Genomic DNA, 142,186 nt, shown 5'->3' on the forward strand with positions numbered 1-142,186 from the left:
CACAAAACAGAAATGAGTAAGTGCCCCAAAGTTACATGCAAGATTCTTTGTAGTAATTTTGCTCATAATTGCCCCAAACTGGAAACCACATACATATCCACTAATATCAGAATAGAGGGCTACCTTGTGACACATTCACACAATGGAATATTACACAGCCAGGAAAAGCACACTGCACAGATACATCTCACAGACACTGGATTGAGTGAAGGAACCCAGACACACACTAAGTACACACCATTTATGTGAAGTTCCAGAATGGAGGTGTTGCCTGGGAGGGAGTTAGAGCGAGCCTCTGTGACTTGATCTGGGGCTGATGACAAGGGTGTTTATATATGATATGTGTGCTTAGTCACTTAGTCATGTCTGTCTCTTTGCAATGCCATGGACTGCTGCCTGCCAGGCTCCTCTGTCCATGAGATTCTTCCAGGCAAGAATACTGGAGTGGGTTGCCATGCCCTCCTCCAGGGAATCTTCTTAACACGGGGATCAAACCCAGGTGTCCCGCATTGCAGGCAGATCCTTTACCATCTGAGCCACAAGGTAAGCCCATATGTGACATGAATGTATAAATATAGAGCTGTTCCCTTAAGATTTGACACTTTGGGAATTCCCTGGTGGTCCAGTGGTTAGGACTCCATGCTTCCACTGCAGGGTTCCTGTCCAAAAATAAATAAATACATAAAATAATATGAAGAGCTCGAAGAAAATAGTACACACCCCAGGCTCAACCCCACACACCACCTTGCTGGCACCTTCCAGACCATGGCTTTAAAAAAAAAAAAAAAAAAGTTTTGACATTATACTATTTGTAGTCTTCAATAAACAATTTTTAAAGCTAAGAATTTGTTTAGTCACTAAGTTGTTCCAGCTCTTTTGCGACCCCATCTACTATACCCTGCCAGGCTCCTCTGTTCATGGGATTTCCCAGACAAGAACACTGGAGTGGGTTGGTTGCCATGTCCTCCTCCAGGGAGTCTTCCTGACCTAGGGATCAAAGAGCCTGCTCTAGAGAAAATGTGGTCTCATGTTCTCGCAGCTGGCCCCAGTCCCCCACCACCAAGAGATGTCTTAGCGCAGGGATTCCCACCAAGGCCATGGCTGTGAGGGACACATCACAGTCCCTCCATGCCTGTGCCCCTCCCACCAGCTAGTGGCTAGTCATGTAAGATGATGCAAATCAGGGAGGAAGAAACTCAGGGGATGGGGGTCACCCCATAGCCAGGAAGACGTAGAGCTGGGATTCCATTTGGACTTGGTGAGAATCCTAAAGCCTGAAGTTTCCACCACAGGTTCTGTTTCCCGGCTGCAGTTTGCTGCTGCTTAGGGAAGATGCACAGTGGTGAAAACAATAGTAAAAGCTAATATTATCCTAGCTTAACTGAGCACTCACTCTGTTCCTGGCATTGTGTTAAGTACTTTACAAAGGATGTGAAAGTGTTAGTTTAGTTGTGTCTGACTCTTTGCGACCCCATGGACCCCCCTGCAAGGCTCCTCTCCCCATGGAATTCTCCAGGCAAGGATACTTGTCATGACCTTCTCCAGGGGATCTTCCCGACCCAGAGGTCAAACCTGGGTCTCCTGCACTACAGGCAGATACTTTACTATCTGAGCCAACAGGCAAACCCAAAGGATGATTCTCCTTTAATCCCTACAGCAGCCCTCCGTGGTGGGTGCATCTGCTTTACAAATTTCTCTATATACAGCTATCTTTATTCATCCCAGAATTCTGTTTACCTGGATTGAGAAATAAAGTCCAGGGATGGCAAGCGACTTGCCCAAGGTCCACACAGCCCACAAGTGGTAGAACTAGGGATTGAATTGAGGTCAGCGGACCTTAAAGCCCTGCCTCTTTCCTTTCACCAGGTTTTCAATAAATGTCTGCTGTGAACTAAACTGATGATAGAACCAGCATCTGAAAGGATCACAACAGGCTGAAATGCTGCCTCTGTCATTAAGATAAAACACAGCAGAGATACATGAAAATCACCACATTTAGGGGGAAAAAAAATAGACAGCGCAAGTACAGGGTGAGAGAGATCTGCTTAGAGGCAGCACACACGAAAAAGACTCCCAGGTTTACTCATCCATCTATCCGCCATCCATCCTGAGATTTAGCCACCAGAAGGAAGCCCCTCTGTGTTCCATGCCACCACCATGAGGTCAGCTGGGTTGGCTGTGCCCACAGAGTAAGAGAGAGTAGACCAGGTTCAGGGAAAACATGCAGATAAACCCCTACCCCTCCACCCCCACCCCCTGCTGGTCAGATCAGTTCCAGGAAACCGTATTTATTCCCTGGCCCTCGGAATGGGAGGGAGCCTGTAATGGGTTTTTTTTTTTTTTTCTTTTCTTTTTTTTTCAGGAACAGCTGGAGTGCCTGGGATTTTTTTTTAAAGGCTATTTTTCAGAGCACTTTTAGGTTTCTGGCAAAATTGAGTGAAAGATACAGAGACTTTCCCTATATCCCCCTGCCCCTCAAATAGTCACATCCACTACTACCCAAATCCCACACCAGAGTTGTGTATTTGTTATAATCAATGAACTTTTATAGATAGATATGCTCAGTTCAGTTCAGTCCAGTCGCTCAGTCGTGTCCGACTCTTTGCGACCCCATGAATCACAGCACGCCAGGCTTCCCTGTCCATCACCAACTCCCAGAGTTTACTCAAACTCATGTCCATCAAGTCAGTGATGCCATCCAGCCATCTCCTCCTCTGTCGTCCCCTTCCCCTCCTGCCCCCAATCCCTCCCAGCATCAGGGTCTTTTCCAATGAGTCAGCTCTTCGCATCCGGTGGCCAAAGTATTGGAGTTTCAGCTTCAGCATCAGTCCTTCTAATGAACACCCAGGACTGATCTCCTTTAGGATGGACTGGTTGGAACCCCTTGCAGTCCAAGGGACTCTCAAGAGTCTTCTCCAACACCACAGTTCAAAAGCATCAATTCTTCGGCACTCAGCTTTCTTCACAGTTCAACTTTCACATCCATACATGACCACTGGAGAAACCATAGCTTTGACTAGATGGATCTTTGTTGGCAAAGTAATGTCTCTGCTTTTTAATATGCTATCTAGGTTGGTTATAACTTCCCTTCCAAGGAGTAAGCATCTTTTAATTTTATGGCTGCAATCACCATCTGCAGTGATTTTGGAGCCCAGAAAAATAAAGTCAGCCACTGTTTCCACTGTTTCCCCATCTATTTCCCATGAAGTGATGGGACCAGATGCCATGATCATAGATATGCTATGACCACTCAAAGTTCAAAGATCACAGGCATTTTTGATGCAGGTTTGAGACTTTCTCTGTGCTGGGAATTGTGATAATGCTTTCCCACAGCTGTTGGTCACTCAGCCAAGACTTGAACGCAGGTTTCCCCGACTCCTGAGTCCGGGTTCTTAACAGATGTGTTGCGAAGTGGACTGATAACTAGAGCAGAGGAAGAAACCTACGAAAAAGACGTTTGGCCAGGAGTTGTTGTTGTTGTTCAGTGGCTCAGTCGTGTCCAAATCTTTTTGACCCCATGGACTATAGCCTGCCAGATTCCTCTGTCCAAGGGATTTCTCTGGCAAGAATACTGGAGTGGGTTGCCATGCCCTCCTCCAGGGGATCTTCCCAATCCAGGGATCGAACCCGGGTCTCCTGCATCGGCAGGTGTGTTCTTTACCTCTGAGGCAACTGAGAAGTGAAGGACTGTCTTAGGAAGGCCAGGCTATGTATCTTCTCCAGGAAATACCTAGACTCATGGGTGAAACTTAGGGGAGGGAAATTTCATCTGAATAGAGAAGTTGCCCTCTGATGGTGGGGCTTAGCTCCAGAGGTAGTGAGCTGCCCATCTTCAGATGTACAAGGGATGCTTGGGGACAGCCCTGCCTTGGAGAGTTTGGGCCATGCCCCCTGCAAAGTCTCTTGACTCTCACTTGGATAAGTTCAGTTTGTTGAATGTTTATTGACCACCTGTTCTGCCCACCCTGGGATGGGTACTAGGGATGGATAAGTCAGGATGCCTGGCCCAAGGACATGCAGCCTGGTGGGGAGGCAGCTGGTGTGGTTCCATCACTTGCTGACTCTTTTCTCATCCATGGAGGCTCTGTTGTGGCTGAAGGTCCCATGGAGATGAGCTGGCCACTAACTGAGGGGACAGTGGGTGCGAGGAGCTCAGGCTGAGGGCACCCCAGCCTGTAGGCCTCTGAGTCAGTCATCCCCCCAAGGTCTGTGTTCCCTATGGAATAGAACACCTTCCTCAAAGAAGGCTCTGTGGGGTCCTCCAGATAGTCCTTGGGCAGAGAGGAAAGGGCTTCTGGGGTACAGGTGTGCCGCCACCCCCTCTACCTCTCTCGGAGGGTCCTCCCTCATCTGCTTCACAAGGCCCTAAGGGGGCTGTCACTTTTCTTCATAAACTTCATTCACTTCTTCTAAGGTGGTAACACTACGGAGCAAGGTCTCCATTCGGGATGGACCTGCAGGACTGCCTGCCTAGGCTTTCAGGATCCCACTTTGCTTTCTGACAGGTGCCCAGAGGCCAAGGGCTCAGAAATGTTCTAAAACCAGAAAATCTGCTTGGTTAGCATTACAAGCACAGCTCCATCCTGGCGCCTCAGTTTCCTCCAGGGACTGGCCTCTATTGCAGTCGCTGTCACCTGGATCCATCTCAGGCAGGATGAGGATGATGATGATGAAGATGACTGACGGTGATGATGGTACATAGCATATTTGGTACCCAAACTCTTCTGTGCCTTAACTCACTGAAGTGCCCAACTCCCCACCCTTCAGTCCCAGTTTCTCAAGATTTGCCTCTTCCTAACGATTGACACCTCAGATGACCTCTTCCTCTACACTGGGGGCTGTGAATCTGGCTGTCCATTGGACCTCCTGGGTGCTTGTTGAAAATATACCTGTTTGGGCTCCACTCCAGAGCTCTGATCCTACTGGCCTGGGATGGGGCCTGGATTTTTTAAATCCTTAGGTGATTTGGGTTGTATGTCCAGGGTTGAGTTTTCTGGCTCAATAGAGCCTGTGATATGTGTGTTGATGATGCTCTGGGGCTGATTCCTGAGCCAAGCAAGTCCATTTCTAGATGTTTCCCTACTCAAGAGGAGCTTGGATGCAGCAGGCCAGTGGGGCCAGCGTAGATGAGGCCCCAGGGAATGAAGGGAGGGCACCCTCCAGCTGGGGAAGGAGTGACTGGCAGAGAGGAGGGGAGGGGGAGGGTGGTGCCTGCAGTCTCTCATCTGGGAGTTGATGGTGGAGGGTGGGGGGAGTGGGATTTGACCAAGGGTCTGACATCAGGACTGTCAATCAATAGAGAAAGTAAGGTTTGGGGGTCCTTTAAGCCAGGACCAAGGTGGAGCCCAAGAACTGCTCCCCAGAAGCGTCTGGCTATGGGGACAGGGTAGAGGGGGTTGTTGAGGAGTCTGGCTGGGAAAGCTCTCCTCAAGTTTTTCCAGAGTCCCTTTCTCCTCCACTTTCCCACCCAACTGTGTGCCTCTCTTTCCACAAAACCATCACAGATACCACCTGCGATATTATGACTTATAACAGGGGGTATATATTTGACCTTGATCCTGTTCCTGGTACAAATTCTAAAACTTTTGGAATTTCCTAAGAAATAGGAATTCTGAAAGAGATGGGCATACCAGACCACCTGACCTGCCTCTTGAGAAACCTGTGTGCAGGTCAGGAAGCAACAGTTAGAACTGGACATGGAACAACAGACTGGTTCCAAACAGGAAAAGGAGTACTTCAAGGCTGTATATTGTCACCCTGCTTATTTAACTTATATGCAGAGTACATCATGAGAAACGCTGGTCTGGAGGAAGCACAAGCTGGAATCAAGATTGCTGGGAGAAATATCAATAACCTCAGATATGCAGATGACACCACCATTATGGCAGAAATTGAAGAAAAACTGAAGAGCCTCTTGATGAAAGTGAAAGAGGAGAGTGAAAAAGTTGGCTTAAAGCTCAACATTCAGAAAACTAAGATCATGGCAGCTGGTCCCATCACTTCATGGCAAATAGATGGGGAAACAGTGGAAACAGTGGCTGACTTTATTTTTCTGGGCTCCAAAATCACTGCAGATGGTGATTGCAGCAATGAAATTAAAAGACGCTTACTCCTTGGAAGGAAAGTTATAACCAACCTAGACAGCATATTAAAAAGCAGAGACATTACTTTGCCAACAAAGGTCCGTCTAGTCAAGGCTATGGTTTTTCCAATGGTCATGTATGGATGTGAGAGTTGGAGTATAAAGAAAACTGAGTGCCGAAGAATTGATGCTTTTGAACTGTGGTGTTGGAGAAGACTCTTGAGAGTCCCTTGGACTGCAAGGGGTTCCAACCAGTCCATCCTAAAGGAGATCAGTCCTGGGTGTTCATTGGAAGGACTGATGCTGAAGCTGAAACTCCAATACTTTGGCCACCTGATGCGAAGAGCTGACTCATTGGAAAAGACCCTGATGCTGGGAGGGATTGAGGGCAGGAGGAGAAGGGGACGACAGAGGATGAGATGGCTGGATGGCATCACCGACTCAATGGACATGGGTTTGGGTGGACTCCAGGAGTTGGTGATGGACAGGGAGGCCTGGCGAGTTGCGGTTCATGGGGTCGCAAAGAGTCAGACACGACTGAGCGACTGAACTGAACTGAACTGAAGAAATAGGAGTGATAAAGTTGTCTTGATTTTCTTAAGACATCCCTTTCAACTACACTTGAGTCTATGTTAGTGAGTTGACTTTGGGAAAGCACCTAGGATCCAGATTGGTTGCCAGGTGAACCAATTGCGTGATTAGAGGCTGGGAAATTTCAGCCCCATCCCTGACCTCTGGGGAGGGGAGAGGGGCTGGAAATTGAGTTCAGTCACCAGTGGCCAATATGTTAATTGATCATGACTATGTGATGAAGCCTCCATAAAACCCCGAAAGGACGGCTTTGGAGGGACTTTTTGTGCTGGGAGAGGGTACTTCCTGGAGAAGGCATGGGAGACCCATGCCCCTTCCTGTATACCTTGCCCTCTGCATCTCTTCCCTCTGGCTGTTCCTGGTTTGGATCCTTTTACACTAAACCTAGCGAGTAAACCGGTTTCCTAAATTCTATGAGCTGCTCTAGCAAATTAATCAAAGGTGGGGGAGAGTCATGGGAACCTCTGATTTCTTAGCCAGTAGGTCAAAAGCACAGGAAACCATCTGGACTTGTGATTGGCACCTGAAGCAGAAGCAGTCTTCTGAGGCTGAGCCCTCAGCTTGTGAGATCTGATACTACCTCTGGGTAGGTTCTGTTAGAATTGAGTTGCTTGTTCAGTGGCGTGGGAAAAGAAATTACATCAGAATTGGGACCAGAGTCACTTTGCCTCTTCTAGGAAGTCATCCCCATGGGCTCTATCGGGCTTTGATGGCTCCACTCGACACCAAGCGTGGCTTCTGAAAGCCCTGTTTGTGCCCTGTGGGTGTTCACACTACACTGGCGGTGGGGAAATGAGACACTAGTGCCTGCTACTACCCCTTCCCCTGGGCTCCTCCTGCTCCTACTGGACACGGTCTTGCCCTTTAGCATGCTCAGCACATGCTTTCTGACGGTCTGGGTGCCAAACCTTAGTTTCCTTTCTAGGCTTCAGGTCTCCATGTGCCAAATGAGCGTACTGAACTAGAACGATCTCTTTTAGAACAATTAATATAACAATTAATATAAGATGCTAAATTCCAAGTTGGCCTGGAATACTCTTAATACACCTCTGGTCTGGAGAACTCCTACACATCCATCAGGGCCCAGGGGACACGCGACCTCATCTACAAGCCTTTCAGACCTTCCCAGACAAAATTAAACATTCCTGTTCAGTGCAACCATGGCACTTTGCACATAGCTTTGCTTCAGTCCGTGGCTAGCATGGCACTGTTTGGGGGTTTAAGACCCTGGAGGATCTGAATTCTTTGAAACCAGGGATTCTGGGCGGGACTATCACAGTGTGGCACAATGCCTGGCTCAGGGTGGCCAAATGAACGGATTTCATGAAGATAAATGAATCCTTCAATTTGCCAAGTTCATTCCTTTAACCATCTGCAGAGGGTAAGGTAAGGAGGATGGGAGAGAGGCTGCCATGATTTCCAGAGAGGAGCTCTGGCCACCCAGATATCTACGTCCTAGTCCCATAGTTGAGGTAGGGCATATCCCAGGGGAACCTTAGCCTCTCAGATGAATCCTGTCTCCAAGCCATCCGGGGTCTGGTCCTCTGCTCTGCTGAGGGTGGGGATGGGGTAGGGGATGGGGGCAAGGGTTGAGGTTTGGGCAGAAGTAGCCTAACTACCTGGATATTCTTCCAAAGCCTAGCTCAACTTGAAAGCTAGGTATGTCCCCGCCTTCTGGTACCCTGGGGGATGCAGCTGGGTCTGGCTTCTCCAACCTGGAGAGGCTGTGCCTGGGACTAATCGGCTTGCCCTCCTTCCACTGCCGGAGAAAGTCTTGGCTAATTTGCCGGAACGTTCTAGTTAAATGCCAATTAGGACATCCTGTCCATTGCTCTCTTACAATATATTAATAATGTAATTAAGCATTTATTGCCTGCACAAATTAAAAATTAACTTAAACGGACAGCCTGGAAAACTGAGGAAGTGACCGCTTAAGCGACCAATTTGCATCTCATTCAAGTATCAATATCCAAACACAGCCTGGGGTGCTGGGTTTGGCCTTTGAGTGAGGGGCCCAGCCAGCTGCCAGCAGCTGCTGGCTTCTCCTACTCCCGCCTCCAACTCCTCCAGCCCCATTCCTAGGTGTGGAGGGCGTGGTCTTGCCCCAGAGGAGCCTGAGAGCTTGCTGCTGGGCCTCCGTTAGGCTTCCAGCGTCCCCACCCGCTTTTCTCAGGGGTGGGGTATGGTGTGGATTTCACTGAAAGGAGATGCCTCTGGGGTGGCTGGCAGGGGGGCAGTCACTGAAGCCCCTGCCACTCCCACCCCAGGATCGATTTGTCCTGCATTCCAGCCCAGGAGATGGGAAGCAGATGGTACTGGATGGGGGTGGGGTGGGGGGAGGTAACCAAGGAACCAGGAGACCTTCCTCCAACCAGCCTCCTGTTGGGGGTGGGGGGGATGCGGTGGGGTCTCTGAGATCTCACAGGGGATGCAGCCAGCAGGATCTTCCCCAGAAATGAAAGGATAAAGCGCTTGTCTCTGTCCTGTCCCTGGGGATCCAACACGACAGGTGTGACACTGCTGGTTCTCCTAACAGCCACAGGAGGGGACTCGGCAGGAAGGAGCGGGACAGTGGGGAGGTGGGGTGAGGAGGAGTGTTGAAGGAGCCTGAGTAGGAGCTCTGGGGCCGGAGGACAGCGGACTCGAGCCAGCACAGGCCCCTCTCTCTGCACGGTTGGTCTCCCCAGTCTCTCAACCTGCAGGTCCTCAGTGCTCATGCATGCCTCAACAGCCAAGCTGTCCCGAGGCTGCGGGCCACTTGCGTGCAAGATGGTTCAGCAGCAGCCTGTGAGCTGCGGTGAGGACCCAGGCGGGACTCGCATGTTCGCTCTTGGGGCTCCTCTGGCCTGTGTAGGGGGTCCTTCAGGGTACGAGTCACTGTCCCAGAACCACAGGACCTGGGGCATGGGGTGGGGGCTGCCTTCCTTGCTCTGGGGCTCCAGCCTCAACCCAGCTGTACCCTGCCCTCCCCCCACAACAGCCGTGGGGAAGGGCCCAGCTCCTGAGTGACGCGAGGCAACCAGGGTTGTTTTAAAGACTTTATTTATAAAAAAGTACATTTTTTTCCTCAGTACATTTTTCAACCCATCATTTTTTTTTTTCTTATACAAGTAAAAGGGGGTGACGCAAACACCCCCTGGGTTAGAACCAGGAGAATCTGCTGGGCGGTCCCTGGACCAAAGACGAAAACAGTGACTAAGAAATTGAAGCGAAGGTAGTGCATCACACTTTGGAGGGAGGGGAGGGGGCAGCTTCTCCTGGATTTTCTTTCCATTTATACAAAAAAAAAAAAAAAAAAGAAAACCACTTTTGTTTTCCTGGCCAAGAATCCCATTCCTCACAGCAGGAGTCGGAAGAGCAGCAGCACCGGTGGGATGGGGGCTCCTCTGGCCTCACAATTGGGGGGGTGGCAGCGGCAGCAGCAGCAACAACGAGGTCCCGGAAGTGCCTCTCGGCACAGGGACCCCTGGCACATCTCCCCGTGGGCTTGGGGCCTGGGGGGCCCACCTGCAGGCTCCTGGGGGCAGTCGGCCTAGAAGGTCTCTGTGTGGCCCCCAGGAGGCCTGGCAGCCCTCCCCTCCTTCCAGGCGAGCTGCCCACATCACCTCACTCGATCCCCAATTCCTCTGCTCGGGAGGATGGCAGAAAATTTATTGCACCAGTGACTCGGGCACATGGCGGGGGTTGGTGGGTGCGGGAGGCAGGGTGGGGGGCACGTGCCTGGGAGACAGGGCCCGGGTGAGTCTTATGGCCCGAGCGCTGGGACATCCGTTTTTCCTGAAGGGCTTTCAGCAGGGCCAGACCAGCCCCCTGGTGTATCTGTGGGGTTGGGGGTGAGCTCCCTTGTGTGTGCCGGGCACCTGTGCAAACTCGTGCACGCGTGGACCAGGCCTGACGTGGCTGCACGTGCATGCCTGCGTTCCCTGATTCTGTGCTGCTGCTCTTCAGATCCTTCTGATCAAAAGGGACTCGGAGGGTTGTTACACATTAGAACAATATCAAAATCTTAAGGAAAGGGGGGTTATCGGTGGAGTGGGGGAGGGGGTGGGCAAGGACCATGAGGGTCACAAGAGGCAGGATGACAAGTGGGGAGGCCTTGGCACAATGAAGACCAAGTTTATTTCATTTCCAGCAAAAGGCAGAAGCTCAGTTCATGCTGGGGGCATGGAGGAGAAGCAAGACGTCCTGGTCTCTGCTGGGCCAGACCCCCTCCCCGACTACCCATGCCAGCTGCCTGCGGGCCCAGCAGTAGTACCCACCTCCCCACAAACTTAGGGCACACAAACCGCATCTCTGCAGGCCCAAGTGCTGACCCCATGAGACCCTGGCCTCATGCCCGCTCTCGGCCCCAGGTAGCGGCACCCCGGCTGGGCATGCTGCTGCTGGGCCTCTGGCAAGTCTGGAGCCTCCCACATGGCCCATACATGTGGCACGGACCCCCAAATTTGTGCTTTGCTGGAGGGGAGGGCTGGGAGGTGCCTTAAGCGGGACTCAGTGCTTTGGCTAGGCCTGGGGGCCTCCTAAGTCCATCACAGAAAGAGGAAGAGAGAGTGGCAGTGCAGGATAAGGGAGACACAAGAGGAGTCCTTTCGGTCTTATGATTTCAAGGGGGTGGAGAATGCCTCTATCAGGCAGGCCCCTGGGATTTCCTCCTGCTAGGGGGCAAGGAGGCCAAGCAGAGGGGCCAGAGTGGTATGAGGCGGGACGGGGCAGTGATGTAACATGGAAAAGCTCCTCTGCCCTGGGGTGAGGGGACACTAATACTGCTGGGAAACGCAGCCCAGCTCCTCTACCCTCTCTGCCCTGTGACTAGAAAGACCCCAGAATTTTCTCCCAACTCCACCCCATCCAGTACCCCCAATGCCAAGAGAAGGGAGCACCGCCCCAGGGCTGGCATGGCTTCAGACTTCTGCTACGTGGCTACTGGGCGGACTGGGCTGGGGCAAGGGCAGTGGGGGCTGGGCGAGAAGGGTGACCCAGCTGGTGGGTCCAGGGTTGCCAGGGCAGAGATGGAGCTGGCTAGGGGTTCAATAGCAGCACCAGGGAGGGGAGGAGGAGGACAGGGGGCTGGGGGCTCCCTTGGGAAGCCTATGGCAAGGGTAGGTTGGTGCCCGTGGGGCACAGAGTGGTCTGCCTCCCTCCCCCCAACACTTGCCATCCCACAGAGCCTCTGCACCCTGGGCTGAGTTCACCAGAATCCTTGCGGGCAGACACAAACCTGCCTCTCCCATCCCAGGGTCTCTCCCATCCAGAGTGCTGGGGGGGACGGGCTGGGCAGATGGAGGAACTGAGGCACTTTGAGCTGGGGGAACAGAGAGGGGGGCCGGAAGGGGCCTTCCTCCAGGAAGACCATCGGTCTTGGGTGATTGACAGGAACCCAGAGCCCCATTCAAGAAGGGAATCTACAACTCAAAGGGAAAGCATCTCCAGGGTTCCCCTGCCACCCACCGCACCCGGTGGGGACCAGGGAGAGCTGAGCAGGACCGGGCGGGTGGTGAGCAGGAACGGCTGACTCAGGATCCTTGACCCCCGCCTCCCCTCACGCTGTCTGGCAGGTCCAGGGCCGCTACACCGGCCTTCTCATGGGCGAGGAGCTCCCTGCACCCTACAGTCTCATCAGCCTGCGATCGCGGAGCTCCTACAGTGCTCGCTGCCTCCTCTAGTGCCCTCCGCGTGGATATGCCTCCACTCTCGGGGATCACTCCTTTCTGGGATCCCAGCTCTGACTCCCAAGAGAACCAAGAGTTGCTTGCACTTGACAGGCAGGGAGAAATTCAAGAAATTTCCATGCGGTTAAGAGCAGGCCTGAGATGCCAGGGTGGAGGCACCTGGGGGGCTTGTCTCAGCTCTCCCTGGAAGCTTCTGAAGGCCACCTGCCCCCATCCTCCGCTGGAAGGAAGGGGAGAGGTGGGGCAGAGAGGCGGGCCTTGGGCAGTGTCCAGCCTGGGTAAGGCATGTGACCCCAGGGGGAGCATAGGGGGAGACACGAACAACATGTGTGTGCATGTAGGTGTGGGTATGTGTTGGTAGAGGTGTATGGGAAGTGTGGGCCAGAGTGACCTGCAGTCCTGCTATGTGGGGTGCAGATGGGCGAACAGGAACCACCGGAGCTGTGCCAACTTAACTCTCGGGAGGCCGATGAGGGAAAAAAAAGGAAAACCAGCCTTCAGGAAAACACACTGCCCAAGGCTCCAGGTAGAGACCTCAACTTGATTCAGGTAACGAACAAAGACAGCCCTGCGTGCTTTGGAAAAGCTGCCCCCACCCCCTACCTCTTGCGTGCCATGGCTGCCTAGACCAGGGGTCCAAACACCCACTGTGTCAGCTCGTGGTGGGATGGGGAGGTTGCTGGGTTCCCTCTCCCAGGGAAAAACGAGCAGCATCTCGGGTCCAGGGGAGGGGGCTCTTCCTCTTGGAGCCCCTTCAGCCGTCCACCAGCAAGGGGAAGGACACGAACAAATTCCAGTGTTGGGGGCAGGGGAGGGCTGGCTCCCCAAACCCTGGAGGGATGCCCAGGTACACAAGACGAGAACAGGGCTCCCTGCAGAGGGCGGCAGGGGGGGGTGTTGGGAAGGAAAGGTACAGCAACACCGAAGCCACAGTGAACACGACACCATGGGGCAGGGCCAGGGGCAGGGAGGAAATCAAAACCAAGCCAGGTCGTGTGCCCTGGGCTCCCGGGTTCCCCGGGCAGCTGCGTGAGTCTCTGGCGAGCTCCTGGAGGAGTGGGCGGTGGGGGCGGGCAGGGGGCGTGCGGGTGGGGGCTGGGACGGAGGCTCTGGGCGGGGGTCTACACGTACCACTCCTTCTTGGAAATGAAAGACCCGTCGTTCTGAGAGACCATGTTCTCAGCCAAGTCCAGCTGCTCGGGGTCGTATTGGTAGCCCAGAGTCCGGTCCCCGTAGCCATCCTGACGGGCCTCAGCCTCGTCCACCGTGAAGTAGGGCCGCTTGGCGTCCTCGTCGTACTTGGGGTGGGGGCCGCCCACCTTGCGCTCGCCCCCTCCACCCTCCTCCTCCTCTTCCTCCTCGTAGCTGCTCCCGCCCAGGGGGCCGGCTTTCTTGTCGTCGTCCGAGTCCTCCGGGTACTGCAGGTTCTGGGCCATGGGCGGGTGGTGCTGGGGGATGCCCGCCTTGCTGTAGCCGTTGCCGTACACGTGCTTCTTGGTGCTATAGTCGCCCTTGAAGGTGTGCCGGCGCCGGCGCAGGGCCACCACGATCCCGCCGACCACAATCAACACCAGCAGGATGCTGCCCACCACGCCCCCAATGATGGCCGTGGGCACGGGCCCGGCGCGCCGCCCGTGTTCGGGAGGAGACGGGGTGTAGGGGAACTCTGGGTGAGGAAAAGAGAAGGAGGGGGACAGTGTCAGTGTCTGCTCCGGCGGGCGGAGTCAGCAGGGGTGGCAGGGAAGGAAGGAGAGAGGGAGACGGGGAGGCGAAGGCAGGAAGTGAGCCCAAGGCCAGCTCTTGTTCCAGAGGCGCCCCCTGCACCCCCCTCCCCATCCAGGAGACCGGCGAGCTGCGCTGGAGCTGGAGAAGACAGAGAAGAGACAGTCCCGTGGCCCCAGAGCCCCCACACTGACTTTCTCCTTGAACGTGGAGCCAGCCCAGCCACGACCCAGTGTCCACACCAGTTGCATGACATCCAGTGTTCCTGACACCCCGTAAAGTAGTATGCTATTCATTTCCATCTGGCACACGACGAGACAGGGCTTACAGAGGTTAAGTAATTTTCCCGAGGCCACCAGCCAATGACACATCGTTGGTTCTCTTGCACGGAAAGCCTGTGCGAAGGTCACCACTGCCCCTCTGCCTGGCACCTGCTGGTCACTGAGGACCACACCTTGGCTTCTGAGACGCCGAGCCTGGAGCAGATGGGGTGCCCCACGCCTGACTTCATCTGCTCCCAGGGTACAGAGAGGAGGACGGGCGCCCCAGTGCTGGCCCTGTAGATGCCCTGTGTGTGCCAGAAACCTGGGCTGTGGTTCTTGGCTGAGGTCTGACCCTGCAGGGCAAGGTGGGGGCCGGGGGTGTAGCCAACGCGGGCTACGAGCAGGAGACACTCAGCATGACCGTGCAGAAAGGGGGCGTGAGAGCACGTGAGTAGCAAAGATGACAAGTATACACAGGGGAGCACGTGTGCAGGCACACGCCCTAGCTGTCACACCAGCCCACATACCTGTGCTGCTGTGATGAACGTGTGTGTACAACCATGTGCATGCTTAGGATGGAGGAGAAACTAGAAGGCAGAAAAAGTGAGAAGAGAAAGGAAGAGGGTGGGTGGGAAGGGAAGGCCGGGTGGGTGCCCCTGGGGCCAGGCCAGAAGCCGAAGGGGTCCCCAGGTGAGGCTGAGGGAGGCGGTGCCCAGCACCACCACAGGGTGGCGCTGGAGACCGCAGCTGGCCTTGGACAGGAGGAGCCGGTGGGCAGGTCTGGGGCAGGTCTGGGGCAGGCCTGGGCGGCTGACCCTGGCTGCTCTCAGCCCTCCTCTCTTCCGGCCAAGGGAGAGGGTCGATGTGGGCCCATGTTTTGGCCTCTGGGAATCGGTTCCTGCCAGCTCACTCCCTGATTCAGCATCACTCACTCCGTGGGAATTCTGTTCCTCCTAGGAGGCCAGTCCCTCCTCCCAGAAGTGGAGCTGGTCTGGGGTGTGAGTGTGTGGTGTGCTGTCTGCAGCGGGCGGGAGCCGGGCAGGATTTTAGAAGAGAAGATGAAGGGCTGTCCAGGAGCTCATGCTACAAGGGCCAGTGAGAACATGGGGACCAAAGGAAGGGGTCCGTTTGCCTCAGTAAAGACAAAGCAAAGTGGGTGATTAAGTAGTTGATCCCACTAGGGGATTGTAAGTAGAAAAAAATGTGGGAGACCCCTGTAAGCTAATGATTACTCAAGAGAGCAAGTTTGCTTAACCACAAAACCAAGCAGGCTTGTTTAGCAAAAAAACCCCGTGACAGAAGCATAAGACCTGCCCCCAGGCAATAAAACAATGGTGACACGAGACCCACATCCTGACCAGTGAACTCAGTAAATTAATGATCCCTAGGACAGGGTCTCTGCACACATAAAAAACAGCAATTGGTGGACCTAGCTTGACCATGTAGGGACAAGGAAACTTCCCTGCTCAACCTGGAGGAGGAGCTGATGATGGAAGCATGACGTCTACTTAAGAATGACAAAGACGTCTTCTCTCCCTTCCCACTTACTTATTTATTTTTTTGGATTATAAAACTGTAGCTCAGTAACTTCTTGGGGTGTGGCACCCCCTCACCCACCTGCTTGTAAGCCTCACAAGCATCCTATTCTAATAAATCACTTATCTATCACTTTGCTTCTCGCTGATTTCTTGCTGCACTGAGACCTATAGTACCGGGACACTTCAGAGCCCCCGAAATGCCACTCGATGGTTTCAGAGCCACCCAGAGGCTCCTGCGCCTGGCCTCTCGCAGGGGGGAGTTGGTAGAAAGAAGTGCATCCACCGAAGACTCAGCATCCCACCTGTCACTGTGTCCTCATTGCAGGTCACTGAGTGGCTGCCCAATAAATGTTTACGGAATATCTGTCCTCACCGCCCACTTCCAGAACAATCTCCCTGAAGCTCAAGCGTCTTCTCCTGGTTCTCCAGGTCCCATCTGTCTACCGCCTTGACAAGGGCTGCACACCTGCTCCCTGTGAGGTGGGAGCTGCCGCCACAAGAAATGCCCGAGAGGCAGCTGGCAGGAACCTGACCGCCTCTGTACTTTCAACCTGCCAGCTCCCCCTTCAGTTCTTACCCCATACCTGCGTGCTCTCGCCTCTTGCCACCTGCCTCATCATCGCTCCACCCACCCATTGACTCACCCATCCACTCAGCAAACACGTACCGACCATCTTATTTATTTCACTAGTCACAGGAAACAAAGAACTCAGGACCCAGCTGAGGAACCAAATGACACTCTTAGGCAAAGCAGCATGCAGACATCAAGGGCGCTGGTGGTTAGGGGCTTCAGGAGTGCAGGGCAAGACAGCATTGTAGCCTGGCACTTGGAAAGGCTTCTTGGAGAAGAGAAGACTGAGGCCAAGCCTTGAAAGACGATGAGGACTTGGAGAGGCCAGCAGAATAAGGAAGGCATCAGGTAGAGAGACCTACCCTTCCTTTCTGACATGTTTCCCTTGCCTTCCGATAAATATAAGGAATCCTTGACTTTCTGTTTGGAGCATTCTGTGTGCAGACTGTACTGTGGGGCCTTCTCTCTGCTCCAGGAGCCTGGCTGGGGGCTCCATCCTCGGACCTTACCCCCTGCTCTCTGTCCTCGGGGAAGACCTGGCCTCAGGGTCATGAGTTACCTCGATCCTGCTGGCTCTCCAAATCATCTTGGGTAGCTAGCTCTCCCCACAACTCTGAGGCTTTAACTGCAAAGGCCTCACAGACCACAGTTCCCCAGCCATGGCCATGGAACCTTGAGCCATCGGCTCAGATGGTTGGCAAAAATACTGGGTCAAATGCTTTGGGAGATGTCGCTGCAGACAAAGCATCAGAGCCCATCTTCTCATGCACACTGTGAACTGTAAGAGGAACATGCAGTGCTTCCTAGCCTACTGGAACACAAACCCCACCCTTCCTGACTCAAGGACCATTCACAAGACAAGTATTTGGGGACATGCTTTGAACGTTCTTCTGTTTAGCACATCCTCCTTTGGAATCCTCTCCACCCCCATCCTCCTGCAACGTGTCCACCATCTTTCCTCAAACCCCCTCCACTCAACACCACAACTCCACCACCATCTGTCTACTCTTATGGCTTGGAATTTCATTGACCTTTGACTACTCCTTCAGCATCTCTTGGGTCAAAATCTGCCATCAAATCTTGTTGACTCTTCCTATTGAACAGCTTCTCTCTTGACACCATGTTTTATTGTTATAGCAGATCCTTGAATCTCCCACCTTCATTTGGTCTCTGCTCCCCTTTAGTCACTCCATCCATAGTCACCAGGTTAATTTTCACTGTGTAGACACCATCACTCCCTTTCTCAAAGACTCACAATGACTTCCCCATTGCCTGTTGAGTCACGCCAGTCTGGTTTTCAACACTTCCATCACACGACTTCATCTTGGGTCTGGCCAACTTGCTGTCCACGTTGATTCTTTACTGCTGATCTTGTTCTTGCTGATTCCCCTGCCAGGAATTGCCCTGCCTCATCCCCTTCTGCCTATTTTAGTGCTTCTGTCTCTTCTTTGTTTTGCTTTCTCATCTCCAGCTCACACTTCTCTTTTTTCTTCAGAATTTTTATGTACCAGTGGTCTGTAGCTCTCATTCTGGTATAAACAATAGCTCATTCCATTTTGTTAATCATATACTAACATATTACAGTAAAGCCTGATAGAACAACCTGCAATAAATGCAAATTAGGATCTACCACGATTGGCTCTGGTCCTTCTGCCAGTTTTCAAGAGGCTAAAATTCTTCTCTTCTGCAGGAATAGAGAAGGGGGTGGAGGAGGTGGCAGCATCATGATAATTGGGGACTGACAATTCAATGTGTTACAGTTGTGTACAACATTAGTTCCACTGTATTTACTTTTATGCTTTCTATAGAAACAGAAACCCAAGAAAAGCAAATCCCTCCTACTTTTCACTTGACTACATTGAATTTTGGAGGGCCTACTCGTCATGGTATGGTAAAGTTGACTGTATTACCCATTTCATGAGTGGCTGGTGTCCCAAATTAGCTGTAAATCCAAATTCAAAGTAAATCTTGAACCTGACCTCTTCTCACCTTCTCCATCACTACTACCCTGATCCCAGCCACTGTCATCTTTCACCTGGATTATTGCAATAGCTGCCTAACCGGCTTCCCCGATTCCCTTTCCTCTATAGACTATTCTCAACACAGCAACCACAGAGAGGCCATTAACTCTAAGAGCTGAAGACACTCTCCATGATCTGTGCCTCTGCCTTCATCTCTTGCTTTCCTCCCAGCTCGCTCCACTCCCAGCTTCCTCAGGGCCTTTGCACTGGCAGCTCTGTACCCTGGAAGGCTCCTGCCCCAGAGGTCCGAGGCTCGCTCCCTTGCCTCCTTCTCATCGAGGTCACCTCTCACAGAGACCTTCCCTAACTTATTGCAAATCACAGCCTGCCCCTAGCACTGTGAATGTCTTACCCTGCTTTTTTCATTTTTCCATATCACCTTCAAAATGACCACATAATTTTTCAAATGTATTTTATCTGTTATTTGTTGTCAGTCCTCCTTAAGCTAAAGCATAAACTCCACGGGGACGGTGGCTTTGGCTCACCGATGTACCCTGAGGCACATAGGCTGCTTGGCACATGGTCAGAGTTCAAGAACATTTGGTGAGTGAATACTACAAAGGCAAGGTCATGTCTTAGAGGTGAGTCTCTAGGTCTCTTTCCCCTCTAGAGCCTTCATATAATTCCCCCTGCCCTAAGTCCTACTTCTTGCCTGGAGAATTCCATGGATAGAAGAGCCTGGAGGGCTACAGTCCATAGAGTCACAGAAAGTCGGACATGACTGAGGCGACTTAGCATGCTTGAGTGCATATATGCAAGCATGCCCTAAGTCCTAAGCCAGCTTATTCTTCCCTGGAGATTTCTGGGACCAAAGGGAACCTTGGCTATTTTGCCAAACTGAGGGTCAGCCTGCCTAGAGGCAGAGGACTGGTTAGGATGCCCTTCCAGTCTTGCAGGCTTCGACGTGAAGATGCTGAGTGAGGGTGTGGAAGGAGTGGATGGGGGGACCTAACTCATTTGTAAGCAGAGGTGGCTGTCTGGCGTGGAATGGAGAGCCCTCCCCTTCCACCCCTCCAGCTGTCACATTCAGCCAGTAGCTCCTGTCTTCGTGCCAGGAGCAGAGCCTCAAAGGCCGCAGCTGGCGGGAGAGAAGAGTTGGGCCGTGGGGGTCTTGTGCACTTCCTGGTGGGGGCCTGCCGGCTCCCCTCACTTCCGCTAACAAAGGGGCAGCCGGGCCCCATTGCTGAAGGCCGGCAGCCTCCCCTCTGGGATCACAGGCTGGCTGGGACCCCTGGGGCAGTGGGGGATCCACATTTCCTTGGGGCTAGGGGTTTCCTGACTGAGGTGGGTGGGCTGGTATGTGGGGGCCTTGGATGGCTTGGAGGTGGAGTGAGGGTTAGGGTTTACTGTATGGTTCTAGGATTCAGAGGAGGTTTGGGGTCAAACAGAATGTCTGGGCTTCTCAACACCCACTGCTTCTTCAGGAAGGCAGGCAGGCAGGCAGGCAGGCAGAGCGCGGGCCCCAGAAGCCTGGGCCGGGGAGGCTGTGAGAACTACACCTCCCAGCACGCAGCGCTGCTGGCCTGGGGGCGGGGGTGGGGAGGCCTGAGGTCAAGCTCTGGGAAGCCCTTTTCCTGCAGCTGCAGCAGCTGCACACGGCTCAGAGCAGCGGGCAGGGCCTCATCGCGGCGGCGCTGGAGGAGAACTGAGTCCTCCCAGGGGTGCGGACGCAGCTGCCCACCCCACAGGCTCCCCAGCGGGCTGCCATGTGTGGCCTGGAGCAGGGCACGAAGGCCCTCAGCCCTCTGCACACTCAGCACTCAGACAGCGCTTGCCTGCTTGCCCGTGCACGTTTACACGCTCAGAGGCACACGCCTACTCACAGGCTCACACAGCCCTCCCCTCCGGAGGGACCTCCAAGCCCCACCAACCCTTGGTCGGAAGGACTCCCAGCCTAAGGTGCAGACCCTGTTGCCTTCACCCCCTCTCCCCACCCCAATGGTTGAGTGGGCTCTGCATTGGAAATGGAAATTGGGGACCCCCTGCACTCCAGGGGCTTCCCTGCCAGCTCCTGGGAGGGCCCTGGACACTCTTCTCATGACACCCCTGTCCCATGGACCGGACCGATGCCGCCTCTTTTGGCCTCTTTAGTCTGGTCAAGGCCGTACCCTGGGCTCCTTCTGCCCCCAGCATTGCCCGCAGAGGGTGGAGGAAGGAGAATTCACAGCATTGTTTTATGGCTATGGGGCCAAACCCAAGAAACTGCTCCTGGGAAATGGGCTTCCCTGAGGGCTCCGTGAAGCATACCCGCAAACTCTGCTGTCTCCTCTGCTCTCAGCTGCACGGCCACTGCCTGGCCTGTGGTTTCCCTCTAGAAAAACCCTCATTGTGCACACAACCCCTAACTGGTTCCCAAGTGCCATCCACACAGCCCTGCAGGTGCTTGGTCTCGGTCACCCTCCTCATCTCACTGCTTCTCTGCTGAGCACCCTTCAGAGGCTCCCCGTGGCCAAGAAAGAGGAAGCCCCGCTCCTCTGTTCCTGCCCACTTGCTCAGCCATTGTCTTTCCACATGCTCCCCCTGCCGGGGAACCCCCACTTTCCCCATCACCGCCCACCACTCATCCTTGGAGGAACAACTCAGAGACGACCTTTTCCAGGATCTGGGACTCCCCCAAGAAGTCAGGGATAAAGTGGGTCTGTCCAGGCGATGTGGCGACCCTGCACACACATGTGTCTTTGGCATATACCCTGCTGCACACCTTTCCCTGCCCTGCTCTTCATCTCTCCCTCTCCAGATGAGCCCAGGGCAGAACTATTACCAGGATGGATGGCCAGAATGAAAAATTAAATTTCCACTTATCCATCTCGTTCATGCATTCCCTCCAGACCAGAGGGGCTTGGAGCACAGGACAAGGCTGTGTTCCCCCCAAAGACCAGTCTACAGGGATGAAGGCGGGTGGGGTTAGCGACTACACAGATATTGCCCTTGAGTATGAGAACAAACAGCTCTGAAAAGGCTCAGGCCACCTGGTTGAGTCTTCCTGAGTGGCTGAGAGACCCTCCCTCAGGGACAGCTAGCCACACAGCTCCTGGGTCCATCAGTGATTCCGCGAGCATCACATCTCCCTGGCTCCTGCTTAACTGGGTTGTCAACAACAGAGTCCCCTTATACAAGGCCCGTCTCACCCCCGACGTGTGAATGTTTGGTGACCACCCCCATCCTTCTCTGTACTCAGGGAGCACGAGGGGACACGCTGCGTGCCTCTTTCAGCTGGAGCCCCGTGTGACCCCGGCCTCGTCCACCTTTCCCTGAAGACCACCTCGGCCTGACCATAGATCCCACAGAGGGTGCCATTGGCGCAATCGTGCCCTAGGAGATGGCTCACCTCCATGCTGGTTTCCCTTGCTTCCTTTCTGTTCCCAGTCTGGACCTGGGAAGTTGCCCTCTTTTCTTCCCCCTTGCTCCTGGACCTGGTGACTCCCTCTGATGAGCAGCCCTGCCTTCACGGTGGTCCTGTGTCTCCCTGGGCTTTGGGAGAAGGGAGGCCCTGACATTCCTTCCTGGCCCTGTCTCTGGGATAGGGCACACCATTTGGCTCTGAGGCCTCTGGCCAGTCCGCTCATGCTGGGGAATACGATCAATGAGATGTCATTGCTCTGGGGTTTCTTGGCCTCTACCCCTGATTTCCCAGTCAGCAATTTCCCCAGAAAGCCTGCCTGCTTGAGGGGGATGCAGTGATGCAGTGATTGTGTCAGTGGTCCTCTGCTGGGGGAAGGTACCCCATGCAGGGCATCCACGCTGTGCGCTGGGACGTGGAAAGTGGACTTGGTATGAGCACAAGAAGCCCAAGATAAATACGCTGATCTCCATATTACAGAACAGGAAGCTGAGGCTCAACAAGGTGAAGGCCACACAGAGCCAGGAAGAGCCCATATGCAAACATAGTCAGGCCAAGTCTGTGCTGTCCCTCACACGACCTGCCTCCCCGCAGGGGAGCATGTTCCCTTATGACTAGTGTTCACCCTTCTGTGCCGCATGGCCCCAGGGCCGGAGCTGATGCCCCCAGGAGGCTCTTACTGAGCTTTCCTTTGCTCAGACTTTCTCCAGGGGGTAAGAAGTGTGTGACTCTAGCCTTTCCACCCTTGCCAACTTACGGGAACCTCCCAAATCCTAGATTGTCTCAGCTTTCCTCAGGCTCCACCTCTGACACCTCTTTTTTGGGGGAGGGGGTAAAGTAGAAAAGAATAGCTTTATTACTTTGCCAGGCAAGGAGGGACAGAGTGGGCTCATGCCCTTAAAAACGGTGTGTCCCTCTGGCACTTCTGCCACCTTAATCAGTCCGAGGGCCAAAGGCAGGGAGTTGAAGAAAAGAGCAAGTGACAAGTGACCCTCCTCCTGACCCCTGGCTAGAGAGGTGACAGAGCAGCCCCAAAGACAGGTAGGTACAGCCCCTGGACAGCTTTGGGAGGTTCTATCAGCAGCTGAGCCTTCTACGTACCCCTAGATGAGGTCTCCTACTTCTGAGAAACAGGTTCAGAGCCAGTGAATCCTCAGAACTTGCTCAAGCTCTGCGCCTGGAGCCCAGTAACCACCATCCAACTCCCTGTATCCCTGAGGTTGGCTCAGGTCTCCCTGAGGTCACTTCCTGTCCAGCTCTGCAGCAGCATGACACTTTCACAGGTTACTTCCTGTCCTGAGAGTTTTTTCCTGTCACTTTCTCACCCTGCAGCTAGCTCAGGTACAGGTTAAAGACACCCTGGTTGCAAAGTTGTGATGGCAGTTTACTCCTCTATCAGTTTGTTTTGATCCTTCCATTAATAATGATAATGACAGAGCCAAGATAATAACCACAGAACATGGGCCATTTATTGACAGACTGGTCTGTGCTAGGTGCTTGGCGTACAAATGTAAATTCTGACAACAAGTCTTCCAGGCATGTCATATTATGCCCATTTTACAGATGAGGGCTTGTGTGCAGCTGTCTGACAATGAAGCCCACACTCCTTTCACGTCCCATGTGATGTCTCCCCCAGAACATCCCAGCCCTTGTGTTCTCTTTGCCCTAAGAGGTCAGGAGGCTGAATCTCCCTCCCATCTGCCCTGACAGAGAAAAATGCAGGGAAAACAGCAATCCACTCGCAGCACACACAGACCACCATGACTGTGGGCTCACTCCTGGCCTTCCCCTCTGTATCCCTGCTTGAGGTAAGCCCCACCCTCCAGCCCACGAGGATTTTCTGAACTGCAGGAACAGAACTCAGAGGAGATACGGTCCTCCCTCTAGCCCACTCTATCAAGCCAGCATCACAGGTGTGTGGTCGCAGATCCAGGAGAAGGCTCTTACCAGCCCCCACCACCCCCAGCACTGCAGTAAACAGCACTTCCTCCCTCCCTCCTGGAAACTCTGTCTCGGTCGCTCTGATTGAGGAGGGGTCACCCTGTTTCACACACAGCCTTCATAGAAGAAAGAGAAACGTAAAATGAGGCCAATGGCCACAGCTCAAAGGAGAACCAGAGAAGCAGGAACAGGAGAAGCAAACTGCCTCTGATGACCCAGCCCTAAGGTGGGGGACACTGGCAGTGGAGGAAGCAGGGGGTGGGGAGAGGCAGGGAGGAGTGCAACTTCCTACCTGTGATATTGACCTCCACCTGGCCTGAGCGGGTGCCGATGGGGTTGGTGGCCTCACAGACATAGGTTCCTGCCAGGCTGTAGTTGATGGGTCCCCTGAAGAAAAGAGTTCTGTTCTGGGCCTCCACGCCCTTGGGGAGGGAGCCATTCTGCCTGCAAGGGTTGGGAGACAAGGCAGAGGGTTATGATTCTCTAGCCCCACGAAGCTACCCCTGTGTCATCCTCCTGACTCCAACACCATCAGCCCTTTGGCTGAGTTAATAGGCAGCATCTGTCTTGGAAGGAGTAAAAACAATAAAAGCAACAGTAATCTCTTGCATGTGGCAGTTTTACATTATTCGGTGTCTCACATTTGCTCATCACAGCACTGAAATGCAGATGGTACAGGTAGATACTGGCCCTACAGTATCTAAGAGATACTACGTAGGAGAAACCAGGTTCAAGGCCAAGGAAACATAGCTAGAAACTGACAACTGGGGATCTTACCAGATCTTTGGACTCTCAGCACAGTGCTCTTTTTACTACACTGGCTCTTGGTAGTTAGTTCTTGGTTCCCTAGGCAGTTGGTTAATAATCTAGAGTCCTAACACTGAATCTGGGGTAGGAAATGGCAACCCACTCCAGTACTTTTGCCTAGGAAATCCCATGGACAGAGGAACCTGGTGGGCTACAGTTCATGGAGTTGTGGGGAGTTGGACATGACTTAGCGACTAAACAACAATAACCTCAAATCTACTAAAGCTGGGGTCCTGGCCTAGAATTGTAACAAGCTACTTGGGTAATGAGATATGACCCGTGTTTAGGAACTGTGTTCCATTTCACCATCTCCTTTCCTTGCTGGGCATGTCACAAGTCTTTTTTATGCCGAGAGAGTTCCAGAAGTTTCCTGGACCCAGAAGACCTTTTTCCTTCCTCTTGATCCTCAGTGCCACAAAACTGTTGGACCCAGAACTGAAACTGGCAGGGAGGCCCTGCCCATTCACACCTTCAGAGCCACTCCTGGTCCCAGGAAGTGGATGGTAATAAACAGCAAGGGTGTGCCAGTGCCCTCCACTTCTTGGAAAAAGAATGCAGACACAGTCTGGGCAGCCATCCTCTCTGGCCACCCAAGTCAACCTACTTCTTGGCTTCCCCATGCCCCTCTCCTTCTGTGTGTTCCATCCAGCTGTTCTCTGGGAAGAACCTTGGCTCAGGCTGTCACAGCTGGCTGGAGGGGGAGACTAGACCCTGAGAGGTTTAAGCCCAAAAACCACGAAGCCAAGAACGGGATTGGCCTTGGGGCAAGCACTCCATGAACACAGGCATTCTGGGCTGACTGCTGCCTCTCCCTGAGAATCTGAGGGTGCTGGAGAGAAGGAAAAGGAACAGAGAGAGATCTGAGATGCTCCAGAAAGCCAACCTCCCTGGGGACACCTTGATAAAAATAAATACTGGGGGCTGGGATGGGAGTGACTCAGACTGAATCACCAAAGGAGAATGACAACGTTTTTGATTAGGGAGCAGAAAGGAGGCAGATCACGAGGGAAGCCCCCCTGGCAGAATGGTTTGTTCTGCTGACCCCAATGCAGTCAAACATGGGAGGGTGCCTGTGTGTGTGTCTGTCATGGCCTTTCTCCTCACTGAGAAACCTGAATCTAGACCTTCATTTCCTTCCTGTCCAAGGCTCCTGGAGGTGGAGTGGGTGCAGCAAGGTTCCTTGCAAGGCGACCAGCCAGCCCCGCAGCACTTACGTGGTCCAGTGGTACTCAGTGGCTGGGGGGTTGGCATCGGCTTTGCACGTGAGCTTCACATCCATCCGCTGCAGGTACCAGTTGCCATCAAACCCCTCAATGGTCACCTCGGGCTCGTCTGTGAGACAAGGGGCGATGTGTGGAAAGGGTGAGGTCGGGAGAGCAGGACTTCGGGCGTGGAGGGGGGAGCCTCAGAGGGTGATGAGCCTCAGATGGGGAAAAGACAAGGAAAAAGCCAGAAGAGGGGGAGGAGTGACAGGGTTGGGAGGTCGCAGGCCCTCAGAGTAGGAGCAGCAGGGAACAAGGCCGGGGCGGGAGATGGTGGACAAAGGGAGAAGGGGGGAAGAGAGGACAGAGTGCCTCCAGAAAGGGAGGAGGAAGCGTAAGAGGAAAAAGGAAGCACAAGCCAGCGAGCGAAGAGGCGGCGGAGGGAGAGCTGGTGAGAGTGTGAGTGGTGGGAGGGGACAGTACGCGCCCCGCCCCGCCCGGAGGCCCCGCCCCCAACGCCCTGCCGCGCTCACACTGCACGTCGAGGGTGAGGCTTTCCCGGAAGCGGTCCATGTGGTAGTTGACTATGCAGGCCAGGGACTGCCGGTGGGCTTCCCGGCTGGGCACCAGGCGGTAGCGGCTGATGACGGTCACCGTGCCGTTGGGGTTCCGGATCTCCTGGTATTCCGCCTCGCCCTTCAGCCGCGTTTCCCAGGACACCACACTGGGAGGTTTCCCATTGGCTGACGTGCAGGTGGCCACCAGGACCTTGTCATCTTGCCCCTTCCTGGCTCGAAGCACTGTGTGGGTGCCCTCTATCCAATTGGTGGGTTTGGCTGCCGGGAACAAGAGAGCTCCATGGGTCTGGCTCTCCTGCCTCATCAAGGACACACAGGCCGGGAGGGCAGGCACCTGTCAGGCCTTGCTTCAGGTCGCCCTGGGCATCCTTGCCACTCAGCTGTGCTTCACCAAGGCCCCTCCCAGCACTTCTAACAGGGACCTCCTTGGGTCTCACCCATGGTCTTCCTGCTCTGTTCTTTGTATGAGCTTTTGTCTAGCGCAAGTCTTCCTGGAGTCTCGGCAGGCTCTCTTACCATGGTGTCTTCCTGCTTCCTGGCCACCTGGAAAGTGCCCCACAGTGGGGCTCCAACCTGAATACTGATCCTCAGCTCTGCTCACAGCTAAGGCCAGCCCCCATCCCTAGTGAATGGGGACAGTGTGGAGAGAAGGGACTGAAAGTGCCACATCCAGAGCTTGGGAGCATGCCGACCCAAGGAGAACCTCTGCATCCACTGAAGATGGCCCAGCCCCCAGGCTGTGCCCAAGCAGAGAGGCGCGGTTAGGTCAGCTTACCCATCACAGTGAGATTGAGCTGGCTCTCTCGGTTGCCCGCAGGGAAGGTGGCAAACTCGCAGATGTAGACGCCCTCATCCTTCAGCTCTAGGCGGGAGAGGCGGATGGTACCATCTGTGAAGGAGGGCCGCAGGAACTCCACACGCTCGCGGTAGGGGGCCAGCACCGAGACGCCCATGGCTGGGTTGTAGATGGCCACGTTCTGCTTGGAGCCATTGGTGGCCTTCTGCCATGTGACCTGGGTGATCTTCACGCCCGGCAGCGGGTTGGCAAAGCTGCAGTGAAGCACCACGTCCGTGCCGATGAAACCATACATGGAGTCGTTCACCTGGACCATCTGTGTGTGGGCTCCTGGTAGAGAGAGAGGGCGGAGGGTGGTCAGGATCAGCCAAAGCCCCTACCCCGATTCCCTGTGTGCTGGTCTTTTATTTTCCAGCAGTCATATTTAAAAAATTCTGACAATAAAAATCATAATTGCCTGTTTTTAGAAGCACTGTGGGGGATATTGAAAAATACTGAGAAGAAAATGACAACCCATGATTCCACCACACAGACCTATCACTTCCCATCACCTGATGGGAAGTAACCTTTTGTTCGGGCTTTTCAGGTGGCACTAGTGGTAAAAGAACCCACCTGTCAATGCAGGAGACAGAAGAGATTCGGGCTAGATCCTGGGTCGGGAAGATCCCCTGGAGAAGAGCATGGCAACCCACTCCAGTATGCTTGCCTGGAGAATCCCATAGACAGAGAAGCCTGGCAGGCTATAGTCCATAGTGTTGCAGAGTCAGATATGACTAAAGTGACTTAGCATGCACGCACAACCTCTTTTACATTCTTCTCCATATATCTTGGTAACCATGTGTTTTTTTTTTAAAACGAAATCAGAGTCATACTGTACACACTATTCCTTAAGCTGTACTTTCACCTAGTGATAAGTGATGCTGCTCTATGGCAGTAAATATCCCTCTGCACCCTTATTTTTGATGAGGGTTGAATGTGCTGCTTTTTGGGCAGAGACCCAGCTGAGGAGCCACCAGCTTCTTCACCTTTCTGGGCCTCGGCTCCCTCATCTGATAAATGGGGTGGATAATCCAGTCCTCTCTAGCTCACAGGTTGCTAAGAGAACCAAATGGTATGATGGATGAGGACGTGTCAGGAGGCAGGAAGCGCTAGGGGATTCCCGGGGGCCCCATCAGTAAGGCCACACCCACTGTCTTCTCCCCGCAAAGGGCTGAGTGCCTGGGCCCTGGAGTGCACTGGCTCAGCCCCCCTACCCAACCAGGCTGAGAGATGCAGGCACTGCATGAGGCTCAGCCTCTCTGGCTCACGTTCGCCTTCACAGTCACGTCTGGCTGTCATAACTTGGCGTTTGACGTCCTCATCATCTGGACCCTGCCTTTCTGTCCACATCACTCTGTACACGAGGCCTTCCGACCAAATCCGACTGGACCGTTCCGAGGAATAGGCCACGTTTCTGTGTCTCCTTCCTCCCTCCTTCCCGTTTTTGTGCCACTTTTTGAGTCTGTTATCAGCACTGGAGTCACGTCAATAAGTGATTCAGTCCCAGCCTCCAAGGAGCACAGAACTGTAGAAGCTACACATCTAATTTTGGGGGGAGGGGGCCCACACAGTGAGACTTGTGAGATCAAACTGGGGCCCTTGGCAGTGAGAACACAGAGTCCTAACCACTGGGCCCCCAGGGAATGCCTGATGCTACACGTCTAGACTCCTGTTCCTGTGGTTCCCTAGAAGGCCTAGGCCCTTTTCCACCTATGGCTATCCGATTCAGGCCACCTCCTTTGGGAAGCTTCCCCGATCCTCTCACCCTATTGTGGCTCTTTTCTGCCTGGGAATGTGGTTGTTCACACCTCTGGCTTCTCCTCTGCCAGATGATGAGCTCCTCAGAGCAGCCTCTGAGTCTTTTCCATCCCTGTATCCCCGGTGCCGGGCCCAGCCTCTGGTCATAGTAGGTGCTCAGTCAACATTTGTGGCCAGACAGATGGCAATGGAAGATGGAGACGAGAGACTTGCAGGCAGGACGGAGTGATCAGTGGCATGGAGTGATCGGTGGCATCAAGTGAATGAATGAACACCCTCTAGTCTCCCTGCTGATTTTGCTTTATTCCCTCTCAAATGGCTTTTGTCTGAGTTTTTCCCTAACTCTGAACTTGGCTCTACCTGGGCCTGCCATGCCCTCCAGTGGGCTCACTCCTGAGTTCTGTCATCAGCCATCCTTGCTTTCTTATTTCACTCACTTTATTGAGCACCATCAGTTAAGATCAACATCAGGCCCTGGACTGACCCCGAGGCAGGGGATGGCTTAAATGGGCCCCCAAGGGAGTCTGCTTTCCAGAGTGGGAACTCGGGGCTACACTTGCCTCTGCATGATGGAGGCGGGAGCAGAGCATATTCCTCTGAAGGCTCCTAAGACTATGGTCAGTGAAGTATGCTGTCCTTCACACCTCCCCTAAGAAGGTACCAGCCAGGTCTCTCTAGGTCAGAATGGCATCCCCATGTTTGGCACACAGCTGGCACTCAGGACATGCCTGCTGAATAAACATATCTTTGGCCCTCGAAGCCAGGCCCTTGCCACATTCTGAAAGCTTCCCTATGCTCGCCTCCTCTGCATCCGGTCACATCCACACAGCCCTTCAAGGTCCACCTGGGGTAGCGCCACCCCATCCCTCCAGCCTTCCCTTTGGCCGGTCTCTGGGCTTCTGACTTGTCCCCGACAGAGAACACTGTGGGTGGTGGGGGAATCATGGAGGTGGCACTGAGCAGCAGGTCAGGGGTGCTGGCTTCTAGCCCGGCTCCATCTAGAGCTCGCCTTGGCACCTCGGCAGGTCACTTCCCCTTTCTGAGCCCTATTCTCCTCCCCTGGGAGGGAGCAGACTGGACTTCAGCATCTCCTTGGTCCTTTCTGGCCTCCACTGTCTGATTTCTCTGAACCACAGCCCAGCCCAGCTGTGCCCCACCCCAGACACCGTCCCACAGTGAGGTCAGTGGGCCAGTCAGCCCAGTTCTCCTGCTGGCTGGCCATTTGGCGAGGACCTAAGCCCTAGGCCCTCCCAGCAGAGTAAGTGGGTGCTCCCTCCCCCACCCCCAAGCCTCCGCTCCTCAAGTCTGCTGGAGGCTGCCCAGCAGCTGAGATAATGTGGGTATAATTGGGGAACTTTCACCACACAAAGCCAGGAACAGGAAAAGCCAGTTGGGAGGGCTCGGGCCACTGGGGGGTGGGGGGTGGGGGCGGGGTGGGGATGGCAGTGGTAGGACGGGTGTAGACACCAGGATCCACCTTGGGATTGGTGCCAGGGCACGGTGGTGGGACCTACAGTAGGACACAGCCCACCAAGCCTGCAGCGACCCCATCTCCTTTCACCTACTGGGGTGTGGGGACAGGTGGTGCTCAGTGCCTGGAGCACAGATTGACATTCATTTTTCACATCTTCAGCAGTGACCTCACCCTGTGGAGTGCCAGCAGCGGGGAAGGCGGACAGCGGCTGGGGCGTGGGGCAGGGAGGACGCTGCAAGGGGCTCCGGTGCCCCAGGGGCGCTGCCTCTCACCCATTATCGCCTCACTAGGCTGAGCTGGCCCTGCCCGCCTTGCATGTGTTTTGGGATGAGGCTGCTGCCTCCCGTCCCGTGTGACCCCCCCAGAAGCAACCCCACGGCGGGCGGGGCAATGAGGAAGGTGCCTGAGTGCCCGCTCACTGGGCACTAAGTGGGTGGCCTGGGCCCCTGCTCCTCTGCCCCGTGATGAGCAGACAGGCAGGTGGGAGGACTTCCAAGGAACAGGCAGGGGCATCCCGACCTGGGCCTCTCTGCCCACGGCCCACTGTTAGCTTTGTCCGCTATTTGCACCTTAAGCATCTTTGCCACATTTTTGCTGTGTAACTAATTGTCCTTAAGGCAATTTTGCCGAAAAAGATAAAATAATAAAAAAGAAGAGGGACATTAAAAAGGATGTAGTGAAACAGGAGAAACAAAATTGTTGTTGTTTAGTTGCTAAGTTGTGTCTGACTCTTTTGCGCCCTCATGGACAGGCTCTTCTGTCCATGGGATTTCCTAGGCAAGAATACTAGAGTGGGTTGCCATTTCCTTCTCCAGGGATCGAACCCATGTCTCCTGCATTGGCAGGTGGGTTCTTTACCACTGAGCCACCAGAGAAGGTGTGTGTGAATGCATGGCAATACTGTGCAGAGAACTGATTTTGTTTTGTGGGTTGTCCTTGTCTAAGCAGTAAGCACTTGCCTACCAAGTCTTTCATTCACAGTATTTTATACTTGTTTTTTCTTTGCTTGTTGATTCGTCTCCTCAGCTGGCATTGAGCTTTTTCGTTTTTTACTGAAGTTTCTTCCTTTATTGAGAGAGGTATCAGTTTCCAAACATTAGGGTGCGTGTTTGTAATTGACCCTTGAGTTGCACTGGGAAAGCCTCCACACTGTAGTGTGTTCTTAGCACATTGCCTCATGTCTGTTGATAGACTCAAAAAAGTTTTATGGGAAATGCAGGCTCAACTCTGTACCTTGGAGGCCCTTGGCCTCTTTCTCCTCCAATGTAGTGTGTTTAAAAATATAAAACCAACTCTTAGGGCAAACTGTCATCTTCTGTCAGCTTAATAAAGCCATCAGTAATATCACTAACTAGAAGAAAAGCACCTCAACCAGATGAAACCAAACTGTCAACCAGTTATTTCATCTTTCATGGCAAAATTGCCTCATAGCCAATTCATCATGTGGCCAAGTGTTTGCAGTAAAAATGCTTTCAGTGAAAGTACCTAGAACTGCTGTTGTTAGCAGGGTCGGGTAGGGCATAAGGGAACCCTTGGAGTTTGGGGTTTGGGGTCACTGAGAACAAGGATCCCAGAGGTGAAATTGGGAGGGGGTGGGAAGACTGATAAGGGTTGAAGACCCTCCCTTACCTTCCCCCCACTCCAGGCTCAGGGACTTAGAACCCAATCTCCCCCCACCTCCCATCTGCGGGATCCAGGTGGGATAGAATGTCCCTCGTTCTTTAGATTGGGTGGACTGGGAGGTTTTTCAGAGAGGGGGGCACACCCCACCCCAGCAACTCTGGTAGCTGCAGGCACCACCAAAAAGGAGGAGAAAGGGCTAGATGGGGGTGCGGCCCAGGAACAGGGCCCTTCTCTGTGCAGAAGAGGTGGGTCGGAAGCCTTCTCTGGGTTTCATCACCATCACAATCATCATCATCACCATCATCATCATTTCTCATTTATGAAGAAGGAGGCCTCCCTTCCTGGAACTTCACTCAACAAATGCTTATTGGGCACCTACCAGTACTAGGCATGGTGGGGGTGCTCCTAGTTCCCCTCTTCCAGGAAGCCCTTCTGGACACTCATCACCTCTTACTCAGCTGACACCTCTATTCTATTGCCCAACTGCATATTACTTGAGTCTGCACCCTTTTCTGTTTCCTGACATGTGTGTTTAGCATGTTTTCTATTGTATCCCCACTGTCTCTAAACAGACCACAGTCCCCTTGTGGGAGAGGGAAGGAGCCAGGTTTGGCTTTGGGTTTAGCTGATCGTGTCATGGCCGAGTACCCTACAGACTCTCTCTGGTTCCCTTAACAACTAGGGCTGTTCCATCAGCTGTCTGGTGGGCAGAAGGCACTATCTCTTCTTCCCCACAGGCTCCCTCTTTTCTTCTATGAACTTTTTATTTTGTGTTGGGATGCAGCCGATTAACAATGTTGTGATAGTTTCTGGTGAACAGTGAAGGGATTCAGCCATACATATACATGTATCCATTCTTCCCCTGATTCCCCTTCCATCCAGACTGCCACCTAACATTGAATAGTGTTCCCTGTGCTATACAGTAGGTCCTTGTTGGTTATCTGTTTTAAAGATAGTAGTGTGTACATGAGAAGCAGAGGGTGCCCCAGATGTGGGAATCAGGACCACCAAAAAGGTACCACGGTGGAGCTCAAAGGACCAGGCAATGCATCATTTTACAAAGGAGTGAAGGTCCAGAGTGGTTGGGTCACTTGCTCGGGGATACAGAACAGTAGCACCCAGCCCAGTGCTCTTGCCACTCTGCCATAAAAATATACCCAGGTTCTCAAGCTAACTCCCCAGGATCTCATTCTGGGTGGTGTTCCTCCTGGAATGTAACCTCAGTGTCTCCATTGACACAGAAACACCAGTTACAGTCCTGCAATCACAGGGCCTGCGGGCTAGCCTACACTGGGCTTGGTGGACAGGTAGGTCAAGGGACTGGGGGCAGGGATGGAGTCCATTGACTGCGTGTCAGGTGCTCGGTCAGGAACAGGGACTTTTAGGAACCCAGGTTGGGGGCACCTGCAGGGGGCTGCTATGTGCAGAGCAGGAAAAAGCCAGGGAGGTGGGGAGTGAGAGGGAAGAGTGCTGTGTCCTTGGCAGAGGGGTTCTTGCATCCAGGGGATATCAAAGAATGAGTCCATTGCTTTTCCTGACCTTGAGCACAGCTTATTTTGTCCCTGGCCATCCTATGAGCTCTAGGGTCTGGGATCCAGGTCTGCACCCGTGCCTCAGTTTCCCCACTGGGGCTGAGGTTGGGCAGTTTGGGCCTCCCTCACGGCTTCTCAGAAGTGCTGAGCCAAGAAGACAGGCGTTGGGCCGGCCTCCGAGACGTCATGGACCTGCAAAAGCCCCAGCTCAGCAACAAAACACAAAGGCTCCTCAGTTGTGGCCGAAAAACCTGCTCCCCAAGGCCCTGCCCTGCCTGCCATTGAGCTAATCCAAGGCTGGGGCCACAGGTTCCCACGCAGTTGGGTGTGTCTCAGAGTGTGTGTGTATGTGTGTGTTTGTGTGTGCTGGGGGCGGGGGAGGGGGGGCGCTCTTCTCCCCACACCACCTGGATCAGTTTCTCCTCCTAACCTTTGAAACCTCAGACCCCTCTTCTCCCTAGCTGAGCAGGTGGGACTGGGCCCATGTGGTGGGTGAAGGCCGGGGATGGGGCATTCAGAGAATTTGGACATGGGCTACGTCTTCTTCTGTGCCCCACTCCTTTCCGGAGACTCTGCCCTGGTGCCCTCAGTCGGGTGGGCAGAAGTGGCAGGTCTGGGTTGGAGACGCTGGGCTTCCCAACAAGGCCTCTCTGAAACCGGCATCCTTTTGGATCCATCTCCAGGGCTTTCCAGGGATGCTCCCTTGCTTCCTGCCCTGGAACTGACAGAAAGGAACAGGACATCCGGGGAGAAACCAGCTAAGTGGTAAGTGGGGATGACTCACTCACTGTGGCCGCCAGATGAAACCTTGCTGAGTCAGCACAGTGACCTAAAGGTTATAGGTCCCCTCCTCCCAGCCCTGCTACATTCTCCAAATGTCAGCTCCTAGGGCTGGCTGGCTGGCTCTTCTCTTTCTGGTGTCATGACCTAGCCTCCTGGGGAACAGGCTGGTGAGGCAGAAGGAGAGATGTGAAAGCAAGCCCCATTCTGGGGTCATCTTCTTTGGGAAAGTCTTGCCAATCAGTGTCACCTGGACCCAGTCGTTTCTGTCAGCAGGAACCCGCATGAGCAAGGCTCTCACTGAAGTCCTTTGAACTTGTCCTATCTCGTATCTATGCCCCGGGCATGTTTCCCTGTTGGTTCGGGAACTTTCCAAGAGCCCAGGCTACACCTCCAGCCTCCAGCCTCCCTGCTACGTCCAGGATGGGGTCCAGGGTGACGAGGGCAGAGGGCTTGGCAAGGAAAACAGAGAAGCAGAAGCTGGCCCAGCTCTTGTACCTGCAACCCCTAGCACCCCTCACCTGGTCCGGGGGCGTGAGGGCCTGAGTCTGCCCCGTGGCGCCCCTGTTAGCTCAGCATGAAGGCGTCCCTTGCCTCCTGCAGCACACGGCCTTTGCCTGGTGGGCTTCTCTCTGGGAGCAGTGCCTCCTGGGGTGGCCCCAGGCTGTCCTGGGTCCTTGAGTTCCCTCCACATCCACCTTGCCAGCAGAGGTGATAACTTCCCATGATCCCACAGTCGGCGGCTAATTGCTGCTGTCCAAATCCAGGCGCCTCCGCCCTCATTTGGGGTCACAGAAACTGCCGATGTTTTCCTCTTGGTTGATGCACCCCCACCCCCAACTCCCCACACGGGGCTGTCTAATGATGGGCTGTGGATGGCGCCCGGCGCCTTGGGCGGATCAGCACAGTGCGTGGGAGAGGAGGGGGCGCGGCAGCCTGGGAAAAGCCCAGAAGGAGCCGGAGTGGGAGCCCAGGATCTTCCAGGCAGGCCTGGCCAGCCCTGCGCTCTGGCAGTCTGAAAGCCCCGGGGGATTGGTGGTGGTGGGGGCTGCTCCGGCAAGTCCCATCTCTCCCTGAAAGCCAGCAGGACGGGTTGGGGGACGGGGATGAGCCTGGGAGTGAGCCTTTGCCTTCTCCCACTGAGGAGCAAGTGGCCAGGGACGCCTGGACGGCTCTCCTACAGGCTGATTCATGCTGGCTGCCCATCCCCAAAGCCCAGGGCAGGCTGGTCCCGGGTGGCTGCTGACTCCCCTCAGCATCCCGGGAACAGGAGCCTCTCTTGGTTCTGCTCCCTCCCTCCATCGCCAGCCTCCAGGGTCCACCTCTCGGTCCTGTCTCTTCTGCTCATCGTGTACCTGCCACCTCTTCTCTGACCAGGTGGTGGGAAGAGAGGGCTCCTACTGGAGATTGGGAGAGGCGGGCTCTGGCCCCCATTACTTGGCCCTTTTTTTCTGTATGGCCTTAGGTAGGGCAGTTTGCTTTTCTGACTTTAGTTTCCTTTTCTGTAAAATAAGAGTTGGACCCCCTGACCCTGGATGACTCGACTTTGGATGTCACCTGTCCAGCTCTCTCTCTGCCCCAGCTCTGCACTTGGCCTTGGATCAGCCTCTGGAACTTCTCTACCAGGCAGTTGCTCTACCTCTGTATACTGCCCAGCTCCTCCAGGAAGACCTCCCGGATTAAGCGGCAAGCCAGGAACATCCAGGCTGCGCAACAGCAGAGCTGGGGTGCACAGGGCTCTTCCAGGGACACGTAATCACCAAGCACAGCCGATACTGGCTCCTAAATGCCTTTGATTTCATCTTTGTTCTCCATCCCCTCTGGCCCTAATCTAGACTTCTAAGTCTCCTCCCCCCAGCTCAGCCCCTTCCCTGCCCCTCCACCTCCAGCAGAGTCTCACTTCCTTATTTTCTCAACATTCCTGGGCTGGGAAATCCCAGTTAAGTAAACCCCAACCCCTTTCCTTTGAACCTAGCACCTGCTATCTCATCCCAGGTGCCTTGACCCCTTCTCCCCAGGCCTTGCCCCTGGGGCAGGCCACAGTCATCTCTCACTTCTGCCTACTGTACTACTGTGACAAAGATATATACCTGCCTCCAGGCTTGCCCCTTTAAAACATAAAATCATGATTTAAAATCCTTCCATGGCTTCCTGCAGTCCTGAGGATCAAGTCCAAAGTCCTTTTGGGCTTTGGATCTCATCCTGGGCATTCAGTTTCCAGCAGCCTCCTCCTGCTCTTTCTATCCCATCACATAGGACAAGACCACCAGTTCCCTGCCATGTTCTTCCCTCTGTTAAACACTTGCCCTAGGGACTTCCCTGGTGGTCCAGTGGCTAAGACTCCCCGCTCCCAAGGCAGGGGGCCCGGGGTTTGATCCCTGGCCAGGGAACTAGATCCCACATGCCTCAACTAAGAGTTTTCAAAAGTGAAAGTGGAAGTCACTCAGTCGTGTCTGACTCTTTGTAACCCCATGGACTACAGTCCATGGAATTCTCCAGGCCAGAATACTGGAGTGGGTAGCCTTTCCTCTTCTCCAGGAGATCTTTCCAACCCAGGGATCGAACCCAGGTCTCCTGCATTGCGGACAGATTCTTTACCAGCTGAGCCACAAGGGAAGCCCAAGAATACTGGAGTGGGTAGTCTGTCCCTTCTCCAGTGAATCTTCCTGGAGGTGAGCTGGGGTCTCCAGCATTGCAAAAGGATTCTTTACCAACTGAGCTATCAGGGAAACCCAAGAGTTTTTATGCCACAACTAAAGATAATGTTATGTGCAACTAAGACATGATGCAGTCAAATAAATAAAAAACAAACAAAACACACGCCCTTCTACCTGCCCACACCTCTTCATCCTTCCTGAAAGCCCTTAGCCATGACTTCTGCGGAAGCTTTCTCCCCCGGATCCCATGAGTGAGGTGTTCCTGCACCCTGAGGGCCCTAGGATCTCAGCTTTCACCGGTCATGGCATTTCCCCTACTGAGTGGAAAGACCAGGACTTCAGCCCTGTGCCTGGGGTCTAGAAAGCATAAGGGGCCTCAAGGGGTTGCTGGAGAAGACTGTGAGCCAGATGGGGTCCTGGGCCAGGCTTCGCAGTTTCTCAGGTCTGACTGCGGCTTCCTGCAAATTCTACTCTGGTTGAGGGGTGGGGCCTGTATGGGAGGACACAGTTTGGTGTGGCCAGTTAGGGCCAGAGGACAGAGGCAGAAGGTGAGGCCTCCCATCTGCCTGGAAAGAAAGCAGGCGAGGGTGTGAATCTCTTCCTTCTAGAGGCAACCAGGAAGCCACACCCTAAAGGGTGCAGGTCTGCCTGACCTCTCATAGGTCTCCCAGCCCCACGTCCTCTGCTTGCTCCCTGCTTGCCACTTCCAGATTCTTCCCTCTGTCCTCTGCCCCAGTTCCTAGCACCCAGCCCCACTTCCTTCCTCACTCCAGACCATAAGGTGAAAGATATTCTTCTCACCCCAGTGAGCTGTGGCCCTGAGGCCCCGAGGCCCTGCTCCCCAGGTCCCAGCCCTGCTAAGCCGGCACGCTCCCCAGCTTCACACCACCTCCTCCACAGTCTGGATTTGTCCCCACCTGGCCAGGCTTTTTCAGGCTCCAAGGACCTGGAACCACCTGGCTCTCAGGCTGTCATTCGGACAGGTCCCTTCTCTGCGGCTGACACCAGCTCTCTCCACCCCAGTTGCTGCAGACGACATGTCTCCCAGCAGACACGTGGCAGCCTGGATTCCCCTCAGCAAGTGTGTGTTTTTGACACATCTTGGGACGTGTAGGCAGCAGCCTCCTTGGAAGGCTAGTGTGGGGGTGGGAGAAGCTGGGGGCTGCGAGAAAACACAGGGAGAATCCCCAGACGTCCCAAGGAGAACCTTCTAAAAGCTCAGGGGTGACAGATGCATTGGGTCAGCCCTTGAGCTCTGTGCCAATGGTCACCACCTGTATAGAAGTAGAGGTCTCTTGGTCTGCCTCTTACTGGGAGGGGCCTGTCAGACCACCCCAGGGCCCAGCTCTGCTTAGCTCTGCAGAAGCCCCTTCCAGCTCCAGGCAGCTGCCTGCTCCAATGGCTGGGGGCTGGGCCTGTGCGGGGAGGGAAGGTAGTCAGGTGGGTTTATAGTGCCAGCTTCAGGGAAGGTTCATTCTAAAAGGTCAGGGTTGGGGAGACTGATAGGGGAGGGGTTAAGAGGATATGGGGGTGGAGTATATAAGTAGTTCACCTAGAGCCAGACATTCTGGAATGTGAAGTCAAGTGGGCCTTAGAAAGCATCACTATGAAAAAAGCTAGTGGATGTGATGGAATTCCAGTTGAGCTATTTCAAATCCTGAGAGATGATGCTGTGAAAGTGCTGCACTCAATATGCCAGCAAATTTGGAAAACTCAGCAGTGGCCACAAGACTGGAAAAGGTCTGTTTTCATTCCAATCCCTAAGAAAGGCAATCCCAAAGAATGCTCAAACTACCACACAATTGCACTCATCTCACACGCTAGTAAAGTAATGCTCAAAATTCTCCAAGCCAGGCTTCAGCAATACGTGAACCGAGAACTTCCAGATGTTCAAGCTGGTTTTAGAAAAGGCAGAGGAACCAGAGATCAAATTGCCAATATCCGCTGGATCATCGAAAAAGCAAGAGAGTTCCAGAAAAACATCTATTTCTGCTTTATTGACTACGCCAAAGCCTTCGACTGTGTGGATCACAATAAACTGTGGAAAATTCTGAGGGAGATGGGAATACCACACCACCTGACATGCCTCTTGAGAAACCTGTATGCAGGTCAGGAAGCAACAGTTAGAACTGGACATGGAACAACAGATTGGTTCCAAATAGGAAAAGGAGTACGTCAAGGCTGTATATTGTCACCCTGCTTATTTAACTTATATGCAGAGTACATCATGAGAAACGCTTGTCTGGAGGAAGCACAAACTGGAATCAGGATTGCTGGGAGAAATATCAATAACCTCAGATATGCAGATGACACCACCCTTATGGCAGAAAGTGAAGAGGAACTAAAAAGCCTCTTGATGAAAGTGAAAGAGGAGAGTGAAAAAGTTGGCTTAAAGCTTAACATTCAGAAAACTAAGATCATGACATCTGGTCCCATTACCTCATGGGAAATGGATGGGGAGACAGTGGAAACAGTGTCAGACTTTATTTTTTGGGCTCCAAAATCAGTGCAGATGGTGACTGCAGCCATAACATTAAAAGACGCTTACTCCTTGGAAGGAAAGTTATGACCAACCTAGATAGCATATTAAAAAGCAGAGACATTACTTTGCAAACAAAGATCCGTCTGGTCAAGGCTATGGTTTTTCCAGTGGTCATGTATGGATGTGAGAGTTGGAAGAGAGTTGGATGTGTGAAGAAAGCTGAGCGCCGAAAAATTGATGCTTTTGAACTGTGGTGTTGGAGAAGACTCTTGAGAGTCCCTTGGACTGCAAGGGGTTCCAACCAGTCCATGCTAAAGGAGATCAGTCCTGGGTGTTCACTGGAAGGACTGATGCTGAAGCTGAAACTCCAATACTTTGGCCACCTCATGGGAAGAGTTGACTCATTGGAAAAGACCCTGATGTTGGTAGGGATTGGGGGCAGGAGGGGAAGGGGACGACAGAGGATGAGATGGCTGGATGGCATCGCCGACTCGATGAACTTGAGTTTGAGTAAACTCCGGGAGTTGGTGATGCACAGGGAGGCCTGGCGTGCTGAGATTCATGGGGTCGCAAAGAGTCGGACACGACTGAGCGGCTGAACTGAACAGACTGATATAAGTAGTTCATTCATCCATGAGCACTGACTTTGGACTCAGATAGACCCAGGCTTCTATCTGCTCCTATTTGCTGGGTGACTGAGCAAGTTGCATCAACATCTCTGTGCTTCAGTTTTCTCACACATAAACTCAGGACTTCCCTGGGGGTCCAGTGGTTAAGAATCTGCCTTCCATTGCAGTGACTGTAGGTTCGATTCCTGATTGAGGAACTAAGATCCCACACGTCGCAGGGCAACTAAGAAGACCCAGTGCAGCAAAAAAATAAATAACCCATAAATAAATAAAATAAAAATTAAAAAAAGGGGGGGAAGCATATAGGACTGTCTCCTGGGATGTATTTGAAAATTAAATAGTTCACATCAGCCCTTAGCACAGTGCGTGGCATAGTTATACTACACGAATGGTTGTATTATTGTTAGTATTGTGGTCTTGGGGAGAAGAGCACGGAGGAGTCGGATAGGCTGGTTTGCATCCTAGCTCTACCAGCCCACCCCGTGATCCTGAATGAGTCCCTGTCGTGGTAAGACCACTCCCCTTGGCACTGCTGACACTCGGGGGCTGATAATCCCTGGTGGTGCGGGCTGTCCTGTGCACCGTGAGGGCATTTAGCAGCGTCACTAGCCTCTACCTGCTCCATGCAGTAGCAGCCACCCTCAGGTGTGACACATTGCCAAGTGTTCCCTGGGGGGCAAACCTGCCTCCAGTTAGGACCACTCGCCGAGGGGAAGGGGCATGGAGCTCAGGCAGGGGTGCTGGAATGTGGGGTGGATGTTCAGGGCAGAGCTACCTGGGCGAGGAGGTGGGGTGGGCACAGGCCTGGGGGCACTCTGGAGGGGATGTGTCCGCATCTGTCCGGGCAGAGGACTTCAGGCTCCAGTCTGGAGACAAGGTACATGTTTGGGGGGCAGGGCATAGGTGGAGAGAACCAGAGGCCCAGGGAGTTTGGATCCGACTGCTGTTTGCTGTCAGAACACAGGTGACGGAGGGGCACGCAGTCCTAAGAGGACAGGAAAGCATGGGGAAGGGAGAGCTGGGGAAAGAGATGCAGACAGGGGGACACGTGCTGCAGAGAGGCCACAAAGACGAGAGGGCTGTGTTTCTAAGAGAAGGAACGTGGTCGGCAGCATCCTCCTTCGGCTGGTAAACTGCTATCATTTCGGAAGGATTTTCACCTCATTTGGTTCCTGCTTAAGTGAAATCCACAACATGTGTTCTCTGCATTAGTGGAGTGTTTGTGCTTAATTAGTGGCAAATTCTTTCATATTAAAGTCATTACGTTTTGCTGTTTGCTCTTCTCACCCCAGGCCTGGCTCGCCTCTGTCTTTCCTTTTAACGCAGGCGGCCTGAGGGCTGCCATGCAGGTTGTTCAGCCTCGAGGCCTCAGGAGATGAGCTCGTGTACACACTTACGTACACACACACACACACACACGCATACACACTCTCACCACCCCTCCCTGTGGCATTTAGACCCTCCAGCACCAGCCCTTGTGCCCGTCCCACCCTGGGCTGGCATTTGTGGCTCCTACCATCTCTGTCCACACCCCAGGCTCCTCCACGTGGGCGGGCAGCTCTGAGTCCTACCCCACTCCCCAGCTCCCGCCCCTGGGGGCTCCTCCTAGGGAAGGCTTTAGGGTCAGAATTCTTCCTGCTGGGAGGGACTCTAGGGCTGGTGTGAGAGGGTTCACCCGTCCAGGCTGCAGGGTGGGGCTTGGGGCACTGCTGCTCATGGGACAGTGAGGAGGCGGTGGCCCTGCGACTCAGGAGGCCATGTACGCCAGGGCCACATGCCCAACAAGGGGGCAGGACTGCGCTGGCCTCACCCTGCCCGTGCAGCAGTGAGGGTCCCGGGAAGGATGCTGGGGTGGGGGTGGGGGAAGATGGGCTCTTGACCCTGCTCCGCAGGAAGTCCTGGATCTCAACTGTCTCTAGCGCTGAAATGCAGCAGCCTTTAGGAAGACGTTTTGTAGCCAAGACACAGTGGTGACCCTGGACTCTTGGACAAGGCGTGAGGGTCAGAAATTAGGGCCCAGGGCAACCTCTTCCCCTCCACCTGCTTCTGATGAGCCTTAAGAAGGAAAAGGGGCCTGAGAAGGGAAGGGTGGCTGCTGCAGGCACCACCAAACCTGCTATTTTATCTATGGGTAGGAAGTACTGGTCCGGACCAAATGAATGATCCTGTGGCCGCATTGCAGCCCGAGGTTTAGCTCAGACATAACATTCCCAGGCAGGGCAGGAGGGGCTGGGTCTCGGCTGGGCCCCCTCACTTCACACATGGTATAAGGACTGAGACAGGCTCCTAGGACACTTTCTGCAGACCGTGGGGCAGGGGATGGAATAGGGTGTTCAGATGGGGCCTCCTCTGAACCTGGACTCGGGTTCAGGGAAAGAGTCTTGGGTGCAGCAGGAGGGCCCCTCCCTGGATAATCATTCCTGGATGTTTGGTTGCCTCAACCTGGCCCCAGACTTCAGCAGATCAGCCTCTCTCTTCACACGTCTTGGTTCAGGACTGTCTTCACCCCTCCAAGAGACTTTCCTGCCAGCCTATAAGATCTGCTCCCAGGCTTTGGGCAAAGGGAAGGGAGAGTCTTTTAAAGGTCCTTCCATTACATCCAGACACCCTCCCTTTTTCATACCCCTACACTCAACCTGCTCTGGTTCAGCCACCACCCTCAGCACTGCTCCTCTCCCCAGTCCAAGGCTCAAGTGAAAGTAACCATTTCTCCTTCAAACGTAAGCCGTCGGTGCTGGTTCCTCAGCGTCTCTGATAACACCCCTTAGCTGTGAAACCCCAAATTGACCGTACCCACCTCAGGGTTAACCCAGAATAGCATCCTCCTCAACCACCAACGTGAACCCCAATACCAGCCCCAGCCAAGTCTCCACATCTGTGCCAACCTAGACCACAAGACCTGGGTCACGACCCTAACACGCGTGCTAACCTCTTCCTGGTTTTAACCACAGAATGAAGCAGAATCCTACATGTGAATCTAACCTCAGGTCTGAACTCAGCCTCAGCTCTGCGGCGTCCGGGAAGGCAGGCAGTCATGGCTCATGGCTTTCTTCCTACCCAATAGTTCCCCCTTGGGGCGGCCAAAGAAAGGGGGCTCTTCTAAGGGTCCTGACAATCGAGTTTCAGGGAGAGGCCAGCTGAGCTTGAAGGCCTCCCTATGGGGTGGGTCTGTGTCTGACTGGTGGCTCATTCTGTTTTCTCCCCATGCCACCCCACAGCCCAGGACCTTGTGGATACACCCAGTGCCTGGGTTGTCCTTTCCCCAGCACTCAGGAGGCTGAAAGGGGTGGTACATGTTACCCAATTTTTCCCACTGCAATTTCAGCATCATCGATCACTAGCATAGGGACCTATAATCGCGTCCCACAACCTTCCCGAAGCCCAGCCTCTCTCACCCATAAAATGGGCGTAAGCACATGTACCCCTTCGGCTGGAGTAAGGATGGAGTGAGGGCCTCTGTGTAAAACGACCTCTGTGGCCCCAGGGTCCTGGGATCCCTCCTGCCTGCCCTGCAGTGCTCCCACACCGGGCTGCCATCTGCCCTCCCTTGCCCTTCTCTTTAGCTCCTTTTCCTGGCCGCACTGAAATCATCTCCCCCTTCTTGGCAAAATGCTGAGAGGACAGGTCCCTGCCATTGTCATAGCCTGTCCTCTCTCCACCCTAGTGGGCAGGTGGGGTGAGAGGGGACTCGAGAGGCGGGAGGACAAAGCCCCAAGCCCTGTCATTGCCGCCCCTCCAGCCCTGCGCGCTCTCCCCTGCCACTGGCAAGGCCAGAGTTTCGAGTGTGTGTGGGGGTCTTCTTTCCCATTCTCCCCACCTCTCTTCCCCGCCATCCCTCTGCCCAACATGAATCTATCAGGAACCTCGCCCAGTCCCACTTCCAGCTCAGACTTGTTGGGGTTTCAGGAGTCGCTGGGTAGGGGCTGGCATGCCGGGACCTGCTTCTCGTCCTGCCTAATGGAGAGACCGAGCACGTAGGCGGCAGGGCACAGTGCCCGGCTGCAAGGATGCAGCCCAGCCTCTGTGGCCACCTGCCTCCCTTCCCTTCCCCTCCCTCCCTCTCCTTCCCCTCCCTCCCTCTCCTTCCCATTCCCATGCCCTCTTCACCCTGCTCACCGCTCTGCCAGGCATGGTCCCTGAAAGTCCAGCAGGGGCCCCCGGAGGGAGCATGTATGCGCATGGGGGAGGCGCAGGCCCCCATGTTCCACTAAGTCTGGGAAGTGTGTTGCCCCCTACCTGCTACCTCCCCAAGAGTGAGCCCCTCCCCTTAGCAGCTGAAGCCTGGGGTCCCGTGTGATCCCCACCTCCTGAGGACCGAAAGGATGAAAGTATGACGTTTCCTGCCAGGGTCCTGCCAATGGCAAGATCAGGTAACACATGTATATTACCTGTCTGTGCCAGGCCCAGGTCTGAATGTTTACAGATATTAACTCACTTAATCCTCACAACAACTCCGGGAGCTCCATACCATTATTATCTCTTAGAGATGAGGAAACAGAGAGGTCAAGTAACCTGCCCAAGGTCACATGGTGGGTGAAGCCTGTTTGGTGTGGCAGTCTGGCTCCAGAGGCTCCTCACCACTACACCGGCTGCTCGTGGCCTCCTTCTCCCCGCTGCATGAAGTGGCTAGTGGCCAGCACACATATACTGAGGCCCAGAATCATGGGTGAGGGTGCACGTGACGCTTGGGACCCTTGCCTGTTGGCAGCCATGGTGATGGGGCTGGGAGGGCAGATGCCATCCCCTGTCCTCCAGGCTCTGGGTGAGGCTGAGCCCCCTAATCCCACTGCTATCCAGACCACAGGGCCGGCTAGGCCCAGGGCAGCTCTGGCCAAAGGGATAATTCTAGGCACCTCAAACTCATTCTTCCCCTGCACTCTTTTCCTCCCAGTCCGGGAGCTAAGAAACTTGACTTCCAGTCTGATCTCTGACTGTGGAGCTTCCTCTTTCTGTCCCTGGGACTCCCTACCTGTGAAAGGCTGGTGGCCACCTCTTCCCCCATTGCCTCTGTGGCTGTGGGGCTGGGAGGACCAGGCCTGCAAAGGGCTAATGCTGGTCACCATTAATTAAGCACCTGTGATGTGTCAGGCATTGACATATATAATCTCAATCTTCACAGCCATCCTGGGGTGGTGGTGGGGTCTCCCCAGCCTCGGGCCCAGAGAGGAGAGTGCTGACTTCTGCTTTTCCCAAGGCCCCAGAAACGTAGAGTTTTTCTTTTTCTTCCCTTTTTTCATCCCTGCTCCTCCCATGTGTCCTGCACCACCCCCAGCTGAGCCCCACCCACTCTGGGTTATTCTCTGCCCTGAAGCCCAAGAAGTGGGCAGCAGGTGCTAATGAAAAATGGGCAGACTCTTCATGTCCCTTCCAGAGCAGGCGTCTGGAGGGGGGTGCTGGGGGGCCCAGCTCAGTCCCCAAGATGAGCAAGAAGCTTGGACACATCTCTCAGCCGGCTCCTCCTGTGGCTTCCCATCAGATTCTGCTGGGTGGGATGGCAGGTCAAATTAGCTTAATGAGTGAGGCCCCAGTTTTAATTGGGGCCCTCTGCTCTGCCGTGCGGTCTCAGGCTTTCATTTTTAATGCTGGGAAAGGGTGGATTTTCTTTCTCTCTCATTCCCATGCATTTTCACCCTGGCTAATGGCTCCTCACTCAGAAAGGCCCCTACACCAGCTAATTGGGTTTAATTACTGGGGTAATTAATGATGCTATTGGAAAACTGAAATGTTGCGGGTGAATTTTGTGTATAAATAGATAGGAAAGTCAAAGGGACAGAGAATTCAGACAGACACAGGGAGGAAGGACCAGTCTAAGAATCCTTCAGCTGTGGTGGGTCCCTTTGCTGGAGACCATCTGGCCTAACCTCCTCAGTTATAGGTGAGGAAAGAGAGGTGCAGAGAAGAGCAACTCATCTGAAGTGGCCAAGAAGTTGGTGGGAATGGGGGAAGGAGGAATTGGCAAAGCTGGGTCCTCAAAGAAGAGCAGTGGGAAGGTGTAACTTTAGCAACCTGAGCTCAGTACTGTGACAATGAACATGAGAGCACCTGAGGACGGTTATCAGCCAGACACCAGCCCATAGCGATGTACTGTGGGTGTTTCTCTTGTTGTGGTTACAAGGGCCCTGCCTCTGGGTCCTTAGATAAGCAAACAGCTCATCAAGCCAGGAGGCAGTCAGGTGTAGAAAGAGTGGTGGGCGGTAGTGGAAGGCTACCACCCCTACATCTCCTCTAGCTGGGTTCTCTCTCCCCTCTGGTTCATATGGAAAGGGCTGGATGGCTGTCTCCTCAGCCATCTCTGAAGGCATCTCCTGTGTCTTTCCTACTTGGCTCACACTCACCAGCCTCATCTGGATGTGATGGGAGGATGATGAGGTGGAGAAGACACTTGCCCCTGGAACCTCACTGTGACCTAGATGTTTTGTACTACTATGGGGAGGGGAGAAGGCTGAAGGAAGGAGCATGAAGTGAAGAGGGGAGAGGCCAGCTGCCTGGCAGTGGATGTTCAGTCCACTCTAGGTGGGCCCACGTGCCTCTGTAGCCTTGGTGATGCCTCTATGTAGAGGGCCCCCAGCATCCACCTGCCATCTGAACTCTTCTCTCCAGCTGCTCCACCCCTTCCAGGCCCCACCACATCAGTCACCTCATTACATCCACTTGACTCTCCTTCCTCTGCATTTCTAGAGTAGAGCCCTTGACCTTCTGATCCTCATGCTAAGTTGCTTCAGCCGTGTCTGACTCTTTGTGACCCCATGGACCATAGCCCGCCAGGCTCCTCTGTCCATGGGATTTCCCAGCCAAGAATACTGGAGTGGGTTGCCATGCCCTCCTCCAAGGGATCTTTCTGACCCAGGGATCAAACCTGTCTCTTACGTCTCCTGCAATGGCAGGTGGGTTCTTTACCACAAGTGCCAATTGGGGAGCCCTTCTGATGCTTATTGAAGCTCAGTTGGGAATTTAGGCCTCTGCTATTTCTAATCTGGAGTCCTGGCACAGATTACACCAAAAACAGCCCACCTTTAGTGAGTGCTCACTACCTAAGAGGTAATGTTAGGTGGTGAATCTCATTTCATCCTCACAAAATTCCTCCCAGAGAAGTCTTCCCATTCACGGTGGGAAACTGAGGCTCAGGCTGGTGAAGGGGTCCGTCTAACCCACAAGTGGATTTGAACACAAAGCAGATCTCGGCACACTGGTCCCCCCCTGCTATCCACTGCCTCGGGGGAAATCTAAAGCAAATCTGAGCTGCTTATCAGCCTTCACAGTCTGTCCCTGCCTGTACTCCCAGCTCCTTCTCCAGCTCTCCCATGTCCCCACCCTCTGCAACAGTCAGGTCCCCTGTGCTCCAGGGCCCGCAGCACCTGCTCTCCCTGGGGAGGGGGAGGCAGTACTGGTTGTCTCTGAGTCACTCTGAAACCCCCGCATCTGCATAAGGCAGGACCCCCATCCACATTTGCTTCATGAGCTGTGAGCCCGGCTAGCATCAAATGTCAGACAACAGACTCTGGGACGGGGCGCTCTGCTGACTGCTCCGGTCACCAAGATCTTTTAATCAAGAATTCTTAGGGAGCTCACGATCAAAGGAGGAGCAGTATCCCTGGAGAATGCCATGATTATGTATAAAAAGGAAGAATTCTCTATAAGAGAAAGGCTGAGAGGCCCCGTATGTGAGAGATGCACCGAAATCCAGGTCCCAGTGGGAGGGTGGGAGGCCCCCTGGTAGGGACAGAGTAAAAGGACAAAGTAGGTGATTAAATAGTTAATCCCACTAGGGGACTGTAAATAGAAAAAGTGGGGGAGACCCCTATAAGTTAATGATCACTCAAGAGAGCAGGTTTGCTTAACCACAAAACCAAGCAGGCTTGCTTAGCAAAAAACCTGTCCCCCAAACAATAAAACAATGGTGACACGAGACCCACATCCTGCCAGTGAACTCAGTAACTTAATGGTCCATAGGACATGCTCTTTGCATAGATTGTGGCTGTTGTTCAGGTGCTCAGTCATGTCCGACTCTTTGCGACCCCACGGTCTGCAGCACACCAGGCTTCCCTGTCCCCTACTATCTCCCAGAGTTTGCTCAAATTTATGTCCTTTGAGTTAGTGATGCTATGGAACCATCTCACCCTGTCTGCACACATGACAACAATTTGCGGACCCAGCTTGACCAGGTGAGGACAAGAAAACTCCCCTGCCCAGCCTGGAGGAGCCAATGCTGGAAGCATGACATCTACCCAAGAATGACAAAAGTTCTTCTCTCTCTCCCCACTTTTCCTTTGATTATAAAGCTCTAGTCCACTAAGTTTGCGAGTGAGGCATCCTCTTGTCTGCCGGCTTATGAGCCTTACAAGCATCCTATTCTAATGAATCACTCCTTATCTATCACTTTGCCTTTCACCGAATTCTTTCTGTGTGGAGACATAAAGGACTCTGGTACTGGAGCTCTTCAGAGCCCCTGTAAACAACACCAAACTGTGTAACCAGTTTGCCCCCCACCCTTCCTTTGCAATCCAGTTCAGCCTGCCAAGGCTAATCCTATCACTTTGCTTTCAGACCCATTTACCCTGATGATCCTAGATTCTGGAATGATTCAGAGGAAGGTGCTGCCCATTTGGTAGACTTTGAAATTGAGACCCAGAAGGGTGAGGTGATTACTCAAGGTTATACAATAAATTGGGCTTCCCAGGTGGTGCTAGTGGTAAAGAACCTGCCTGCCAACGCAGGAGATGTAAGAGACTTGAGTTCGATCCCTGGGTCGGGAAGATCCCCTGGAGGAGGGCACGGCAACCCACTCCAGTATTCTTGCCTGGAGAATAACATGGACAGAGGAGCCTGGTGGGCTATAGTCCATAGGGTCGCAAAGAGTCAGACATGACTAAAGTGACTTAGCATGCACATGCATGCATGCATACGATAAATTAACTGAGAGCAGAGAGTGAATCCAAGTCTCTTGATGCTCCTTTTATTATCCCGGTCCCAAAGGGATGAGGAAGAGAAATGGCGTAGACAGCACCGGGCTGAGTGAAGGCGTCTGGGTAGGAGTCCTTGGTGGGCAGGCTGGAGTCCCATGACCTGTTTTCAGAGACCCAGGCTGGCCCAGATCAAGGTGAAGGTGGGCATCTCCCCTATTCCCCTCGGTGGCTTTAGGCTGGAGGCTGCAGTCAGGAGGTGTTCTGGAGTTCACCCCCAGCCTGCCCCCTCGGGGTGGGGATGGAGGAGGGAGGAAGCCTGAAGAAGCAGGTCAAAGCAGATCCTCCCCACGTGCCCCACCCCCACTGAGAGCAGGCAGAGTCGGAGCCTGTAGGACCAGAACCCAGGTGCCCTGTCCCAACACGTCCCAGAGAATAGCTTGAGTGGGAAGTGAGGCGGTGAGTCAGGGCCAGGGGAAGGGGGAGGAGCCAGGGGAGGAGGGGAGACCCAAGGGGAAAAGAGAGGGACAGGCAGGGGGCTGGGGGGTCTGCCCCATCTCAGGAGACATGGGGACTAGGAACAGGCAGGAACAAGGGGAAGGGTGGGTCTCCAGGGTGGTAGGGAAACAGAGCTGGCTCAGCGGGCTTTGGCCCAATGTGCCTGCTTCCCCGGTTACAGGCTCGGACAGGCCCGGGGAGCAGGACTGCTGGCTGTGTGGCCAGGTAAGAGGCAACATCTAGCCGCTGTTGTCTGGGGAGGAATCTGGCGAGGCCTGACCGTAGTGAGATAGCTGGGCCACTTCACCTTGACAGTGAGCTGCCATCAACAGGAGGCTAGCAGGCAGAGGTGGGAAAGCTGCCTTTATCTCCTACCTTCCATCTCCACCGTCCCCCACCCCCCGCCCCTTCTCCCATCAGGCCTGACAACTGGGCGCTGCCCTCCGCAGCGGGCAGGGGGTGGCCTGGGGAGGGGCAGTGCCCACGCTGGGTGTAGGGGGTGGGGAGGTCGGGGTGAGGATTAGGGCGGAGAGACGCTTTGAACCCAAGACAGACTGGTGGGAACTGGTTCTTGACTCATGGCAGAGAAAGCGGGGGGCGGCCAGGGCTTGTGATTTTTTTTTTTTTCTTTTATGAGATGTGAACTTAAGCAATTAAAAATATGCATTTTATTTTACACAGCCTGCCTTGCTGTGTCTCTTCATCTTTGCTTCAGCCCTCGTCCCATCAGAATGGTTGGCATTTCCCAGCAACTTTTCATTTTCCAAGTGATCAGACAGATTGCGTGTGTCCCTAAGTTTTCACGAGGCCCAGCCCCCCTGCTTTGTAGACTCCCTCACCCCTGAAAATAAGTACTGGTATTTGCTTCCTGCCTCCCAGAATTCTTGCAGCAAGTTATTTTATTTCCTCCAATACTGACTGAACCCCTCCTATGTACAGGGAAGTGTTTTCCACTGAGGATCTCATATCATTCTCACTTTCGTTCTTTGCAGCAAGTATTAACATACCCATTTTACAGAGGAGGAAACTGAGGTCCAGTGGTTGAGAAATTGCCAAGTTGCATTGCCAAATAGTGGTGTGTCCAGAACTGAGCTGCTGTCTGCTGGTTTCTGTGCACTTTCAGAATGAGACTGCCCTCTGTTTTTCTGTCTGTTCAACTAGAACCTCTCCCAAGACTAGATTCCAGCTTTCTAGGAGGGCAGTACTCAACTCGCTGGCTGACATTCGGAGGTTTTCTGCAGATTTGCTGAAATGAATACAATGGACTTTCCCAAAGGACAGGGCGGGCATCAGAGGCTGAAGCCCTTGGCAATGTGCCCAGTCCGCGTCTCCTGCCAGCCCAGTTCTGGGAGCAGGAGAGGGAAAAGGAGCAGAGACCGGCGCTTTGGAGTGGCTGAGCTCTCCCCACGGAACTAAACGGTGCCTGGACAGAGAGCTGAGTGCCACACCTACCCAGGCCCTACCTTGCCCATCCCCGCCTGCCGCCTCAGGCGCCAGTTGGCAAGGGCTCCAAGTGGACTTGGGCAAGAAAGCATGTCCTGGGCAAGGTGACATCCATGCCTGACCCTCTGGGCCAGGTGGCAGCGGCAGAGGGCAGTCAGCAGACAGAGGTAGAAGCCTGAACTTCTGAACTCCCCAACCAGAGGTCAGAGGTCAACTACCCTCTGCCGCTGACAAACCTTGACCCCCCAAAACTCTGCCCAGGTGACTGAATAAATTTCTTCCCATTCTTTCAAGGTCTTCACTGGAGGAGGTCCTACATTTTCCCTGGGAAACTGCTAAAATGTACTAGACACTTTGTTGACAGGGAGGATCTTTGTGAAGTCTGTCCTTAATCCCTCTAACTGCAGAGGAAGTACACTCTGTCCCTCGGTGGCTGGGGCCTGGATCTGGGGCCAGAGCTGGAGATCAGGCAGGTCCTCCTCTTACGGAGAGAACATGAGAGGTAGGCAGGGGATGCAGGAAGCAGACAGACCTGGCTTGAGCTCTTCCACTCACTGGCGGTGAGTCCTCATGAGCCTCAGTTTCCTTATCTGTAAAATGAACTTAATATCTTATCACAAAATGGGCTACAAGGATTCAATAAAATAATGTATGTTCAGGGATAGTGTGACAAGGAGTAATTGCTCAGGAGGCGGCTGCTGGTCTGTAGGTATTTTAGGGTCACAGACAGAGCCAATAGGCTGAAACAGTCCCCTGGGGTTGCAGCAGGCTCTTTCTAGCACCCCAAAGTAGACTCTAGGTCCTCCCCAAAGACCAAGGTTATTCCTGTTTATCTGGATTCTAGAAGCTGCCCCGTGCCCTTCTGCAGAAAAATGGGCAGTCCTAATGCTGTATGACAGATCTCAGATGACTCAATTATTCCCCCCCCCCCGCTCCAAACTGGCATCTTCAGTCTGGTGGATAGCCTGGCCTTGGAGTCCTAGGGTGACTGGGCTGGGGACCCAGGAGAGCTTGGAGGATGCTCCCACAGAGGGTAAGGGGCCTCTGAGGGAGGGTGCCAGCACAGACCAGTATTCACACTGTGGGCTCTCAAGATGCAGAAGAAAGCAGGACCAGAGGGGCCAGAGGTTCTACTTGGGCTCAGGGGCTTCTCCCAAACTCCATGCCCGGAGTCTAAGGAAGTTCTGTGTCCTCACGGGAACTCTGGGACTCCTTCCCAGGTCCGGCCGGCCGACGCCAACTCCACCAGCCCCACCCTCTCCCCGCGTCCCTCTCCCACCACCCCAGGCAGGCCGCACCCAGCGCTGTCAGGGCCCAGCCCAAGTCCTGGAGAGCAGAGGCCCCTGTCCAGCTGCCCGCCACACCCCTGCACTCTGGCACCTCGGGCCTCGGGGCTGGAGTCACAGGAGGGCTGGGAGGGCCCTTTCTGACATCTCTCTGGGCTCCCTCGCCACTCACACGTGTGTGAGGGACAGTGGCAGCGGCGTGGCGTAAGGCCTTTGGAAAGACATTGGTGGACTCAGGGGACCTGGGCACTGCCTTCCAGAGCAGGTGTTGGGAGATAGGCAGGGAAACTGAGGCTCAGAGATGCTCAGACCACCAAGGTTGGTGGGCAGAGGGGTGTGAATGAAACCCCCTCCTCTCAAGGCAGAATGAAGACACTGCTTTTCAGACTCACGAAGACGGGGAAACCTAGCGCCTCTCTGAATCTCTGTTCCCATCTGTATAGTGGGAATTCCAACCACCACAATGCCGGCACTTGTGGGTCAGCTGAGGGCATCAAATGGACAAGCTCTGTAGAGACTGGTGCTGCTGCAAGAGAGGTGTCTGGCTCCTGTGGGGCCATGATCTGAGGGCAGGGAGCATGGCCTTGTGCCCTGCAGGGTTGAGGCCGCTCCTGAGAGTTCTGCTAGGGGGCCTGGAGGGCGTAGAGGTCGTGACCTTGCCCTTGGACCTGGGCCTTGTGGTCTGGCCCGCAGGGCGGATGTCCCCTCACCCCCCAACCTCAGACACGCTGCCCCGTCTTGCTGCCACCAGCCCTCAGCCTGTTCTTGGCTCTGAGGGTCCCTGATGTAATACATTCATCCTTTTGTGAAGCCATTTACCAAGAGCTAACACCTAGCTCCTGAAAGGGCCGGGGCTGGGGGTCAGGAGAAACCCCGGTGCAGACTCTGGTGCTGCCATGAGCCCATGAAACTTGTGACTTTCTCTTCGAGGCCTCAGTTTCCTCACTTCAAACACAGGAGCTGGATATTCTATGCTTCCTTCAGGTACGCACCCCCCACGCCCCCATGCCGGCCCTGACCCTGGCCCGGGCAGTCAGGGAGTCTCTGCTTCTAGCCAGCCCCCACCCTGTTCCATGTGCAGAAGGCATCAAGCTCCGGGGCCGCAGGGGAGATGCTGCGGGTGGGAGGCTTTCACTTCACATGTTCCCAGGCCCCAGGGAGCTGCCGATTGGCAGAAACGGAACGTCTAGGACGCGACCACAGCATGGCAGGCGAGAGAACAGACTGGGTTTTGCAACCCAGGCGTGGCTGGTACTCAAGGGCTTCTCCTCTGCCTGGTTGTGGAGAGGCGTTTCTCAGAGCTGGTTATTCTCTGAAATGGAGGTGCTGGGCCCGGTTCTGGGATGGGGGCGGGAGGCGAGGGAAGGCACCAAAGTCTGCCAGACAAATGCCAACTCTCACCCAAGTCGAGGGCCTGCCTGAAGGAGCTCCCCGGCAGGAATGGGGGGCTCCTGGGCTGAAGACCTTGAGCTCAAACCCAGGAAGTGAGGCAGCGATTAGTAAGTGAGACTCCGGCGGTGAGTCAGGTCTCTGCAGAGCCCAGGGGTGGGGGTGGGGGCGGTGAGACAGGTCAGGGAGCAGAGCAGGTGCCCAGCTGAGTTCTAGTTCTGTCTCCACAGCAATTCACTGTGTGGTTTGATAAAGTTTTTAACCACTCTGTGCTCCCTTTTGGACATCTGTGACATGGGAACACCAATTAACTGTTTCTTAACACCTCTTGAGGTTACTGTTAGGGTCAAACTAAAAATGACCTCGTGAAAATGAAGGAACTCGGAGACCCTTCCAGTACTGTACTTAAGTTCCGTCTCCCAGAGTCACATGGAGAGCTGACTTTGCACCAGGAAGGTACTGGCTGCTTCATACCCTTCCAAGAGCCCTGAGGCACTGACTCAGTTTCTCAGATGAACTGGCAGAAGCTCAGAGAGGTGGAGTAGCTGAGACCTGGTGCTGGGGGTTTTCTGGGGCTCCACCCCCCGAGCTGTATCACCCTCAGTGGGACTCAGGACCCAGGTAAGGGGACCAGAGAACTTGGTGGGGTGCCTTTCAGCCTGCAGCCCCAGAATAGGACCCCGAAGCCCAGATCTGGCCTCTCCCAGACTCCTCCCTCCCTCCTGCTCAGGGGGGCAGCTGGAGAGGAGATGAATCTGGGGGAGACGTTAATTAGTTCTGACAAATTAATAAAGAAAGCCTCATTTATTCTCCAGATCTAATTTCCTTCCCCATGCTTTATTTTCCTGCCCAACAAGCTGCTGCTAGGGAAATGGAGGGGAAATGTGCTGGCTGGTGGGGTCAGTCTGAATGGACGCAGCCCCATCACCTTGCCGCCTCCTCGGGGCGGGCTGCCAGCGCCCACCCCACCCCGCCCCTTCAATGCTCCAGGAAGCCAACCCCAGACATTAAGCTGTCAAACCACTCCCAATTATCTCCCTCCGTGCCCGCCGGCTCCAGGGGCGACAGTTGTAGCAAGCTGGCGTTGACTCATTCTGTCACCGGCCTGCCCTGCTCTGGGAAAATGCAATTTAATGAAGTCCGATGGCAGGCCTGGGGCAGACAGGGTCCCCGGAAAGAGGGTGGCACCAGCTTGGGGACGGCGGAGAGCCTCTTTCTGTGGGACAGCGCCTTCGACCTGTCTGACATCATCTCACCTTCCAGCCGAGCGGAGACCCAGCAGGAGGGGTCATCCCATACCTCCCCTGCCTCCACTCCCCTCTTCCGCAGCTCTGAGTGACCAAGACACTGACCTTCTCCACCAGGGGCCTCCACCTCCCTCAGCTGCCTGTTTTCATACTGTATGCTCATGACAGCTGGGAAATTCTTCCTGCTGTTTCCTCTTGATCCCTTTCACTAAACAGCAAGGGCATTTCCCCACGCCTTCTGATACAGAGCCTGGGAGAAGGTCAGCCCCTGCCAGACCTCATCCAGGCCAGTCCTGGGTTGGGGAAAGAGGCTGTCTGCAGACTGCTGAGCCAGCTCTGAGTTGCGAGAAAATGTGGCTTCCCTTTTGATTCTGGCTGCGCTGGGCCTGCCACTGGCCCCCGTCCTCGTCCTACCTCATCAGGGGCATCTGCTGGGGACCCCAGGTTCTCTCGAGTTGAATAGCAGAGAGGCTCTGGCTTCAGGCTCCTGGGTTCAAATCTCAGCCCTGCCATTGGCTGGCTGTGTGATTACATGCCTTCTGTATTGTACTTGTATCCATCTATGAAGATGGAGCTGCTGCTGCTCAGTCGCTAAGTCATGTCCGACTCTCTGCGACCAGATGGCCTGTAGCCCACTAGGCTCCTTGGTCCATGGGATTTTCCAGTCAAGAATGCTGGAGAGGATTGCCATTTCCTCCTCCAGGGGATCTTCCCCACCCAGGAATCGATCTCACGTCTCCTGCGTTGGTAGGTGGGTTTTTTTTTTTTTTTTTTTTTTTACCACTGAGCCACCTGGGAAGCCCCAAAGACACAACACTTGCAGTTAAAGGCTGGGGGGCGGAACTCAGCAACTGACACGGGGATTTGGCTATGTGAGGTAAAAAAACATGGCAACGTGTCCTCAGGGAGGTCATCCTCTGTATGGGTGTTTAACAAATCAGAAGACATTCATGTATGATCAGCAGATCACTCAAGGAACAAATGCCGCTGACTTCCTCACAGGCTGTTGGGAAGATGAAATGGATTTCCGTAAGCAGAGCCCTGAGAGCAGAGCCTGTCACAGTGCTGCTGCCCATCACGCCGACTGGCCCCCAAGGGCACCAAGCCTGCTCTAGATGCAGGCTCCCCACCCCCCCACCCCCCCACCCCCCCCCCCGCTTTTTCCTCTCTCTCTGGTGCTCATCCTTCAGGTCCCCTCAGACTGGGGTAAGCCCCCTTTCTGTGTGCAGCCGGGCCATCCCATTTGGCCACTTCAACATCCACAGTGACCTGTTTGCTGTCTGTTTTCCACTAGACCATAAGCTCCATGAGAACACAGATGGCGCCCAACTGCTCAAGGCTGGACCTGCCAAGACCTGCCTGTGGGCCTTAGTGATTGGTCATCGAGAGTTGACCAATGCCTGACATGACCCAAGGGAGCCAAGGTGCTGAGTTTCCCCCACCCCAGTGGAAACAGTCTGGGACCCAGTAGGTTTGAGAAATTCTGGCAGAGACAGAGGGGGCCTGGTCCTGCCTGGCTCCATTCTGAGGCCCAACAGTAGTCCGGAAGGGCCTTCACGCCAGCTGCCAAAGGGACAGAGAGACGTCTGATAGAAAGGGCATTTGGACATCTCCAGGGCTCAGGGACCAGCCGACCTATGGGAAGCCCCAGCGCCGCACTCTCCTACGCCCTTCTCGGTCTCTGAGGGCCACGGACTTCCTCAAGTGGTGAAGTCTGGTCACTGGTCACATACTGGATCACTGGTCACCGAGTATGGGCCAGCAGGGGCTCACAGGGACACCTGGTCTAACCCTCTCACTGTGGTGGTCATGGGTTAGTCGTTAAGTCATCTCAGACTCTTTGTGACCCCATGGACTGTAGCCTACCAGGCTCCTCTGTGCATGAAATTCTCCAGGCAAGAATACTGGAGTGGGTCACTGTTTCCTTCTCTGGGGATCTTCTGAACCCAGGGATTGAAACTGCATTTCCTGCATTAGCAGATGGGTTCTTTACCACTGAGCCATTAGGGAAGCTCAACCCTCTTGTACAGATGTGGAAACTGAGGTCATAGAGTGCCCTTGGTGACTCAGCCAGCAAGTGGCTGAGCAGGACTCTTACACCAGAGGCTAGTGCTCTTTCCCGGAAAGCTCACAGCCCACGTCAGCAAAGCCACTTCCAGTGAGACTTCCATATTTGATTCCTGTCACCCTGCATTATTGCCAAAGTAACTCCCACCTTTAACACTCCAAGTAAGATTCCCAATGGATCAATTACATATGATGCAAGGTAGCCTGCTGCCAGGTTAATCTAATGCATGCTTGGTACTTGCCTCTTCTCCAGGACCAGTCACCACTCTTTTCAACCCTCTGGGCTCAGATACATCAGGCACCTGCTCCCACGAGCCCCTCAAGCTCCCAGCTCAGGGACCCACCTTAGCACCAGGGACATGGATCTGTGGTGGAAGCAGTACCTTACCCAAGGCCACACAGCGGGTGTCCCTGTGTCCCTGCTGGTGCAGGGCTGGCTGTCTCCCTCCCTCCTCCTCCTGGGTCTTTCCCAGGGCTCCCCCACTGTTTCTTGACATGCAGAGAGCCCAGAGCTACGAGAGAAGGGCTTCTGGAGGCAGAGAGCTGACCTGAGCCCAGGAAGAGGTCCTCCTGAGGCCCTCCCAGCGTCCACCTCTCCGTCCATAACTTTGAGTACTAAGCACTGTGAGGGCTCAGAGGGTGCCTGATTCTCCTCCCTGGGGTGGAGACAGGCCTGCCCCCTCCCAGGAAGGTCTCTCCAGCCAGGCAGATAGGTGCAGAAAAATGGCTGAAAGACCATTTGGGCCTGTGCTCATGCCAGAGAGTAAGGGGAGGAGGCAGGAGGGGACCCAGATGAGCTGGGCCCTGGGGTAGCAGGCTCTGAGCCACTCCCAGGACAGATGGCCTGCCTCCTAGGCCACTTGTCAGGCCTGAGCCTGGGGGAGTGCTCAGACCTTCATCCACTCAGCCCAGCAGAAGCTTCTATGAAGAATGTGCATGGCTCTGACTAAGAGCCTGCCACTCACAAGTGGGGTTCTCCAGCGAGTCCTGGGCCTCTCAGAGCCCTCCTCAAGGATACATCGGGGTGCCCACCTTGACCCGCAGAGGATGCTGGGAGAATGAGGCACGCGCACTCTGTAGATGCTATAAAACCCTGCAGGAGGTGGGGCACTGTCGGAGGGGCAGGGACACACGGGTCAGGGACAGCTCCTGGATCAGGTTGTGGCGAAAGGACTTTCAAGGCGACCGTGTGGGCGTGTCTGCTTGGATGTCTGTGATGGCTGCTTCACTTGAGATCGACGGTGGCCAGCGAAGGCCTCACTGAGACAGGGGGCAGCTGAGGAAAGAACCAAGGAGTGGGCTGGCCGACCGTGTGTCCGGCTGGGAGAAGAGCATTTCAGGCAGGAGGAGAGTTGCAAAGGCCCTGAGGTGGGCGTGGGTCTGGTAAGCTTGGCGGGCGAGTCTGGAGAGGAGAGGTGCAGGGGCCGGATGGTGGAGGGCCCAGGCCTCCCCTCCGAGCGAGATGTGGGCCGCTGGGGAGTATGAGTGGGAGGGGCTGGGGAGACACATGAGTTAGGGTAAGGCTGCTGACAGTAGGGCATGCAGGCCGAGGCACTGGTTAGGAAGCTCCTGCAGTCACCTTAGACATCTTAGCGGCCTCTGCAAAGATGGGGAGGGAGAGCTGAGGCCAGAGGCAATGTGGGGCGGGCGAGGGGTGCACTCAGGTGTTGGGAGTCCCCCTCCCACCTCTCCAGGTGAGACAGCTGGCAGCCCACTCCCTCTCCTTGCAGACAAGCTGTCTTTCCCTTCCTGGGCCTGAAATGGAGGCCGGGAGGGGCAGGGGTGAGGAAGAAGCCTGCACCAAACAATGGCCTTGAGCCAAGACAAGAGCGATGCTTGTTTCCCTTTATTTATGATTGTTATGGGGAGAAATAAAGCCTCAGGTCGGCCAGGAGCCAGGCCCTCGCTCTTCTCTCTCCTCACCTTCCCTTCTGTCCCACCTCTTCCCTGGGCACAGGCCTTCCTCTGACGCAGAGATCAAATAACTTCTCACTCAAAGGGAAAGATACTATCTCCCCTTACAATTCAGCACCAACACCAGCAGACCGACACCAGCAGACCGACATCCCCAGATTAAAAGGCAATTAGGAAGCTTTGTTTTTGCAGGGGCAGAAGGTCTGCCTGGCACCCTCCTTGGGAACTGGATCCCACTGTGGGGAGGGCCAGCGGCTCTGCTGACTCCCCGTGGAGAAGGCTGTGAGCCTCGCTAGGTCCCAGCCCACTCCGGCTGTCAGCCCCTCATTGTTCCCCCAGCAGCAGGAAGGACCGTCTTCCCTCAGTTGCTGGTGTCCATGAAGAGGGAGGGACCCGGGACCCCCCCCAAGTCCAGCCCATTCTCTTTTTCCTACAAACCCAACTCTTGGAGTAGGGGTGGAGGCTTAATTTGTCTCTCTCACCACCCTCCCTTCCAGAAAATCCAATTCTGATTGCTTTCCAGCCTATTTCAAATAATAATAAACAGCATGGAACTGCTCCATCAAGGTTTCTAATCTCTTGGAAAGGACACAAAAGACAAGCAAAGAGAAGCGGCCTTAGTGATTCCTTCAAACCAGAGACCCTGGGCCGCCACTTCCTTCTCTCAGTTAATCTGTGTTGATAACACCCTTGAGAATAAATAAATGTGCTCCCCCACCCCAGACCTTTCAGAGCATTTGTTTGCCCCCTCTCATTTAATCCTCAATTAAACTCTCGAAGATCCATATTATTATCATCCTGCTTTTATACGCACTTGACCAATATCTATAGGAGGAGAGAAGGTCAGAGAGGCCCCTCAACGGACTTCCCTGGTGGTCCAGTGGTTAGGACTCTGTGCATCCACTGCAGTGGGCAAAGGTTCAGTCCCTGGCTGGGGAACTATAGACTCCCCATGCCCCGTGGTTTGGCAGAAAAATAAAAAGAGAGAGGACTTTCAATTCTTTCCCATGACACTGGTAAGAAGCAAGAGGGTTTAGAATCCATCATTTGCCTTCCAGTAGTTTCCTTCTACTATAACAAACCTAGACAGCATATTAGAAAGCAGAGACATTCCTTAACTGACAAAGATCCGCATGATCAAAGCTATGGTTTTTCCAGTAGTCAAGTATGGATGTGAGAGTTGGACCATAAAGAAAGCTGATCACTGAAGAATTGATGCTTTTGAACTGTGCTGTTGGAGAAGACTCTTGAGTCCCTTGGACTGCAGGGAGATCCAACCAGTCCATCTTAAAGGAAATCAGTCCTAAATATTCATTGGAAGGACTGATGTTGAAGCTGAAACTCTAATACTTTGGCCACCTGATGTGAAGAACTGACTCCTTGGAAAAGACCCTGATGCTGAGAAAGATTGAAGCCAGGAGGAGAAGGGGACAACAAAGGATAAGATGGTTGGATGGCATCACCGACTCTATGGACATGAGTTTGAGCAAGCTCCAGGAGTTGGTGAAGGACAGGGAAGGTTGGCACGCTGCAATCCATGGGGTCACAAAGAGTTGGACATAACTGATTGACTGAACTGAGTTTCTATCTAGTAGTTTCTGTCTGACCAGGACCGTAGGACCACTGATACCCCTGCAGGCTGAGGTAGTCAAGGAGAGTTCCTCCATCCTGAAGGGACCCTTGAGGGATGGGAGGTTTTCATCAGACACAGGTGTAAAGGCTACCATCCTTACCTTGTCATAAATATCCCTGGACAACGGGGTTCCTGCTCACCCCGCCAGCCTAAGCCTCATGCTGCCCTCCCTCTTCCTGCACTGGCTTCTCTCCTCTAGGATATTTTAGGCACTGGCCCTTATGTGCCTGTGAAGTGTTACGGAGTACATCATGTGTGCCAAGCACTGTGTTAGTTGATTGGGTAGAGGCCATGGTGATAGCGGCAAGAGGCAGGAAGGTAGAGGGATAAGAGAGGAGAACAAGACACTTTCTTTTTCTGTGCAAGTTCAGTCTAGCAGTGGACCAGTTCAGTTCAGTTTAGTCACTCAGTTGTGTCTGACCCTTTGTGACCCCATGGACTGCAGCACTCCAGGCTTTCCTGTCCATCACCAACTCCTGGAGCTTACTCAAACTCATGTCTGTTGAGTCAGTGATGCCATTCAACAATCTCATCCTCTGTCGTCCCCTTCTCCTCCTGGCTTCAATCTTTCCCAGCATCAGGGTCTTTACCAAGGAGTCAGTTCTTCACATCAGGTGGCCAAAGTATTGGAGTTTCAGCTTCAGCATCAGTCCTTCCAATGAATATTTAGGACTGATTTCCTTTAAGATGGACTGGTTGGATCTCCTCTCAGTCCAAGGGACTCTCAAGAGTCTTCTCCAACACCACAGTTCAAAAGCATCAATTCTTCGGCACTCAGCTTTCTTTATACTCCAACTCTCACATCCATGCATGACTACTGGAAAAACCATAGCTTTGACTAGACTGACCTTTGTTGGCAAAGTAATGTCCCTGTTTTTCAATATGCTGTCTAGGTTGGTCATAACTTTCCTTCCAAGGAGGAAGCATCTTTTAATTTCATGGCTGTAGTCACCATCTGCAGTGATTTTGGAGCCCCAAAATATAGTCTCTCACTGTTTCCATTGTTTGCCCATCTATTTGCCGTGAAGTGATGGGACCAGATGCCATGATCTTAGTTTCCTGAATGTTGAGTTTTAAGCCAACTTTTTCACTCTCCTCTTTCACTTTCATCAAGTGGCTCTTTAGTTCTCCTTCGCTTTCTGCCAAGCAGGAGACCAGACATGAAAACAAATAATTACTGAGTGATAAGCGCTATGTTTTGTTTGTTTGTTTTTTAAAGTATGAACCAAAATCCACAGGAGCTCATACGAGGAGCGATTCTGAAGATGGTGGAGGATCATGGAAGCAGTGAGATTGTTTAGCTGGGTCTTACAGTATAAGCAGGAGCCCCTCAGAGAGAGAAGAGGGAATGGGATGAGGGAAGAGGATCTTTAAAAGCCTGGCTGTGTGCTGAGGAGGTGACAGGAAAGGGAAGTGAGCACCAGTTTATAGACAGCTCTGTTCCAGACAAGGGTCTGCCCTTCAGTCGGCCGGCACCTGAGAGCCGCTGGTGCTGCTGAAGCAGGGGGGTGACATGGAAAGAGGCATGTAGGATGCTCAGTGCAGGGCACCACCACAAAGGCCACCCCGTGTGTGCTCCCACTGATGCTAACTGTGGTGAACAGGCGAATCCAGATACAGAAGTAGACAGTGATCGCCACGGGTTGGGGGTGGCTGGGATCATGGGGAATGGCACAGGGGCACAGGGCTTCTTTTTGGGGTGACAAAATTGTTCTGTATTAGGGAGTGGTGATGGCTGCACAACTTTGTGAGTATACTAACCTCACCGCATCATACACTTTAAGAGGGTGAATTTTATGGTAGGTGAATTACATCTCAATAATAGAAGAGGCACATGAAGAATGATGCATGGCAGGGAGCTAGACCCCACCCGGATAGAGGAAGGCTGGCCACTAGGAGACCTCTGCAGGACGGCAGCATCCCCCAAACGTGGGGGTCCCTGGCTCAGCCCTGCTTCTCTAAGCATCGACTTGCTGAGGTCTCTCTTCCTTCCCGGCCCTGGGCTGATTCTGCTGGGGTCGGGGGGCACTAGAGATCCTGGGACCCCACCTCTGGACAGGCTCCCCACCCCGTCTCCCCGCCCAGCATCCAGGAGGTGTGGTGGCTCAGCATGTTACACCTGGGACCAGAGTGACAGACAGGTCACCTGACAAGCCACACCACTTATTTTTGAAGACAGGCGGGTCCCCTGGTAATAGAGCAGTCACGGAAGCAGCTTTGCCGTAGACGGGGAAATTAGGGCAGAAAATAACACCGTGAAAACACAACTGTCTGTCCAGAAATAGGAGAGAAAAAAGCCTCACCCCCCCATCTCAGTGTGTCAGAGCCTGTCTGAGCTCCTGGGAACCCTGGGGCCATTCCCCCCACCCCCATCCCCACTAGGCTCAGAGATTTTCCGTCTGAAATGCACTTGCTGGGGCCACCCTACTCATCAGGGTTGGGGGGTAGGGGGATGGGAGAGCCCTGGGCACAGAGGCTCTAACAGAGTCCTTTGTATGGGGGTCCTGAGTGTTTCTAAGGTGGCTGAGGAAGCACTCATCCCCTTGGGAGGGAAGTCCTGTCATCTGGAAGGTTCGTGGGGACTGAGGTTCCCTGGACACAGGCCGGGGAGGGGAAATGTACTGGCCATCAAAGTGGGTTGAAAGTTCTGATGCTTGTAAATGAGGGGGGTGTGTGTGTGCCTGTATTTGATCCTTGGTTGTAGGACATTTTAAGATGCCTGGATGGGGTGAGGCAGCGGTTTGGAGGCAGGGGTGGCTGAGACTGAAAATCACAGGCAGAAGCTGCAGGCCTTCAAGCCCCCAGATTTCCCTTCCAGCCCCATATGTGGGTAAAAGGGCAGGGCTATCTCTCCAGCCCGAGCTTATGAATGGAAGCGGGAGGGAGCCGTGTGTGGGGAGCCCAGAGGAGCCTGGGAGAGAGCAGGGCCGGCAGGGCTGGCAGAGGGCTGCTGGGGGCCTTCACGCCCTGGCAGGCAATCGCTTTATTTTTACTCTGGGCTTGGAGGCGAGGGCAGGACAGAGAGGAGAAGGCGAGGTGGAGCCGGTCTGAGGGGGAGGACCTCGCTGATTTTTCCCAGCATCCCCCAGGCCACTTCTCTAACCACAAACCTCAGTCTCAAGCCACTTGGTTGTCATGGAAACAGGACGGAATAGAACAGATGGTCTCCACTAGCCAAATTCCAATTAAACAGGGCAGAGATGGATCAGAAAGGGGGTGTGATGTGACTGGGCCATAGAAGGCTCTGCCCTCCACCCCCAGCTGCCCACGCTGGTCTGCACAGGATGGACAGGAAGTCCCTGGTCACTTCCAGCAGACCAGGGGTGGGGTCAGAAGGGAATTCTGGAAGGAGCCTCTCAGAACGGGCAGAGAAACCTCCTGGAGGGAGTCATCCCCAGTCTCCTGCACCCTCACTCTCTCAGTTCCCAAATGTGAGCGGCTTGGAGAAGGGCTGCACTGGGGGGAACACACATTTAAACCTACAGAAACACTGAAACGAAACACATGCCTGCCTGCATATATGACCAAGTACACATGTATAATTAAACAGTGCTGTATACATACACACGTGTGTTTGTGCACATTTGCAGGCACAGAAACACATAAGGGCACATGCAAAAAGGTTGAGCAAAGTCATTAATCAGAGACACATTCTTGCAACAGTACAAAGAAAATGCTTTAGGAGATGAAATATGCAATTTATTTCAATTTACTTAATAAACATGTATTAAGAATCTATCAAGTGCCTGAAAGAAGGAATTAGATACACACACTCTTTCACACACACACACACACATACACACACACACGAGTAAAGGAGTGATATGGTCCTGGACTCAAGGGATGATGGACTAATATTGAGATCAGGTGCCATGGTAGAAATGTTTACAAGTGCCATGACAGTAACAGGGAGGAAATGATGAACTTCGGAGGGGTGTTTAGAAAAGAAAGGGCCTTGAAGGATGAGCGGGACTTTGCCAGGCAGCGAACTAAGACCCCTAAGTAGAGAAGACAGTGCGATCCAAGTCCTGGAGGAATGAAAGGTGAGGGACAGGGAGTAGAGGGGGTGAGCCCAGGGTGCAGCAGCTAGTGGAGGAGCAGACCCCTTACAAACTTGCACTCAAACACAAACGTGCCTAGTGATGCACCAGCTCACACACTGGGAAACCACATATCCATGAACACCTTCACACACACACAAAAATCAGAGCCCCCTGCTCCCCAGGGCTCCATGCATGGGAGGTACTTAGTAAATGTTGACTAAGTGGGAAAAAGATGCTTTTGTTTGCTGCAAACAGCACGAGGGGAGTATGGGAAGTGTCAGGAGAGAGGGAAACATCAGAAGTTTTAGCATCTTGGTTATGTTCTTGTTGTTCAGTCGCCAAGTCATGTCCAACTCTTTGCAACTCCATCGACTGCAGCATGCCAGGCCTCCCTGTCTCTCACTATCTCCCAGAGTTTGCTTAAGTTCATGTCCATTATCATGTCAGTGATTCTATCTAACCATCTCATCCTCTGTTGCCCTCTTCTCCTGCCTTGGTTTTAGGGTTAGACAAAGGGCCAGGAAAACAGAGAGGTATGCAGAGGAAGGAAATCTCTGAGCTTACTAGGCTTGAGAAGGAAGGCAAGCCAGTAGCTCCCATCGGCGTACTGCACGTTTATGGAACACCTACTGTGTTCAGAGCACTGAGCTGGGGCCTGAAGACATTGTCAGGTTCAGTCCTCCCCTTCAAAGACCTCAGGGTCTAGGGTGAGGGGCGGAGAGAAAGTTCCAGACAACGCAGTCCCAGAGACTGGCGAAGAACTCAGGGGGTGGGGCCCTTTGGCAACCAAGCATTTCACAGCAGTTTTCACATGGGGGGCTTTGGACTGACCCAGCAGCAGGAGCCAAGGCCCAGGGGCAGGAGTGGAGGAGCTGAGAGGGAGCAGTTAATTCCTGCTGGAACCTTGAATGGATTTCCCTGGTGGCTCAGAGGGTAAAGCATCTGCCTGCAATGCAGGAGACTTGGGTTCTAATCCCTGGGTTAGGAAGATGGAAGACATGGAACCTGGAATGTGCCAATGGCAGGCCGGGGGGGATGGCTTTGGAAAAGTAGCTTCTGGCTACAGCAAGAGCCTAGGCCAGTGGTTCCTAACTGGGGGTATCTTTGTCCCAGGGAACATTTAGCAATGTCTGAAGGCATTTTTTATTGTCTCATGGAGGGGGGTGGTGGGAGGACGCCACTGGCATCTACACGGATGGAAGCCAGAGATGGTGCTGAACATTCTACTATGCGTGGAATTACCCGGCCCAGGATGTCAGCAGTGCCAACTGTGGGTGAGAGCCCCAGCCTCGGTCACAGAGTCTGTGCTTAAGAAGCAGCACTGGGTGGGGGGGCGGGAGGGAGCCACGAGGGCTTCCGGTGGAGCAGGAGTGTGACGTGCCCCAACATCTCCTTGCTCTGTGTGTGCAGGCCACAGGGGAACAGGGAGAGCCCCCTGCACTCGCAAGTTTCAGAGGGTGGCAGCGTTGAGACTGGGGTGGGGATGGGGGTCCTGTAGAAATGGGACCAGTAAGAGCTGACAACAAACCAGATGCAGAGGACGGAGGGGAAAGGGCCCAGCTCCAGTGAAGGCAGAATTGGGGTTCCGAGCACAGAAGTGGGGAGAGCCCAGCGAGGGCTGTGTCCTGGGAAGAGAAGGCCTGCATGCAGGGCCTGAAGTGGGACTGTCCAGCCAGCAGTCCGAGGAGCTGACCCGGGGCACAGGGCAGGCTGACACTGGACACAGCAGGTAGAGAAGACCATTCTCTGAGGCCCCAAATCCTCCACCCAGCCTTCCCAGCTCCTTCTGTGCCCCCCCCCCCCCCCATCCTGAAGACACACCAGAAGACTCCAGACTTCTTTCATATGTGTCCACGGGTGGCTTCTCAGGCGGCCCTGGTCACTCTCCTGGTGCTTCCTCCCCCCACTGCCACTCCGATTCCAGGTCTTAGCATCAAGGTCACATCCCCAGGGAAGCCTCCCCTAGGTTAGGGCCTGGGTGTCTTCCTCACAACCCTGTGTGGACTTTAATCACTTAAGTAATGCTCAGAGCAGGCGAACACCTGTTTTCAGACAGTACCTCATGACTTGGCTCAGCCCCAGCTCTCGCCAAAGATTGAAACAGGCAGGAGAGGCTCCGAGGTTCCAGGCATCAGCCCATTGCCTCCTTTCCCTTTCTCATATTCTGCCCTTCCCTCACAGCCTCCTGCTCCCCTGGCCACACAGCTTACAAAAGAAATGTTCGGATAGCCACCAGGATGGGTTGGCACCAAGGATCCAGGAAAAGGCTTGGAAATCTGGACAAATTGCCAATGGGAAGTTTTCCAGCAATTACAAATCAAAAACGCCACCCAAAGGCCAAACCACAAGGACATGTGCCTCCTCTTCTCCCCATCCCATTCTGCCCCCTTTGAATAAAGCTTTTAACCTCAATTTAAATGGCTAAAATTACTTTTTCTTGCCAAGAGGTACCTGGTACTTAAAAGATGCTCAAAGAGCATCTGTTGACTAACTGACCTCACCTAAAGGAACAGGGAAGAGCTACCCACAGGATCACCCCAGGACCCCATCTGGCCAGCAGAACGGGCCCAACCAAGTGAGTCAGCAGGCACCAAGGAGAGTGATTAGTGATTACAGGGATGCTCTGGGGGTGGTCTAAGGGCTTACCCTCCCAGGAGGAAATATCTAGGTGCATCCAAAGAGCCTGTGGGGCAGGCCTGCAGTCAGTCCTTAATCTCTCTTGGAGATTAAACACCATGCTGGCTGAAGAGACCAGAAACCAGGCACAGGGGTGGGGGAGGTGGGGCTTCTTTTCAGAGGCCTAGGGAAGAGGCTAGAAAGAGCTCCAGGTTGGAGGTGGGGGAACTGAAAGTGGGAAGAAAACACTAATGATTTATTAACCCAAGTTACTAATTATTAACCAGCTAGACTCTTGGACTGGAGGGCCCAATTTCTGGCTTTCCCCCTTCGCCAGGGTTGAATCCCAAGCACCTCTGGGACTCCTCACCCCCACCCTGCCTGCCGTCCCACCCCCTGCAGGTTATCTCCAGCCCAGCCTTGCTTTTTATCTCTCTGCCGTTCCTGGTGGCCGCTATCATTGAGTATCAACTCCTACTCCCTGCTCTGGTGGGGTGTCTGGAGAGAGAGGGATGACAGTGATTGAAACTATTATTTGGGGACATGACTGGGTGACCTAGGGGGCAGTCGGGGGGAGCAGCCATCTCCTCTCACTTCCCACCTCCTCACTCCTACCCTCCAAGGGTAGCTAAATGCCTTATCTCCCCCTGCTGAGCTGTAGGGTTTGGTGAGGGGACCAGGGTCTCACGCAGGAGGGATGGGGGCAGTTGGCAAGAAGTAAGCCTGTGAGATGGGGGAGAAGGAACTCCAAGCAATGCCTCCTGGGTTCCAGGGGTGGGGTACTGGAGATGAATAGGGTGGAGACTTGGGGGAGTGCATCTGACTAACCTCCTGTAGGGGTTCAGGAAGGAGATTTCTGGTTTACTGTTAGGATAAAGGGAAGCTCAGACTCTCCAGTGGCCAAAGACTCATTTCACCACTGGCCCTGGGAATTCACCACCAAGAAACCCACAAGGGTCTGTCGGGTGGGGCGGTAGGGAGTGAATAGTGTCTGGTCGGTGCTGATGGACTGCCTGTTGGGGGTGGTGGTGGTAGACGTGTGGCTGTAGAATCTGTATTGCAGACTGTAGATCACCAGGTCAGACGGTGAGGTGCCACACCCTGCCACATGCTGTGGCTTGCTCTCCCAGCCCTGGGACATGCCACAGAGCGGCTGCACCATGGCAGGAAGCGCCAGGCGACAGGAGAGGCTGCGGGGCGATCATCCCACTGGTGGCATCCTTGTGTACACCAGTGACTACACCCATTCCAACCGGTCCCCACCCATGCCCACTAGGACACAGGCTGCTGGGAGAATTTGCACCGCCTCCTGGTGAAGTGACTGCAGGCAGTCCCCTGCCCTCCCCACTGTCCTCCTTATGCCCTGAATCTCTGCAATATGGTCCCTCTCTCAGGCCCCTCACCAGCTTAATTCCTTAATTCCCACAGGAGATAAACGGATCTCTCACTGCAATTTATTATTAATCCAAAGGAAAATAGGCATTGGGAAGGGGTGAGGTGGAGGTGGGGAAGGGGTGAGATGCAGGTGGGGAAGGGGTGGGGTGGAGGTGGGGAAGGGTGAAGGCAGTCAATTCCCTCTTCCTCCTCTTGGCCCTGGGACAGTGGCTGTGACTGGGGACTCCTAGGCTGAAATCCCTGGGTCAGGAAGCCTGTGTTTGGAGCATCACACCTGTTACTGGGGATCTAGACAACTTGCTTCCCAGGAAAGCATCTGAGATGGAGGGGGTGTCAGACTTGACTGGATGAACTCATGGGAAAGAAGACCCTGCATGCCAGAGGCTGTCTTTAAATGCCTGAAAGACCCCCTGTGCAGAATCAGAGGTGTTCCACACAATTCCAATGGGGTAGAAACAGGAGTAACTGGTAGGAACTTCAGGGAAACAGATTTCCACTCAGTACAAGGAAGAATTTGGGGTAGTCACAGCTGTATCGGCTTCCATGTGGGGTGGTGAGCTCCCCGTCACTGCAGATATCCATGCTGAAGCTGGATGATCAACCAACAGGTAGGATGTGGTTGAAGGGTTTTAAGAAGTGACTGGGTGCTACCTTATTTGACTCCCCTTCCAATGCCAAGACTCTGGGTGATCCATGACCTACCCTTCTGGTCTTCCCTTCCCCTGCAGGGCAGAGGGTACCCTCAGCTGAGAGTCCGGCTGGAAGGCTCTTTCCAGACCTGGGGCTGGGAGGGAACAATCGGGCTCAGATGTGCAACCTGGCTTGAAGGGTGAAGGAGCACTCAACCTCCTGCCAGTCACTTCTGTCCCTTCATGTCCCAGGAGGGAGAGCTTAGGGAGAGGACAGGTTTCAGTAATAACATCGTGAGGCCCCAGCTCCTCTGCCATCTCCTGGTCAGGCCCCTGCCCCATGGGCAGGAAGAAGTGGCACCCTGGGGTGTCACCTGCTGTGTTGGGAGGTTAGAGGGTGGGTGCTGTCCCATGCTGGACTAGGAGCTCCAGGAGGTATGATTGCACGCGAGGTCAAGTGGGTGGTCGACGGGCCCACCACCCCTCTCCCCTTGCACACCAGGGCAGTGGGAACCCCATAAGTGCTGGCACTGGGCTCTCAGGGCAGCTAGACTCCTGCACCTGGGGTAGCTTGGTCGAGAGCATATAACTCTTGCTTCTAACTACCATCTACGAAGAGCTTCCCTGGTGGCTCAGTGGTAAAAAACCTGACTGCCAATGCAGGAGAAGTGGGTTCGATCTTCGGGTTGAGAAGATCCCCTGGAGAAGGCAATGGCAACCTGCTCCAGTATTCTTGCCTAGGAGATCCCATGGACAGAGGAGCCTGGCGGGCGACAGTCCACCGGGTCATGAAGAGTCAGACATGACTTAGTGACTTAAACAACACCAACCCTTTGAGAAGGGAGCACAGGATGGCATGGGTCACCACATACCTCCCCAGGTGACCATGTGGGTGGTTTTCCAGGAGCCCAGGGGTCTGAGTACTTGATCCTTCCTGAGTTGATCACCCTAGAAAGGTCATGGAACCCTGCAAGGGATTCCCCTCCCCCTGCCAGCGTGCTGGGTCATGAACTGCTGGGAGGCTCCTGGGCCTGGCTTCCAGCCCTGGGGAAGGGCCCTCCCTCTAGACCCAGGGTCCTTGGGCAGGCGGCAGCTAATAATAGCTAAGTGGTGTAAAGACTCGCTCTGTACCAGGCACTGTGCTAATCATGTTACAGGCATTGTTTAGCTCTTCTAAACCTCCCAGTATTGCATCCCCGTTTTCCAGTGAAGAAAACTCAACTTTAGAGAAGACAAGACGCAGATATATACTTGGCCACACATGAGCAATAAAAGGCAGAGACCACTTGGCTCCAAAACAACCAGTGGGTTCAGTCAGTTTGCTGAAAAAAAATAGTCAAACCAGTTGTTTGTGATCCTATAGACAAAACAATTATCTAAGATTGACCTTCTGCATTCTCCAACTGGCGGCTGGGGGCAGTGCAAAACCCTGCCTCAACAGTCATCATCTTTGACTGCCCGCCCTTTCCCCCTTCTTCTCCTCACCCCCAGGATCCAGATTCTGCCCTTCTCCCAACAGGGAGCTGGGTGAGAGCCCCCCCACCTCCACGGGAGAGAAGATGGCTATCAGAGGCTGATCAGGAGCAGACACACACACACACACACACACACACACACAGCACGTGACCTCATGTGCGAACACACGCACACAAACACAAGCCATAAACCTCTCTCATACACACACAGAGGACATAAAAACACTTGTAAAGAAACACATAAACCAGCACAAATTATCATTACAGTGCAAACTGTGTACACAAGTGCCGAGGGGGTAGGAGTAATGGAGTGATGGAGACAGAAGAGGATAATGGAGCTCTTTCCTGTTAAGGGTGTTTTTACGCAGAGCTGGGGTCTATGTGTGTGTGTAGGGGGTGACCTACAGAGAAGCTCCCTGGTGGCACTGTCTGTGCCCTGTCCCGAGCTCCCAGGAGGGAAAGGGGAGCCACCAACACCCTTCCCGGTTATCCCACAAGCAGTGCTGAGAGGTGGGGGCTAAAGAGTGTTGCCTTCCCTCCTCCCACGACTAACACCCCGCCCCATGCCCCCCACCCCTGTCCCCTGCTTCAGATTCAACCTGGAGGCCCATTATCTGACTCCTGGGAGGTGAGGAGGGTTGGGAAGGGTGCTGAGGCCCAGGCAGGGGCGGGCACAGGGGAGCAGGGGCTGGGAGCTGTCATCCAAGTTCCCCAAAGGCTCATCCATCAACCGAGCAGAGATAATCAGAGTGTGCAGCCGGCCCAGGATGCTGATTACCCTGTGGGCACCGCAAACACAGGGAATAAATCTGGGAAGGGACTGGGGAGGAGGTGTCTCGGTAGCAGGGCCGACCACCCTGCCTGGGAAGCGAGAGGTGGCCCATCCATCATTCTGAGAGATGCAGCAATCTAGGCCAATGAGATCAGGTTGTTTGGGGGCGGGGAAGGTGGGCAATCATCATAAAATAATCTACAGTGCAGTGTGGCTGCTCCGCTCTGGTCTCATTTATACTCGAGGAGAATCCTGTCCCTGCCCCTGCTCCAATTTTTCACTCGGGAGCCACTGCAGAAGCTTCTGCCACTGACTCAAAGCCCTTGAAGGAGGCCTGGCCCAGAGGGGACACAAGAGGAGCATCCAAGTGGCTTGACTCAAAAGCACCCATGGGCATCGCAGGCCCTAGGGCAGGCAGGTGCGGGGCAGAGCTGGCCCCTCTGTGCTGACAAGGCAATCCTTAGGTCTGCATGGAGGTCATACAGGTCTTAAGGCCTCCTTGCCCCTATGGCTTCTAAGTGCTTCCCAGGGAGGATAGGGGGGCAGATCCCAGCCCCAGGAACCATCCCGCAGCTCTGGCCTGGGTCTGGGCCACAGAGGCCACTCTGTAATTCAAGCTAACGGAGCATGGATAATCTAGAACAGCGGAGAGTCTGGGAGGAATTTCTCTTTGGCGTCGAAACGTATCAGATGACTGTTTGCAGCCGAGTTACCTTCCTAATTAAGCAAGGGAGTTTGTGAGGCCTGAGCGCACGTGGTGACCTGCAGGGTCAGGGTGTGGGGCAGGGTGTGGCCCCAGGTGACCCTCGGGAGGACAATCCACAGGTGGGCCATCCGGACTCCCCTCTTGGTCCTCGGCTACAACACTGGGAAAGGGTGTTGATTTTTCTGCTCCCACGACCGTCCTTCCCCGGAAGTTCGCTACCCCAGCTGTGAGGTGGCCAATGCCTCTGTCCGCTGGTTCCCCATCCTGAACCTGCCTGGGGCATAGGAAGCACCAGGCCCTTTCATCCCGGGAGATCAAAGCATCTGGCACAGGCGAACACCCTAAATCCTCTCCCTGCCCCACTCCCCAGGTAGGGGCCCCTCCCTTGCCATCTTTTCAGATCTCTGGGTGAGGGCAAGAGAGAGTGGAACCTTCCAGAAGCTTAGGATAGATCCTGGCATAGGAGCAGTTTGCTGAGCCGTGGACCCACCTGGGATGTGGAACCAGCCTGGGAACACCTACTGGGGGCAATTCCAGGCAGATTCTCCAAGGGGCGCTATTATACCTGCCTCTGGTCTCACAGGGAAACATGGTGGGAGGCCCTCAGATGGCATCAGTGATGCGCAAAGGCTCAGGGGATGAAAGAGCAATAATGTCAAGACATCTCCCTCCAGCAGAGGCACATCAACACTCCCAAGACACAACAGAGATAGTGGCAGGATACACCAGGAGTGTAACAACTGTACTTCTAGTACTTACAAGGTATCCAAGAGATAAAGTAGTAACAACCGCTGAAAATTTCTGATGATAAGCATTAATAAGCCCCCAGTGCTCCAGGAAGGCCCCAGGTCATTCCTGCATCATCAAAGGGAGCAGGTGGGTAGGCTCTACGATGCTACACAGGGGTGATAGGCATTCTGGAGGCAAGGTCCTATGTTACCCCAGGCTTAGTAAGGATCATGGACACTGGGCCTGATTTCCTGGATCCGAATCCTGGCTCTGCCACTAAATAGCTTTGTGACCGGAGGCCAGTTATCTAACCTCTGCTCGGGCCTCATTTGTTCATATGTTAAAAATGAGAAGAATCCTCCACAAGAAGTAAGTATTGTTACGGAGATTGAATAAGTTATTACCGGTAAGATGTTCATAATAGTGTCTGAGTGTCTAAAAACTCCTGATAACAGTTTGCTGTTTTTATTATCATCACTGTCCAAACAAACAAAGATGGATCCACCTAGTAGGTACTATGCAATGATGTATCCACTTAACATTGGACTATGTAAAGATGTATCCGCCTACCGTGTCATCAGCCCACAGAGTGGCCAACCCTGTGCAATGCCCCGGGGAGTCCAAGCCCCCTCAGCAATGGACCCTGTCCTTTTGGAGCTCTGAGTCTTATGAAGATAAACCCCAGGCCCAAATAACTAATAGCAAGATGTAGAGTGGCTATTGCCATGGGTGGCATGGATGAGGTGCTGCAACAAGGGGGTGGATCTCTGAGTGAAAGAGGTCATTTCCAACTGGGGGCTTCCTGATAGAAATACTCTCAGCTTCAGTTTTTGGATATGGGAAATAGGGGAGGGTTGGTGGGAATGGCACATGCAAAGGCCCTGAGGTGGGAAAATGCACAGGGTGTGTGGCTGGCTGGGAGGGGTGGTTGGAGCTGAGCCAGGAGGGGAGCAGTCATCAAATGCTTCTGTGCTTGTGAGCATCCTTTTCAGGCGCGGATTAAGTATATTCACCCAAGAGGCAGTGCAGGCAATTTGGAGCTGGAGAGCCAGGAGTCAGGGACAGAGGTGAGCCAGGGGCTGCTGCAGCGGTCCCCCGAGTGAGGACACCACTGCCAGCTTCTCCTGCAGTGGGACCCTCATCAAGAGGCAGCAAGGCCAGCTTGGCTCTGAGGCACCTTGTCTGCTCGCTTTGTCCCAGCAGCTGACAGCATTTGCCCAAGAGAGACCAGGACTAAGGGAGGGGATACCTGGGGTGCTGCTCAGGGTCCATTGACCCCATGGGGGCAGCCGACCAACCCCACTTGGGGCTCAAATTCCAAACAAGCTGCAGGGTCTTACAGGGGAGCAAGCATCAGGGGCTGGTACAAGTCTCCAGCCCCCTTTTCTCCAGAGCAGGGCTGACTTGCCGACATCTGCCCAAACAGATCAGTGTTCCCATCTCCGCTGACTCATTTGGCGGGCGCTCCTGACCTGAAGTGTGGGCTGGCCTGCGTGACCCCTGCATGGAGCACTAAGAACCAGTTACTCCGGCCCGGACTCTCTTTCCTCTAGAAGACTGAGGCACTAAGACGGGGCAAGGTTTTCTTTGCCCTCATCTTGTTTTTCACGGCTACATCCACTGAGCCCTGGTGATGTTTTGGTGATGGGCTGGTCTGGAGGTGGGAAGAAAGATAAAGCAGAAGGGGAGGGGAGGGCAGAGAAGCTGGCTGTCAACAGGCACCAGAATCTGCTAAGAATGGAATAATCCTGTCTTTGGTGGGAAGAACCCCAAGATGCAACCAGTGCTCCATCACAGCCATTGTGGGCAAATTAATCTAACTCAGAGAGAGGAGTAGGGCCAGGAGGCTCCCCCCTCCCACCACCCCAAGGCCACCAGATGGTGAAACTGCATCTATAGGGGATGAAAAATGCTTCTGACACGGGGCCCCCAGGTCTCTATCCCCACCTTTTGGACAGAAAGGTGGGCTGCTATTCAGACGTGTCTCTTAAGAGTGTCCCCAGAGCTGTGGCTGTGAGTAGGCTTGCTGTCCCTGTCCCCAAAGGCCCTCCTCCATGGAATGACAGTGTTTGATTGAGCTTCTCAGAAGGTGGACTCCCCTGCCCAGCTCTGGAAGGAGCTGTGTCCTTATCTCCTGAAGGGAGGGGGCAGTGGTGGGGGGTGGTGGGTAGAACTGAGGGTCCAAGTGGGCAGGAGGGACCTCATGTTTCCAGCTTTGGGGAACATGCATTTCAAGAATGCATGGATGGAGGTGGGGAGGGAGGGCCCTACTCAAGCCCATAGATCAAACTCAACTCCCAATGGGACATTCCTGTGCCTGTGGCCACTGGCCTGTTTTGCTGCCTGGGCCACGCCTGCAGCTGTGTCCCAATGGGGCCACCAAGCCAGCGGAACTAATGTCCTCTAATGAGATCCGGGCCAGAGTGGCCGGGCGGGTTTTATTGTCTGTGGCTTGGTAATGAGACTCCTCATAAACTGGGAATGAAACTGGGATCTGCGTGGACCAGAGAGGGGTGGGGGTAGCCCAGGAGAGGTACTCAACTCTGCCTACCAAATCTCAGCCCCTCCCACTCTCCATTGCTCTGGTCAAGTCCACAAAGCTTTCTGAGCATTGCCAGCACATTGGCTGTGTGCCTGCCTGTGTCCTGGAGCTCTGTGCTCACACCTTGGGGCCATGCCCACATTTCGGGTCAGATCCTGGGAGTGATGCTTTAGCATTTGGAAGGACATGCTCCCCTTCACCCATTCTGTTATTGGGCATCTGTGCTTTGTGTCAACCTGAACTGTGGTCAGCTCTAGCAGGGCCACCCTCTAACCTATATCTCCATGTATACCTCACTTCACCAGGTGGGGGACATTATAAGCTGGTGGTTGCCAACAAAGCAAATGACTGCCCCACTGGACATATTCTATTGTGGTCTGGCTCAGCCTCTTCTGCGTCTGTCCATCCCAGTCCATCTTACCTTTCCTCATCTACTGGATTTGGAGCAGAAAGCCTGGCGTCTAATCTGGTTGCACTGGCATGAGATGGGCAGCAAGGTACTAGACCTACATCTCACTTTTCCCATCTGTAAGATGGGAGAACTACCGATACCCTTTATATGGGGTTATTGAGAGGATCAGCTGAAATTATGAGCTGAAAAGAGGATCACAAACATCTTTATTATTATTGGTGAAAGCATCAATCTGCAGCAGGAGAAACTGAAGGACTTTCTGCCAGTGAGAAGGGCATGACCCCGGGAGGGATCTCTACCTCTCTGGCTGTACCATCTTGCCTGAAGAGCTGGTGCATAGACTGCTGGGAGAAGGGCCTGTGGCCTGCCCCCGTGCCAAATGTAGAAGTTTGCAGGGGCTGAGTCCTGGGTTCTCCACGCCAGCCTCAGGCTGCCACCCCAGCCAGTGTTCCAGATGAGCTGCAGTGCCCAGCTGGGTTGCAGCCAAGGAGCGAGGTGGGTGCTGGGGAGAGCCCTTGGCAACAGGTTGCAGAACAAAGGCCACACAGCACCTGCTGCTCGGGCAGCACACGACCACCAAGCCTGGGCTCAGGCAGGTGCCTGCAGCCAACCAGGCCACCTGAGTCCCCACGGCCGCTGCAGCCCTTGCTGTCATTTCCAGGTGGGGAAGTGAGGTCAGCAGTGGGCAGGCAACTGAGTGGCTCTTTCTCAAGAGAGTGTGCAGTTGGCAGTGTCCAGCTGGCAGATACAGAGGGAGCCAGGACCACTCAGAGGAAAGGCATAGAACACAGGAGTAGCTGCCACTATTGCACATTTATCAAGAGCTGGGCAATGCACTGAGCACTTTTCATATTGCCCTAATCTTCACAAACCTTTGAAAGTATAGTAGCAGAAACCCATTTTACAGATGGGAAAACTGAGGCCTACAAAGCCAAAGCAATTTAACCAGGCCCACCCAGTTAGCAATTGGTAGAGCTGGGATTCAAATACAGTCCAGCTGGCCTTGCTTTGCTGTCTCACTCTGCTGGGCAGTCAAAATAGGGTGATCTCCAGGTTGAGGGGAGAGGGACTGAGCTCTCTGCTGCTCCCTCTGGACTGGGCCCTGGCACCATAGCTGCTTTGCCCCTAGAAGACGGTGAAAGGCACAGATCTCATGAGCCTCTGAGAATACATACCTACTGCCCCTCCCCCACCTCAGGATAACCCTTGGGATTACCCCTTGCCCTGAACAGCCTACATACAGTCTGTGATCAGGAAGGCTTTCTTTGTGTCCTTAGGTTTCTCCTGTGGCATTGAGTTAATCTCTCCTTGTCAGGGTTCAGATATTAGGTCCGATGTGTTTTCTCCCATCTTTCCCCTCTATTTCCCAGTTCCAAACAGCACAGGAGAATCCAGAGCTTAAAGGGTTAACTGGGCTAAGGAGTGTTATCTCCAGCTCAGGGCTTTCCCTGTGCAAGGTGATCCCTGCTCAGATCTTAAGTTACCTCTAGCCCCAGCCAGCACATCTGCTGCTGGCTCTACAGACGAGGTCTCTATGGAGAGGGGCGGACACCACGGGGCAGAAACGCTTGCCAGCCTGACTTGGGCATCAGGACCTGGGCTCCCAGGACTGCCCTCTTCCCCACTGCTTGCCCTTCACTCCCACTTGCCTTTCCAACAAGGGGGCTACTGTCTTCTGCTCTGTGAACTGGGGCGCTCCAGGCACATGTGTGCTGCTGAACTGGGCACACATATGGTTCGACAGGGTTTTTCACAGCCTATGACTCAGAGCTCCTTTTAAATGTCCAGAGTACATCACCTTTCCCCAGATGACCCTTTTCCTCAAGTATTCATGCAGGAAGCAGAGATGCCAAAGTAGTAGCTGAAAACCTATTTCCTGTGGCCCCTCCCGGCTGCTCAGGAATCCTGAGAAGCAGAGGAAAATCTCTCCAGGTGAGCATCTCCCTGTGAGGATGCAGAGGCCCAGCCTGAGGTCACGGACAGAGCAGAAAAAGAAAGAGGTGTCCAGGCTTCCTACCCCCAAAGGATGTGGCAGCTCAGTCTTAGAAGGAGCTGGCTAAGGGCAAATCCTAGGTCTCCTCCAAAGTTACCCTCACTGACACTCTGATATAAACACAGGCTTCTCACAAAATCCCAGTCGGAAAGCCATAAGAAATCAATTGCATGTGATTATGCATTTGATGTATACTTATGCCTCTGTCCCACAGTGACCCACAATCCCAGTACACATACTTCCTTGTCCTACTCCCGGTGGGTCTGTATGTGCACAGTGAATTGTAGATGGCCAGCACAAGCACACAGTCTTGCACACATGTGTGTGCACCCACTCTACACTGATGGTGAGGCTGTAAGCAAATTATCAGAAATGTTATAGCCTAAGTCCCATAGCTGGCTATTACCCCTTCCAGCCTGGCCTACAGGCTGACATTCAACGTTAGGAAAAAAAAAAAAAAAATCAGCAAAACAGGTAAATATATATAAACACCCTTTCTGCCCCCACAGCAGGTAGGAGACATTCGATTTACCAGGTTAACCAGGAAAGATACAATCAGGAAAATTGAAGGTAAATTTATACCTCTCTTGGGTATTTTCTGTTTGTGCTGAACAATGAACATTAGTCAGCTGCTAAACAATGGCAGTTATCAAGGCACAGCAACTGGGGCTGCCCCCTGGTCCCCCACCCTCCCTAGCCTGGCCCACTTGCTCAGTCGTCAGCACTAGGGTTCTGGCCCGAGACCATCCTGGCAGTGTACAACTGGGTCCTGGATCAGGCCAATGAGGTGGATTCATTGTGCAAAATTGAGCAACCGAGAAGGGAATGGACATCATAGCCTCAGCCAGCATCAGGCGACCAGGGGTGGCCTGTCCCATAAACACAGAGAGTCAGGCTCAGAGACACCTTCTAGACCACTCAGCCCCAGGTGCTGGGCCCAGGCACTGCAATATCTCCTCCTCCCTTCCAGCCTTGACTATTTGGCCTTGAATCTGATTCGGAGACACTCCTCTGACATGGGCACTGGGATTCTTGCTTATATTCGCTTGCAAACCTCAGGCCAGTGGAATTGGTTTTGCCATAATGTCTTGCCCAGCAAGCCTGGACACACCACTGTCTGTGAGTGATGGGGAGACAGGAAGATAACTCAACAGTCCTGACTCCCTGGGTTTCAAAGGAAACCATCATGACGGCGAGCTCTGCATAGGCTGCAGAGAAGAGGGTGCTGCTGTGGCCCGACAGGTCCTCCGAGGGTGTGCATGACACCTGGGGTGTGTGTTCTCTTCCCAGACAAAAGGTTTGGGGAAGCCAATTAGGGAGGGTGTGGTGTAGGTGGGACACCAGCTCAGCGCACCTGCTTCTAAGGCAGTTTCTCTGCTTCCTCTCCTGGGCTTCCCCTGTTCCTCTGGGATGCAGCCCCCGGGTCCCACTGGCTCTCTCCTCTGAGTGATCAGGCAGAAACCCCAGACTCATCTCAGAGGCTGATGGGGCTTCACCACCCTGCCTGGTCAAATCTGTGTTGTTGAAAACACACTTCTGTGTTTACACACTAAGCCAGATGTGGAGTGTTTTGAAGTCAGGAGGCCACCACACTCACCCAGGGTGGGGGGGTCCCCTCTCCCACCTCATCAGGCTCCTCTCCTCATCCCTCTATACTCCCTGCCACAGGGAACCCAGAAAAGAGCATCAGGCTGGCAGGTCCCCAGGGAGAAGGAGCTTGCCTGAGAATGACAGTAGATGGGGTTTGGAAGGCGACTTGCCCCAGCCTCTGTCCAAGTGTCATGTGGGCACCACCACATCCACCTGTCTTTTCACAGAGGCACCAGGGCTGTGGGCACCAGGTAGAAGAGCTTGGCTGGTCAGGGAACTCCGGCTGCCCCTCTGATGCTACCCAGCCATGACAATTAGTATCAATCAAGGAGTGCTTATTAAGTGCCCATCTGAGCTGTGATTCCTTATCTGCACCCCACTCCCTCAATCTGGAGTTTTGGTTGGGGGAGGGCAGGTGTCTACACTTGAACCAGGTGAGAGCATCACCTCCCTGCCCCCACTCCCTGAGTGGGATGGAGCAGCACAGGCCTCCAGCCCCTCCAAAGATGGAATTAACTACCAGGGATAGCACCACAAAGCTGGGAGAGAGAGTAACAAAAGGAGGGGGGTGAGTTCACTCCCCCTCCCCAAATCTTCCCGCTCTTTGTCTGACCCAGGATTAGATTAACCCCTAGTACGCTGGACTAGTCAGGCCCCAGGAAAGCTGGTCTTTTGCTGGGTTCTGAGTGTGGGCAATATGGAATTGAAGGGTTCCAGAACCCCGGTGGTCAGACAAATGCTAGAACTGGAGCTTCCAGCATCTCCCGTTGGCTTCCCAGGCGGTCCAGTGTAAGGTGAAGACCTTTCATTCTTACCGGAACCACCCTTGTTGCGAGGGACTCAATCATGCACCTTTGAAATGGGCAGTGACCCCTGTGTGCCCTGGAATTTACCCCCACCGACCTAGCCGGGCAGCACCCCCACACCCCCACCGGAGGCTGCAGGGCTGGGGGCACCCTGGTGCGCCTTTCACAAACCACTTTGGAGCCATGGGCCACTCCAAGACATTTGCAGAGCCCTGGCCGGGAGCAGGCGGCAGACGGGGTATAGAAGTGAATGAGGCCAGGCTCCCAGGAGCGCACCCCAGCCCCACGTCTAGGCAACAAACTGTCGTTTGTGTCTGCGCATCGAACATATCTCCACATCTCCTTCGCTAGCAGCGAGCGGAGCCCAGACCCAACATTCTTGCCCCACGCAGAGCTGGTCTCTGCACTTTCACCCCTTCTTTTACCACCTAAGGCCAGGGCCACGTGCTTCAACCGAGTCCCCACCGTACCCCGCCTTCCCAAACCCCCCACCTAGCTAGGGCGGGAGGTCGTCTCAGGTTTCTTCCAAGAAGGCTGGAGGAACTCCCCCAGTCTCTGCCCCACCTGCGCCGGTGTCCCCAGCCACCGTGGGAGCCGGGCAGCTTCCCCAGGGACACAAAGGGTTAAATTCAGCCGCGGGGACTCGCTCGGATTTGCCTCCTAAACGCATTTTCCAGTTCATTCCCCAGCACAATACGCCCGGACCGGTCCCAGCCTCCGCCCCTACCCCATCCGTCAGAGGGGCCACTGGGGGCCACCCCGGGGGTCGGGCGTCGGGTTAACCCCTCGGCCGCCAGCATCTCGAGGAAGGACATGCGGGGCATCCTCGGGAAAGTGGGTCACGCAGCCACTTGGCTGGCACGAAGCCCGCGGCGCCTCCTGCGGGAGAGCCCCCCAAACTGGGACCGGAGTTCCAAGGCAAAGCCTAGCTCCGCGCTAGGCAGGGAGGTTGCGATAGCGCGCCGCCGGGCCTCACCCTCCCGGAAAGAGAACCGCAGGTGAGCGAGAAGCCGCCTCTGCCGCAGGAGCCTGCTCCCCGCGCGGGTGGTAGGGCGACGTAGTGCGGGAGGGGGCCCGAGCGCCCGAAACCTCTTGGCAAAGGGGCTGGAGGAAAAAAACCGAAGCCCCTCTTCCATCCGCCAAGCCCACAGCCCACCAGTTCCGAGACTGACGCCCTCCCCCTGGGGCTGTTGTCTCCTACCCTGAGACTGTGATTACGGTGATTATTTTGCGTTTATGTAACATGCAGTGTTTCCAAACTGCTTCCCGAGCTGAGAGCTGGTTATTAAATAAATAGAACGCTATTATATATTATTATTTTTTTGTGTGAAAAACTGAGCGGAGAAAGTGCTTTCTTGCAACACAGAAACGTGCATCCGACTGCTTTCCTGCAGGGCAGGCTGCTGGGCTCCTCAGCCTCTCTCCCCGCCGAACCACCCGCACCCCCGTTACCTAAGCCGTGACCCAACTTTTCTGGCTCCTTTCACTCCCTACAACCCAGACGTGCCCGCCATCCAGCTCCCAGCCCCGGGGAGGCATTGGATGGGGGGCGGGGGGGGGGTTGGGATTGGGGGTGGGGGGGAAGGCAGGGGGCGGAACGCGCTCACCTGGGAGGAAGAAGGCGGTCAAGCCGAGAGCGAGTCCCCACCAGCGTCCAGCGGCGCCCGCAAGCCCCATCCGAGCCATCGGGGGCCGGGGGTCCAGCGAGAGGAGCCGCGAGGAGAGCGCTCCTCGCGCTCCAGAAAGCAGCCCGGAAGACGAAGGCGATCCCTGCCGGCCGGCGGGCGCTCCGAGGATCCAGGTCAGCTTCAGCCGTCGGCCGGGGCGGGGTGGGCTGGGTGGGATCCGCGCGGCCGCAATCCGGGCCCCGGGCCGCCGCCGACTCAGAGGCTCGGCAGATGCCCGCCGCAAGTTGCACGAGTCATGCCCCTTCTCCTCCTCCGCTCTCCTCCCGGTGCCGGTCCCCGCCCTCTTCTTCTTCCACGCAGAGCCGGGCAGGGGAGAGGGACCCACCCCCGGCGCGCCCGGCTGCCCGGCGCGGGCTCCCGGCCCCCGGCGCGCTCACACCCTCCCGCTCGGCTCCAACTTGCAGGCGTCCATGGCCGGCCGTCCTCCGAGGGCGGCGGGACGATCGAGGGCGGCGGGCGGGCGGCGCGGTGGGCTCGGGGCCCAGGCGGCGGGGCGCGCGACTCGGCAAGCCGGGGCGATCGGGCGGCGCGGCTCCGCGCCAGGCGAGCGATCCGGGGGCGCCGCGTCCCCTGCCGCGCGGCGGCCGCTCGCTCTGCCGGGTCCCGGCGATCCGCAACAACGTGGAGCTGCCCGGGCGCCGAGTAGAGCCGCGCTCGCTCCTCTCCCTCTCTTTCTCTCACTCGCCGAGCTCCAGCCTCTCAGCCGCTCTCCCCGTGATGTCAGCCCGAGGGGGAGGGGTTAGCGTTAACCCCCTCCTGGATGCCCACGCGCGGCCCGCGCCCGGCCCCGGCCTCCGCCCCGCCCCGCCCCGTACACCCTCCCGCCCCGGGCAGAGGCGTGATCCCCGGCGAGGGCCGTGGGGGTCGCGCTCAGGCCCACTGGCTCGGGAGATGCCCCTCGGTCGCCTTTCCGCCGGGGAGAGGGCCGGAGGGCTAGCCGCCCTCCTCCGTCGCTGACAAAGGGAGGCAGTGACCCCTAGCGGCCGGCGTCGGGGGAGAAGCCGCTCGGTGGGGGTGGAGTTAAGACGGGGTGGATGGGCGGAGTGGGGTGGGGGGAGGCTGTGGAGGAGCGGGCGTGCAGTATGGAGAATCCGGGATCCCGCAGTGTCCGAGCCGAATAGGGCTTCTCCAGGCCCTCTCCTCCAGCTCTAGCCTCGTTTTACAGATGAGGAAACAAAGACCCGGGGCGGTGGGGGGGGGGGGGGGGGGGGGGGGACACGATTTCCCCAGGGGCACGAACAGAAAAGTGGCAGGCCTCGGACTCGAACTCAGTAGCCAGAGCTCTCAAGCCTCTGCATCATGTGAACACTCAACGAGGAGGCAGCTATACGAGGACCTTCCGGGAATCGGTGGTGGGCATTCGCGGGTGAGATGGGGCCCCTGAGGATTCTGATCTTTTCTAACCCGCTCTCCCTTCAGGAGTTCCTTTTTCAAACACTGAGGCCCTCTCCCCTCCCTAAATATAGCAAGAAGTAGAACTGTGCCCCCTTGGGGGGAACCTCTGTTTTGAACGATTTGCGGGGTACCCGAGAAAGGGACCAGTCCGTGTCCACGCGAAGCAGGGACTCTCCGCCAGATCCCGTTGGCCACCCACCACATCCGGGTGCGGTTGGCTTCCAGCCAAGGCAGCTGAGCCCTCCGGTCCTTGGCAGCCCCAGGTCTGCCCTCTGCTCCTTCCCTCTGGACCCCATCCTCACCCCCGGAGGAGACAGTGTCCCACTATGGAGAAGCAGTTTCTCCCCAGATGCCTGACCAGACAATGCACCCTTTGCCCATTGCTGCCCTTTGCCCAGCAGGCAGAAGCAGAGGGGACGTGGCCCAATCCTGATAAAATGTAAATTCTAGTTCCTGGGAATAGGAGGAGCAGGAGGATGGGCAATAAGGGCACCGCTTTCCCGCTATTTGGAATCTGGCCCTGGAGTGTCTCTGGGTTTCTTGCTGAGGTCCGTAGACTAAAGCACTCCTATGAGCATTCACACTCCTCAACACATCTTTTACACTGAATGAATGTAATTGGGCTTTCTTGTACCAAACATCACATTAGGCTTGGGGGTACAGAGACTTGGTCATTGCCCTAAGAGCACTCAATCTAGTTAGGGGACAGAGGGGGAAGACAGGCAGAAACAGATGTTATAAACAAGCTTTTAATGTGTGTGGTGTGTCCCAGAGATGTGCACACATGATTTAATGGGTCTCAGAGAAAGTGCCCTATTCAGCCTGGGGTGGGGATCAGGGAAGGCTTCTCTGTGGAAGGGACACAGGGACTGAGTGAGTCATCTCTCAGACAGAGCCATGTGCTGGAGGAGAGTGGCATTAAGCTGTAGCCTGAGACCAAGACTTGGGGAAAGGAGAGATCTGCAGTGAGCCCTCAGTAGCCACCAGGAGGGTTTTAGCTGAGGAATGTCATATCAACTTGGCTTGTTGTAGTCCAGTCTGGCCCTAAGTACTTTGAGGAACAGGGCTGGATTGAGTTTGTTGCAATGGTTTCAGGCTCTGCCTCGGAATACTTGATTCACTCACCATTGGACTGTCAGCTCCTCCAGGACAGGACCACGTTATAGGAGCTGGACTCCATAGGTTAAAGGGGCAATTCCAGATGGACCAATGCCCACTAATTTCCTGCTTGTATTCTTCCGTCTCTCCATTCTTGGGTGAGGTTCTTTTTTATTTCCTGCGCTTAAATGGGCTTCCAGAGAGTGTGTGTGTGGGGGTTGGCATGGCTGCCTAGGGATGGGTCGGGTGAAGAAGATGGAGGTGGATTAAACCAGCCCCTGAAACATTCAAAGCGCCAACATGAAATAGTCAAAGCACCAACAGCAGTGTGTGTGTGTGTGTGTGTGTGTGTGTGTGTGGTAGGTTGCAGTAGATAGAAAATGGAGTGAGGAAGGGGTGAAGGGAAATAAGATAGAACTTGTTTACTCAGATAGATGATTCACTGAACAGATATCTTTTTGAGCACCTACTATACTGTGAAGTGAGGATACCAAAGTGAGCAAGAGCCAAGATCCTACCCAAATAACTATATTATAGGATGGAGGTTGCATGCTGCCAAAGAGAACCAAAGGAAAAAAATGTCGGCATCCAGAGGAGAGTCTGAATGCTTCTCATTGTAGAGAGCAGGGAAGGCTTCCTGGAAGAGGTGGCCCTGATGGGTGGATCAGATTTGGACCCGGGGAGATGGAGGAGAGAATTTTGGTGGAGGAAACAGCTTGTACAAGCACATGGAGGTGGGAGAGGTCAGGGCCTGTTTGGGAGCAGCAGGTGGTCCAGTTTGCTTTGTATTTTGAAGATAAAAAGAGAAAGCAACAGGTAGGTTGTCCCTACACACAAGACTGTGAAAGGTCTGGAGTGTATCCCTCAATGGTGGGAAGAAACACAGGACCAAGTTTCTGGTCCTTACTGTTAAACTGGAAGGAAGCCCAGGAGCCATTCTTGCTTCTTCCGTTTTCCCCAACCATGAGTGCCGGCATGTGTGTGTGCTAAGTCACTTTACTCTGTGTCCAGCTCTTTGCGAGCCCGTGGACTGTAGTCCACCAGGCTCCTCAGTCCATGGGATTCTCCAGGCAAGAATACTGGAGTGGGTTGCCATGCCCTTCTCCAGGGGATCTTCCCAACCCAGGGATCGAACCCGTGTCTCTTACATCTCTTACACTGGCAGGCAGGTTCTTTACCACTAGCGCCATGTAGGAAGCCCCTCTTCAACTACCATATTCCAATTCAAAAGCAGAAGCTGAGTGTGCCTCCAATATATGTCTTAAGTCTGGTGACGTGGCTCCATTTCTCCTGTTATCACCCTAGTCGTCATGCTCATGGTTTCTCCCTGCTCCTTGCAGTATCCTCGGCGGTACAGCCGGTGCACCGTGAGGGATGGGGTACAAGGTAATGGTCAAGCAGATGGGGCTCTGCAGCTAGGCTGCCTGGATTTGAATCCCTAAACTCCCAGCTCTGCCACTCAGTGGCTGTGTGTCCTTGGGCCACTGACTTAACCTGTCTGTTCTCAGCTTCCTCATGTGTAAAATGAAGGGAAATAAAGTACTTACCTCATGGAGTTGGGAGGATTAAATGAGTTAAACACATTAAGTGCTGGGAACAATGCCTAGTGAACAGGAAGGACTGTTTCATTGTTAGTCATCATTAGTACTATAACCTCTCTCCCTACATCCAGTTTTGCTGCTCTCTGCCATGGTGCCAGAGGGATATATGTATTTTTAAGGCTTTTTTAAAAGATAGTTTTGGATTTACAGAAAAGTTGCAAAAATGGTACGGAGCTCTCATATGTCCTTCATCCAGCCTCCTCTAATATAAACATTTTACATAACCATGGTACATTTGTCAAAACTAAGGAAGAAGCTTTGGTATAATACTACTAATTCAACTACAGATGTCTTGTTCCTCCACTGATGTCTGTCTTACGTTCCAGGATCCAATCAGCAACACCACGTTGCATTTAGCATCGGATTGTCCTCTAATACAGATTATTGGGTCCCAATGCCTGAGAACACTTCCTTGGCCAGTCGGCCTCTGAGATTAGTGTCAAGTCCCCAGGAGGCTGGAGGGGCTGCACTCTCACCCACTGTTATTCTGCTCCAGGGTGCTGAGTCAGAGCTGCTGGGCTTGCCTGAGATTCTGGCCACCTAACTGGCTTCCCCAGCCTTCACCTGCGCTGTTCCCTCTGCTCCAAGGCTCTTCCACTTCTTCTGACCATCTGCTTATATGTCCTTTAGGGCTCAGCTTACATGTGCCTCATCCCCAGGTTGGTCCTCTCTGCCCTTCAGACCAGGCGGGTCCCTTCCTAAAAGCTCCCTCACTTTCCTTTGCATGCTTGTGCCCACTTCAGTAGTTCGTAATACGCGGTTCACACCCCTCTGGGCTGTCAGCCCCTCTAGGGCAGGACTACTTGGGTCTTGTCCCCGCTTAATTGTTAGCACCTAGAATGTACCTGGCACTCAGGAGGCACCGAGTGGAAATGTGTTGATTGACTAACATACTGTGCCACTTTCTACCAATCACTTCTCCTCTCTGGGCCTCTTTTGTCAGCTGCAGACTGAGGAACTTAATTTTCTCAGTGGCTTTTCAACTGTGGCTTGAAAGCCCTAGAATTTCCTGGAATCCCCATTCCCTGCTTCAATAGGAACCATGTTTAAAGAGCATACTGTTTCATTTCATTCTTTCTTTCTATACATCATGACATTTATTTATTTATTATTGGGTATTAGTTGTGGCATGCAGGCTTCTTTGGTTGCAGCTTGCAAGCTTCTCTCTAGTTGTGACACTCAGGCTTAGTTGCCACACAGCACATGAGATCTTAGTTCCCCGACCAGGGATTGAGCTCATGTCCCCTGCATTGGAAGGCAGATTCTTAACCACTGGACCACCAGGGAAGTCCCAGCATACTGTTATCATGCTCTTCAAATATTAGGCTTCTGCGAAAGCTTCTTCTTAATGGATTCTGCTGCTTAAAAAGTTTGAGACCTAGACATATTATTACCTTGTACATTATGTGTTGCATAGAGCTGTCGGAACTGTGCTTCCAGGAGATGAATCTGGCAATAACGTGGGTAGGACAGACAGATGAGGATTGGTCAGTGAGGGAGGAGGGGAGCAAGGAGAGAGGGTTGTCATGGAAGCCAAGTGAGGAGAGAATTTAACAGAGGAGGTTGCCAACAGCTTCTGTTGCTGCAGAGAGCAGGTGGGAATCAGAGGAGGTCATTGGATACAGTGGCAAAAAGACCAGTGACCTTTGGGAGAGTGGTGTTGGGGGCAGAGCAGAACCCAGATCAAAGTGGGAGGAGAAGGGGGTGGAAGGTGAAAAAGCAGAGGCTGCTGGTGTCCACCCTGCTCTTGACAAGTTTGGTGGTGAACAGAATGAGCGAAACCGATCAGAAGCTTGGAGAGGATTAGCACAACAGAGACCAAGGGGCTTGTTTCCTCCTTGGTGATGGGAAATCAAAATTTCCTGAGCATCTTGAGGCAGGAGGAAGAGAGCTAGTGGATGGCGAGGACTGGCAAAACAAGTGTGAGAAGCAAAAGGAGGTGTGCTTCCGTGGGCAGGTCCTGCAAGAGGCATGTGTGATGGGACTAAAGTGGAGAAGGGTCAGCCTTGCAAAGGAGAGGACTCATCTTTCTCTGACCCTGGAGGGAAGGTGAAGAGAGCAGTGAAGATGGAAGTTTTGAGAGTAGAAAGCAGGGAAGTTAATAATAAGGTCATGGCAGTAAAGTAGGTGTTGGAGTTCACCACAGAGAGAGGCTGGAAGGTGGCCTTGGATCTCATAAAGGAGAAGGAGGTGGAAGGGAGGTGTGACTAGCAAGCTTCCAAAATACCGGAGCGGAAGGGAGCAACCTATCCTGTGTGCTTTCACTGAGAAGAATCATGGCCAGTGGGCGCATGTGGTCAGGGAGGTAGATTTCAACTCAGTCTAAGGAAGACTGTTTAGGGAACCCCATCAATGGAATATGGAACCAACACCCCATCCCTTTTCAGACTGAAGCCCCAGGTCCATTTACCAGGGGTGCCCTGGATGGGACTGTTGCCCTGGGTGGGGAGGGATTGGATGAACTCCACCTTCTGTCCTGACTCTGAGACTCAGTGACTACTGGAATGACAACCCCTGAAAGAACTAGCCCTCGGGCTCACCTTTCTCACCTTCTCAACGGCTGAAGGCAACGACTAGACAGAGACAAGAGGAAGTTGCCCTCCCCAGGAAGCTGTCCCTACTGCCCTCCCTCGGCTCCCACGGGCTCTTGCAGAGAGACAGCTGTGGGGCTTGGGAGAGGCCCAAAGTCAATACAATAAAGACTTGCCCTCCTATTCATCTCCCAGGCCCCTGTCTATCTTTCAGTAATTGACTAATAAAGCTCACTTTGATGTGAGGGGAGTCCCATTAAGAAGTCCCCAAGATCCCCCAACCACCTGAAATCTGTTGATATGACAAGATGAACCTACGTTAGAGTGATATGCTGAATGGGAATACCCCTCTCCTGTGACCCAGGTCCCCAATCTGGGGTCATTTGAGGCTGAGGGCAGGGGGAGAGAAGAGGAGGAGGAATCTCATGGAGGAAGTGTGTGGCCCAAGACCCAGCCAGCTCCAGAGAGGAGACTCTGGCATGGGTGCCCCCTTCCCTAACCTGACAGGCCAGCCTCACCCCAGGCAGTGCTCCCGGGGCGGGGGGGGGGGGGTGGTTGGTAAAACCACAGCATTTAATTACTGTTATCATCACCCTGGTAGCTGTGGTGATTATGATGGTGCCTGTGTATCCCACAGTGCTTAGCAACATCTAATTATTGTTATTCTTACAGAGATCCCTGCAGAGCCTCTCTATTGCCACGGCCGCCATTGCTCTGGAAGACGACAGATCAGCTGAATGCAGCTGACCCCGCCCCGGTTTGATGATCTACTGTGTCAAAGTGGTACCTCGATGGCTAACAGGCAGCTGGCCTCTTGGACTATGGTTTCCCGAGGATTTCCATGGCTCTGGGACCTGGAGCTCTGAGTGATGACTGAAATACCCCAGTTCCCTCTTGAACCACCCAATTCTCTAGAAAGACGGAGGTCATGAAGGCAAATCCAGGCGTTCCTGTGAACCAGCACATCTAAAATCCTAAGGAATTCTGGGCGTGACAGCAGGATCATTCCTGATTTGGGGTGGGAATACTTCAAACTCAATTGCGGTGCTGAGAAGAGAGCTTCAGTGAGGATCTGCATGGACTAAAAGATGGGAAGAGGATGGGTGAACTCCAGCCTGGAGCATTCTTGATGCAGAAAAAGGTGAAAGGGAAAAAGACTTATGGAAAGGAAGAAGGCACTCAACCTCCCACCCACAGTCTTTTCCCTTTCGACAGTGCCTTTAGATCTGAAAAAAGAAAGTGTTAGTTGCTCAGTCGGAGAAGGCAATGGCAACCCATTCCAGCCTGGAAAATCCCATGGACGGAGGAGCCTGATAGGCTGCAGTCCATGCGGTCATGAAGAGTCAGACACGACTGAGCAACTTCACTTTTACTTTTCACTTTCATGTACTGGAGAAGGAAATGGTAACCCACTCCAGTGTTCTTGCCTGGAGAACCCCAGGGACGGTGGAGCCTGGTGGGCTGCCGTCTATGGGGTCGCACAGAGTCAGACACGACTGAAGTGACTTAGCAGCAGCAGCAGCAGTTGCTCAGTCATGTCCAACTTTTTTGTGACCCCATGGACTGTAGCCTGCCAGGCTCGTCTGTTCATAGTATTCTCTAGGCCCCTTTAGATCTTGGGTCAGGATAATTATCAGGATGGACTACTCATTGAGAGGAACCTGTTTTTATTTTTTTCTTGAGAGCCATATGGAAGCCAAGAAATGGAACAGAGGGAGGAGCAGAGTTCCTGGGTCAGTCTACGCCCTGCAGAGAAAGTGCATGGTGGATGCTTGCCCTGGGAGTGGATGTGAGTCTGAGTATTCTCAAGGGTGCTGATCTTTTCAGGATCAGATGAAAGCTGTGTCCCTCTGCCCTGCAAACAGCACACATGCACAAAGACGGTGTTTACATGGCAACCTGCAGAAGCCCAGCTGGGGCCCTGAGTTAGCAAGCCCTGCTGAGAAAGATGTTTTTCAGGAAGGAGGCAGCCCTGAGCCCAGACTCCCTGTGATCTAGGCTAATGGGTGTTGGAGACACGGAAGACTCAGAATGAAGCAAATCTAAACGAGAGTTCTGTAATGTGAAGTGAAAAAAGGAACAAACATGATGCTTGCACTTCATTTCAGTTCTGTAAAAAATACACACTGAGAAAGAGAAAAATGCAAAGGCAATATGGAGAAATGAAAACTTTTTGAGTAAAGTATTTTTATTCTAAAAGTTTGCTTTAATATCATTATGAAGTTATTTTAATAATAGATTTAATTATTTCTATGTTACATAAAGTGCTTTTCCTCCAGAAATGAGCCTCTCTCTCAATTGTATTTGATTTACGTTAATATTAATGCCCTGCACTCCTTGAGCACCTGCTTCTGAGAAGAGGTGCTCTAGGACAGTGCCAAGTGGCTTGGAGGGGACATCCAAAGGGCAGGTCATTGAATTCTAAGGACCCTCAGGAGGCAGTCAGGGAACAGTCACGTGATTTGGAGTCAGGAGTCCTAGGTTTACATCCTAGACAAGAGGTGTGACCAGCTGTCGTGTTCTGTCTATGACTGAGGGGATCCCCAGGACACTGTCAGTGCTAAAACTAGGAAAGTTCTGGGCAAACCAGAGTGAGCTGGTCCCCTGTGAATGAGACACTTTAATCTCTCTGTGCCCAGTTTCTTCATATGTAAAAGGATGCTGATGACTGCCAAGACCTTTGTAAAAACACTTTGTAAACTCTACCATCTTAAACCCAACTGGGGATGATGGTGACGATGCTGATTGGTGGGGTGGGATGGGGGGAGGCCATAGGGGAAGGGATGATTCTCCCCAGCCTTGAGATCTGAAAGCCCGGGAGCATGTTTATACACACATTATATACACATTGTGATGTATATACATGGAGCGCTTGAGGCAAGCATTCTCTCTCAACAGTCTTTTAACAATAATCCATTCACTAAGTATTTATGCACCACCTATGACCAGGTACCATGCTAGGCATTGGAATAAAGCCATGTACATGTTCACACCCCTGTTGAGGCTAGGGCCAAAGTCTAATGTGGAAGAAAGGCTCTACTAGGAAGTGGGACGATAAGGAAATCTAGGGGCCCAGGGGAGTGTCCAGTAAATGGGAATCCTTCCCTAATCTAAGGGCTCAGGGGGAGTCAGGGAAGCTTCCCTGTGGAGGTGAGCTGAGCCCCGAGGGGTGAGGACAGGCTAGCCAGAAATACCCTGTGGAGAAATTAGACAGAAGGAAAGGCAGTTAGATGGCCCAGGAGGCTGGGTGCATTCAGGACTGAGAGTTCAGTCTGGTGGGTGCAGTGCAAGGGGAGGAGGGCCAGCGGGTGGTGGTGCGGCTGGGAGGTGTGTGTGCCCAGGTGGTGTGGGCCTTGAACACTGAAGTTTGGACTTAATCCTGAGGTCAGTGAGGAGCCATGGTGGGTGCAACAGAGAAAGCAAGGATGTTTCACACCTGGTCACCTAGCTGTGCTTAGACACACAGTCGTGTCTGACTCTTTGCAACCCCATGGACTGTAGCCCACCAGGTGTCTTCTGTCCATGGGGATTCTCCAGGCAAGAATACTGGAGTGGGTTGCCATACCCTCCTCCAGGGGATCTTCCCAACCCAGGGATTGAACCCAGGTCTCTTGCAGCGGGTGGATTCTTTACTGTCTGAGCCACCAGGGAAGCCCAAGACTACTGGAGTGGGTAGCCTATCCCTTCCCCAGAGGATCTTCCTGACCCAGGAATCGAACTGGGGTCTCCTGCATTGCAGGCAGATTCTTTACCAGCTGAGCTACCAGGGAACCCCATTCAGCATCCCACCCCTATATGGTAAGATCTTGTTTTGGGCCAGGCACTGGGTCTGGCCTGTTATAGCCATGACCTCTGGACCTACGATCTCAGCTGTCTTATGCTCCCACGCCCCCCCAAGTCTGGTCCATCTGCTGAGTGCTCCTGTGGCTTCAAGCCTGGTATACTCAATCTGTACCTTCTGCTGGCAGGGGCCCTCCTGCCTGGCATGGACCTGGGCTCCAGAGAGTACCATGGTGGCCCCCTCCCAGGCACAGCGGGAGTGTGTGGGTTTGATGACTGCACGTCAATGAGCTCAGGGTGTGTGTGGGGCTCCCGCAGCCCAGGCGCCTGATAAATCACGAACAGTTAACACCATCGACCCAGGAACAGGGAGGTGTACCTGGGTGTGCAAGCATGGCTGTGCACCCATAAGCATGTACGTGCACACCCATACTTGTGTGCACACACTGATTTGCTGAAACTCACACAAGCACACAGAGAGATTCCCCGCTGTCTGCATGAGACGAATAGGTACACATTACATGACACTCACCCAGCACTGACGTGCCGACGTCACAGTTGCTCCATACCCAGCCTCACATCGATGCCTGTACACCTACCTACACGGGCCCAACCCCCACATCATGTGTTCAGTGAAATGCCTGGCACATAAGATTGTTACATTGCTACATTTGATGTGATATTACACTAAGACACTTGAATGTGTGCTTGTGTACCAATACACTTACAGCCACATACTTTGCCCGTAGGCATCTTTAAAGGCAGATGCTGACACAAGAACTCCATCTTTCCACGAACCTGGTACATAATACCCCTGTGCCCACAAACAAGCTCCCTCTCAGAGACACACAGGTTGCCATAATCGACTTTCCCAGCTGCACCTACTCACAATCACAATAGCAATAATAATAATAGCCAAACCAGGCTGGGTGATTGCTTTTTATATTTTTCAAAGGCCTTTCAGGGCTATAATCTCATATGATCCTCACAGCGGCCGGGTGAGGTAGGTGGGTGGAACAGGTATTATTACCCCAGGTTTACGGCTGAAGAAGCAGAAGCCAGAGAGGTTAAACACACCATCTGGGAGGCAGCCTGGAACCCAGCTCTGACTTCTCCATCGAGGTGAGCTTCCCATGGCCCCCGAGGCTTGTTTGACAGCTTCTAGCTGTGGCTGTGGAAAGCAGTACTCAGGGTGGGGGGTTGGGGGGGTAGTGGGGGGCCTGGTGCTAGATGCTGGATTCCTGGTCGGAACACTTCCCGGAGTTGACCCAGGCTGAGGAGTGGGAATTGGAGGCTGATAAAGGGAAACTGTCTTCATTAGCAGTCCCATAAAATGTCATTTACAACTCCTGTCAGATGAAAGGAGCATCTGTAAGAGCTGTGTTGGAGGGAAAAGCAAATGCCGATTTCCTGTAGGATTGTCCCGCCACGGACAGCCGATCCCGGAGGGCCCAGAGGTCCTGGGTGGGGTGGGGGGCTGTCCCATCTGGGCTGCCCCAGCTCCATGCACTTCCTCTCATCTCTGTCTGAGCTGGCCCTTGGGTCCTTGAGCTCTGGTTCTATGAGAAAGGGAGAGAAAAAGGGCAAAGAAGCCGCCTCGGCCTCCCTCAGACCCCTCTCTCCTGCCACGCTGCAGCCCAAGCCTGTCTCTTTTGCCCTGTCCTAAGCCTTTAGGACCCGTTCAGCATCCTCCCCAAACTGGCTGGGACAGAAATGCAGAACAGACCGCCAGCCCGACACCTGGCCTGTCAAGTCCATGGAAGCCAGGCCCTGAGGCCTCGGATCCAAGGACTTTGAAAGTGATGAGACAGCTTTCTTCAAAGGCCCATGCTCCACAGGGGAGGTGGCCTCCTGGTGAAGGAACAGGCAGTGTGATCCTCCCTTCTTGTGCTTCCAATGGTGCTGTTGCTTCACTTCGGCTTCATCATTTTAGTTTCTGCTTTAGTTTTTGCATCTGTAAAATGGGCACCATAAGACCACCCGTAAGATGCCGCCATGAGGATGAGATGAGATGAGGTGTGTGAGCCCCTGGCACCGTGCCCCACTGTGGAAGGAGGTCCTCCCTTGCTGGGGCTGGAGGAGTGGCGTGGCAAGAGGCGTTCCCCAGCCTCCTGGGTGTGCCGGCTCTGGCTGGGAGGGAGGGAGGGAGGGAGGGAGGGACAGGGCGGGGACATCTGTTTGACACTCTTGTCAGCATCCATTACCTGGTGTGTATTTTCCCAGGAGCTGATTACATTACAGCATGTGTTGATAAACATTTGGAATCGGAACGGAATGGAGACTGAGCGGAATGTTAAGCGGGTGGTGGTTTGGTCAGGATGCTGAAAAAGGGCTGGCTATGTGAACAGGAGGTGATGACAGGAGCCCTGATCTGGTGACTTCCTAGCCTGCCAGGCTCCTTTTTCTTTCTCTCTCTCTCCCCCCTCCCCGGTACTCTTTTTGTTGGCCCCCAGCAGGGCATCCAGACATGGCCCCAGAGGCAGCGTGTTACAGCCGAAGAAGAGTGGGATTAGGACCCGGGTAGTTATGGATTTCAATCCTAGCTCCTCAGACTGGCTTTTGGCAAATTGGGCCAGTTCCTTAACCTTCCTGAGCCTCAGTCTCTTTTTCTGTAAAGTGGGCTTAACATCCACTCCACAGAGTGAAGTGAAGACTAAAGGAGAAGACATCAAGCGGGCTGGTGCCTGGAACTAAGCCCTCAGTAACACTGGTTCTCTTCCCCGTTTACCCAGAGGGGAAGTGTTTTAGCCTCGATTGTGCTTTGGATGTTAGGCAACTGTTTCCCATGTCTGCTAAGAGGGAGTGGCCTCATGCTCTTTATAATGTAAACTTTCTGCTTCCAGCCCTGGTTGGGACTGGAGCAGGCAACCCCGGGTGAGAGTGGAATCTTCCCCCCCTAAATCTCTATACACTTGCGTGCATGCCAAGTCGCTTCCGTCGTTTCTGACTCTGTGCGACCCTATGGACTGGAGCCCGCCAAGCCCCTCTGTCCATGGGGATTCTCCAGGCAAGAGTACTGGGGTGGGTTGCCCTGCCCTTCTCCAGGGGATCTTCCCGAGGCACGGATCAAACCCATGTCTCTTACATCTCCTGCATTGGCAGGCAAGTTCTTTACCACTAGCGCCACCTGGGAAGTGCGCATCTGATCATGTATGACAGTTAATTATTTGTGTGGTTGTCTTTCTGGTGTTTCTTTTCCTCACACATCTGCACAGTTTCTGAGGACAGGGACTGTGTTACCCGGTCACAATCGAATGCTCAGGGTCTAGTGCCATGCTTGGCCCTGGCAGGGATGTATAACTCTCACCCATCTGATTGGTCCAGAGCAGAATGGTCAAGATAACCCCTACCAGAGCTCTGTTCTGTCTCTTCCCACAGCTGTTTCTGAACTCAGAGCACTGGCTGTACTTCCATTTGGCCTTTGGCACAGATTACCTCGGATTCACATTTCCTGGATCTCTTGTCTCTCTGACTTTGTGGGCTTCTGGAGGAGTGGGGCATTTAGAACTTCAAGAGCAGGACATGCACGATTGACAGATGAATGGACAGAGATGTGGAATACATATATATATATATATGCACACATACAATGGAATATTATTCAGCCATAAAATAATGAAATTATATTATTTTCAGCAACATGGATGGACCTAGAGATTATCATACTAAGTCTGAAATAAATCAAAGACAAATATCGCATATCACAAATATCACTTATATGTGGAATCTTAAAAAAATGATACAATGGAAACTTATTTACAGAACAGAAACTCACTCACAGACATAGAGGACAAACTTATAGTTATCAAAAGGGAAAGGGTGGGGAGGGATGTGGAACTGGGGGTTAACAGATACACACTACTATGTATAAACTTGATAAACAACAAGGACTTACTGTATAGCACAGGGAACTATATTCAATACCTTGTAATAACCTATTACAAGAATCTGAAAAAGAATATATATATATTCTTCCCAGGTGGTGCAGTGGTAAAGAATCTGCTTGCCAAGGCTCAAGAGACTTGAGTTTGATCCCTGCATCAGAAAGTCCCCTGGAGTAGGAAATGGCAACCCACTACAGTATTCTTGCCTGGGAAACCCCATGGATAGAGGCGCCTGGTAGGCTACAGTCGATGGAGTCACAAAGTCAGACATGACTGAGCCACTGAGCAGGCAGACATATATATGTGTATAACTGAATCATTTGTTTGTATACCTGAAGAGAGCACCATATTGTAAATCAGCTATGCTTCAATTTAAAAAAGAGAGAAGGGCATCCTCAGTTCCCAAGTACTGAGGCCTTATAAATTCCTTGGACATGAATAAATGAGAGAGGGAATGGGGCCCCTCTCTCCCTGACCCACCTCGAAGCACCAGCCACCCCTGCTCACCTCCAGGCGTCCTGGGGCCTCCAAAGTTGCTGGGGCGGCTGGGGGGATGGGAGGAGCACGACTGCCCAGCGCCACCTAGCGGGCGTGGGCTCAGAGAGCGCTCGTCTTCCCGGGACTGAGGGACAGACGACTGTGTCCAGAAGTCAGGGAAACTCCAGCCACTGGCCCTGGCTGCCCTATCTTGTAAGTCCAGAGGTGTGGAGACTCTTCTTGGGAGCCCTGGACCTGAGGGTAGCAAGCTAGAGTCGTGTGCTCCCAGGTGCATATAATGTGACTTCCCCCCACCCACACCCTCCCCATACCTTCTCAGCCACAAAGAGGCCATTGATTGAGAAGGGTAGCTGGGTTGTGGCAGAGAAGCTGGAGGGGATGTGCAGCAGACACACACACACACACACACACCGCCTCCTGCAGAGTGGAGAATGGTGCACTGGTCCTCAGGGAAAGCTCTCTGCATCCTTGGGAGGCTCCTTGTCCCCCTCCTGTTCTGCCTTCCCCTCCCTCCCTTCCCCCACCTAATTTTTGCATCCACCTTTGGACCAGTGCAGGAGCAAAAGGTTCATCCCAGGCTGACCCAGTTCCCCATTCCCCCCAGTGTGTGGTCTCTTCTCCTAGCAAAGTGTTCCTGGCACTTAGGGGCCCTTTTTAATACCAAGCGAAGCCAGTATTGTTTGGAAGGAAGAACTGCTGTTGCAGCTGCTGCAGACAAATAATATACAGCAGTGCATCCCGGGCTGATAGGAAGGTTTGAATGTGCTGCTGCGCTGATTTATCTGTACTTGGCCCTCTGCACAGAATGGCTAATGGATGGCACATAGTACCCAGGGGAAGTGTTGGGGAACTGTGTGAGGTGGGGTGCTAGTCAGAACAAGGCAGGGGTAGGAATAGGTTTGGCTGGAAGGGGGGTTGCTAATCTGTTGTTGTTTAGTCACTCCATCCTGTTTGACTCTTTACCACCCATGGACTGCTGCACACCAGTCTTCTGTCTCCTTTACTGTCTCCTGGAGTTTGCTCAAGCTTATGTCCACTGATGCCATCCAACCATCTCATCCTCTGTTGCCCCCTTCTCCTCCTGCCCTCAAACTTTCCTAGCATCAGGGTCTTTTCCAATTCTAATCTGACCCTTCTACAAATTCTTTCTTCATTCCTTCTGCAATAGGGAAGTCCTTACATCTTGTAGCATCTGAATTTTGTGGTGTTTGAGAAGACTTGAGAGTCCCTTGGACTACAAGGAGATCCAACCAGTGCATCCTAAAGGAAGTCAGTCCTGAATATTCATTGGAAGGACTGATGTTGAAGCTGAAACTCCAATACTTTGGCCACCTGATGTGAAGAACTGACTCATTTGAAAAGACCCTGATGCGGGGAAAGATTGAAGGTGGGAGGAGAAGGGGACAACAGAGGATGAGATGGTTGGATGGTATCACCAACTCAGTGGACATGAGTTTGAGTAAACTCCAGGGGTTGGTGATGGACAGAGAGGCCTGGCGCGCTGCAGTCCATGGGGTCACAAAGAGTTGGACACGGCTGAGTGACTGAACTGAACTGAACTAACCTCTTGTTGCATCCGAATTCTGTACACTCTGGTGCTTTAGAGGCCAGAGTTCCCAGGACTGCCCTAGGTTCCAAATCAGTCCACCTACATCAGAGGTAAAACCAACAACCTTGTCCCATGCCTGGTCACCTGCTCCACGCGCTGTCTTGGAGCTGGCCTGCTGTGGGGGCGGGGAGCTTGGCAGTGGGTGCCTGTAAAAAGATAACTGGGAGTGGTAGAAAACAGGTTTGTTGAAATCCCACTCAGCACCTCCCTGAAAGCTCCTGCCTGCCACCTGGCTGTTGTGTGTACACAGGAATAGGTCAGGTGCCAGGGGAGGGGCTGGCTGGAGACGCTGGCTTGCCTGGTGTGAAATACTTCCTTCTGGTCCCCAAAGTCAGTGTGGAGAGTGTACCCTTGAATGTATGCCCTCATTTGTAGGCAAGGCTGTGCCCATGTGGGTGACAGGAGATGCACATTTATTCATATATTCATAGTCTACTGGGCTTGGAAGGGACTTTGGAAGAGACCCCTCCAGCCCCACCCCACTTCTGCCACATCCACGCCAAATATTCATCTAGATTCCACTTGATTTTTCCTGGTGACAGGGAGCTCACTACTTCTTAAGGAAGTCCATCTCTGCTTAGACAATTGGAATACTGAGTTGGGAATTGTTCCAGGCAGCCTGAACAATCCCCTCCCACCCCTGCCCACCTAACACTGTAGGAAAACAGGGCCAAGACAAGGTGTCAAGAAACAGCACCCCAATATAGATGTTATAGCCAGTGTTTACTGCATACCTGCTGTCAATGAGGCACTCATTAAGTGTTGCCCATCGATTCACCCTTACAATCTTCAGAAAATTCTTTGAGGTCAGGTTTGTCGTTAGCCCATTTTACCGAGGAAGAAACCGACACACAGAAAAGTTAAGTCCTCTGCCTGAAATTTCACAGCTGGGTAGTGGCAAAGCCAGGACTCAGAACCAGGAAGTCTGGCTCTACCTGAGGTCAGTCACCGCATTATACTGCAGGGAGCAGCCAGAGAATGAGAGCAAGAGGGAGCGTGCTTTGCGCACACACAGGTGTGTATCTTCACCACCATTTCCCTGAAGCACAGCTCAGTCATATTACAGGCAACTGGGATCCCAGGACAGGGAACTAATGCATTAGGAACTGCTCTTCATCTTTTTCTTTCTCTTCTTCTCCCAACCCTCTTCCTCCTTTCCTCCTCCATCACCACTGCCTTCACCTTGGTCTAAATTAAAAGTCATCTTCTAAGCCCTTGTATGTGTACAGGAGTTCTCTGGAAGCAAGAAATTCATTTGGGAGTTCCCATGCCAAGACAGATGTACTAGCCTAGACAGACATTTGGGGACATCCGGACAGTGAAGTAGCCTAGGATAGATGAGGTTGTAGACAGGGAATAACTGGAGAAGAGCTATATTCACGTTGCACACCAGCCAAGGGTTAGGTGGTGCATGGTTCAGAGAGTTTTATGTTCAATTTTATGTCTAGACAGAGTTTGGGATGAGGTTATCACTTCTCCTCTAATTAGTGCAAGAAGGCTTCCCCAGGCGCTGCTTTCAGGAGCTCTCCTGCTGTCTCGGCTCTGCCATCTGTCCCCAAGAGTGAGAATTGGATAGAGTAGGGGGAGGGAGAAGCCCTAGATTGGGAGTTGGGATGCCTGGATCTTTGCTCTTGGGTCTGCCTCCAGCCTGGTGTGTGACCTTGGCTATATGACCCTTCCTTCCTGGGTCTGTACTTCCTCACTTGTGAAATGAGGGGTTGAGACTTGTCTATTAGGCTCCTTCAGTGGGTGTACTCTCTGAAGTCTAATAGCTCTGTGCGGGTGGGCAGGTTGTACACTGTGCAAGGATACTCAATTAAGAGGTGGACAGGGGCTGAAATCCAGCTTATGCTCTTCTCACGGGTCATAGACCGGGGTGGTGCCTGCGTCCATTTGGAGAAAGAGACATCTTTTTTTCACATTTGTGCAGAGGCATCATACAGATCAGCAGGAACCCAGCAAGAGTGGGCTCAGGTGAAGGACTGGGTTGTCCTGCACCCCGAAGGACTCTGCTGTACTGGCCCAGAGCCCCTGGGAGCCAGCTCACCAGGCCGACTATTCCTGCCATACATCACGGTGGGGAATGGGCCCTTGGTGAGCCTGGGACCTGCAAATCATGGAAATTAAGATCAATTAGAGGGGAACCAGCAGCCCCTTGGCAGGGCTTGGGGCCTCAGAGGCGGCTTGGGTACTTTATGGATGTTTCCTCCTGTTTTGTGGTCCAGCTGGGAGGTAGAAACTTGCCAGCTCAGCGCAAGGCTTCATCTAGATGTTTCTAAGCCACTTGGAGGGAGGGCATGCCCTCAGTAGGATCTGCAGCTCCCACCCCAACCCACACAGGCCCTGCTTTCCTGTCCACAGGGACCACTCAAGTCAGTAGCTAGTCCATGGGGGTCCTCTCTGCCTCACGCAGCGGCTCCTTCATCTTCATCTCTGCTCTGTCCTCCACACAAGACCTCTGGAGACTCAAGCCCGGGGGCCGGAGGAGGGAGAAACAACAGCAAGTCACCTTGCAGGGCCGTGGGCAGCTCACCGCCCTGCCCCTGCTCCTCTCCCTCTGTGCTCCCACATCACCCGGCCCTCCTGCTGACAGGGCTCCCCTTTTCCCACTGGGGTAACCCCTGATCGAACCCTTCCGTCTTCAGGAGGCTGAGCTCTCAGAAGCCATGCAGAGCCAAGTAGGAGGGCCCTGCGGCCCTGGGGGTGTTGGCAGGATGGTGCCACAGATGCAAGGACAAAAGTAAAATGAATTCTCCAGCTCCCCAGGTCCTTGCCACCTTTAATCCATGCCCTGGTTCATCACCCCATGCTCTTCCTGTGATGAGGATGGAGGAGAGCCTGTTCCCCGGGGGAGGGCTGGCCCTGAAGGGCCTGAGAAGGACAGAGATTTAGCTGGAATGGGAGGGAGAGGTACCCAGGAACAGGAAAGCTGGTTGTCTGAAATTCCTCAGGCTGGGAGCTGTGACATTGCAGGGGGCACCCTTTGCAACTGCTCTGCCTGAGGTTTGGTTTCTTAGGATAGGCCCACTGCACTGGGTTGAGGTCACCTTCTGGAGGAAGAGACCAGAGTGGTGTGGAGGGGCCGTCCTGCCCTGAGACCTCTGAGCTGGCCATCAGCTGACCGGCTCTGTTTGCTCCTTCCATCACTGTGGGCGGAGCAGCCCTGGATTCTCAGCCTCACTGGACTCAGCTGCTGATAGAGCTCTGTGACGGGGGCCCGGGGCCAGGTGGTGTGTCCCGTGCACAGAGGGAGATAGAGTTGGATGGGGTGGTGACCGTGCCCTGGCTCACACGGGTGAACCAAGGAGAGGGGAGGAGACAGCCGGGTCCCAGGGGAAGCCTAGACATGCATCCCTGGAGGCAGGTGGGTGAGAGAGGCTGCAGGGGGCAGAGACGCAGGCTCTGCCCAGGTACCAGCGGCTCCACCACAGCCGTGAGCTCATCCCTTCCTCCCTCAGGCTCCACGAAAGGCTGCTAAGCTTGTTACACTCCACCATTCTGCGACCCTCACATGGTTGACTTGACCTTATGACTCATCTAAATGGACCTGGGCACACAGCTTCACCTCTTTGTGCCTTGGTTTCCTCGCCTGTAAAATGAGAATAACCATAGCATCTTCCTCGTAGGATTATTGTGAGGGTTAAGTGATTTAATGACATTAAGTGTATAAGAGGGTACCTACCACATAGGAAGTGTTATATAAGTGTTAGCTATTGTATTATTACTCATGCTATTGAAAAGATCATACTATGCTTTTTTAAGACTTCAGATCTGGAGTCAAGCAGACTTAGGTCAGGGTCCTAGCTGTTCCAATGAATAAGCTGTGTGACCTTGGGAAAGTGATTTAACCTTTCAGAGCCTCAGTTTCCTTTTCTGTAAAATAGATCTAATAATAATAATACCAACTTCATGGAGGTGTTGTGATGATTAAAAGAGACAACTGAAATACATTTGCTAAATGGATTGCAATGTACCTAGCACAATACTTTGCTTCATCTTCCTGGCTAGATATTAGATTTAGGACAGTTTCTAAGGGAGCAGGTGTTGTTTTCAGTGGCTAAGTCCTGTTTGACTCTTTGCGACCCCCATGGACTGCAGCACGCCAGGCCTTCCTGTCCCTCACTATCTCCCGGAGTTTGCCCAAGTTCATGGCCATTAAATCGGTGATGCTGTCCAACCATCTCATCCTCTGCCACCCTCTTCTCCTTTTGTCTTCAATCTTTCCCAGCATCAGGGTCTTTTCCAATGAGTTGGCTCTTCACATCAGGTGACCAAAATACTGGAGCTTCAGCTTCAGCATCAGTCCTTCCAATAAATATTCAGGGTTTATTTCCTTTAGAATTGACTGGTTTGATCTCCTTGCTGTCCAAGGGACTCTCAAGAGTCTTCTCTAGCGTGTAGGACCCCTGACTGACAGTCATGACCTTCTGAGCAATTGCTCTTGATTGGACACTGTGAGCACCCAGAGCAGGACTTTGGCTCTGTTCAGAAGCAGGTCCAGAAATGGGGTGGTGGTGGTGGTGGCAGGCAAGGTGATGGGGACTCAACCTACCTGGGCTTCTCATGCGGAGAATGAGTGGTGGGCATGGTTGTGGCCAGAACCGTGAAGGGCACAGATGAGCTTTGTCCTTAATGGGGGCCTGCCGACGGCGATGGCAGCCCCACAGGATGGTCAGAATGAGCAGGGAAGAATGAGAGAAACATCAGACCCCAAATAGCAAATTTGTTAGGTCCCATGTTATATGCTCTCAGAGCTCTCTATCTTTGTTTTTAACGTCTCTTATTGCAATTTGTAAATATGTAAAGTTTATTAGTGATTATTGAATGTTTGTCTTTACCACTAAAATGTAATCTCCTGAGTGTAGGGACCACATCTGGATGGCTCATCATAGGATTCCAGATTTCAGACCAGCATCTAGTACACAGTCTGTGCTCAATGACTTTTTGATGCTTGAGTAAATAATACTTTGTACTAAATACACTTGTACTAAATAAGTACAGTTAGTACTTATTTAGTTTTTCTTATGTATTGGCCGTTATCCTAAGCTCTTGACATTTGTTGACCTGTTTAAACCTCACAATGTTCCTATGAGGTAGTTATTAATATCCTCACTTTGTAGGTGAGGAAACGAAGGTACAAGGAGGTTGAGTTACTTGCCCAAGATCACACAGCCATCAACTGATCAAGCCAGGCAGTTTGGCTCCAGAGTCCTTGCTTTCAAGGACTACTACTTTCTTCTCTAAAGAAATGAATGAATGAAACACATTAGATGTTTTTCATGTGTGTTATACTTGGACAAATGAGTTTTGGAGAAGGGAGTGAATGGTGTGACCCTGAAGATTAGGGTGCATGGTCCTGATGAGTAGGACACAAATGGCTTGTAAAGACTCCTTGGAGGAAGTCTCCTTTCCATTGCTCAACCTCTCCCCAGCCAGCTGCTGAAGGGCAGGCGGTGACTGTGCACTCAGAAGTCTCTAACTTGCCCTGGTTCCTGGCTGCCTCTCTCTAGGATTAAGGAAGTGCAAGAACAGACCTGGGCTCAGGAACCTGAATTTCCTGTCCTGAACTCCACCTCCTCCCAGGGCTCTGGTGTCCCTCCTGCTGTTGGGTAGGGGTGGGGGTCTGCTTTGTCACTGCAGGAGGGGGTGAGGAAGGTGCATCTGGCAATGCTTCTACTTTTTGGTTCCAAGTTCCTGCCACATGGGTTCCCCAGCTGTTCCCCGTTCCTGGTTCCTGCCACATCCGTCCCCCCCCACCCCCGCACCTCCTTCAGCATTTCTCTCCCCCCTGCTTACTTTCCAGCATGCCCTGCTCTTTCTGTGGACAGAACTCACCTTGCTGCACTCACCTCCTGCCCATGCACTAGCCTCTCCCAGGAGCCTTCCTGTCCTGTGTGATGAGCAAACACAAGGAGCATGACTGCTGCTGTCCTCTTGGGAACCAGCCTTCAGCTCCTCCCCTGGGACTCCTGTCCTCCAGGGAGGGGGCGTGTTTCAGCGTAATCCTACCTCCTCAGCTCTGGGGGTCCTTATCATGAGAAGGACACAGCCAGATAAAGAGACAGATGTTGGGCTATTTTGTGGAAAGTTTCACTTTTGTTTCAGGTTCAAAGGATTCGTTAACAAAAGAAACCACCCGTCGCAGACAATAAACAGTTTCAATATTTAATAGAGGATTAATTGACCTAACTTCAATATACAGTCATTAAAAGAAGAAAAATATAGAAACAATAGTGAAAAGTAACAGCACATACATTACCAAATTGGGCCAAACAACATCCAGACTTAAACAGTGTCCTGGGAAGTCCCTCATTAACAGCAATCTGGAGTCCCAATTGGGACGAGGTCCCAGGCGGTGTGTCCACCCCACGGATGAGACTTCAAATTGCAGTTTTGGGGGCTCCCTGCTTATAATCTCAGGCTACAAAGTGATAACATCATCAGTTTGTGTGCAAAAATGTAGCTCTGGTTTTACTTTAACCTTCTTACAATGATGCTGTGTGTTTCACCTTATGAATCATAGGATTTCATTAGACCCCAGGGGCTTGGTCAGACCCTCAGTGGCTCAAGAGTTCTAAGATCCACTCCCACCTGTCAATGCAGGAGACGTAAGAGACACAGGTTTGATCCCCGGGCTGGGAAGATCCCCTGGAGAAAGGCATGGCAACGCACTCCAGTATTCTTGCCTGTAGTATCCCATGGACAGAGGAGCCTGGCGGGCTACTGTCCATGGGGTCAAACAGAGATGGACACGACTGAAGCGACTTAGCATATACACATTCCCTTTCTTATCTAAAGTGTTGCCTAACTTGCTGCACTTGCAGGCAGGCATGGAATCCAGATAGTGTCCAGGCAGGTCAGAATCAGGTCAGAGGCCTGCTCTCTGACAAGTCTTCCTCCACTTTAATTTTCCTAACAGGGGTCTGGAGAGACAGGCAGCTGCCTGGCATTGTGGGTCTGTGCTACAGAAATATTAAGAAGTGGAGAAGCCTGCCATGACCTGTCAAGGAGGTGTAGATGGAAGAAATCCTTTGATTACTTACAATGGATGGGGGGGCAGTTAACCCCCCAAGGGACCTCATGAGACAGATCATGAAAGCTTCTTCTAAGTGGCAGTGAGGGAAGTGCTGAGGGGATCCAATTCTTTCTAGAGCTTTGGCTTTGCTACTGGGGATTGCAACTTTGGGGCCAGAGCTGTATTGCTCAGGACTCGAGGGGGACATGGCCCTGTCCTGCAGAGCCATCTCTCTCCACCCTCTGCCCCAGCTCATGCCTCAGGGCTCAGGCTCACCTCCAAACCAAGGGAGTGGAAACCTTCCAAGAACATCACTGTGAATTTCCTCTGCTCTGGCTGAAGGGAGAAAGCTGAAAGTTGGTGGTTGTCAAGCAGAGGATCTGTGTTCTGGTCTCAGTTCCATTATTAATGTAAGTTACATGTCTTCAAGCCTCGTGTTTTCACTTACAACAAGGGAGGAGGTGCTTAGTCCACAAGACTTCTAAGGTCACTTCCAGCTTTAGGGTTTCAAGGCATTGGGACTGCTTGGGAAGGCCCTGTGGCTTTGAAACAAAACCCTTGACCCTGGGAGCATGCATTAAGAAGCTAGAAAGGGAAGGTACTTTGTGGTTGGCACAAGGCAAGGGGCTTCACACGCATTATCTCATGTAATCCTCACAAGAGCACGATTCTTTTTTTTCCCTCTTCTAAACAGAAGAAACTAGAACTTAGAAAGGCCTAAGTATTGCTCAAGGTCACACAGTATAAGAGGCAGAGATAAGATCTGAAGTCGAGGTTGTGTAACTGGAGGTCTGTGCTGGTTCCCCTGCTGGGAGACAGAAGTGGGTGGGAGTGGGGGGTGGATTGGGTGTGGGCAGGGATTTCATGGTTGCTGGCAGAGAGCAGAGACTTGTCCCAGACTGGGGACTCATTTTCCGGGGACATTAACTCCTGGGGCGGAAGGAGGAAACTCCCCAGCCGAGGGGTGGGGTGCAAGCACGGGAGGAAAGGCGGGAGAGGACATTTACAGCAGCTGAGGGGGGCCATCAGCAGGGTCCCAGGGAAGGGGACCCAGTGCGGGGGCTGCCTGGCCCCTAGAAGTATGAGTGCATGTGTGTGCAGGGCGTTGGGTGCTGTGGGCTGCCCGCCCTCCCCTCTCCGTCTCCGGGTCCCTGGGGCGGGCTCCACCCTGTTCACATGTACAGACGTGCCCTGACATCCTGTGTCACACACTCCATCGCAGACACAAATGGCCTGCATGCTGGCTCGCTCCAACAGCCCTTCACCTCCTGGCCTCACCTCAGCTCCCCTGTTCCCAGCCCCACCGACATCCAGTCTCTGTGTGTGTGTGTGCACGAGTGCGCATGCATATGTGTTCCTCCTCAGCCTGCAGAACACTCTGCTGTCTGTTGATTTCTCTTGGGTTTGCACAAACACATATGCACAGTCTGATAATCTGTTGTGTGTCTTCTTTACATGTGTGCACACAGACACACACTTCCACACCCTCTTTTTGTCCCTCTGCTTCTCAGCTGCTTGTCTGCTGATCTTTAATGTCTCTCCAATCCACACACAACTCTGAATCCCAGAGAACCCTATGAATCTTTAAAAGGCCTGGGTGGTTTCTTCTCATGTTTTCCTCCTCTGTGCTCTCCTCGAAGGCTCTCCCAGCCCGGCGGCAGGGTTGGGCAGTCGCCCCCTGGAAATGGCATCTCCAGGAGCAGCTGGCCGGGGACGGCGATGTGGGTGGGGGCAGGCAGGGCTGGGAAGGGATTTGTTTGCCTTGGAATCCTTTCGGTGAACATTTTTGTCCATTTGCCATGAAGTTTCATTGGTTTCGGCTGACATCATCCTGGTGCCTGAGAGAGGCTTGACATCCTTGCAGACCATGTAGGTGGGGGTGGGGGTGTGCAGAGCACTGACCCAGGAGCCAGGAAACCCTGGTTCTAGCTCCAAAAGAACCTCAGTTTCCTTATCGGGTACACAAGGGGTTTGGAGCTGATGGTCTCCAGTGAAGTTCTGGAAGGCTGAGATTCTAGGAGACCTCTGCTTTATTTAAAATCTGTCCACACCCTGATCATTCCCCATCTCTCTCTCTGCAGCTCATTTGTATGCACGGGCATCATCCACGCAAACACGCAGATACAGGCATGCACCCCATCCGAAAAGCAGCTCCACTATGTTTTCCAGGAACTGGCCCCAGGCTCCTTTTCAGGGTGGGGGTTGTAAGCAGAGGAGCATGTGTGTGTGTGTGTGTGTGCGGGCTTGTGAATATGCATATAAATGTATGCACATGCATGCACACACTTGCACACATGTGCACACACACTCACATCACTTTGAGGTGCATCTCTGTGTTGAAATGTTCCCCCTCCCCAAGACAATGACCTCGAGATCACAGCCTCGCCGCCCGTCCCCACATCCCCCGCAAGAGTAAAGACCTGAATCTATAGTCTTGTTCCTACTGTGCTCCCCACCCCCCTTTGACTGTAAACAAGAGAAAAAGGTGAGAAGCCCAGGAGAGGTGTGGAATGAACACGGGAGCCTGGAACATCACAGCTAGAAGGCGCCACATTGACCACTAGTCTAGTCCACAGTTTCAAAATATTTCACTTAAAGCATGAAAGCTTGCTTCTGGTTAAACCTTACCTGTATGTACAAACAAACAACACTGGTGAGAGTCAAACTACTGGGGCTGGGGGCTGGGGGCTGGGGGCCAGCTTACTCATCATCCCCCACCCCCAATTCCTACTCCTACTGTCTCTTGAGCGAGTGAGCTTCCTGAAGCTCCATGGAGCTTTGACAAATATAACTTAAAACCCATCCATCCAGCCCACTGCTTCTCCAGTATGGGCCTTGGACCAGAAGCAGCAGCAACAGCTGGAGACTTAATAGCAATGCAGGTTCTCAGGAGTCCCCACCCCAATTCTGCTGAGTCAGAGATCTGGGGTGGGCCCAGTGATCTATGTGTATACCCTCCAATGATTCTATGGCAGCTGTAGTTTGAGAAGCACTGGGCTAGTACAACCCCTTGTTATTCATGACGAACAGAGGCCCAGAGAGGAGACTATCTTATCCAAAGTCTTGGAGAGTACCATGAGGTCAGGTTGACTCTTGGCCAGATGACCTGTCTGTGGACATCTATGTGGGGAAGCCCTGAAGGTGCTTCCCTTGTGGCCTCTCTTCCCCGTGGGGTGGGTTGGAGCTCTTTCCTGCAGGGGCGCTGTGCTGAGTGGTAGGCAGCGAGCGAAGCCTGGCCTGCTCCCATGAAGAAGGGTAAATGTAATGTCCCGCTGAGGGTGAAAACTCAGGGCGTGGCTGGTCATCATGTGTGCGGTACATTTGGGGAGGCTTCTTGGAAGAGGCAGATTCCAGAAGATAAGTCGTGTTCAACACAGGCCAATGCAAAGGAGTGGGGAGGGTGAGCCCAGCCACAGGGGAGACCCCAGAGGACTCAGGCTGGCAGGGGTGGGGACTGCCTGGGGGAGAGAGTAGGGGGAGTGGAAGTACTCAGCTCGCCAGCCCAGCTACGAGTTCCCTGGAAGCCTGGGGACTTCTCCAGTGAATTAGGGAGCATTTAACATCTCCAGCTAATTAGCCACTGCCTGCTACCAAGGAAGGAGAGAGGAGTTTGGAGCCAGGCAGCTTTGAAAGGCAATGCCGCTCCTTGACAAAGCCGGCCTGGGGAGGTTTCAAAGGCAACTTCTGAGCGGCCTGCACGTTTCATGTTCATTAGATCCTTGCTTCCCAGGCTCCAAAGACAAACAGTGGGATTTAAGGGTTTTCTTTCCTTTTTGGAGACATTGCATTCTGAGCTGTGCGCTTTCAGCTGGGGAGGAGGCAGAGCCGGCTGAGAGTCTTGCTCCTCCAGATCCAGAGCCTAAGCAGAGCCTGCATCTATCTTCTCTGCATACTGGCAGCTTCCCAGGGGTTCCAGAAGCTCCACAACATCCCCATCTTGCAGCCTAGTTGAGCAGGTATCCATGGCCAGCCGGGCGTGGGCCATAAAGGGGTGCAGTCCAGGTGTTGCAGGACACAGAATTCTTGTTTATCATTCATTATCTCCTCAGCACCTAGGGATTCCCAGGTGGCTCAGTGGTAAAGAATCTGCCTGCCAGTGCAGGAGACATGGGTTCAATCCCTTGGTTGGAAAGATCCCCTGGAGAAGGAAATGGCAACCCACTTTAGCATTCTTGCCTGGAAAATTCCATGGCCAGAGGAACCTGGCGAGCTGCAGTGCCTGGGGTCACAGTCGGACACGACTGAGTATGCATGCACCTATGTGCTCAATAAATGTTTACTGAGTGAGTGAAGAAATGAATGAGCATGCTGGTCATTTCCTTGTTGCTCCCAGACACATGTCCAGCCTTTCTCTGCCCTGATTTGCGGCACAGGTGGTGGCTTCTTGCTGATCTCTGGGTTGTCCTACTCAGACAGTAAAGAGTCCGCCTGAAATGCAGGAGACCCAGGTTTGATCCCTGTGTTGGGAAGATCCCCTGGAGAAGGAAATGGCAACCCACTCCAGTCCTCTCGCCTGGAGAACCCCATGGACAGAGGAGCCTGGTGGGCTACAGTCCACGGCATCGCAAAGAGTTGGACACAACTGAGCAACTAGCACTTTCACCTTCACCTGTTCTCCAGCTGCACAGCTAAATCCCTAATTTAAATCCCTCCGCTTGAAAGGCCTGGTGTGATTTCTGTTTTCTCAGTGAGCTGAGCAGGGTGCCTGAGTGACTGTGCTGAGTATTCCTTGCAGGGAAAAGCCTGTGTACCAGCAGCAGGTCTCATTGAGTTGATTGGCCTGGGACCTGGAGGCCTACAGACGTGGCTGCCTTGTTCTGGGCAAGCCACCCCATCCCTCTGCCAGGGCACATGTCCTGGTGCTGCCAGAGCCCAGGGCTGCCTCCCTCCTATCCCAGGATTGTGCATTCCCTCAAACTCTGCTGCAAAAGCCTAAAACGTGGCACAAAGGAACAGCGAGATACAAAGAGGAGAAAGCCTTCTACCGCCTGCCAGACCCCGTGTGAGCCTTTAGTCTTTGCTCCGAGAAGGCTCACAATGACCCCTGTTGGGTAGATCATCTTATCCTCATTTGATGGCGGAGGAGGCTGAGACTCTAAGAGCTTAAGTGACCTCTTTCCTCAAATGGTCACTTAGTCTGTTCATTCGGTCTCACTTTTATGCCTTTCGCCTCCATGCCCAGCCTCACTGGTTCCGTCACTTTAAACCCTCACAGTCCTTCTCCAGTCTCTGGGCTGAGACTGGGCTGCCTGCCCCAAAGCTCACCATCCAGAACATCCTCCACACCCTGCCAGGGCCATTTTCTAAAATGAATTGAACCACGTATCCCACTGCTTAAATCCTGCCAGAATCCTTACTGCTTAAGGAATAAGGTCCGATCTCCTTGGCACAGCAGCAAAACCCTCTGAGGTCTGGTCCAGTCCCCTCTCCAGCTGTCTCTCTTGACTCCCTCTCACTCACACCCCACCCATAAACCAGCCTCACAAAGCCACTGGGAGTTTCTCTAATAAAGCTGATGGGTCATACCTCTGTCTATTCCAGGCTGTGCTCTCAGCTCTAAGGACTTCCCCACATTGCCTCCCTCTCCTCCAGCTCCCTGGGACGCTCTGGCTCTTTCTTCAAGACCAGGCTTCAGGGGGCTTCCCTGGTGGTACAGTGGTTAATAATCCACCTTGCAATGCAAGGGACACCGGTTTGATCTCTGGTCTGGGAGGATCGCACATGCCGAGGGGCAACTGAGATTCTGTGTCACAACTACTGAGTCTGCGTGCCTAGCGCCTGTGTTCCACAACCAGAGAAGCCCCCGCAATGAGAAGCCCATGCACTGCAACTAGAGAGCAGCCCCTGCTCGCTGCAAATAGAGAAAGCCCGCATACAATGATGAAGACCCAGCACAGCCAAAATTAAAATGAATAATATTTTTTAAAAAGACAGGGCTCTGGCATCTCCCTTTGTGGGACACCTTGCTAGCTCCCCTGCTCCAGATGTGTCTGTTCTTCCTGCTCCCATGCACCTTTGTCTTCTGGTTCCCGTCTTGCATCCATCCCACCGCATTGCAACCGTGGGTTCACATCTCCACTTCCCTGGCTAGACTGCAAGTTCCCTGAGGGCAGGAAGTATGTTTCATTCATTCACTTATTTAAAAATGCTTACTGAGCACCAACTTTACGTTAGGCACTGTGTCTGATGTTGGGACACTTGGCTAGTACCATGGAGTACATGGTCTAGTGTGGAATAATCCATCACACCAATAACACTAATAATATTTAATAAATGATCACACCAATGCATATATAATTATAGGTTATGATAGAAAAGTAAAGGATGTGATATCCCTGGTGTCTGATACCAGGAGGTATTCAGGAGGTGCTACTTTTCTTCCCCAGTTCCATTGCACGAGGGTGTATATTTATTGTACATGTAGCCTGGCTCCCACAGTATGGACACTGTCCACCCCATGGGTTTGCAAGCTTTCTGGGGGAGGGACACTGTCTCTTCAGCTCCTGTCTCCAGGAGCTGGCACATAGTAGGTATATGATATTTGTGGGTTGAGTTTAAAGTGGAATTACATCTCTTTGTGTGAGTCAGGGTGGCTTTACTATCCAGAGGAGCCCAGGCCACTGGGCAGTGAGGTCAGGGCTCTGGATATGGCTGACTTTCCTCTTCGTGAAGACTACCTCCCCCGTGGCAGTGGAAAACTGGAAAAGGAGAGTCCTTTCAGCTCTGTTACTTACTAGGACGTATGACTTTGGACAAGTCACAGAGCCGCTCTGAGCCTCAATCTGCTCACCTGTGTAGTGGAGCGAATAATAGTACTGATGTTGTGTTTGCTCTGAGGAGGCTTCAGTTAACACACAGGAAGTATGAGAGCCGTGCCTGACATAGTGCAGTCTGGAGGGCTGCGCCATTTTTATTGTCATGACCATTCCTACTGCAGAACCGCAGAGAACGGCTGACTGTCGCCTGCATGCCTCTCCCTGCCAGTTCACACACCCAGCCCAGCCCCCTCTGGCCTGGCACGCGACTGGAGTCCCATCCTTTCCTCTTGCTAGGAAGCTGTGGGTAACTGGGGCTTAATTAAGCATGCTTGACTGGGGTGTGATTAGCGGCTGCTGTGAATCAGCATTGGGCCAGAGTTGTGGAGAGGACCAGGGGGATGCAGATAGAGCGGAACAGAAGGCTGCTGGTGCCTGGGGCTGGATTTCCAGGCTCAATCAACTTGCTTTGTTCAACAATTGAGGTGGACAGGGTGAACGCTCCTCAGTCTCGCCAGCCACCCCACGCTAGCACCAGAGCTGTAGCTCTGTAGTCACTGCTACTCATTCATTCATTCAGCAAATAGTGCGTGCTTACTACTGCCAGACATTGTCCTGGGTGCTGGGCTGGCAGGGTGGACAAAGTGGATGGATACAGGTCCTTGTCCCCAAGTAACATACAGACTAGGAGGAGGAGCAGAGAGAAGTAAATAGAGATTAAAATACACTGTGATGTCATGAGGAGGGGCAGCCAGGTGACTCCAGGAAGAGGTGGATGGTTTGTCTGCTCTGAGTACTTATCCTGTAGAGCCTTGAGGTGACCTTATTTCCTCACCTGTCTACCTCCCCACCAGCTGTAGGCAACCTGAAGGCACAGACTATATGACATCATTCTCTGTACCTCCAGCTCTTGGCATAGTGCTTGGAACTTAGCAGGTGCTCAAAAAATTGTTTAGTTGAATGAAACCCAGCTCAGGAAGCAACTGGTTGTAGGATCCCTTAGAACAGGGACTGGCAAACTATAGCCTGTGGGTCCAATCCTGCCTACAGCTGGGCTATTTTGTATAGCCCTCAAGCTAAGAACAGTTTCTACATTTTTTAAGGGGTGAATTGCTTAAAAAAAAAAAACAAAAAAACTCAAAGAATCATATGCTGCAGAGACATGTGTGGCTGCAGAGCCTAAAATATTTACCCTGGTGTTTTACAGAAAAAGTCTGCCACCCCTCGTTCTAGAAACTTCTGTCTTCCTTTCTCCATCTATGGAGTGAGGAGCTTGGGTTAGATCCCACAAGGCTTCCTGATGTGAAGTCATGGGATTCTGTCCGCCATGGCTTTTGTCTCTGGCTTTGAGGGTCCCATGTAGCATCATATCACCAGTGGCCCCCACAGTGCCTGCACCTTGGTGGGTACACAGGTGATGTCACCTGGCTGGTGGCATGGTGTCAGGAAAGAGAAGCAGCTCAGAACCTGGCTCTGTCGCCACACAGCTGTGTGAGTTTAGGCAAGTTATTTGACTCTCTGAGCCTCGGTTTCCTCACTTGCAAATGGGGATAATAACTTAGCACCTGCTTCCTAGGGTGGCAGTAAGGTTTAAAAAGGAGGTCATTAGAGTGGAGTTGCTTGGTAAATTCTACCATACTGTTCAAATGCTAGAAGCTATTGCTACTCTTGGGGCTTCCCTGGTGGTTCATTGGTAAAGAAACCATCTGCCAAGGCAGGAGATGCAGGAGACGCGGGTTCCATCCATGGGTCAGGAAAATCCCCTGGAGGAGGAAGTGGAAGCCCACCCACTTCAGTATTCTTGCCTGGGAAATCCCACAGACAGAGGAAGGATCCTGATGGGCTACAGTCCCTGGGGTTGCAAAGAGTGGGACACAACTGCCTCACTGAGCATGCACACACATGCACATTGCTACTGTTACTATGGGATATATATTCTTACTTTGTCCCACTTGATACCATTTAACTCATGGGCTGGTTTCTGTAAGAAAGATGGTTGGGTTTTTGAAGGTCAAGGTGGGTTCTAAAACTGCCCATCAGAAAGCCCAGGGTGAGTGAGCTCAGATGGGGTTATCTGTGTTCTTGGGGGTCCCCAGTCTGATCTTCAGACTGTGGGAAGGGATAGTTGATTAAGACTTGGGTAGGGTGAACCCCCAAAATCTTGATCCCTGTGGATTCCCTGGGGCAATGGATGAAGCCAGACCCACGCAACAGATCACCTCTGTTTCCAAGAGGGAGAACTTGACTTTCCTGCCTAGCCTGTTGGCCCACCCTGCACTCACTGCCAATGAAACTAGCTTCATCTCCCCATAACCTTGATTGATCTTTGTTCAGCATTTTCCTTTCAACGAGCTCCCCCATATGTATCCACTTTGTTTTCTGCAAGATCCCTCTGTAATAGAAATATTGCTCTCCCTTTTATCGATGAAGATACTGAGGTTCAGGGAGGTTAAGAGACTTGCCCAAGTGAGTGTCCCAGCTAGGATGAGACCTGGGTGTCTTATTTCCAGGGCTCTTTCCATCACGCCAAACTGCTTTTATTCACCTGCCTCAGTTGTACCAACACATTTGTCTTCTCCCAGCCCCTCTTCCACTCCTAAACTGTTGCTTCATCCTAGCTGACTCACAGGCCAGGGAGCATCCCCTTCTATCCACCTCCATGCTGGTGTAGGGGCAGGCTTGCCCTGCAGTGGAAGCCTGTTGTGATAACAGCGGGGCTTGGGGCCCTCCCTGGCCTGGCCCTGCCCCTGCTGTGTCTGAGGGTAGAGGTGGCTGGGGAAGGCGCACACCAGGAGTGCCAAGGAGGAGATGTCAGATTCAGTTACCATGACATGGATATTTATGCTGCCATGGGGTCCTGGGTGTCACACCACATTAGGCAGGCACTCAGGACCTACTCCCGCCAGCCAAGGGATCAGCTGCCTGGCCCTCTTTCCCTTCTGCTGCTGGGTTCCATGCTAGGTGGCATTCCTGACCCCTTGGGATACAGTTAGAGGCTCCTGGGTGCCCAGCCTTTGGGAGAGGCCACATTTTAGGGTCTGAGTGTTCAGCAAGGGACAGGGAGCCTTATTCCCTCAATAATTCTGTCTAATCTTCCCCAGGTGCAGGCTCTTTTCCTAGCTTCTGGTTTGATGGGCAGCATCCTGGCTTTGAGGACCCCACAGCCTCTCTCTGTGGGCTTGGCCCAGATATGGCGCCCTACAGACTCTTGGATGCCGGGGTAACCTGTAATGCAGATCCTCAGACCTTACCTCTCCCAAGAGAGTACCCTGATGGGAGGAGACCTACAGCCCCTCGCCCCCAGCTTTGCTCCCCTTCTGCCTTGCCCATCTTCAGCTTTGTGTCTGCCACTCTCAACCATTCCCTATGTACCCAGCAGTAGGTTGAGGATGGGGAGGGGGTCATGGGCAGTGAAGGGAGAGCAGAGAGGGCACAGGTCCGCATCCCTGAGGAAGGAAGTGTTTGGGGGGCACGTGGCTTTGCAGGTACCCAGCCGAAAGAGTGAGGAGTTGGGGATAGAAGGCACAAGCGGGGCCAGAGCACTGGGGTTGACCGCATCCTCCCCTCCTCCCCTGGCCTTCCTGACTGTCCCCTCAGGGTCTGGCCTGAGCCTTCCCTTCCAGCTCCATCACACACGTGGCCCCCCCTACTCCGCCCCACCGTCTTAAGTCTTCCCCATGCTCTGCTTGCAGCCTTACCACCCTCATGCCTCCATTGCATCCATCAGGCTGCAAACATCCCAAAGGCTGACCCCTGTCAGGACTGACTTTGCCACCTGGAAAGATTCTACTAGTCCTTCGCATCTCTTTTTAAGATCCACCTCCACTGAGAGGCCTCCCCTGGCCTCTGCTCCCCCTGGAACGCTGCCTGGTTGGGCTCATCTCCACTGTGACTGCATCTGTCTGCATGTGGATTGGTTGCTGTCTCTGCCTGACTCTTGACAGTGAGTGACTGAGGGTTGGGACAATGTCTTCATCACCTCTGGACCCTCAACTGTAGCTCTATGCTTGGCCTACATTGCTGACATTTAAAAACTGTTTAGAACATGCTTGGATTAGTCAGCTGATCAATGACAAGGACTTCGGGAGAAATGCTCAAGGAGTCGTTTCCACACCCTGTTCCTTCCCAGTGTCCCCTGGTCCTCCCCACGGGACAAGGAAAGACAAGTCTTGGACCCCCTAAAAGGGGTTAAAAACCCAAGACTGGGCTCCCAGGAAAAGAGTAGTATCTCCAAAGAGGCTCCTCTGGACAGGTCCCCCACATCATTCTCAGATAGCCCCCTGGACACTGCTCTGTCCAAATATCTGACATTCAAAGCTGACTCCAGCCTCCGAGCTCAGCATGCTAAGCCCTGAGGAGCTGCTTCACTCTGGCTCATCCACCTCGGCCGGCTCCAAACTAGGTCAGGCCCTGCTGCTGGCCGGCAGGAGCTGGCCAACACTGACTGCCCAGCGGCCTGGCCACGTGGTTGCTGCTCCTGGGGAGTGACAGCGGGGAAGCTGCTGGAGAAGGGCGGGGGTTTAAGCTGGGGTGGGTGGGGCAGGGGGTGGAGGAGAAGGTCTGACATTGAGGCCAAAGCAGGTTGCCGTGTTTTCCTCGCTCCACTCTCATGAGCGAATTTGCTGATTAGATATTTGTTCTTTCATTTATTTATTTCACAAGTCTTTACTGTGTGCTAGCCTTGTGCCAGGCACTGTGTTGGGTGCAGAGGTTGGAAGAAGAGTTCCTGGGCCAGACACATACCAACCACTGTAAGACATGCCAGAGCAATGCCAAGGTTTGTACCAGATACTGTGGGGCTGCCCGGGGGGAGAGAACGATGGGGAAGGTCTGTGGAAATCAGGGAGCTAATGGGTCCCCAGGGCCAACAGCTCACACCGACTCCCTTTGATATCTACCCAACCCCTGCCCCCACAGATGTGCTCTAGACCAGAGCTCCAGAGTAGAGACCAAAGGCATCCTCCCCATGTGCATGGCAACCACACTAGGCCAAGCTTCCTCTCATTTGGCAGCTGTAGCTGCCTTTTAATGGGGCCCCTTTTGCCATCTAACTTCCATGTAACAGCAAAAATGATTTTGCTCTAAATATATATTTTAGCTTTACTAGTTAATACATGCCCTTAGTACAAAATAGATTAGCTTTAAAAATGGGAGTCATATCACTCCTTTGCTTACGATCTGACTTCTCATATACAAATCCGCAGTTCTCTACCTGACCTATGACACTCTCCCTAACTTGGGACCTACCTGCCCCTCTGATCCCACTTTGCATCACTTGCCCCCTCCCCAACAGTGGACCAGTCTGCTCCTCAAACAAGCCAGTGTCCCTGCCTCCCAAGGCTCCTGCATGCTCTGGTCTGTCTGCCTACCATGCTTTTCCCCAGACATCTGCTCTGCTGCTGCTTCTCATCACTCCATTTCAGCTTAATATCACCTCCTTAGAGAAGCCTTCCATGATTGCTAATCTCTAGCAGTCATGAGATATTCTATTCTACCACTATATTTTTAAAAAGCAGCTTTATTGAGATAAAATGCTCAGTGGATACATTTTGACATATGTAACACTGGTGAAGCCATAACTACTGTCAAGATAGTCAATGTATCCATCATCCCCAAAGTTTCTTGTGTCTTTGAAATTCCTTCCTCCTATCCTTCCCAACCTTTTCTCTCCCACCCGGTGACAACCACTGATCTGCCTTTTGTCACTATAGATTAGTTTTCACTTTTAAGAATCTCATATAAACAGAATCATGTACTGTTTTGGGGGAAAGTCTGGCTTTTTTCACAAAGCATGATTTTTTGGAGAATTATCCATGTTGCATGAATCCATGGTTTATCCCTTTGTACTGCTGAGTAACACACCATTGTACAGAGCAACCACCATTAGCTTATCTATTCACCTGTTGATGACTTTTGAGTTGTTTTCAGGGATTGGCTGTTATAAATTAAGCTGCATGAACAATTATGTACGAGTTGTTTCTCTTTTGTAAATACCCAAGAACAAAAGGTCTGGATCATCTTTAACTTTTAAAAAAGTTATACGGGCTCTTTTCCAAAATGGTTGTACCATTTCACACTGCCAGCAGCAGTGAACAAGAGTTCAGTCCTTTTACATTCCTGACAAACCTCCATGCAGTCAATCTTTTTATTTGTAGCTACTCTAACAGCTATGGAGTAGTTGCCCATTGTGGTTTTAATTTGCATTTCCCTAATGATGAATTAATATTAAGGAATTATTCTTGTTCTTCTTTGACATTTGTAGATCTTCTGTGGTGAACTGTCTGTCTAAAATTTTACATCCATTTTCCAAAATTGGGTTGTTGTTTCCAAATTGGTTGTTTATTATTGAATAGTGCAATGTACTTTTCAAACTCGAGATACAAGTGATTCACATATGTTTTCTTCCAGTCTCTGGTTTGTCTTTTCATTCTCTTAGTGTCTTCCAAAGAACAGAAGTTATTAATTTTGCTAAAGCCAAATTTTTCAATATCCTTTTTTATGGATCATGCATTTTGGTGTTATATCTAAGCCATCTCTGCCTACAAGACTATGTTCTAGAAAGACAGAGACTCTCACTTTATTTTTGTACTTGGTACAGAATATGGGCTTAATTCATAATTGTGGAATAAGTAAATGTCATTTTAATCTTTGTAAGACTGCAACATGGGTGTTCCCATTTTATAGTTGCATAAACCGAGTGTTGGAGAGATTAAGTAAATTGCCCACTATGTACCACATAATCCAATAAATGAACCAAGCATATAATCTTGTTCCTACATAGTTTTCTCTCTGGGTATTCACTTGATACCAAAATATGAGTAATGCTGGCAGAGAAACTAGACAATGGGTCTCAAACTTCAATATGCATGCAGCTGAAGGCCAAGAATCTGCACTGCTAATAGCTCCATACTGTGAGAGGCTCTGACCCAGCCTATACAGAGGGAGGAGAAGCAAAAGGTCTGCTCTGTTCAGAGGAGGGGATACTTGGTACAGATGGACCCAGAAGCACTAGAGTGAATGGTTGTGAATTTTGAGTGTTCAGGAACTCAGCCTTGGAGGGTGGGCATTTGTAGATATGTACCAACAAGCCCCAAAGACTAAATCAAACACAGCAAGTCCTTTTTCAGGGTCAATGACTTCTTGATGAGCCAGTTTCTTTTCTCTCTATTCCTGTGTTTCTCAAGTTTTCATAGACAGGGGCTATTTCTTTGCTTTTAATAAAATGACAAACTGTAGGGGTCTTTCAAGCTGTTCTGGGATGAGTCTTAGAAACCCCACTGCCCTGTATGGCCATTTCTCACTTTCTGCTTGCTCCAAGGGGAAGTAGGGACAGGGACACAAAGGAAGGAAGATAGGGAAACAGAGAAGTTCGGGGGAGTACTTTTCAGGGAAATAATTAATCAACAGGGACTTCTGTTCAGTGACTTGGGGGCAGCTGCCCTTTTGGCATGTTAGGGCAAAGGCATGGGGAAAATCAAGAGACTCTGGGCCCTGGGACTGCACCACAGAACTGACTCATTTCCAGAAGTTCTCCTGGCTCAACCTCAACCTGAGCAGATCAGGGAAGGAGGAGGGCATCTGTAGTGGGGATAAGAGGAGGGCGGGAGGGGCGCGTGGATAAGGGGGATGGAACCTCTGCTCCCCTCTCGTCCCCTGAGTCTTGGCACATTCCAAACCCTCTGCTGGGTTTCCTGTCCCTCTGCCCTCTGGTGTCACGTTGGATGAGGCGTCTGCTGCAGTAAGGCAGAAGTGGCAGGCAAAGGCAGTGAGCGCTGGTATCCCATGGGGCAGGCAGAGAGGGGGCAGGAGGGAGCACACAGGAGGAGGAAGTACAGAGGGCAGGCATCAGGACCAGGTGCCAAGGTGCTATGTTATGGGAGGTGGGAGTGGACATCCTCCTAGAGGCAATTTACATAACACATGGCTTGGCCCATCAATTGCCCTGGGAGCTAAGAGAGTCATTTGCACGCTATCACCAGATTGGCTGGGAGAAATAGAAGGGCACTTGTCCCCTGGGGTGGTCTCTGCCATCCTGTGTTGGCACTGCATTGGACAGATGTCATAGCCTTCATAGAAGGCAGCATCTCCCTGGGTAGCATAGCCATCTTTGCAGCCTAGACTCAGTGACTGGGGTCAGAGGGAGGGTCTTAATCCATTCTCAAATAGCAGAGAAGGTGAGCCACACTTGCTTGGCGTTAGAGTCAGATACAGGTAAAATCCTATTAAGTAGTGTTAGTGTGTGGAGTTTTATTTATTAGATATTTGTATTCATTTTCAATTGCTGGGTAACAAATCATCACTAAACTACCAGCTTAAAACAACATGCATTTTATCATCTCCCAGATTCTGTGAGTCAGGAGTCCAAGCCCAACTTAACTAGTTCCCCACTTAGGGTCTCACAAAGCTGAAATCTAGGTGTCGGCTCATCTGGATCTCTTTCTGGAGTGGAATCTTCTTCTAAGCTCATGTGGTTGTTGGCAGAATTCAGTGCCTTGCCGCTGTAGAACTGGGGTCCCATTCTCTTGCTGGCTGTGACCCAGGGACCTCTCTTGACTCCGAGAAGCACTCAGCTTGCCGCCCTGTAGTGCTCTCATAGGCTCGCTTCCCACATGGCAGCTAAATTCTTTAAGGTCACCAGGAGACTCTGTCCTTGCTCAGGAAGGGCAAGTCCCTCTTTAAGGGCTTTCACTGGTTAAGTCAGGCCCACTCAGGATAACCTTCCACTTAATTAACTCAAAATGAAGTGATTTGAGGCCTTAATTACTTTACTCCATCATCTTCATGAGTCCCACCCACACTGCAGGGAAGAGAATTATACAGGCTGTGTGCATGAGGAGGAAGGGTTCTTGGGGCTACCTTAGAATTGTGCCTATCACAATATTTTACTGAGAGAGAGAGAGAAATTGGATATTTAAAGATAGGAAAGAGTGGTAGGTATAGAACAAAAGAGTTGCACAGACCCCACCTGCAATTCTGTTCTGCTCTGCTCTCCCCTTTCTTGCTTATAATGAAAACAGTTGATAATTCAAAATTTTAATTATAAACAGTGACTGCCACATGGATAGCAACCAAAAAGAGCATTTGCTGTATGTGCTCATTTCTTACAGGGAATTGGTGGGAACCAGCTCAACCAATGACTATTGCCTTTGGCCATCTGCTGGGACACACACATAGCTTATAGAATCAGAGGATTACAGGCTGCTGGAGCCAGCAGGGGCTTTGGGGATCTTGTAATCCAACCCAAACATTGCACAGATGATGGAACCAAGGCCCAGAGAGGAGACGTGAGTTGTGCGAGGTCACACAGCTAGTTGGTGGCAAGGTTTACTGGGAACCTACTAAAGGCGTCTCATTCAGCCAGCAGGCTCCATGTGAGGACTGGGAGGGGACTCATGTGTCCTAGGCCATCTCTTGCACTTTCCAGTATGCCAGGTTGCCTCATTGCACAGTCCTTGGCCCTCTAATGGGACTGCCTTCCTGGAATTCTTATGTGTAAAATACTTTCTTGTCCTGCTTGGCCAAGGGGAATAGACAGAGGGGCTGCAGCCTGAGCACAGATGGGGTGGCAGCAGGAGGAGGGGGCTCTGCAGCCTGCAGAACAGCAATGTGTGTGTGTGTGTGTGTGTGTGTGTGTGTGTGTGTATCCAACTGAGATTAAACCCTGAAAGCACGACTCACCCTTTCCTCCTCCCCCAGGCAATCACATCCTGCCTGTGACTATGTCACTGCCATCCCTCCAGAAGCCTTTATCAGTATCACAGATGCTGATTCACAAGATGCAGATTGCCAAGGAAGGTGATTAATGATGGCAGCTGCTGTCCCCCTCACTCTCCCAGCCTCCCTGACCTTGTTCATCCCCCTCCTCTTTCCAAAATAGATAAACATTCCAGGCATGAGAGGGGAAGGAAGGGGAATTGGGCCCTTCTGCAGTGGCTGCGATGGCTCAGGCACCAAGCCAGGCTCTTGCATTTGTTCTCATTTAACAATGTACATAGAGAGATCCTGTGGGCTGTCCTGGGATGCAGGAGAGGGCTGTGTTCTTTCCATGTCCCCATAGAGGGCAGTGCCAGGCTGATTTCCTGCAGACACAATTGCCATCCTTTGGCACATATGTTGTTCATGTTGGCTCTGATGTGCATGTTGTCAGCATGCCAGGCTCCAGAGGACAAACCCATGTAACCCTGGAGCCTTCAATGTCGAGGCTGTCAGGGACCTCTGCAATCATTCACTTTCCTAGAAAGAGTGAGATGGAGGCCCAGAGGAAAAATGACTTATTCAAGGTCATACAAAGCTAGCCTCCCTTGGCTTCTGTTCTAGAGTTTGCTTTCCTATCTAGCTTCTATTTCTCCCACTGTACTTTTATTCTCTGGAAGCAGGGACAGTCACCAGATGTTCAGAACTGCAGGGCAAAGGGTAAAGAGGGATCAAGGACTTCAGTGAAGGAGATTTAAGGCATGAGATGGCGCCTCCCCATTTCCATCTCTGAGCAACTTCATCTAGCTCCTTCCTTGAGTGATGGCCCTTGTCATAACGACTAGAACGGGCTGCCAAAAAGCCTCCTGATGGGGCCAGTGATGTTACAGACCCTCTTACACTGAGGCAGCCTCCACACAGTGGACTGTTTTCTTAATTCTTTTCTTTGTGTCCAGGTATGCATGCGTGTGTGTGTGTGTGTGTGTGTGTGTGTGTGTGTGTGTGTTGCAGGGGGTGGGGGGGAGTGGAGTCAGGAAGGGCCACAGAATATACACTAATTGCGCACATATTGTATCAGTATGTGTGCAGAACTCCAAGCCCAATTTCTGATCTGTGGGATGACAGTGGGATATTCACTTCCTCTTGTTTAGGGGAGATTCAATGAGTCATGCTAATGGGTGACAGAATCCAATGCAGGAAAGCCAAGGAATGCTTTGTTACTGCATCTTTTGACTTCCTCTGGGTCAGGCTGGGAGGTTTGGGGAGAGGGCTGGGCCTGGCCCTCATATTCCTACCTTCTGCAACTTTGTCTTTTAGTGAACTTGGCAAAGAGGTGGAGAGACAGGACTGAGAATTCAAGTCTGGCAGATCTGAGAACATACGCTAAAGTCAATGGCCCCATTTTCTTGAGGAGTGTCTGATTGGATAGTAGAGTCAAAGCAGGGCTTTCCCCCTCTGGAGAAGCTCAGTAAATTCAGCACCTTGGACAGGGCTCATGACAGGGCTGCGAAAGCAGGACCGCCCTTCACGCCCTTTGGTGCCCCCACCAGGCCTGTGGGTCGAGTGCTTACGGGTGTCAATGCTCAGAGCTCCCAGGAGATCCAGAACTGGGCCCTGAAGATACTGGGTGAACTGGTTTTTCATGACTGGACCCTCAGAAAGCTTGACCGCCTAGGATTGGTCAGCAAATGCAATGGAGTCTTGGGGTAGGGCTGGTCCTTCAGTGGTGGGGGGAGGGGGGGCGCTCATGGACATGTTTCCAGGACTACAGGTGCTGGAACTGGGTTTGTGGAGGTCACGTTCTGCCTGTTTGATGTCCCAACTGTAAACTCCTTGAAGACAGGGATGGAGAAGGAGATCTTGTTCACTGCTGTGCCCCTAACACACAATAGAGTGCCTGGCAGGTGGTAATACTTTTCAGTGATTAATGTATTGACCCAGTTTTGCAAAAAGAGGCCACAGAGAGTGAAGTTTGGATTGAGATGCTGACATAAATAAAGACAGGACCTTGGATGGGCTTCTGTTGGGAGCTATCATCCCTGCCCTGATGAATTTTCTACTGCCCTCACAAGGAACCTCTCTCCCCAACCATGCTGGCCTGCCAGTGCACCCCACTTCCCCACCATGTGGGTCTCTTCCTCTTGACATCTGTTCACCTCATCACCCCTCCCTAACCCCTTCTTCACACTGCAGTGAGCTTTCTCTTTCCTAAACTCCTGGGTCACTGATTCTCTGGACCCCTTAACACTGACAAGGAGTTCATATTTTATGTGTGTGTGTCTTTGTTCCATTTTGGCATGCCACAACTTAAGCAGTTCTTTTGTAAAAAAAATTAATAATATACATTACCCAACAGTATCATTTCAACATGTAATATTAAAAAATATTAATGAGATATTCTACACTCTTCGTTTCAAAATCTATGGCGGATTTTATACCTTGAGCACATCTCATTTCACACTGGTTGCATTTCCAGTGCTCAGTAGCCCCAGGTAGGGTGGGCAGCATGTTTAAACAGCTCTTGGTGCTGAGAACCGGCCATCTGAGTGCATGTGGCATACACACCACCCCAGGCCTCTTTGCTGGGTGGCAAGGGTCTAGAAAGTCCATGGGAGCCCATATCTTGGGTTCATGCTCCATCTCTCCTGTTCTTCACTCTGTAACTAGCTGGGACTGGTCCTCTGTGCCTCTGTCACCTGCTCCTGTAAAAGTGGGAGATCATTTCTGCTTCCTCTCTATAGCACCAGAAGGTTCTAACCTTGCTTTCTCAGCTTTCCCACAAATAGAAGGTGCTATATTTCTTTTTGCATAAAAGATTTCAGCCTATATGACCCTACATTCTATTTTGCATCACCTTTCCCTCCTCTCACACCCCCACCCCCAAGCTGCCCTAGAATATTCAAAAGCCCTCATTCTAATGGAATTGCCCATCCAATGCTGGAATAGATGATTTAAGTGGTGCTGTGCTCTCCATTACTGGAGGTGACCAAGGCAATGTATTCTTGCAGCTGGGCTGATGCAAAGGGGAATTCTGCATGGATGAGAAGTTGAACAGGAAAACTTCAGGGAGTCACTTTCCACTTTGAGATGCCATGATTCCATCAAGTACTCGGGGTGGAAATAGATAGTGGGTTGTCTGAAGAAACATAAAATACAGTCTCTGGCCTCAAAGACTATATACAGTTCAGCTGGGGAGACAAAACAAATACACAGGAAATCTCTAGAAAACATAGGAGCTGGCATAAGTCCTAAGTTTAGAGAGCAAGGGTGCCCTGGACACAGCACAAAGTGGAGGTGAGTGAGGAGAATCCATGCTTTCTCCTAGCGTTGTGTTCTGTCTCCGAGACATTTCCCGATGCCCCGGGCTGCTGTCGTGGATCACCCGGCACTGATTCTACCACTGCCTACAGGACAGGCAGCCCTCCACTTGCTGCTCTAGAATCTCCTGTGTACTAAAGAGGACAGCAGGCGGGTCCCCTTCTCATGTCTCTCCACTACTTTTCTGCACAGCACTGGTGACCAGCTTTATCCTCTCTACGGAGCTGATTCTTAGTTATAAACCAGTGTTTCTGAACTGTGGGTGCTCGCTTCCTCATGTCCATGAAGTGTGTCCTTGCACAGGACCCTCAGTTGGGGTGATGCCACTAGAGAGAGGCAGAACCGAACAAGGAGACATCGGGGAAGACAGAGGCATGCAGGGTCTCCCAGGCAGACCCTGAGAGCCGCTCAAAGGATGGAAGAGTAGAGAGGGTTGGAGGGAGAGGTTGAGAATGAAGTTGCTGATCGGCGTCTCTGCCTTTCTAGAATCATAGAGTCCGGCCCAGGAGAGACCTCAGGGACCTTGTGCAGGTAAAGACACAGGCATTCCCACCCCCGTCTCCCACTCTCTCCTTCTCGTCCCTTTCTGTTGCTCTGCCCCTCCTGAGACCTCCTCTCTCTCAGCTCTGACTGTTACTTGGCTTGGAGGGTGGATGCTCCTCCTTCCTCTTGGGAGAAGTCACTGTTCCCTCGGCTGTTTTTGGAGAAATGCCAATCTTCTTCTTCATGCAGTTTCTTTCTTTTCACCCTCTGCTGCATCCCAGCCAGCCCCTCTCTTGGTCCCCCACAGTCGGCTGCTTTGGGGGTCTTCGAGCCATCAGCAGAGAACCTCCCAAGACTCAGAGAGGGCAGTGGCCAAGCCTGCTGCTACCCAGCAGGACAGCCCCAGGATGGGGGATGGCACTCGGCTCTTCCCTTGCTGCTGGGTAGGCAGGCATCACCCATCTCCCAGGCTGAGCAGCAGTGGCAGCGAGAGAGCCAGTCGCCCCCTCCCCCGACTTTGCCCAGCCATCTGCAGCGCTAGGTGTGTGACTGAGCCTTCTGCAGGCTGTGGGGCCTGAGGCTGTCAGACAGCAGACTCTCATCCCGCCTTCTGAGGTGTTGAGGAAACACGAGATGCACCATCAACCCACTCCATGGTGACGTACATGGCTCTGCCATATGCCAGCCTTGGGTGCTTGAGTCTGCATTCCCGGGGGGGTGGGTGTCCACCTTCCAGGTGGGAGGATGTGATGCCTGCAGGGCAGTCAGAGACAGGCGGGGAGCACTGGGGTGTTTTCCTCCTGCCACTGACTCCGGGAGCACAGGTCCCTGCAGAGAAGGCAGTTGTGGGGGCTTCCTGTGACTGAAGTGGGGCTCATCCAGCTGCTGAACATCTGCAGGGCCCACCAGCCCTGGAGCACGTTTGTCCAGGGCATTCCGCAAAGAAGATGCTGACAGGGTATGGCTGAAACTAGGGGAGTGAGGCAGGGGGATGGAAGGAGTGACCTGTCAAGGGGCGTCTTCATGTGAGGTGCCTGGCTTGTCAGGCCTGAATCCGTCCCACTGGGGGAAGTGTGAGGGCGGGGGGTAAAGGGTTCTAGGACAAGCAGTAAAGCGTCTTCCGAGACAGCATGTCTGCCAGCTGAACACTTCTGAGGCAGGTTGACGCAGATTTACGCTTCTCCATGGATTCAATAAACACCACCATCCCGCCTGCCCACCCACACGCTGGCTGGCAGATGACTGCAAAGCCCCCACAGCCTGTCTGTGAGGCTGAGGGCTCAGCTGGGGGCAAATGAGGGTTCTAAAGACCCGGAGGGAAGGAGCACTTGAAGGACCCAGCGTCCAGAGGAAGGATGGGGAGAGTTGACCTCGCTCTGGCTGTCCCATGCCCGCCTTCATGCAGGCGCACGTCTGCCTGGGTCACTGGTGCCCTTTGTCTGTAAGCTCACTTCAGCTCCAGGGTTTGCACAATGAGGATATGGGGCTGTCTGACCTCTGGAGTCCCTTCTTCTCTGATAACTCTGGGTTCCCGCTTCACTTCCTGTTCTCTCTGCACCCCCACAGAGCCCTCTCAGCTCCCACTGGGTCAATATCATGATGCCAAAAGTATCCCAATTTGACTGGTCCCCTGGGCTCTGGGAGGAGGCACCGAGAGTCCCCCTGTCTTTCGGGGCCCATCTCTACCCCGGCCAGGAGTCCTCTGCTCTGAGATCGGGGAGGAGGTGTGACCAGAACCCCTGAAGCATCCGTCACTTTGCACCCCTTCTGCTGCAAACTCAGAATATGGAGTGTCTATGTCTTACTCCCGCTTTGTCATTTTACAGATAAAGCCATGGTGGCCAGAGAGAGGAGGCTCTTGCTTGAGCCCCGAAGGCTATCACAGACAGATAGAAGTGGCTCCAAACCCAGGTCTCCTGGGCCTCAGTGTGATGAACGCACTGTCCCAGCTGCTAACTACAACACCCCGCCCTGGAAGGGACACTGTCTTGGCTGGGGCTCCCTGTGCAGCTCCTTTCCTATCAGAACAGGGAAGTGAGCGGCAGCAGGGGCAGTAAGAGTTGGTCCCCCCTGTTTGAGTGGACATGATAGGCCCCCTGTGTCCTGTGCTGCCCAGCTTCCTCGGGGTTCCCCCATCCTCCGGCCCTGAGCATCCCTGGTCTGTATCCCCTCCCCCTCTCACTCTCGGCTCCCCAGGCCCCTGCCCTTGGCTGAGACAGACAAGCCTGCTGGAAGGGGGCAGATACTGATGCCTATGGTGGGTTTTCTGGCACAGTAAACAGCCGGAGTGAAAGCAGTGCTTTGGGGCAGGGGTCTAACTCCTGGATGCTCTAGGAGCATCACAGGTGGGTCTGGGACACGAAGGTACGGAATGTGTGACCTCAAAACCATAGCCTGATTTGGGAGGCTATTCCCCTACTCCCCCTCGCCAGCTCGAGGGCCAATAGCTTCGGATGCCACAGCTGCTGCCCCGCCGGGTGCCCCTCGCCCGCCGCAACTGATTGCAGCGTGTGCCGTTCCATTTTTAACAGCCCTGCTCGGCCCAGGCTGCCTGAGCCGATCCAGAGGCGGGCCCTGTTGTTGATTGCAGTGCTAAAAATACCGGCGTGGTTTCTGATGAGAGCAGGGGCTTGGCTCCCCCTTTGCCCGGCACCTTGGCTCTCTGCTGCCTTCCTGCAGAATGCTTTGTGGGGGACCGTGGGGGCTAAAGGCAGAGAAGCCAAATTACTCCCCTGCCCTTTGCAAGCATTTAGACGAAAAGCAGAATGGCTTTCCGGATATTTGGGGACCTGATAGCAGCCAGGGGCTTCCTGAATGTTTCGAGTCGTCCGTATTTTGTGCTATGTAGACAGCCTTATGGTGTTCTGTGGTTTGAGAGGTATGATTTGCTGGATCCATGCTGGGAGGAAAGCTGGAACTGTCCCAGGCTACCTCCCTTTTCTCCCTCTCCATGGCTTCCCCCTTCTAGACAGTGGCTAAGTCCTGTGGGTTCCTCCTCCTGTAGAATCTCTCCCATCTGCCCACTCCTGCCCCTTTCCATCCCCTCTCCCTCTGTCTGGGGAAGACCCTCTCCCAGCTGCTGGGGCCCCCTCCTGCCTTCTGACACTCAGGCTTCTGAGTCTGTGTCACTCACTGTTGTCAGCATATTTTCCTAAGCTCATCTCCCATCAGCCACCCCTGCATTCTGAAACCCAACTCCTCAACCCAGCATGTAAGACCTTCCATGATTTGACCTTGGTGGATTGCTCTGGTCTAATTTCCCTCCAAGGCACCATCAGCAGCAGTTACGCTGGGCTATTCTGTGTTCACGGTCCAAGTCCCAGGGTCATGTTGCCCGTGTTCCCCTTAGGTGGTCAGCGCACCACCACTTCTCCAACCATTTCGGGAAAATTGCAGATTAACATAATCACAAAGTGTATTGTCCCCTTTGCTGAGGAGTGGGCTTTGGAACAGAGCAGTTATAGATGTCTGGGAGCCTGGTCACCCAGTAAGAATGTGGTCGAGCAACCTACTGGTGTCTTTTTTGCTCTCAAACCCATGTGAACGACCTCACCGCGCAGGGTGGACAAAAGGATGTCTTCCCTGAGGGCAACTGGATCTTGCCAAACTATCAAAGGTTCTTGGTCACAGAGCACTTCACTCCTGGACCCTTACCGGAGGGGCTAGCACCCAGCATCCACCCCCTGTTGAATTAACAATGTGTTCACAGAAAGAAGGATGAGGTGGAGTCTTACCAGATGGGGCTGCCCTGGCCTGGACTAGGGGAAGTTGCCCATCTGGCTCAGGCAAGCTGCCTAGAAAACCACTGAACAAAATCAAACTGTAGAAACTTTCCTCCCAACCTCCCCTCACCCCCCAGCATCTGCCACCACAGACTCTCCAACGCCAGCGCCGCTAAGTCAAGCTCCCTTGTTGATGGATGAGAAACTGAGGCCCAGAGAGGGGAAGGGGTTCTTCTCAGTTAATGACAGAATCAGAACTACAACCCGGGCCCCCTGCAACCTCACAGTGAGGTTTCTCCTCACTGCATCCTGCTGGCCCCTCCAATGCCTCACTCATGATGATGTCTTTCTCTCCCACGACAGATCTTGCCCATTCTTCATGGCCTGACCCTTCTTTCCCACGAGTTCTGAAAGCTCTGTCATGAGTGTCAATTATGAGTGCTCTCCACCTCTCACCACTCCTCCTGGGCTGTGAGCTCCCTGAGGTCAGGGACTGGCTTGGTTTCAAGTTTATATCCAGTTCAGGGACTTCCCTGGTGCTTTAGTGATTAAGAATCCACCTTCCAATGCAAGAGACATGGGTTTGATCCCTGGTTGGGGAACTAAGATCTTGCATGACTCAGGGCAACTAAGCCCATGTGCCACAACTAAAGAAACATGTGCTCTGTGACAACTGAGCCTGCGTGCCACAAGGAAGACCCAGCAGCACAGACAAAAAAGTTTGCACCTAGTTCAGCTCAGTTGCTCAGTCGTGTCTGACTCTTTGTGACCCCATGGACTGCAGCACACCAGGCCTCCCTGTCCATCACCAACTCCCAGAGCTTGCTGAAACTCATGTCCATTGAGTTGGTGATGCCATCCAACCATCTCATCCTCTGTCATCCCCTTCTCCTCCTGCCTTCAATCATTTCCAGCATCAGGGTCCTTTCCAATGAGTCAGTTCTTCACATCGGGTGGCCAAAGTATTGGAGCTACAGCTTCAGCATCAGTCCTTCCAATGAATATTCAGGACTGACTTCCTTTATGATTGACTGGTTGGATCTTCTTGTAGTCCAAGAGACTCTCAAGAATCTTCTCTAACACCACAGTTCAAAAGTATCAATTCTTTGGCACTCAGCTTTCTTTATAGTCCAACTCTCACATCCATACATGACTACTGGAAAAACCATAGCTTTGACTACACAGACCTTTGTCAGCAAAGTAATGTCTCTGTTTTTAAATTATGCTGTCTAGGTCTGTCATAGCTTTCCTTCCAAGGAGCAAGCATCTTGTAATTTCATGGCTGCAGTCACCATCTGCAGTAATTTTGGAGCCCAAGATTTTGGTACCTAGTTCAGGGCCTGACAAATAGAAAGGGCTCAATAAGTGTTTGCTGAATGAGGCGATGAATAATTCAAAAGTCTGTTCCACTTAACTCTCATTTGAAGATGGGTGTGGTTATTGTTGCAGGAATTCATGTTGCTTTAAGGCTGAATGATGCAATCTCAGAGCAAGAGGAGCCATGAACAATGAAGGAAGTAGCTTTCTAAGGTGCTCTACCAGTCCCTCTGTTTCCCCTCTCCTTCCCACTGGCTGTTGGCATCACTGCCCAGGATAACACCGACACCATCTACTTAGGGCCACCTTGTCTGTAACAAGGGCCATATTGTCTTTCCAACACCTGCTACTTAGGGCCATATTGTCTTTCTGTTCACCTCAGTCCAGAAGGAACTGGGAGGGGAATCATCTGTCAGATTTCATTTCTCATTGCTGCTGGGAGCCAGCCATAGGAAGAGTAAGGAGGAACACAGGGAGATGGTGGTATTGGGAAAAAAAACATCAGCGTGAGAGCTGAGTAGGTGCCATGTTTTGTTTCTCTGGATTCCCAGGGCTTCAAGAGTGTGTGCGTGAATGTTACACCCTTACCCAAATGTCCTTCGTGGTGGTGTTGCAACCAGGCCACAGTCCTTCTATTTCTTCCACCTCCTTTAGGTCAGGCAGGATTGTTTGCCTAAAAAGAAACCACTCAAGCTTGCTTCAGTAGCAAGGGATTTAGCCCAAGGATGCAAGAGTGCCTCATGAGACCCACAGCCAGAACACCCAGGTCTCAGGAGAGCTGAGAAGCACCTGGGAACCCAGTGAACTGCCCTTCCTGCCTGCTCTCCCCTCTGATGCCACACGGTGAATCAGCCCTGATGATCTCCATGCTCCGTTTTCCTGCCTTACTTTGCAGATCAGCTTTCTTCGCTTGCTCATCAACACATGTTCCTAAAATAGCTGCTCCAGCCTCCCCCTACAGCCTGCCCTGATTGCCTGACCTCCAGCTCCAGGACTTGCCCCAGACTCACTCCCAGACTCTGGGCCTTTAGTGTCAAAAAAAAAAAAAAAAAAAAAAAAAAAAATCTTAAGAGAAGCTATCTGATTGGCTGCTGGTCAGCCAATGACTTGTCTCTTGCTGGGTCAGGTGTCTACTTCTCATCCAATAGTATGAGGCCAGCAGGCAGCGGGTAGGTGGTAAAAGATGCTGGCTTCTCGGGATTTGTAAGTGGGCAGGTTTGTTGGAAGCGGGAGTTGGGGACCCTAAGTGTTTCCTCTAAGCCAGCCAGGGTCCAGTGGAAGGCAGATTCCTTTCCATATCCTTGAGCATTGTCAAGGGTGTCCTCAGAAATGTTCCTGTTACCCAGGCAGAGTAGAGATGGAGCCCTCCCCGTCTCTGCTTCAGGCAGGGTAGCCTGTTACCAGGAGCGTGAAGTACCCCAATCTCTCCTTCCCGCACATGCTCAGGCTTGAGTGAAGGCAGCCTCCACCACATCCTGGAAACTCTCTCCTCCTCCATCTCAGCTACTGCCTTGGGGCTCCTGGTCCCCTTGATCCAGGGTAGCCCGAGTTGTGCGGCAGTGAGGACAGGAGTCAGGGGCTCTGGCTGGGGTGAGGGGGTCCTCCTGGTGCTGCTGGGAGGGCCTCCAGCCTATTGGTCCCAACCTGCAGGTTATTTCCTGCATCTGCTCCAGGCACAGTCTGCCTATCTGAGGGTGGTCAATCCTTTATGGTGGTTTAAAATATGTCCACACATTTTCAGATGCTCCCTTTAAATGGGGGAGCCCAAATCTCCTCTCCTGAGTGTAGACTGCGCTTTGAGATTTGCTTCTAACAAATAGAATAAGGCAGAAGTGATGGTATGTGACTCCTGAGACTAGGTCATAAAAAGTACTGTGGCTTTCTTCTGACTCTGGGGAAGCAGCTACCATGTCATGGTACTCAAGCAGTCCTATAGGAAGCTGATGTAGGGAGGAGCTGAGGCCACCTGCCCACACCCATCTGAATGAGCTACCTTGGAAGTGAATCTTCAGCCCCAGTCAAGCTTTGAGATGCTCAAGCATCAGCTAGCATCTAGACTGTAAACTTATAGGAGAGCTGGAGCCGGAACCAGTCCACCAAGCTTCTCTCAAATTTCTGACCCCCACAAACTATGAGATGATAAATATTTTTTTTGTTTAAGTTTTGGGGTTACTTGTTACACAGCAATAGTTAAGGAATGTTAATGAATACACTCCTGTATTTACTGTCTTCCTCGAGTATTTGACATTTTGTGGGAAAGGATTTTAATTCACTTTCTAATTTCTGCTAGGGATGTGCATGGCAAAGTGGAAGTCCCCTGGGGGAGAAAATCCAGACCAGAAATCAGGAGGCTTTCATTCTGGTTTTGTATACTCGTGAGTTCCTGTGGAATTTGCCCAATTTGTTTATGCTTTTAGGTCACTGTTATCTCGTCTATAGAATGGGGCTAACAGTGTTTGTCCCGTGTGCTTCTAGGATTGTTACAGGATGAAATGAGATCATAAATGTGAAAGTGTTTCATAAATAATGAAACTCTTTGTACATGTGAGATTAAAATGTCAAGGTTAAACATGGACTGTGATAGAATTTAACGTACATTCATCATATGAACTATCATTCTTTGGAATATTTACTTTCTTTAATCCTGACAAGTATTAGGTTGGTGCTTCTGTCCCCATCTTGGGATTAGGGAACCAAGGCTCACCTGGAAGTCCGTGCTCTCACATTCACACTGTCCCCACTTATACCCTGAAGAATCCAGAGAATTTCTGACCTCCATGAATATCCCCGGGCTCTCTCGCTGAGTTTCTCTGGCTGCCCCATTCATCTGCTAACAACCCTTCCAAGACTCCGGCATCTCCAACGGTCAAGATCCTGACTGCTTCCTTGGCGGCATGAGTCATGCTAACAGGCTTTATCTTGAGTGTGTCCTAGGAGGGAATGGGAGCAAGGGGTCTGGGTCGGGGAATGGGGATGACTCACTCTGACCATCTCAGGAAGGATAAACCAAGCCCCACATGAAGGAGAAAAGGTTACAGAATGCCGGGGGAGATCTGGTCGGTGAGAAGTTAAAAGCTTGATTTGCTAAGCTCTGGGTGATGACCCTGTAGGGAGGTCCTCATCCATTAGCACTTGTGGCCCTGCGAAGCCTGCAGACCATTTCCCCACTGGGCTGAGAGCCTGCCCTTCCCATCTAGATTTCTTGTTTAGGGATAGGGGAATTGCTCCAGTGAGTCAGGCCACACAACCTGGAGCCAAGAGGCCTTCTGCCTTACGGACTGCTGCCTCTACACCTGCTCCTGTGTCCACCCTCTCTCCCCTTTGTGGGCCTGACTTCTCCAGGTACCGCAGAGGATTTCTGAGAATTTCCCCCAGGCCTGCCTTGCTCATGTTCAAGGTGTTCCTGCTTGCCACCTCATCCTGGTGCCCTGTACTGGGGTCAGCCATTCATATCCCTTTTGCCTGTTGGGAAAAAAGGTTTCTTTGCATTTGAGTGGTCCTGGGAGGAAGCCATTCTCTCTTTCCCGGTCTCAGAGCCACACATAGCCTCTGGGGTGAGGTGGGGACAGCCACCTTTGGGGAGCATGGGGACAAGGACGCATCGGCAGAGCCTGAGGGTGGGGAGACTTCTCTCAGAGCCTGAGAAATCTCTCTTGTTACAGCTTGTAGGCCAAGCCAAATGTTCTCCTAGCCCTGGGAGTACCCGATTGCCGCCCCCTCTCACTGGGGCTGGAGCATTTGTCCCTCACAAAGGGAAGGTCAAGAAGCTGCTGAATTGCACTTTCCTCTTCCCATGCCATGTGTCTCTGCAGATGAATCATCCTCTTTCCCCCTCCTGCCCTCCCCTGCTCCCTCCCTCCCTTCCCCACCCAGTCATTGGATCATTGGATCCGGGGTGATATGACTGCCCAGCCTGGCTGCCTGGGCCTCTCTGTAAGGGGTGGGCTTCCATTCTCCTCAGTAGGGCAGGGAAGCTACATCCTAGGCCTGTGGGGTTCAGGCTTCTTAATTGAATTCCCTGAAATATCTTTTGATTCACTCATATATGTCAGGTCCTGTGCTAGACCCGCAGGGAATGTGCATGATTTCTGCACTCACAGGACCTAGAGGTGACTGGAGGGGAGGAACTTTAAACATGAAATCACACATCATACACATAATCATATGTAATAAACATGATGATGTGTGTTATAAGGAAAAAAGCACAGGAAGCTTCGAGCAGGCATGAGGATCACCACAGGAAGATGAAGTAAGGGGTGGTTAGGAAGGCCCCCCTCTCCCCATGAGAAATGAATATTAAGATGAGACCTGAAGAACAGAAGGGTGGGAAAAGCACTCAGGGAGCAGAACCAGCACATACAAAGATCCTGTGGTCAAAAGAAGCCTCGTATTTTCACAGAACAGCAAGAAAGAGATTGGTTGATATGCAATAAGCAAGCGAAGAAGGGAGGGGAGATGGGACTGAAAAGAAAGGAGGGCCAGGGCATGTAGGGCCTTGTTCAGGCTAAAGAATCTCAGAATTTGTCCTAAGGGCTAGTTTGGCAGTTTCTTATAGCATTAAAGGCGTACTTACCGTATCTAGTGTTTCTATTTCAATTTCTGTATTTACCCAAAAGAAATAAAAATACATATACACGAAAAGACCTGTATGCAATACTCATAGAAGCTTTATTCATAAATAGCCTCCAAACTGAAATGACTCAAACATCCATTAACTGGTGGATAGATAAACAAACGTTGTATCCATACAATGGACTACTACAGAACAAGGAAAAGAATGTATTAAAAAAAAAAAAAAAGAATGTATTAGTGATTGACACATGCAGCAATGTAGGTGAATCCAACACTGTTGTTACCCTGGGTCAAGGAAGCCAGGCACAGAAGAGTGCACACTGTATGAAATTCTAGAAAAGGCAAAACAAATTAACAACTACAGAAATTGGATCAGGCATGGGAGGGGGCTAGGGGGTTGTCTGGTCAGAGATATAAGTGAACTTTCTGAGATGATGGAAATGGAATGGGCTGGTGGTTACCCAGGTGAATATATTTGTCAAAATTCATTACCTATACACTTTAAATGGGCTTCCTTGGTGGTTCAGATGGTTAAGAATCTGCCTGCAATGCAGGAGACCCAGGTTCGATCCCTGGATTGGAAAGATTCCCTGGAGAAGGGAATGGCAACCCATTTCAGTATTCTCGCCTGGAGAATTCCATGGACAGAGGCCACAGTCCATGGGGTTGCAAAGGTTTGAACACGACTGACTAGAACGGGTGTATTTTGTTTTAGGTAATAAGTCATACGTCAATAAAGTTAATATCTGAAAAACAGTACATTGTTGTCCTGAAACGATTATGGTTTTTGTTACCCAAATAGATGTCCACACTGTTTGCACAGACAAAACACAAACAGGTTATGATTAGATTTGTGTGTTTTTTAAAGCCCTCTGGCTCGTGTATGGAGACAAAATTGGAAGGGAGCCGGTGTGGAAAGCACTGGACAAGTTCAGACAAGCCAGGATGTTGGTGGGGACTGTGGTGATGGTGGGGAGGAGAGAGGCAGGAGACAGAGGACACTGTGTCCTTCCCAGGCTGGAATGTGTCACCCCTCCCCAAGGTCAATGGACTGTCCTTGGCCGTCAGCCGGTGGTCCCAGGAGAGGACTCATGTGCTTTGAGGCACCTGTCTGTGGGCAGACATGCTCTGCTAGCCCTGCCCTCGTACACATGTGAGCCCGGCTTTATGGTCATGTGACATATGACTTACATAAAATAAAATATACCCATTTTAAGTGTGAAAATGTTAGTCTGTCAGTCACTCAGTCATGTCAAACTCTTTGTGACCCCATGGACGGTAGCCTCTGTCCATGGAATTCTCTAGGAAGGAATACTGGAGTAGGTAGACATTCCCTGACAGCCACCCCGTTTGCACACTCACAGACACTCAGTCCCACCTTCCTGCACACCCAGGCTCACATTCATTGACTCTCAAGCCCCCCACACACCGCACGCTGTGCATTTATACCATAGAGCTTTTGAGGGGAGGACTGGACTGAATCCTGCTTCCCTTACTGGTTAAGTGTGTCCTGAGCCCAGGGGCACCCTCTTTGCCCCCACTTTCCTTATCTGGAAACTGGCAGCAACTGTGGGGCCTGCCTCCCACGTGGCTGGGCAGACCAGCCATTGATGACCAGCAGTGGCTGGTTCGCGCTGTTCCCGCACATCAGTCCTCAGTGCTCCAGCGAGGACTCACACGTCACATTCACTCTCACTTTCATTCACACCCCAGAATTAGCAGAAGGTGTGGCCAGAAAGGGTAATTCACTTCCCCATGCAGTCATTCACCCGGTGCACTCCCCTCCTGTCTTGAGGTCCTGCATCTGCTCCGGCCCCGCCTGCTCTTCTGACGGCTCTCTCCAGGAGCCCACACTCACCTTAGTCCTCCCCTCTGCCCCTGCATGGGCTGCCTGGCCTGGGGGTGCAGAGCACAACCTCTGCCTCTTGCAGCTCCCTCCATCAGCCCATCCTGCAGCCTCACACCTGGTCCCCCGGAGCCAGGCCTGCTCCCAGCCCTCCTGGGAGGCTGAGGTAATTGGCTCAAATAATCAGCTCAATTAGCACCTTCCGGGTGAGTGGATCAGCTCAAAGCCGACCCAGCTTCTGTCAAGTGGGCTCTGCCTGTGTCCGCATGGTGCTAAGCACAACGGCAGGGGCAGAGGTCATGGTTAGAGGGGCTCTCTGCTCTGGACATGCTGGCCACAGGGTGAGGAGGTCAAGCTGCCCACAATAGGGCACCTGGATCTGTGTCCTTGCAGAGTGGTCCCAGCACTGCTGGTCATGATCGTGGTCAATGGTCATGGTCATGATCAATCGCCTCCACCCTCTCCTCTTCTGCTCCCGGACCTGCACCTCCTTCCTGCTCAGGTTCAGATCACCCTCTTCCCAGCAGCCTCCCATGCTGAGTACCCAGGTAATGCTTGCACCTACTCTGAGTGACTGCGTCCTGAGGTCAGCTCCAGTGAGAGAGGTGGCTTGCTCCCTCCACTCACTGGTACCTTCAAGGTAGGTTTACAGATGTGATCCAGTCCTTGTGGGGGAGGGGAAGCCAGCACCTTCCTGGGAGTCATGGTGAGCGGGACTGACCTCTCAGACCCTTTCTGTTTCTGGGTGTCCTTTCAGAACGCCTGTCTCAGGGTTTGGGTTCTCGAGTTCCTCACCATTCCTCCTGGTGTCAGCACCTCCCTCTATCCCGCAGCCCCCAAGACTCCCCAGCGTCTGCTGCGCTCAGGCGCTCCTGCCTCCTTCGCCCCCTGCTGATGGTTTCTGGGCGCAGGCAGTCAGGAAGCCTGGCGGTGTTTCTGAATGGCAGCGAGGGCAATTCCAGCGCTGCAGGAGCGGCCCCGGGTACCCACCCCAGCGGTGTCTCATGGGTGGAATGCCTGTGTCCTCCTGTAGTGTTTTCCAACTCAGTCTATCTTTTTCCAGAGGTCTCTCTTGCAAACAGGCTATCTTTCTTCTAGATCAGAGAAATCCAGGGTTTCCAGGGAAGTGGATGAGGAGGTGGTTGTGTGCCTGTGACTGAGGTTAGGATGGCGGCTGGCTCTGAGTCACGAATACAACACTGGACCAAGAGCTAGGGGCTCTGTTCTCAGACACTGGGTGACTTGGGCCTCAGTTTCCTACTCTGTCAAATGGGGAGAGAGACTTGGGATTGAGTGGTGCCTGAGGTCCCTCTGAGCCCCATGTTCTATGACTCAGACCAGGAGAAGGAGTCTTCAGGGCCAGCCCTTTCTCAGACTCTCCCATCTCTGCTATCCCCGGGCTGCAGTTTCTGTTCTTCATGCCGGCCCTGGCCCAGGGGTGCTGAGCGGAAGCACAGGGCCCAGGGGCATCCTGTCCTCTCTGAGCGATTTCTCTGTTAACCGTCGCCTCGTTGGGAGCGCCTGTGGCTTCTCCCACCCCTACCCCAGAGTTACGACAACCACGAGGCTAGTAATGACCATTTATGGAGTGTCTGGGCTTCCAGGCTCTTTGCATGCACTATGTCTAATGCTCATGACAACACAAGGTGGTCATTAACTGTCCGTTTCATCCACAGATAAAGAAAATGAATCTCAGAGATGTTTGGTGTCTTTCCTGAGGGCACACACCATAAAGAACTTGCTCCTTACAACACACAGCTTCCTGCTCAACAACGTGTGCAAATTAGGGTAGGGGTGAGGGCAGGAGGGGGCAGACTGGGAGCTGGGATGTTCCAGCTCTGGGTGGAAGCTGCCAGGATCTCTGGTCAGCTCTCACAAAGCGCTGCCCTCCTTGGGGAGGTGGGCTGCTCACTGCAGAGCTGAAGAGGCACACAGACAAAGAGGGAGCTGGGGTCCCTGCCTGGTGGAAAGTGGGGGACAGGGCAGAGGGGAGAGAGCCAGGAGGGAAGAGACAGCTGATTCAAGGACCTCATCCAGGGAGTCTTTGCTGACGGCCGCAGCCCTGGGGGCCCCCACGGAAGTCACCTTTGATGAACTGAGGCTGGCTACAATGGCCACCATTTGGTGCCACCTAGGTTTCTCTCTGAGCGTGGTGCTCTGAACCAGAAGTCCGCTGACTCTTAATCTGGTCTTCTGTCTCTCCAGCTTTGTTGTCCCCATTCAAGAGGCCCAGATGACCTCTCAGCCCCTTTCCTGCCTGACTTACATTCATCTCCACCTCCAGGCACTATCCCTCAGCCTCTAGCCCAGGGCCAGACACACCACGGGGAGATCAGCTGGGCTGCCCGCAGGTGTGAACCTCCGTCCCCAACTCTCTGGCTCTTTTGCCCATTTTCCTTTATCCAGAGGAGGGGCCCTGGACCCTGGACTGGCTGAGAGGCCATGCCTATCGGCCCTGGCTGCCTGGATGGATGGGTAAAGTGGGCAGTTTTGGGGTAGGGGAGTTCCAGGGGAGAAGCCGACAGTCCCCTCCAGAGTGAGAGGCAACATGGGGTGGGGTGTGCGGACCTGGAGACGAGGTCTCCCAGGGCGCCCGCAGGAATGGCCAGATGTGTCCCCTCTGGTCCAGACGTGTCCTCCACCCTCAAACTGCTGATGCTCCTTAAACTCTCGAGCTCTGCTCAGGCTTCAGGATCTAGAGAAGAGCAGCAAGGCTGGCCTGGCTTCTTTTTCCTTTTCCTGTGGGTGGGTATTTTGTCTTCAGGCTTTTACCTCCTGTGTCCTCAGGGCCCCGGAGCCAGGTGCCCCTGGGATATTTACAGCTCCCTTGGCTGCCAAGATGGCCGGGTTGAGCTCTGGGGAGCTGGGGAGCAGGGAGGAGGCCTCACGAAGCCTGGGTTCCTGACGACTGACTGACAACCAGGGGCGATAGCATCTCTCCTAGCCCTTCCCCGGGGAGCCTGCTTACGGAGGAGTTCAGCCCGAGTCATCTCTGCCGTCAGTCCTACCTCTCTGTCTCGTGGAGATAAACTCATCACTCCCCAAGGCGGGCCGGGAGGCCGGCAGACTGTCTGAGCAGGCGGGCGGGGGGCGGGGGGCGGGCACAGCAGCTCATGCTTGTCCCCACATGCTTCTTGGCCCCTCGTCTGGTGCCGGGCAGGGCGGAGGTCTTACCACCAGCGCTTCCTTCTCCTCCTCTGTCCTTCACAAAGGGCCTGGCAGAATGGCACTGTGGAGGGAGGTGGTGTGTTGGGGGGGCGAGGCTGTCACCCCGGAAATGGAGGGAGAGGCTGAGATGGCTCAGCTTTGTGTGAGTCTGCAGGGCAGGTCCTTTGGTCTTCTCTGCATCCCTAGCTGAGGGTTTCAGGCTGTCCCCAGGGGAGCTGAACTAAGGGGTGATCTTTTGGGGGTTTTATTTTTCTCAGCTGCTAAATAAACTAGTAAGGTAAGATAACATTTCCTAGCTTTAGGGGGTATAGATCCTTTGAAAATCTGGTAAGGACAACAGACCCTTTCCCTATCCATAGGCACACATGTATGCACATGTAGACATGAATGTGTGTGCATGCACATGCACATCTGCCTGTTATTTGTGGGAATTCACAGGCCCCCCTGGAGGGAGGGCTCACCATGTTCTCCAGATTTAGAAGTCCTAGACTCAGTGGCTTCTGGGCTGGCCACACATGTGTGTTCCATATGCGTGCAGCAGAGCAGACCTGGAGCCTGGGGAGGCCTGTAGAAGTCTCTGTCTGGGGCAGTTATCTTGGGGTGACCCCAGCCCAGCCCTGTGTCTGCTGAAGGTGCCTGTGTGATCACAGGCTGGAGTAGACACCACTCTGGGGGGGCGGTGCACGCTCTGACCTTTGCCGCCAGGGCTGCCCCTTTTCCAGCGATACCACCTCCAGCCCCTTCATGCTCTCTCCCAGTGCCCTGGTAAATGACCGACAGGCTGCATGGTGTGCATTTGGGGAGTAGGGGCGGCCAGGGGGGCAGCCAGAGCTGTGTGTGCTGCCCTGTGCATGGGGAGGGGCTCTCTGTGGGGGCTACAGTGAGCTGGTGTGGGCACCGTCACTATCCTAGGCGTGTCCCAGGTCCCGGCAAGACAGAGCCTGCCCAGGCTTCTCCTGCCCTGCTCTGGAGTAGAGCCTAACACTGTCTGCAGAGATGGGATGTTTAAAAACAACTCCTGGTTCACTGAACTGGGATCTGCCCTCATCTGCATCGTCTCCTGAATCCTTTATGAAGGGATATAATGGGAATAACCAGCATTGAAGGTTGAACTGTGATCTCATTCAACCTGAAAACTTGCTCTAAAGTAGCCCCTAGTCATGTCCCCTTGGCGGACGAGGAGTCCCAGAAGAGAGATGGAGGGACGTGCCTAAAATCACAGAGCTGGACTCTGAGCAGTAGAGGCAGACCCGGGGCTATGCCCTCAGTCGTGTGCTATCTCAGAATCCTAGGCAGGGACGTTAGGGAAGAACCAAGGTCACCTGGTCATCATCCCACAAGCTAGTGTCCTCACACCCATGCTGCCAGGACAATGGAATGACGGCATCTGAAGCTGGAAGCGGGGCAAGAGGTGGAGTACTCTGCCTGTGTGTGCGTGCATGCACAGGCGTGCATTTGTGTCTGCACATGAGTATCATGCTTGTATAATTCACTTGAATGCATGAAGAAAGTGTTTGGTTAGTTTCCACAGCATAAGCAGTGCAGCTTTGCCTCTTGCCGAGCGGTGGGAGAGGACTGGATGGGGGAATCCAGGGAGGCTTCCTGGAGGAGGCGTGGTTAAGCAGGGCCACGAGGAGCGGAAGAGGATCACCACGCCCTGGGACTGAGGCTGAGGTGTGACATCTCTGTGTGTGTTACAAAAGGGCATGTCGTGCACAGCCTGGCTCTGGGTCCTGGCTGACACCATTCCAGCTTTAGTCCCTTGTTCCTCTAATCTGGACCCTCCTCTTCCTTGGCCTTTATGTGTGCACAGGTGGGAAGGGGCGAGGGTGAGGACAGACACATGTGGGGGAACCTGTGGTTTCCATGCTGATGGGGCACGGGGTGGGGAACTGCATGGAGCATGAGATGTAACAGAGTCCCAACAGCTGCCTCGCTCACCGCTTGGACACATTTGTCTACCTGCAGGGCCTGCCATCAGTCCTGGGCAGAGTCCAGCTTCCTGTTCTGGGGAAGCAGATCCTGTGTGTGTG

The 142,186-nt window shown here is 53.0% G+C and overlaps 1 protein-coding gene across 1 annotated transcript; it reads right to left on the reverse strand.

Annotated features, from left to right (window-relative positions):
• Positions 1–9,704: 9,704 nt before the first annotated feature.
• Positions 9,705–82,228, reverse strand: NECTIN1 (nectin cell adhesion molecule 1). The gene is made up of 6 exons (XM_061146071.1): positions 81,788–82,228; positions 27,101–27,451; positions 26,281–26,583; positions 25,760–25,877; positions 24,031–24,182; positions 9,705–14,008 (listed from the first exon to the last, which is right to left on the reverse strand). The coding sequence occupies exons 1-6, from the start codon at positions 81,864–81,866 to the stop codon at positions 13,464–13,466; spliced, it is 1,548 nt and encodes a 515-aa protein (XP_061002054.1). The 5' UTR covers positions 81,867–82,228; the 3' UTR covers positions 9,705–13,463.
• Positions 82,229–142,186: the final 59,958 nt, after the last annotated feature.

This window comes from Dama dama, chromosome 1 (assembly GCF_033118175.1).
Source record: "Dama dama isolate Ldn47 chromosome 1, ASM3311817v1, whole genome shotgun sequence".
NCBI lineage: Eukaryota > Metazoa > Chordata > Mammalia > Artiodactyla > Cervidae > Dama > Dama dama.

Bases quoted from the DNA above. Each gene is read 5' to 3' on its own strand.
- NECTIN1 (XM_061146071.1), bottom strand. From the start codon at position 81,866: ATGGCTCGGATGGGGCTTGCGGGCGCCGCTGGACGCTGGTGGGGACTC. The intron at 27,452-81,787 runs GTGAGCGCGTTC...TCTCTCTACCAG, and splicing joins GACCGCCTTCTTCCTCCCAG to GAGCCCACACACAGATGGTC. The intron at 14,009-24,030 runs GTAGGAAGTTGC...TTCCTCACCCAG, and splicing joins GGTGGAGGTCAATATCACAG to AGTTCCCCTACACCCCGTCT.